The 137,713-nt window shown below is 38.0% G+C and overlaps 22 protein-coding genes, 1 long non-coding RNA gene and 2 other non-coding genes across 33 annotated transcripts; 12 read left to right on the top strand and 13 right to left on the bottom strand.

The window, feature by feature from the left end:
• The first annotated feature begins 4,038 nt into the window (after nt 1–4,038).
• Nucleotides 4,039–5,818, top strand: LOC121746221. The gene is made up of 3 exons (XR_006038939.1): nt 4,039–4,565; nt 5,017–5,045; nt 5,372–5,818. It is a non-coding gene; the product is annotated as an uncharacterized LOC121746221 (long non-coding RNA).
• Nucleotides 5,819–5,940: 122 nt separating this feature from the next.
• On the bottom strand, nt 5,941–8,631 carry LOC121746220 (AP-3 complex subunit sigma-like). 2 transcript variants are annotated; one of them, XM_042140155.1, is made up of 7 exons: nt 8,449–8,631; nt 8,292–8,334; nt 8,143–8,204; nt 7,945–8,041; nt 6,728–6,798; nt 6,479–6,570; nt 5,941–6,240 (listed from the first exon to the last, which is right to left on the bottom strand). In XM_042140155.1, the coding sequence occupies exons 1-7, from the start codon at nt 8,515–8,517 to the stop codon at nt 6,186–6,188; spliced, it is 489 nt and encodes a 162-aa protein (XP_041996089.1). In that variant the 5' UTR covers nt 8,518–8,631; the 3' UTR covers nt 5,941–6,185. The 2 variants fall into 2 exon arrangements, with proteins under 2 accessions (XP_041996089.1, XP_041996090.1); XM_042140156.1 differs by having other exon boundaries at nt 6,764–6,798.
• Nucleotides 8,605–10,635, top strand: LOC121746219 (peptidyl-prolyl cis-trans isomerase FKBP16-4, chloroplastic-like). Of its 2 annotated transcripts, none has more exons than XR_006038937.1 (9): nt 8,605–8,946; nt 9,261–9,316; nt 9,393–9,448; nt 9,662–9,719; nt 9,853–9,927; nt 9,997–10,086; nt 10,169–10,251; nt 10,325–10,365; nt 10,443–10,635. XR_006038937.1 is itself a non-coding variant. In XM_042140154.1 (9 exons), the coding sequence occupies exons 1-9, from the start codon at nt 8,748–8,750 to the stop codon at nt 10,468–10,470; spliced, it is 705 nt and encodes a 234-aa protein (XP_041996088.1). In that variant the 3' UTR covers nt 10,471–10,635. The 2 variants fall into 2 exon arrangements, 1 of the variants encoding a protein (XP_041996088.1); XM_042140154.1 differs by having other exon boundaries at nt 8,748–8,946; nt 10,150–10,251.
• A 61-nt stretch (nt 10,636–10,696) lies between these two features.
• On the bottom strand, nt 10,697–14,743 carry LOC121745379 (BTB/POZ domain-containing protein At3g05675-like). Of its 3 annotated transcripts, none has more exons than XM_042139254.1 (3): nt 14,654–14,743; nt 11,429–14,415; nt 10,697–11,193 (listed from the first exon to the last, which is right to left on the bottom strand). In XM_042139254.1, the coding sequence occupies exons 2-3, from the start codon at nt 12,776–12,778 to the stop codon at nt 10,915–10,917; spliced, it is 1,629 nt and encodes a 542-aa protein (XP_041995188.1). In that variant the 5' UTR covers nt 12,779–14,415; nt 14,654–14,743; the 3' UTR covers nt 10,697–10,914. The 3 variants fall into 3 exon arrangements, with proteins under 3 accessions (XP_041995188.1, XP_041995187.1, XP_041995186.1); XM_042139253.1 differs by lacking the exon at nt 14,654–14,743 and adding an exon at nt 14,539–14,588; XM_042139252.1 differs by lacking the exon at nt 14,654–14,743 and having other exon boundaries at nt 11,429–14,605.
• A 10,425-nt stretch (nt 14,744–25,168) lies between these two features.
• On the top strand, nt 25,169–28,729 carry LOC121745380 (probable receptor-like serine/threonine-protein kinase At4g34500). The gene is made up of 7 exons (XM_042139255.1): nt 25,169–25,913; nt 26,947–27,051; nt 27,141–27,263; nt 27,551–27,721; nt 27,803–27,932; nt 28,010–28,219; nt 28,430–28,729. The coding sequence occupies exons 1-7, from the start codon at nt 25,378–25,380 to the stop codon at nt 28,505–28,507; spliced, it is 1,353 nt and encodes a 450-aa protein (XP_041995189.1). The 5' UTR covers nt 25,169–25,377; the 3' UTR covers nt 28,508–28,729.
• Nucleotides 28,730–29,138: 409 nt separating this feature from the next.
• On the top strand, nt 29,139–32,439 carry LOC121743642 (cyclase-associated protein 1-like). Its single transcript, XM_042136971.1, has 9 exons — nt 29,139–29,518; nt 30,136–30,304; nt 30,398–30,462; nt 30,703–30,973; nt 31,123–31,270; nt 31,356–31,465; nt 31,566–31,621; nt 31,699–31,896; nt 32,199–32,439. Exons 1-9 carry the CDS (start codon nt 29,246–29,248, stop codon nt 32,283–32,285), a joined length of 1,377 nt encoding a protein of 458 aa, XP_041992905.1. The 5' UTR covers nt 29,139–29,245; the 3' UTR covers nt 32,286–32,439.
• Nucleotides 32,440–32,949: 510 nt separating this feature from the next.
• Nucleotides 32,950–39,947, bottom strand: LOC121745048 (coatomer subunit gamma-like). Of its 2 annotated transcripts, XM_042138807.1 has the most exons (19): nt 39,795–39,947; nt 39,648–39,718; nt 38,568–38,665; nt 38,424–38,474; nt 38,066–38,179; nt 37,754–37,954; nt 37,577–37,678; nt 37,122–37,229; nt 36,794–37,027; nt 36,055–36,305; nt 35,790–35,961; nt 35,508–35,663; nt 35,375–35,425; nt 34,711–34,848; nt 34,408–34,611; nt 34,185–34,316; nt 33,930–34,103; nt 33,535–33,774; nt 32,950–33,428 (listed from the first exon to the last, which is right to left on the bottom strand). In XM_042138807.1, the coding sequence occupies exons 2-19, from the start codon at nt 39,691–39,693 to the stop codon at nt 33,234–33,236; spliced, it is 2,667 nt and encodes an 888-aa protein (XP_041994741.1). In that variant the 5' UTR covers nt 39,694–39,718; nt 39,795–39,947; the 3' UTR covers nt 32,950–33,233. The 2 variants fall into 2 exon arrangements, with proteins under 2 accessions (XP_041994741.1, XP_041994740.1); XM_042138806.1 differs by having other exon boundaries at nt 39,648–39,866.
• Nucleotides 39,948–40,808: 861 nt separating this feature from the next.
• LOC121744674 (protein ANTAGONIST OF LIKE HETEROCHROMATIN PROTEIN 1-like) lies at nt 40,809–42,276 on the top strand. Its single transcript, XM_042138260.1, has 3 exons — nt 40,809–41,408; nt 41,488–41,713; nt 41,825–42,276. Exons 1-3 carry the CDS (start codon nt 40,875–40,877, stop codon nt 42,274–42,276), a joined length of 1,212 nt encoding a protein of 403 aa, XP_041994194.1. The 5' UTR covers nt 40,809–40,874.
• Nucleotides 42,277–55,115: 12,839 nt separating this feature from the next.
• On the bottom strand, nt 55,116–61,648 carry LOC121742975 (putative proline-rich receptor-like protein kinase PERK6). Its single transcript, XM_042136136.1, has 9 exons — nt 61,557–61,648; nt 60,329–60,775; nt 57,796–57,873; nt 57,652–57,738; nt 57,509–57,579; nt 56,478–56,554; nt 56,237–56,384; nt 55,886–56,050; nt 55,116–55,357 (listed from the first exon to the last, which is right to left on the bottom strand). The coding sequence occupies exons 2-9, from the start codon at nt 60,600–60,602 to the stop codon at nt 55,133–55,135; spliced, it is 1,125 nt and encodes a 374-aa protein (XP_041992070.1). The 5' UTR covers nt 60,603–60,775; nt 61,557–61,648; the 3' UTR covers nt 55,116–55,132.
• A 2,589-nt stretch (nt 61,649–64,237) lies between these two features.
• LOC121743718 (ras-related protein Rab7-like) lies at nt 64,238–67,838 on the top strand. Its single transcript, XM_042137064.1, has 7 exons — nt 64,238–64,472; nt 64,870–64,896; nt 65,018–65,117; nt 65,600–65,746; nt 66,191–66,271; nt 67,136–67,281; nt 67,544–67,838. The coding sequence occupies exons 1-7, from the start codon at nt 64,420–64,422 to the stop codon at nt 67,608–67,610; spliced, it is 621 nt and encodes a 206-aa protein (XP_041992998.1). The 5' UTR covers nt 64,238–64,419; the 3' UTR covers nt 67,611–67,838.
• A 452-nt stretch (nt 67,839–68,290) lies between these two features.
• On the bottom strand, nt 68,291–69,847 carry LOC121744236 (organ-specific protein S2-like). Its single transcript, XM_042137718.1, has 2 exons — nt 69,789–69,847; nt 68,291–69,421 (listed from the first exon to the last, which is right to left on the bottom strand). The coding sequence occupies exon 2, from the start codon at nt 69,403–69,405 to the stop codon at nt 68,611–68,613; it is 795 nt and encodes a 264-aa protein (XP_041993652.1). The 5' UTR covers nt 69,406–69,421; nt 69,789–69,847; the 3' UTR covers nt 68,291–68,610.
• A 3,627-nt stretch (nt 69,848–73,474) lies between these two features.
• On the bottom strand, nt 73,475–75,949 carry LOC121743690. Its single transcript, XM_042137019.1, has 2 exons — nt 75,885–75,949; nt 73,475–75,501 (listed from the first exon to the last, which is right to left on the bottom strand). The coding sequence occupies exons 1-2, from the start codon at nt 75,921–75,923 to the stop codon at nt 74,383–74,385; spliced, it is 1,158 nt and encodes a 385-aa protein (XP_041992953.1). The 5' UTR covers nt 75,924–75,949; the 3' UTR covers nt 73,475–74,382.
• Nucleotides 73,602–74,365, bottom strand: LOC121744673. Its single transcript, XM_042138259.1, has 2 exons — nt 74,360–74,365; nt 73,602–74,273 (listed from the first exon to the last, which is right to left on the bottom strand). The coding sequence occupies exons 1-2, from the start codon at nt 74,363–74,365 to the stop codon at nt 73,602–73,604; spliced, it is 678 nt and encodes a 225-aa protein (XP_041994193.1).
• A 16,011-nt stretch (nt 75,950–91,960) lies between the features above and the next one.
• LOC121744267 (acetylserotonin O-methyltransferase-like) lies at nt 91,961–93,917 on the top strand. The gene is made up of 2 exons (XM_042137747.1): nt 91,961–92,814; nt 93,447–93,917. The coding sequence occupies exons 1-2, from the start codon at nt 91,966–91,968 to the stop codon at nt 93,738–93,740; spliced, it is 1,143 nt and encodes a 380-aa protein (XP_041993681.1). The 5' UTR covers nt 91,961–91,965; the 3' UTR covers nt 93,741–93,917.
• Nucleotides 93,918–97,784: 3,867 nt separating this feature from the next.
• On the top strand, nt 97,785–98,732 carry LOC121744268. The gene has a single exon (XM_042137748.1). The coding sequence runs from the start codon at nt 97,802–97,804 to the stop codon at nt 98,525–98,527; it is 726 nt and encodes a 241-aa protein (XP_041993682.1). The 5' UTR covers nt 97,785–97,801; the 3' UTR covers nt 98,528–98,732.
• Nucleotides 98,733–102,707: 3,975 nt separating this feature from the next.
• Nucleotides 102,708–105,924, top strand: LOC121745434 (pseudouridine kinase-like). 3 transcript variants are annotated; one of them, XM_042139340.1, is made up of 9 exons: nt 102,708–102,868; nt 103,055–103,176; nt 103,620–103,722; nt 104,087–104,134; nt 104,452–104,549; nt 104,631–104,745; nt 104,932–105,014; nt 105,082–105,643; nt 105,737–105,924. In XM_042139340.1, exons 2-9 carry the CDS (start codon nt 103,063–103,065, stop codon nt 105,793–105,795), a joined length of 1,182 nt encoding a protein of 393 aa, XP_041995274.1. In that variant the 5' UTR covers nt 102,708–102,868; nt 103,055–103,062; the 3' UTR covers nt 105,796–105,924. The 3 variants fall into 3 exon arrangements, with proteins under 3 accessions (XP_041995274.1, XP_041995275.1, XP_041995276.1); XM_042139342.1 differs by lacking the exon at nt 102,708–102,868 and having other exon boundaries at nt 103,161–103,176; nt 104,057–104,134; XM_042139341.1 differs by lacking the exons at nt 104,452–104,549; nt 104,631–104,745.
• Nucleotides 105,925–106,199: 275 nt separating this feature from the next.
• LOC121743846 (putative lipid-transfer protein DIR1) lies at nt 106,200–106,789 on the bottom strand. Its single transcript, XM_042137224.1, has one exon. It carries the CDS (start codon nt 106,787–106,789, stop codon nt 106,403–106,405), a length of 387 nt encoding a protein of 128 aa, XP_041993158.1. The 3' UTR covers nt 106,200–106,402.
• Nucleotides 106,790–112,879: 6,090 nt separating this feature from the next.
• Nucleotides 112,880–114,718, top strand: LOC121743977 (UPF0496 protein At4g34320-like). Its single transcript, XM_042137398.1, has 3 exons — nt 112,880–112,925; nt 113,056–113,305; nt 113,577–114,718. Exons 2-3 carry the CDS (start codon nt 113,078–113,080, stop codon nt 114,510–114,512), a joined length of 1,164 nt encoding a protein of 387 aa, XP_041993332.1. The 5' UTR covers nt 112,880–112,925; nt 113,056–113,077; the 3' UTR covers nt 114,513–114,718.
• A 2,251-nt stretch (nt 114,719–116,969) lies between these two features.
• Nucleotides 116,970–117,043, bottom strand: TRNAN-GUU. The gene has a single exon. It is a non-coding gene; the product is annotated as a tRNA-Asn (tRNA).
• A 2,390-nt stretch (nt 117,044–119,433) lies between these two features.
• Nucleotides 119,434–123,868, top strand: LOC121745322 (probable E3 ubiquitin-protein ligase ARI2). Of its 2 annotated transcripts, XM_042139180.1 has the most exons (8): nt 119,434–119,782; nt 120,192–120,224; nt 120,720–120,999; nt 121,263–121,743; nt 121,857–122,405; nt 122,476–122,642; nt 123,142–123,192; nt 123,397–123,537. In XM_042139180.1, exons 1-7 carry the CDS (start codon nt 119,636–119,638, stop codon nt 123,165–123,167), a joined length of 1,683 nt encoding a protein of 560 aa, XP_041995114.1. In that variant the 5' UTR covers nt 119,434–119,635; the 3' UTR covers nt 123,168–123,192; nt 123,397–123,537. The 2 variants fall into 2 exon arrangements, with proteins under 2 accessions (XP_041995114.1, XP_041995113.1); XM_042139179.1 differs by lacking the exon at nt 123,142–123,192 and having other exon boundaries at nt 123,397–123,868.
• A 206-nt stretch (nt 123,869–124,074) lies between these two features.
• Nucleotides 124,075–125,465, bottom strand: LOC121743901 (fasciclin-like arabinogalactan protein 21). The gene has a single exon (XM_042137287.1). It carries the CDS (start codon nt 125,439–125,441, stop codon nt 124,233–124,235), a length of 1,209 nt encoding a protein of 402 aa, XP_041993221.1. The 5' UTR covers nt 125,442–125,465; the 3' UTR covers nt 124,075–124,232.
• A 3,858-nt stretch (nt 125,466–129,323) lies between these two features.
• On the bottom strand, nt 129,324–129,395 carry TRNAG-UCC. The gene has a single exon. It is a non-coding gene; the product is annotated as a tRNA-Gly (tRNA).
• Nucleotides 129,396–129,463: 68 nt separating this feature from the next.
• Nucleotides 129,464–133,453, top strand: LOC121744243 (pentatricopeptide repeat-containing protein At2g15980). The gene is made up of 5 exons (XM_042137721.1): nt 129,464–131,085; nt 131,154–131,286; nt 132,075–132,265; nt 132,981–133,147; nt 133,238–133,453. Exon 1 carries the CDS (start codon nt 129,554–129,556, stop codon nt 131,006–131,008), a length of 1,455 nt encoding a protein of 484 aa, XP_041993655.1. The 5' UTR covers nt 129,464–129,553; the 3' UTR covers nt 131,009–131,085; nt 131,154–131,286; nt 132,075–132,265; nt 132,981–133,147; nt 133,238–133,453.
• LOC121744245 (CASP-like protein 5C1) lies at nt 131,534–133,244 on the bottom strand. The gene is made up of 3 exons (XM_042137723.1): nt 133,030–133,244; nt 132,353–132,485; nt 131,534–132,282 (listed from the first exon to the last, which is right to left on the bottom strand). The coding sequence occupies exons 1-3, from the start codon at nt 133,158–133,160 to the stop codon at nt 132,079–132,081; spliced, it is 468 nt and encodes a 155-aa protein (XP_041993657.1). The 5' UTR covers nt 133,161–133,244; the 3' UTR covers nt 131,534–132,078.
• Nucleotides 133,454–134,408: 955 nt separating the features above from the next.
• LOC121744244 (proteasome assembly chaperone 2-like) lies at nt 134,409–136,948 on the bottom strand. The gene is made up of 7 exons (XM_042137722.1): nt 136,807–136,948; nt 136,527–136,692; nt 136,350–136,408; nt 136,061–136,179; nt 135,434–135,668; nt 134,954–135,071; nt 134,409–134,614 (listed from the first exon to the last, which is right to left on the bottom strand). The coding sequence occupies exons 1-7, from the start codon at nt 136,864–136,866 to the stop codon at nt 134,529–134,531; spliced, it is 843 nt and encodes a 280-aa protein (XP_041993656.1). The 5' UTR covers nt 136,867–136,948; the 3' UTR covers nt 134,409–134,528.
• Between the last annotated feature and the right edge of the window lie 765 nt (nt 136,949–137,713).

Below are 137,713 nucleotides of genomic sequence, written 5' to 3'. Positions count from 1 at the left end.
CCGTAGCTTCACGTAGCTACGCTCGAACGTTTCTCTTGGTCGACCAACGTTGTATTTCTGGGCAATTTGCTCCCAGAACCCTTTGCCGCTCTGCTGGTTGCCGATGACAAGATCCTCGGAGACGTCGACGAAGTTCCTCGCCAGCCACAATGTTTCATTCATGCTATACTTCTTCGGCCCCTCATCATCAGCTGCCGCAGCCTTGCCCCTCCCTACCGCTCCATATCACTAATTTCGAACTCATCAGTGATAACAGACGATGACAAGTCCATGGGGCCCGTGGTGGACGCCACCCCCGGACTAGGTGCAACATTTTCGTGCGGCGATGCCGATATGTACCAGTTGTTGGCGTTGACGAACTCGTTCAACTCGCGTTTGTCGCTGTTAAACCAATCCATACGAACAACAAATATTGAAATAATTTAGAGGATAGAAATGAGAAAGTAGTGGAAGAATGTTGAAGATATAGTTAAACCAATCCTATATTTGTGGGATGGTTATATTTGATCTTAGTCTTATATACAAAACAATCCTATAGTGTATAACCTAGAACTATATTTCATCCATTGGATGAGAAAAAATGGACGGCCAAGATCAAATATAACCATCCCACAAATATAGGACATGATCAAAACTACCGAATTATAAACTACCAAGTTTACCATATATTTAATTAATATTAATGGCAAATCAACACCACTGGATTAAAAGATCCAACGGCCTCCATTTGACCTTGATTCTACATTTAAGAATGGTTCTATCTTGATCAAAACCCTATATATATATATATATATGGTCATGATCTATGGCAAACACCTCTTAACCATATAACTAGAGAACAAATAATAGCCACAAGATCAAAAAAATCAAGGGCTAGTATTAATTTTTGAATTTAATGAGATATTAGTTCCCTCAATCACAAATTTACTCCACAATAATAAGGCGGGGGTATAATGGTCATTGCACATCCAAAATTAGATTACATCATTGGCATTTGAAAAAGAAACCGCTTTCTTCTCTTCTCCTCCTCTTCCTTCTTCTGCAAAATAGTTCTCAGTTCTCCTACCGTCGATTCGTCCGATTGAAGAGGAATTCGATTGGAAATTATCAATATTTTCGCGATTCAAGTGACTCTCTTTCCCCGACGAAGGAATCTGCATCGGTGTCTCCAATCATCACTCTTCCAGCGGCCAACAACACCGCCACCGTCAACAAGGTGGCGTCGGCGCTCCGGAAGGAGCTCATCGCGGTGATCAAGGAGAAGAAGGAGGCGATGGCCAAGGGCGGGCCGCTCTACGACATCTTGTCGCACATGATCGTGGCATCTGACCCCGAGCGGGAACACACAGATCTATGATATGATTTAGCCTGCATTTCCCAATTTATCTTCTGTTTTTCTTAGTTTTGATTTCCTTTAATTAGGGAATTAACATTAGGTGATAAGCTATCGTTGCAATTTTTATGATGGGATGTAGTGTAGTATTTGAATTTTGTGAGATTTTAGCTATGCATTTCAGATGTAGCCCCTTTCTGTTTCGTCTTGCTCTGATATAATTATAATATCAATGTTGAATTGTCCCAAAAATAATCATGCTAAGAGTGAAGAGTGAAGTAAAATCATGCTAAGAGTGATGTGTTTTGTAAACAAGAGTGAAGTAAAATCATGCTAAGAGTGATGTGTTTTGTAAACAAGAGTGAAGTAAAATCTGAGTAAGAGTGATGTGTTTTGTGAACAAGAGTGAAGTAAAATCTGAGTAAGAGTGATGTGTTTTTGTGAACAAGAGTGAAGTAAAATCTGAGTAAGAGTGATGTGTTTTGTGAACAAGAGTGAAGTAAAACCTGAGTAAGAGTGATGTGTTTTGTGAACAATAGTGAAGTAAAATCTGAGTAAGAGTGATGTGTTTTGTGAACAAGAGTGAAGTAAAACCTGAGTAAAAGTGATGTGTTTTGTGAACAAGAGTGAAGTAAAATCAGAATAAGAGTGATGTGTTTTGTGAACAAGAGTGAAGTAAAATCAGAATAAGAGTGATGTGTTTTTGTGAACAAGAGTGAAGTAAAATCTGAGTAAGAGTGATGTGTTTTGTGAACAAGAGTGAAGTAAAACCTGAGTAAGAGTGATGTGTTTTGTGAACAAGAGTGAAGTAAAATCTGAGTAAGAGTGATGTGTTTTGTGAACAAGAGTGAAGTAAAACCTGAGTAAAAGTGATGTGTTTTGTGAACAAGAGTGAAGTAAAATCAGAATAAGAGTGATGTGTTTTGTGAACAAGAGTGAAGTAAAATCAGAATAAGAGTGATGTGTTTTGTGAACAAGAGTGAAGTGTTTTCTGAACAAGAGTGAAGTGTTTTGTGAACAAGAGTGAAGTAAAATCAGAATAAGAGTGATGTGTTTTGTGAACAAGAGTGAAGTGTTTTCTGAACAAGAGTGAAGTAAAATCAGAATAAGAGTGATGTGTTTTGTACACAAGAGTGAAGTAAAATCATGTTTTCACAGAAGCATGATCTTTACCCAAACATATAAACGAAAGTTGGTACTGTACTACTTATATAATTAAATTTTTTTTTTGGTTGCTTGATTAAATTATAAATTGGCAGAAAAGTCACAGTCAATTTCTCATCATTCTAACCTTTTACAAAAATAGCTAATTATTTTATAATTTTAATATTTTTTTAATTATCTCATAATATTAAATTTGAAAAAAGTTAAATTTCTATGGAGACAAAATGTTCAACTACCGTGCTTAATATTAATTTTTACACGATAAAAAATTCAAACACAAGCCAAAATAATGTTAAAGTTGTGGGATTAATCTAAGTTTACAATTTTATCAACATCAATTATAATCCGTATATATAAAAGAATTGTAAAGAGAGAGGAGCAGTTGAAAGTAGTTGATAGTAGTCTTGACGACGAAATCCTCAATTGCGAAGCGAGCTCTATTGTAATTGTGAATGTAGACTGATCATTCGATCCACCTCCTTTTACACTTGTATCGAGCTGAAGGCAGAGCAAGTGGGTTTTGGCGTTACGTTGGGTGATTTCAATTCGCGCTGGAACAACAATTTTCACAGAAGCATGTTCATGATCCTATTTTATATTTTCATATTGTAATTTCCAAAAATACCCTTAGCCTATTTTGTATTATTAAAATAAATAATATTTATTCCATTAAGATGTGTGACTGAGATTTGTTCTCTAGTTATACACTTAAGATTAGTTATACCTTGATCACTACCCTATATATATATATATATATATATAGGGGTGTAATTCTCCTATTCATCCCTTAGAACCTTTATTCTTCTTAATATGGGCCGTTAGATCTCATTCATCAACGGTCCAGATGATCTGCATTATTACACTATAATGGTGCATTATTAGTCGGTGTGCATTATTCAACTGAAAATCTGCATTATTACACAATAATGATGCATTATTAGTCGGTGTGCATTATTCAACTGAAAATCTGCATTATTAAATGACACGTGACACCAATCTAACCGTCGGATGACAAAATCGTGGGGCTGAGATTAAAAAGAACAAAGAACAAAAGATACAAAAAGGAAATGAATACATCCCTATATATATATATATAAGCCAAAAATTTGAAAAAAAAATGTAGGGGGTTCGAGTCCGGCTCGAAGGCCCTCCAATGCCGGGCCGGGACGCAACGGGTCACGGACCCAGAGGCTCCAACGCCAAGCCGGTCCGGAACTGGGCGTGGTCTAGGGACGCCACTGCATCACCAGGCGCCACCCAGGCCGCATATCTCGTCCCTCCAACGCGCTGGGCTGCGGGCCGAGACCCCGGTGCAATCCGGCCTGCAGTGTTAACAATGCTACGATGTGTAACTCAATGTTGTTCAAGTATACAAAATAGATTTTTATTATTTTACAGTTACTGTAGTTCATTATTCCAAGAATGTGTTAAATAGAGTACTTCAAATTTTAATTTCTAGAATGTTTTTTATATTTTAAAATTTAAAAAGTGAATTGGGCGGGAATTTCGGCGATCAAACCCTTACGGATCACAGTAAATCCCATCCAGATCAGACCCGACCCGGATCTACTGCCGCCGGCCCGCCGGTAAACCGTGAACTTTCTACTTCCCATAATTTGGAGAGGGATAAAAAGCAGCGCAGAGCTAAAGTTAGAGTGAGAGGAATGGTGGGAACCTTGCTCTCTCTCTACACCTATACTGTTATCCATCATCATCAGCATTCATTATTTGTATCGAAGCAATTCTTTGCCTCTCCACCTAAATTTCATAAATTTTGCTTTTTTTTCTGTTCGGAATTCTTCCCTTTTTTGATCTCATCTGTCAATATATGCAACCGAGAAGAGAATGAGCGGAGACGGAGTTTGGAGATTGAATCACTGCATTTGATTCGGTTCTGGTGAAGGTGAGCTTCAGCTTCGTAACAAATTTTGTTTGCTGCTTTCTCTGCCATTTTACGTACTCACTTCAAAGCCACGTAAAATTGGACGCAAACACTGAAGTATGGTTGGGAAGCCCAAGAAGGAAATTTTCATCAACATATGATCATGAGATTACTACGGTTCCCACAGTGAGTATTTCCTATTTGCATCCCATCCCGATTGCTGATTTATTTATTATTATGAAGTTTTCAATTTTCAAATGAACTTCAAGACAACAAATACTGAATCTTCATCAGCACTGAGGTTTTGTTTGTTGAATATGAAAGCTTGGAGATCTTATCTTTCATTCACAATATCCCTGAACATATTCATTTTGGGATGTTGAATCTGTTTGGTTCACACTTCAACAGAATGTTTTTATTGTTGGGAATCTGTTTTATGCACTCTTTGTATTTAATATTGGTATATAGTAGTATATAATTCTCTGATGCTGTAACAATTATACTGCCAATATTTTCAGCTGAACATGAACATTATAACTTTGCATACAGCTTGTTCTGTAGATTATAACCTACTTATTTTTTTTCTGTATCTTGCAATTTTTTGTCGAGATAATGACTGTTCCCCCCTTGTATGCAGGTCTTCGGACCAAGCTGCTTCAGGTTCAGGTATAGTTACGTCCTTTATTTTGAGTTTGTGCCTCATTAATGCTACGAACACCAGGAACTACGCACATGCCTAATTTGTTAAACATGAAATAGTTTGTGCTTATTATCTTTATTTGTCTGATTCAAGTATGCTGCCAAGGGTAGAATATGGAACTGAGTGCATTCATGACCTCTATAAGTATAGATGAAAGCTGTAAAATCCTTCATAACATTGTTAGTTCAATCCAGTTTTTTTTAGTCTCCACATTGCAATTATGATCACGTGTTGATGTTATTATATCTAGTGATACAAAATTCCAAACATTCTCTTCTATCCCAATGATCAGGTACGCCTAATGGAAAGTGTGCCTGCGACGTATACTGCTTCGGGAAGGTATGGCTCGAGCTTGTGACTGGTAAGCTGGGCTTGAGTTCATCCACCAACACCACCACGAAGGAGTGATTAGAAGCAACGCAACCGTACATTAGTATGTACGACAAGGAGCTAGTCACAAACATCGTGGACCCTTCAATCCCAAGAAGAAGTACGAGCGATGGCAATAATCGCGAGGTCTTGCCTCAATCCCAAGCCGACAAGGCGATGCACAACATCCTCAAAGCTTTGGAAAATCCTCTGAAGGTGGTAAGAACCGCAACATCCTCTAGAGGGTCATGGAGTGCTGCTCTATTTGGGAGCTGGCGGCAGGGTTCTTCAGCGGCCATGTCCCATAAAGCTGAAGGCAGCAACGGTTTCAAGCAGTCGGGAATGACGGGGTCTATAGGGAGCGGGCGGATTGGTTCATCGTCAAACAGAAGACATTCGAAGGAGATCTTCCCTGAGCCTTTGGATATGGGGAGAGGGAAGGGTTTGTTTCTTCTGTTTTATTTTATTTATTTGGGGATGAGTAAAATAAAATAAAAAAATATTCTTTTTCATCTAGAAAGAAAAAGGACATAGTTCACATCAATGAACTATACAAAGGCATGAATTAATGCAATTCAAGAATTCCGTTGAAGGTATCATGTCAAATGTTCATTTCTAAGAAAAAGAGGATTTTATCAATCAGCATCAACACCGGTTGATTTCCAACAAAGGGTGTGGTCTTGGGGATAATATCTTTAGTCTTCAAACTCGAAGAAACTACGAAATATCAGTTGCTATCATCTCTGCCAACCAGGAATAGATGGAATCATCGAATTGACATTCTTTTCCAACCTGCATAAAATGATCTGGTTATGCCTTCATCCATACACACAGACACACACATCGTTATTTAAGTATTAGTAATAATAGTCTCAAAGAAATTTAAAGATGAAAGGGATATAAATAGGTGAAAAAGAAGCATCGCAGACTGTTAAGCCACAGACGCTTCCAAGTTGGGCGCGATGAATTAAGACCCTACGGCACAGCAGGGATTCCTATTGCAATACTACGCGCGCGCACACACACACACCTTGAGATTGCATCAACTGCATTGACCACCTCTTCAGAACTTGTTTCAAGCACTTGTCCACCTAATATGATTTCATCTAAAATCATATGGATCTGAAGAACAAATCGCGCTGGAAATGAGCAAATTTGCTATAACAGCATGAATTTAAGTAACTGAACAATCGTAAAGCCTGTTACATCAGATGTAATAAGCAACGAGCCAAAGTGACATGTTTGAAAACACTTTGGTATTGCTAGGAAACAAATCTACCTTGTAAAAATTGAACACTATGTGAAGCTCGCATACCTCTCTGAAACAATTGTTCAATGTCTCCACAAATACTGTATTAGTTCAAAGATGTTAAAAATATTAGACATAACCAAGAAACAGCACAATAGACGAGTTTCCACATGCAAAAAATTACAGGTATATTTCTTTTCTATCAAATTCATGAGAATCTAGTGATTCGGACATGGAACATATAACTAAATGGAAGTGCAATAACTATAAACATAACATGATTAAAGGCAAAAGAATGTACTCCAAGAAAAGCCCACATTCCCTCTCAAAGTATAGACATATTTAGGCGATGCTGATCTGCCAGTCAAACTAAGAAACTACCCCAAGAATAGTAGTGCTCCTCCGTCCGTGATTAGGAGTCCTATTTTTCCATTTCAGTCCATCCGCGAATAGGAGTCCCAATTCATTTTTACTATAAATGGTAAATAGGCACCGCATTTCACTAACTCATTCCACTCACATTTTATTTAAAACTATATATCACTAACTTTTTTCCACCCACTTTTATTAACACTTCTTAAAACCCGTACTTGAAAGAAATGAGACTGTTATTCACGGACGGAGGGAGTATATGTTAAGACAAGGCAAATACAACTATTCATCAATTTCTGTTGGTGGTGAATGCTTAGAATACATGAGATGAGAATACATGAGATGATGAATAAGACTGACAGTCTGACTGACCTCACCATAGCGAAGAGATGATTTCATATCGTCTCAGTTACAGAACAAGTCTGATATTGCTGTGCTACACTAGTACTCACTTTACCAAAGAATTCATGCGCTATTCAGAACACTTACCACCTAAAGACTCCATTCCTCAAAGCTCGAACCTTATTATAAGTATCTACCGGTAAGGCAGCTACTCTCTACCATAAGGATGTTTAGTTTATGTCATTGTCGTGCTTTGTCATCTTCAACATACAATAAACACACGAGTAGCATAATCTTGAACTATGTATCGAAAACCTCATTTCCATGCCGTGTTCGTGTGCTTTACAAGTCATGCATTGCTTGGTCTAACACGTCTTTATCTCTAAAATTCATGCTAAATGCGGTCTCGTGCCAAGGATTACCACAGTAACAGAGTCCTAATTATGCAGAAGTTCTGTAAAAATGGAAGCTAGTCTCGAGAATCAAAGATAAAAAAAACCAGGTCCAACCATAAATTCAAATTGAAAGAATACCTTGCATCAGATCCATCATCGCTAGCTCATTTTCAGATTTGTCGAATATGAACACAAAGTAGAGTGTTGCAAAAGTTTTATAAACAAGCCACACATTCTGCAAATTGATCAAACACGCCTTTTCAAAAATCAAACCACACACATAATCTCATAAATTTCAAAAAAAAGCAATTCAAAATCCCCAATCCTAAAACTCACCGGCCCGAAAAGAGAATCCGCATTAACGAAATTACTCACGTTCTCTGCTCTACTGCATAAAACTGCACGCATTGATCAATGATTTCACTCCTCTTACCGAAAATTGAAAATCAGAAATTAATTTTTGATTGAAAAGAAACACGACTGACTTCTGTAAATGCTCCGAACCAGCTCCTGCTGCTTCTCCGGCGGCTAATTAAGCATATAAAATTTAAAAATTTCAGCTGGCAATTACAATTAACAGATCTAATGGTTCAAAAATGGAACCATAATTATAGGTTAATTGGGAGGATTAATGAGGCAAACCTGAAATTCATAGAATTTGATGAGGCGAGGCTTGCCTTGATCGTTCATTACGATCACTCCTCGTATCATTTTCGTCACCGATTATGTGCGACTTCACTGCTGTTTTTGTGTATGAGTCAGATCAAGAGAAGGCCGCGCGCGTTTAAATCTAGAGTCGTGGTTTGTAATAACGATATAGGCAGATTAATTATGACTGCGCATTTTATGTCGAATGTGAAATTGTGGCTAAAAATGGTTACGATATAATCCCTTCACTCGCCAAATCATAACGGCTTTTGCTTAACTGACAACAAAGGGAAATGGAGCTCTCTCTCCTTCACCATCCACTCAAGCCCATCTTCTCCCACCACCCTCTCTCATCTTCTTCAACAAAGAGACTCTCTTACACGAATACGACGTCGTCTTGTTGCCTCTGTTCATCGCCATCTTCGGAGACCTCTGTCCAGAAATTGCATATGGAGGGGCGGAAGGCGCTGCTGAGCTCTCTTCTTGCTGCAAGTTAGTAACATTTTTTATAACCCCTTTGGCTTAATATTTCTTGGTTTCACTATTTGATCGAGGGAATTGTGATTTAATGTATTCGTGATCGAATCGAATTAAGTATCGGGCATTTGAATGATAGAAATCTTCCCCATTCAAAATGCGGTTGGTTTTGACAGAGGAGTTTTTAGTTAATTGATTTCATCTATCGGTAAATGGTTTCATGTGATGTAGTGAATCTTTCTATTACTACTATGTACAGTAGGATTCTTTCTCCTAGAAATTTTCTGATTCTAAATTAACAAGTTATTTCATTTTTAATGATTTATCAGCTGCTGGGATTTCGTTATGTGAAGCAGCTGGTGCAGTGAGCACAAGTAGAAGAGCTGTGAGCCATTTTCATATTTTTACCCCAAAAAATGGTATTCTGAGTTTGGTGACAGTAATTTTTTTATATGCTGCAGCTGAGAGGAGCAAAAGTTCCTGAAAGTGAATTCAAAACCCTCCCAAATGGTCTGAAGTTAGTACTATATGATCACATCTCTCAGATTCTTCCTTTACTTATATTGATTTTAACTATTGCTTATACAGTTCAGACAATGCGGGTTTATATCAATGTTAATCTGAATTTGGGCACTTGATCACAGCTTAAACTTGTCTGTTTTTATAGCATTATCAATCTATTATAGCAAGGCATCAGTTTGTGTATTTGATGATAGGCTTGAAGTTGTAGGTACTATGATTTGAAGGTGGGAGACGGACTCGAAGCTGTCAAGGGATCTCGGGTTGCAGTATGACTGTGGCACAGTAAATTTTAATATCCAAATACATGGATTTGCAAATGTTGGATTCTGTATGTTCGATTTAAATCTGTTGTTGTAATGAAAGAAACTCGTGTTGTGGTAAATGCATTGCGTTTGTTAGGTGCATTACGTAGCCAAGTGGAAAGGCATCACGTTTATGACGAGCAGACAAGGCATGGGAGTTGGGGGTGGAACGGTAAGTAAGAATGTTTGAGTTGGTGTGTGTGACTGAGGATGGAGTATTACGATTAATGTTTTGTTGTAGCCGTATGGATTTGATGTTGGTCAATCCGAGAGAGGAGCGGTTCTTAAAGGATTGGACTTGGGAGTTGAAGGCATGCGTGTCGGTGGCCAGGTGAGTGAGTGAAACTCGGATCAATCTCCCACACATGCTTCAAATTTGACTACTCAAAGCTAGCTTGTGTTGCATAATGCAGAGACTACTGATTGTATTGTACCTCCTGAGCTAGCATACGGAAGAAAGGGTGTGCAAGAAATTCCTCCCAATGCAACCATTGAGGTACTTGTATTTCATATCTTTATTACTACACTTCTTTGAGCCAAATATAGAAGTACTTATGAATTTTATGCAGCTCGACGTTGAGTTGCTGGCAATCAAACAGAACCCTTTCGGGTATGCAGTTCCTCCAAATGTGTTTTTATTCTCATTTGATGCAACAGTGTTTCATGTTGTGATTTTATGTGGTGCAGGTCGGCCGTTAAGATTGTTGAAGGATGATTTCACTATCAATGGATGCTCGGATTTTAATCTTCATTTTCATGTCTATTTATCTACTCTTGATTCTTGCAGAGTATACATGAGAATGTAATAGATATCCGTATCTGAAAAGCATGGATGAAATTCGATCGTATAAATATCACTCACAATCGATTCGTTGCTCAACTGATATTATCAAGTTTAAACAAAACCCAAACAAACCATGACAAAACAAGTACTCCGCATATTAACTGCAACTTCATCTTTTATTTCTTCTAAGTTATAGCAACATCCATTCTCAAACATATACATGGGCAGCAAAATGCACATTAGTTCGTCACAGACATTAAAATGAAGACGACTCCTGCCTTACTGCAACTTTCAAAGGGAAAAAAGATGGCAATAGTCTATTTACAAAGCTCACGTGGTAAGCGATGGATCTCCTCCTACCAAGACCCACAAGCATCACTCGGAAAGATCTGCCTGTGCGGGTCGGTTGGCACGACGAAACCAAGTAGTAAACGCATCGACCAAGTGAGGGCAGTCATCAATGTTCCGAGTTGAGAAGCTAAGACACTGCTGCAACAATTCCTGTGAATCTGATATAGGGAGAGTCGATATGATCCTCAAAAATATGTCTTCCAGCTCCACATACAGCGACATACTGTTCGACCCCATGATCGGTACCCTCTCTTTGCAGATAATCAACACCGGCAGCCAATCCCTCACTAGCTTCATCCTCACCTGCATAACCCCACTTTTACTTTTTATACATGAACACTCAAATTCTACCCTTCAAACTTAAACAATGAAATTCCATTTCTTAGCCATTTAAGATCACAGTTCTGTCTCAAATTCTCAATGAAATACCATCAAAATAAAATACCAGCTAAGGAATCACACATTGATATATATACACCGATAGATATGGATTGAATATTCACACCAAACATGAATATAAAAGCATCAAAATGGTAACCTGTCTTGCAGCCAAGATATTCCCCGTGACGACTGCACTAGCAAGCCGGCAAGTGCAGCGAAGCACTACAGAGGGTAGTCCCGGAAAGAAAGCACGCCATAGATCATCGAGAAACGCCCTCCTCAAATCCGCCGTGAGTGATGCCTGCTCGCTCCACGCCTTCACGGCTGTATCCGCCACTCTCAGCTCAATCATCCTCTCCACCAGCCACAGAACGTGCTTCAAATTAGTCATCGCCGTGTGCAAATTCAGCCTCTGGATAACCTCCGTCTCGTCGTGGCTGCCTCTGAAGTCCGGACTCGAGTACTCCTCCAACGACTGCTTCACGACTCTCAAACTCTTGTCGAACGCCGCATCGAGAACTTTCCTCGCCGTCTCCCTCGACGAGAAGTCCCTCAGCAGCTTTGCGACGAACGCCTTCGCGAAGGCCATGTTCGAATTGCTGTGGATTGCGGAGAGGATCAATCCGTGAAGCATTTCCTCGGATGAATCATTTTTCAGGGGAGAAACTCTGGCGAGGAGCTCTTTTGATTCTTCCTCACTCAGTAGAGGAATCAAACTTAAGATCCTCTTTTCATCATCTTCCGACCACGGCACTGCCTCGATGAATCTCACACAAGCCTTAACGCAATCTTCAAACAACAATTCAAGCGCGATCGGGAGCAAATCAAGCGCGGTCGACAGGTTATCAATCGCAAACAACAAATCATCAGAGTAGAGGAGTTTGAGCACTGTCACGTAGTCATCCATAGAATCATAAACAGCCGGAATACGATGAGTAATACGATGGATTTTGAAGCAATTCTCTTCATCCATCGACGAAGCCGCGTCGCTCTTCTGCTGCCAGCGGTCGGAGAGAAGCGCGGCGAAGTATTTCGATCGGCGAAGAACTCGTGAGTGCAAATAGATCTGAGTCTCGGGGGAAGCAATCGAGCTCGATTCGGAGAAAGCATCGTCGCAATCGAATGAAGAAGACGGCTGATGGTCGAGGCGGAGAGCGAGGACGACGTCTGCGGTGCACTGATCGTTGAAATCAGCGGCGGAGGAGGACGGGGAGAAGTGGAATAGAGAATGGGAGGCGGTGCGGCGGAGGAGAGGCGGTTTGCGAGGCCTTTCGGTTAGGGATTCGTCGGATAAATCGATGACAGCGAGAGTGGATGGGAGGCAGGTGCTGCTGCTGCTTACACGCTGCTTCTTCTTCGGCGCATTGACGGCCGCGCCGGCGTCATCGGCCGTCGACATTGAGCGGGAGAGAGAAAACGGTTTAGCGATTGTGGTGAGGCGAAATAGATAATTCGAGAGGAATTGAGAAATGAGAATATTGATGCAGGTGGGGCCCTGGCCGTTCATTTGCGTGATTGTGTTGCCCGTGCCCAGGGGTGATTTTGGTATTTCATGTGTTTATTGCTTATGAAGTACTGTTGCTGTGGATAAGGATCACCACATATACAAGTATAGTACTACAACACAAATTAGGTAATTGAGACAGATTTTGAAAATTTTTGTTCTAGGTATTAAGTGAAGAAAGTATATTTATATTAATTTAAGAGATAATTTTTTTATAAGAAATATAATTCTTTTAGAACAAGTGATAGGTTTATCAAAACAAAATAATTTTGCACTCTAGTTCAATTAATTAACCCAAGTATTATCACTTCATTGCAAGATTACAGCTTCGTGTGTAGTAATTTAAGGTGTCTTTGTTTAACTTCACCTAAAATAATAAACATTAAAGATGTCGGTTTTTTATTAGAGAAAGATTTTTAATACAAAAGAAACAAAGTTTAAATTTCTAATTAACACAAGAGAGACGAAAGTTACTCCAAACAATTGTAGACAACAAGAGGATTTATCTTATATATTCGATTCTATCTCATAACGTTCGGGACAATTAAAAGTAAACTAAGGTGTAGGCCCTAAACATGCTAAACACAAATGGTCAAAGAATAGCTAAACACATATTCTTAAAACCAAGTTTCACAATTCTAAAAATCCTACGGAAGCGCGAGATTCAAATAACGGTTTCAATTATGCTCAACATCCAATATCAATTTGTCATCTAAACGAATTCAATTGATAATCCAACACTACCTTGATCCATCTTAATTCAAGCTAAAGAGACATTAAATTAAGATTAAGGAATTATCACCGAAGATGCACCTTAAGTAATAACTTCATTTAACGAACAAGTAGCAAAGACGAGCATGAGATAGAAACGAATATAAGATAAATCATGAAATTAATTTGTCTAACAACATGTTTGGAGCAACGCAATATTCTTAGTCTAACATAATTAAACTAAGAACAAAGATAATGGAGATGAACCTTGAATCATAAACCTTGAAGATGATGATTTGACTTTGGAGAATTCTTCTTTTCCAACTAAACACGTAGCACTTCCACTCCAAATTCTCACCAATTTGTTTTCTCCCAAAATCGTACCCCACGAATCACTCCAAACTTAATCTCAATTTGATGAATGGAATTCCTCTCCAAAAATCGTTCCTGCCGTCCTCTCCCTCTTCTCTGCCCAATTCGTTCCCTTTTTCTTCCAAGCAAAACCGCCCAACTGTCAGGAATGAAACTGCCCAATAAACTGCCAGTTAGAATTGCTCTACCCGGCCGGGTGGATTTTGAAATTGAAACATCACCCGGTCGGGTAATAGAAATTCTACCCATTCTGGACTCATTACGCCTTTCGAATCTTAGCCGACCGGTTGTATTTGTTGGTGCAAAACTCACCCGGGCGGGTGGTAAGCACTGGAGTCTCCACGCCTTCGAGAATTGGCCCGGACGGGCGTTGCGATGTAGGCCCGGGCGGGTAAGTAGCTTTGCTGCGTGAAATGGCAGATAATGGTTCTGTTCGGAGCATTGAGCGTCCATTTCCGGCGGGTCTCCGGCGAAATTCTATCCTCCACGTTTTGTATCTAACTTTTGCAGCTGGGCAGATATTTCAGCTTCTCAAACTCACCCACGTACTTTTCTCCCTACATGAATGTTTAACAAATTGAGAAACTTGATCAAAATATCAGTACATGAAATAAGGTGAAGCTTTGAAAAGCATAAACATTGAAAGAAAACTTTTGTCCACAAAGTGTTTGATAAAATACTTCAGAGTTTTCTTGATGATGAACTAAGTAAAACCACGCAAAGTTTGAGGATATAAAGATTGAATATTTGATTTGCATCAACAAGCTAAAAAAAGTGTGATAATATTGGACTTACATACTCTGAGTCCCATATTAAGTGCGTAGATACCCATAGATTGAGAAATAGGAGTAATACACAGAGGATTAAAAAATAAATAATGAGAAAATAAAATAGCTAGATGAAAATAAAGAAAATTGGAGTGATGGTAAAATAAATAATTTGAGAGAAAGAAGTAAAGTATTTCTTAAAAGTACCCATATATAAATAAAACAAAAAAGAAAGAGAAAAGTGTAAATGTCCAAAATTATCAGCTCAGCCACTAGCAGAAAGCCCATGATTTTAGAAGCATTTGGGCTATGCGAATCTCGACAAAGTTGGGCCATGTGAATAATTTGGATTAGTCTCAAAATGGCCTTACATATAAGAAATGATGTTAGAGCATCCACGGTGGTGCGGATGTCCCGGCGGACATCTCGGCGGACTTCTCAAAAACACCTCTTGTCTCGTCATAAGGACCTCTCACTGCACTGCTACGTCATAAGGACACACCCACTGCACAATGAGGGACATCCCCAAGGTCATTCACAATAATAAAAATTCACAAATTCACAAATATGTAATTTATGGAATTAAAATTTTAACACGAATACAGTAAAAATGCAACGATTTTATTTTAAAAAATAGCATATACATATTTATATTAAAAAAAGTACATAGTTCACAAAAAAAACCATCCCAAACAAAAAAACGATTCAAACAAAGTACATGTTATGCCTTTTTTTTAATCAATCACCTAAATTGGGGGATTGTGAAAATATTCTGTAATGAATTCTTTGTTTGCCATGATAGAAACATTCCATGTACATGATTTACTCTCCCTATTTAAATGGCACCATATAAGCAATAATATTATCGAGCCATACACAAACATTCTAATCTATGCCATTTAACATGGTATCAGAGACAATGAGTCATCATCGCTCAGAAACCGAGTCATCATCGCTCATAAGCCCTTTCCCGAACCCAGCCAAAACCTGTAAAGAATAAACCATGTCAGATCTGGAAAAAGAAATCACCGGCGGCCATAACACATAACACATCCAAAGCGGATGAGTTTTGCACGCCTATTTTCCAACTTTATGCGCAGTAGCATTGCAAACAATCAACCCCAACCGAACCAACTGATTGTAGCCAACAAACCAAAAAAACCCATACCATGCAGAATTGACTCTCATCCCTTGATGGTAGGGATGAAACTCAACGGAGAAAATTATGCGGTATGGTCCGTCCTTATGAAAACGTCCATCAGTGGACGTGGGATGATATCTCACATCACCGGAGTTCCATCCCCGCCGGCGAGGACAGATCCGATGTTCGCACAATGGCAGCAAGCCGACCACTGTGTGTGATCACTTGGTTAGTCCAAAACCTCGAAACGAAGCTGGTCAGCCGAGTCACGCAACAGCCGACGACAAAGCACATATGGTAATGGGATAGCTTAGCCGTGAATTACGCGAGTGGCGGGGATGCCATCCAGATCTACGATTTGTATCGTAGGGCAAGCACCAAAGACTTGAATCTCTATAGTTTGCCGCTAGCCGAACGAGGTATGATATGTTTTTATTTTAGGCCCTCATTTCGGACGATTATACATGCGTTAGAGTTTTTTAAAAAATCATATATATAGAGTTTTTTTAAAAAATTTAAAATTTAAAAATCGGGACGTCCGTCGTGGCACCGCAATGGCGAACGTCACGACGGACGTCGTCGGAAAGCCGCGGATCTGCGGTGTCCGCAGCCGACGTCCGCATCCACCCCTCGCATGCCTAATGGCAGACGTCCGGCACGCCGGTCCGACGTCCGCCGGGACGTCCTCCGTTGCGGATGCTCTTAACCTTAAATCAACCCTTTAGTTGTCCTAATTTAACCCTACACTTATTAGGAACTCTGTTTAGTGTCAACATGCCATTTTTTCTAAGAATGATCAATAATGATTTTCCATCTATTCCATGATTACTCGATCCTGATTTATTGGTTGGAGGAGAAACGTTTTACCAACTAAGTTGCGTTTCACTGTTAACAGACCAAATTGGGTGTGAACGTTTGACCTAAATTAAAATTTGAGACCCTTGATTGCAAGAATAACCCATTTAGACAGAGGACATTAATCTCTATATTTTAGAGAACAAATTTAACCCTATACTTGCTTAAAGTATAAGAGTTCAATTAAGTAAAACTTAGGGTGGTTGAATTATTGGTGTTGTTAAGTGAAGATTAATCAAAGTTGGTAGTATATATGTGTCATTACATTGTTTTTTTCGCTCCTTTTGCCCAACTTATATCAATTTGGATATTTGTAAATTCAAGAGTAGCCTTATATATTTGGTTTTATTAATGGAAACAAAAACAATGTTACATTTTGTCATGGTTTCGACTCCTTGTGAATTATTATCCTGCCTATTATTTAAATATTGATTGATGAAAGTGGAGGAAGCAAATTATTTTTAAAAAACACTATATTTATATGTGGTATGTCACGACTTTGGGGAATTGATATGATTGCTACCTGAATATATGTTACTACGTACGTGCTAGAGAAATGGCTCATTAAATTTTAAACTTATTTATCATTACCGAACATTCTTATCAACTACTAATATAAATAAAATTATTAGCCGACGGTACGAGTTTTAATGTAAAATTAATAAAATAAGAGAAAAATTAAATATAGAGACAATATAAAGTATTATTAGTGGAATAGTTTTAATGGGAGCATCCTCAGTGGTGCGGATGTCCCCGCGGACATCCCAAAAACACCTCATGCCACGTCATAAGGACTTCCCATTGCACTGCACAGTGGCGGACATCCCATTACACAGTGGCAGACATCCCCAAGGACATCCTGACGGACTTCCCACAATTATAAAAATTCACAAATTCACCAAATTAAACAATTTACGAAATTAAAATTTCGACACAAATACGGAGAAATTGCAACCACTTTATTTTAAAAAAAACATACATAGTACAAAAAAACATACATAATTATTAAAAAAAATTACATAGTTAAAAAAACCGCCGGCTCACTCCTAAGATTCCCCGCCGCCAGTACCCTCGTCGTCCCCGCCGGTAGTCCCCTCGTCGCCACTCTCCGCCATGTCTCCCAACCCCAAATCGCGTCGCATACTATTGATGATATCCTTCAGCGACGACCTGTAATGGCGATCGGTCGATGTTCGCCATTCAACCATTGCACGTAACATGGTTTCATGTTGCGCGACGCGGGCGAGTGAGGGGAGCTCGGGATCGTTTTGGGTAGGAGCTGCCGATTGGGCCTCGGCGGACCCGCTGGCGCTTCCACTCGCCATCCGCGCCGAGGACTTTTGCCCCACCGGGCGACGGCGGCGGGCCGACAATGAAGGTGTCGGGAACTCTGCCTCGGCCGGGGGGAGTTCGTGGGAACCAGCACTGCTACTGACTCCCCAGAGGCGCTGATCTTCGTCCACTTCGACCACCCAGATTCAACACCCGCAGTAAACTTAGCCGAAGACTGCACCACAAGATACACCTCCCAATATTTGAATTCCCCAAAGCCCGCCGCAGCGTCTATGAACTGATGGTGAGACAAAAGCTTCTCATCCTCGGCAGACATACCGCTGGTTGCCGAGCGGAGGTTGTTTGTGTAAATGCCGGCGAATCGGCTGAGCTGCCTCTTCAGCCGCTCCCACTGTTTCCGGCATTGCTCTCCGTTGTGAGGCTTCCCCCCTAGCGGTTTGAATTGGAAGTAGCTTTGGCTAATGCGCCACCACATCCTGTCGATATGCTGGTTAGCCCCGATATATGGATCCTCCACTATACTGATCCACGTCTTCGCAAGCGCGATGCACTCCTCTGTGCTCTAGACGGTCCTCTTTTTCCCGCTGGATCCCTCCCCCACCTCAGCGGCCACCGCCTCACCATCGTACCTCGCCGCAGGCGAGATAGTGTCTCGTCCCCTGCCCCTCCCTCTCTCTGTCATTCCCCTCCTCCCTGTCGCCGTTGGTGCGTCTGTGGGAGAATCCCGGATCGGAGATAGCCCCAGCTCCTCCATTGAGAACGTCTCGATGCCAGTGAACTAAGTCTCGAGGGGAGTACTCGGGGGGTTTTCCGTCGACAGTAAATCCATATAGGGGCGATAGACATTGTCCACCGGTGATTGGAGGACCCCCTGCATACTCCCCCCGCAGCGACAGGCAAGCCTTGCATCATCCCCGGCATCATCATCCCAGGCATCTGGGGCGGCATCATCCCCGGCATTGGGGTCATTCCGGCACTCACCCCAGGCATTTGGGGCATCATCCCATACCAAGGCGGGTACATGTTGTAGTAACCGGGCATCATCCCCGCCGTCATTTGGAGTTGGGGCATCATCCCCGCTATTCCGGACATCGTGGCGGACATTGGGGTACTTCCGCCAACGGGAAAGATCGGTCCCTGTGACTCGCTCGTGGCGGGGGAATCACTATCGTAGTGCTTCATTTATCTTCAAAAGAAAAGTATTTAGACAGAGAGACATACTCGCTAATACAAGTGGGGCGAATGAAATGAAATTCAACGAGCCGTATTTATAGAATTTTTTTAAAAAAATAATAAAATAACTGGGACATTTGCGCGGACGTCCGTGGAGTCAACGCAATGGCGGACGTCCCGGGAACGTCGCGGAACTCCGGTGTCCGCAGCGGACGTCCGTATCCGCGTCACCTTTGCACAATGGCGGACGTCCGCCGGTACGAGCGCCTTTGCGGATGCTAACAAAAATGAATAAAAGGGATATGTTATTTACAAAAAATCTGAATTATACACACGTAACTTATTTTAGTATTGTTGGTTGTTGGTAGATTGTGATAGCTTCGGTTTTGAGCTCGGCTGTTGAGTTCGGTTTTTGAGCTCGGTGATGGTGTTCGGTGTCAGAGCTCGGTGTTACGAGCTTAATCGAGTTCGGTGTTAGAGTTCGGTAGTTCGGCACCAAGTTCGGTAGCTCGGCAGCTCCGTGGTCTGGAGAGAACGATCAAAACATGAAGAAGAGTTCGGCTGTTATAACAACTCGTTTCAACAGCCGTTGGATGTACTTAGTTAGTCATGTTTAATCCTGACCGTTAGTTAGTTTTGAGCTTTTAATAGTTTGTTATTCTGCTTTATTCAGTAATTTTTCATCTTCCGTTTCTGGTGAATAAAATTCTCTTTCGATTTCCAAGTCTTGATTTTTTCCTCTCCCAACATTCGATAATCTGTAGCTAGGATTAACAATTGGCGCCGTCTGTGGGAAAGAGGTGAAAGGAGGTTGGTTTGCGGACGATTCAAACGATCTCGATGGCGACAAGGCTTGAGGCTGAGAAATTCACAGGCAAGAATGATTACGGTCTGTGGAAGATGAAAATGAAAGCGATTCTGATCGATCGTGGTTTGGCGGCGGTTTTGGCTCCGGTAGATAAGGAGAATGCGCCAGTTCTTGATGAGAAAGCACAGGCGAAGTTCGATGAAATGATACAGCGAGCTCACAGTGCGGTTATTCTTTGTCTCAGTGATAAAGTTCTGAGGGAGGTTCAAGAAGCGACCACGGCGGTTGAGGTGCTAGCGAAGTTAGATGAGGTCTATTTGGCAAAATCCCTGGCCAATAGGCTCTATATGAAGAAGAGACTGTATTCGTACAATTTTGTAGCCGAAAAATCGATCGTCGAACAATTGGAAGATTTTAATAAGATCATTGATGATCTTGGGTCCGTGGATGTGAAGATCACGGATGAAGACAAGGCTATACTGGTCTTGAATGCGTTGCCAAGTTCGTATGATCAGCTAAGCGATGCAATAATCTACGGCAGAGATAAGCCAATCACATATGCCGAGGTTCATGCTGCGTTGATGGCGAAAGAGATGCTGCGATTGACAGGTGGGAAGGCATTGGAGACACAGGCTGAGAGTCTCAATGTCAAGAAATTCAAGAATAAGAGTTTCAAGAAAAACCAATATAATGAGTTTAAGCCTTCAAGCTCGGAGGGGAGAGAAACTCGGTCCTGCCACTGGTGCAAGAAACCAGGGCACCTCAAAAAGGACTGCTTCGTGTGGAAGAAAAAGCAAGCGGCTGAGGGAGGAAAAGCTGTCAACACAGCAGAATATTGCGAAGAGGATGAAGTTTCTGTTGCTTTGAATGTGATGGAGGAAAAGGGAAAGGAATCTTGGATAATGGATTCAGGGTGTAGCTTCCACATGAGCCCGAATCTGGACTGGTTCGAAGACATTAAAGAGTCAACAGGAACTGTCATTCTAGGCAACAACCAAGTGTGCTTGATAAAAGGCATAGGTACCATCAAGTTGAAGATGGAGAATGGGTGTATGGTGACTCTGAGTGATGTTAGGTATATTCCTGATGTTAAAAGGAATCTAATATCCTTAGGCTCTCTTGAAAGAAAGGGATGCAGATTTGTCTCTGAAGGTGGGCAGATGGTTGTTAGTAAGGCAGGAAGATCTATCTTGAAGGCAACTAGAAAAGGCAGTCTATATTACATGATGGCTGCTGTTCAGAGAAGAGACTCAGGGCATGCACACAATGTGGTTGGTGATTCTTTGAGTCTGTGGCATACCAGATTGGGGCACCCAGCAATTGGTAGTATAAAGGAACTGGTCAAGAAGGGTGTATTGCAATGCTCAGATCAGACTGATACAACTCAATGTGAGGAGTGTGTGTTAGGGAAAGCCAAGAAGTTGCCATATCCCAACAGCACACATTCTTCAACAATGCCTCTAGATTATGCCCATAGTGATCTTTGGGGGCCTGCACAGGAGAATTCAATTGGAGGTGGCAGATACTACATGAGCATCATAGATGATTTCAGTAGAAAGGTCTGGATTTACATATTGAAGCAGAAGTCAGAGGCTTTCAGCTGTTTCAAAACATGGTGCAGTGAGGTTGAGGCAGAGAAAAGGCTGAGTTTGAAATGCTTGAGGACAGATAACGGGTTGGAGTTTCTGTCCAAAGAGTTTGATGAGTTTTGCAAATCAAAAGGCATCAAAAGACACAAAACAGTTCCATTAAATCCGCAACAAAATGGAGTGGCCGAGAGGGTAAACCGCACTATCCTTGAGAGAGTTAGATGCATGATCTTGGCTGCTGGGATGAAGAAGCGGTTCTGGGCAGAGGCTGCATCCACAGCTGTTAAACTGATCAATAAATGTCCTTCTTCCAGCATTGGAGGGGACACACCAGATTTCAGATGGTATGGGAAGCATAGTGGCTATGATGGCTTGAGGACTTTCGGTTGTAAAGCTTTTGCTCATGTGAAGCAAGGTAAATTGGAAGCAAGGGCCCTAAAATGTGTTATGATTGGATACCAATCGGGTGTGAAGGGCTATCGGTTGTGGTGTGTGGAGCCAGGAAATGAAAGAGTTGTGATAAGTAGGGATGTAACTTTCTGGGAAGGTGAGCTGCCTTTTAAGAAAAATTCAGAGACTGCAGTAGATAGTTCTGGATTTGAGGTGGAGATTGGGGGAGTTCAACAGGAGCAGCAGGATGAAGATGAAAGAGAATCTGAGTTTCCTGATGCCTCTGATCTTGGACAACCAACTCAGACGGCAGCAACACCAAATGAGCCAGGAAGCTATAAGCTGGTTAGAGACCGAGGTAAAAGGATCAGAAAGCCACCAGAGAGATACTCTGATGCTGAGTTCCTGTTTTATGCATTACTAGTAGCTGAGGAAATAGAGTTCTCAGAGCCAAGCACTTATGAAGAGGCTATGGACAGTAAAGATGCAGAAAAATGGATGCAAGCCATGATTGAGGAGATTGATTCACTGCTTAGAAATGGGACTTGGGTGCTGGTGGAAAGGCCCAATGGTAGAAGGGTAGTGAGTTGCAAATGGATTTTCAAACAGAAGCTGGAAGGAGCTGATGGTAAAAGTGTCAGATTTAAAGCAAGGTTGGTTGCTAGGGGTTTCACACAAGAACATGGTATTGACTATGATGAAGTGTTTTCACCTGTTGTGAAACACACTAGTATCAGAATCTTGTTGGCTATTGTTGCAAGAAGAGATTGGGAGCTTGAACAACTTGATGTCAAGACAGCCTTCTTGCATGGAGACTTGAAAGAAACCATCTATATGGCACAACCAAAAGGCTTTGAGAGGCCAGGTGATGAGGGAAAGGTGTGCTTGTTGAAAAGGAGCATATATGGTCTGAAACAAGCAAGTAGGCAGTGGCATAAGAAGTTTGATGATCACATGGTTAAGAGTGGTTTTCTGAAATCAAGCTATGATGAGTGTGTCTACATTAAGAGTGTAGGTGGAGCTGCTGTGGCATACTTACTCTTATATGTGGATGATATGCTCTTGGCTGGAGCAAGTTTGAAAGAAATTCAGAAAGTTAAGGCTGATCTCAGTAATGCTTTTGAGATGAAGGATTTAGGCTCTGCAAAACGAATTCTGGGTATGTCTATTTTCAGAGATAGAAAGAAGAGAGAGATTGTGTTGTCTCAAACTGATTATGTGCAGAGAATACTCAAGAGGTTCCAGATGAGTAACATCAAGGAAGTCTCAGTTCCTATGAGCCAACAATATAAATTGTCTGCAGACCAGAAGCCAAAATGTAAGGCTGAGGAAGATGAGATGAGACAGATCCCTTATGCTAGCATCATTGGTAGCATCATGTATGCTATGATTAGCACAAGGCCGGATGTGGCACAAGCTATTTCAGTAACAAGTAGATATATGTCCAACCATGGTAAGGAGCATTGGGCTGCACTGAAGTGGTTGATGAGATACTTGAAAGGAGCATCGGATGTTGGTATTCTGTTCAAGGGAGGAGAAGACCATGAAGGGGATGCTTTGGTTGGCTGGTGTGACTCTGATTTTGCTGGTAACTTAGACACCAGGAGATCTCAGTCTGGGTTCCTATTTACTTTGTATGGATCCGTCGTCAGCTGGAAAAGCAGCTTGCAGGGAGTGGTTGCATTATCAACCACAGAGGCTGAGTTCATGGCTATGACATCTGCTGTGAAAGAAAGCAAGTGGTTAAAGGGGATTTTGGAGGATTTTGGTGTAAAGCAATGTAGTGTGAGCATTGGTTGTGACAACAACAGTGCATTGAGCTTGGCTAAGCATCAAGTATATCACGAGAGGAGTAAGCACATAGACGTGAGGTTGCACTTCATTAGGGAGGAGATTGAAAGAGGCAATGTGAAAGTCTTCAAAGTTCACACTTCAGAAAACCCGGCAGATATGTTGACTAAGCCATTACCTAAGGAAAAGTTTCTGCTATGTTTGAAACTGGTGGGACTGGAGAGGAGGAGTTCTGGTTGGTGACTCCGCTATCACAGGTGGAGTTTGTTGGTAGATTGTGATAGCTTCGGTTTTGAGCTCGGCTGTTGAGTTCGGTTTTTGAGCTCGGTGATGGTGTTCGGTGTCAGAGCTCGGTGTTACGAGCTTAATCGAGTTCGGTGTTAGAGTTCGGTAGTTCGGCACCAAGTTCGGTAGCTCGGCAGCTCCGTGGTCTGGAGAGAACGATCAAAACATGAAGAAGAGTTCGGCTGTTATAACAACTCGTTTCAACAGCCGTTGGATGTACTTAGTTAGTCATGTTTAATCCTGACCGTTAGTTAGTTTTGAGCTTTTAATAGTTTGTTATTCTGCTTTATTCAGTAATTTTTCATCTTCCGTTTCTGGTGAATAAAATTCTCTTTCGATTTCCAAGTCTTGATTTTTTCCTCTCCCAACATTCGATAATCTGTAGCTAGGATTAACATTGGTGATACATACTAATGGGGTCATGAAATGGACGTGTGCATGGATGCAACTAGCTAGCCATAAGTTGAAAAAAGAGAGCGCTCAATACTTCATTTTTCATATTTTTTGTAATTTTTAGACATTGTTTTACGTGTGCGTTACTTCGCCTCCAATAATTTTCTCCCTTTCTTTTGTTTGTTTCGATATGATATTACTATATTAAGATTTTTATGGCTCTTTCTTTAAATTGTGGATCATTAAAGGAGGCCAAGTTACAATTAAAATAATCCTTTCTTGATTATGATGATGCGGTACGTGACAAGATGACAAAAAATCAAATTATTCATTAATGATTTTGTTTTATATTTCAAATATTATGTTGCAACTAATGAAAATATCTTCCATTTTTCTCTCACCGAAATTATAGTTTGAGGGTTTTATTAGATTCCAATAAAAACCAAACTAATCAATGAACTAGGAAAATATCCTTCATTTCTCCTCTCTCACCGAAATTATAGATTTGAGAGTTTTATTAGATCCCAATAAAAAACAACATATTCATCTTTTAAACATAATTTTTTTAAAAATAATATAAGTTTTAATATTACATCATCGGTAAATTAAGTGAAAGATAGAAAGAAAAACGTGATTGAAATATTGTTAAAATAGAAAACTAATTTTTTTCCCCTAAAATACAAATTTTAATAACCGATTTGAAACGTTGCAATAGAGAATTGCAGGGGTAGAATGGTCAAACTGGTCACCATCTTAACGGTCGGCGACGATCCGTTTCGAAGTATATCCCCCAAAATACCCCTTTCTTTGTCTTCAATTCTCGTAACTCACAATTTTAGTTGGTATCCGTTGTATGGCATTGTTGCCCACTCCATCAGCTTAGCTAACCTCAACAATGGCTGCCACTTTTTCCATTTCCCACTCAAGTTCTCCAACCACATTTTCGCAGTTTTCATATTAAATTCTACTCCAATCATCATTCACTAACACATGCCTCTCACCCCACCCCTCGCACGCCAATCTCTCCGCAGAAAATGGATGATTCCGGTAGCCCTACCGGCCGCGGATTTTTCACTCAGAAAACACCAATTCTCGGTCAGAAGCTCTTCATCGTCATAATCGCCACAATCGTTCTCGTGCTCGCTGCTATCTGCCTAATTCTCCTGTTCCTCCGCAATCGGAGCTCGAATCGGCTCGACATTGGAGCGAACAAGACCTCCGGACTTCCGCCGCCGGTTTCTAGTAAGACCGGCGACGAGAGGGAGGCGGATCGGAGGCAGGTGAAGAGTGAGACGGATAAGGTGTTTGTGATCGGCGGCGTTTCGCAGGGTTTGGATGCGGAGTCGGAGAGCAAGGAGTCGAGCACGACGCGGAGCGAGTCCTCGTCGGCGTCGACTGACGGTTTGGGGAGCTCCGGGTGGGGGCGGTGGTACAGCATGAGAGAGCTGCAGATTGCGACGAATCAGTTCTCGAGTCAAAATGTGATTGGGGAAGGTGGTTATGGAATTGTTTATCGTGGGGTTGTGCAGGATGGTTCCGTGATTGCGGTGAAAAAACTTCTGAACAACAAGTAAGTCTTCTTCTATACCTCATTTCGAGCTCGAAATAGGGGTGGGGTTTACAGTTGTGATATGAAAATTATGATTTATATTTATGGATCAACGTGCATGATTGCTATGTTTATGCATTTCATTTCAGTAACTAAGATTAATTAGGGATGTTCTCTTGGAAATTATGTGTTCCAATGGGGAATTCGTTGATGGAATCAGAGGGTTCGATGTTGATTGCTCTGTGGATGAATATTAATTTTGTCATTTCGGACTAGGGATTAAAAGAAAAAAAAACAAAGTCATCGGTATCCTTTATTTCTTTACCTCTTCTTTTTCTTGGATCTATTCTATAGGGTAAGCTTTAGAGTTTAGAGTAATTAGACTAATCTTTCTTTTTCCTTTAATTATTCTCATTCAGCTCTTTAATATCGTTATGCTACTTTATCTTATCTAGATTAACTTTTTCTTTTTATGCTTTCTCAGTTTAGATACCGTTGATTGTATCTCAGTTTTTTTGGGATATTTTCTTTGCTAATCGAACTAGTGCTGTTTATTGGGCATAGTGAAATTAGGTAGATTATGTCTGAGAGTTTGGATGTTTTTTATCATCTTTAATCAGTTTTAGCCACATGGTCGAATTTCGCCTGGGAATGTCTGATGTTTTAAGACTCATGACACCAATATCGAACGAAATTGAAAGATAAATACCATAACTGTGGAGTCGCCATCATGTCGACGTCAAAAATATAGTACTTCGTTATCAGTTGTCAAGGTCTAATGTACCCTCCTGACACCATGAATATGAGCATTGCATCCAGCCACACGCCCATGACTCAAATATGTTGCATTATTACAATGAGGATCCCCATAATTTCTTTAATTGATGATTGATCTTAACAAGGAATGCATAATATGATATTGGCCCCAAGGGTAGTACTGCCACCTTAATCTTCAGTTTTAATCTTTAGTTAATGCTACACATGTTCTTTCATCAGCCTTCTTGAAGCATGCCACTGTATACAACTTTAACACTTTCTGGTCATTTCTCAACAGGGGTCAGGCAGAGAAAGAGTTTACAGTGGAGGTTGAAGCTATTGGGAAAGTAAAACACAAGAACCTCGTGAGTCTCTTAGGTTATTGTGCTGAAGGAGCTCAGAGGTATATGCCTCAATTTCATTTGATTTTTTTCTGTTAACATAGAATTAGTTTTTCTTTCACTTGTTGCTGATCATATTTGGTGCAATCAGGTTGCTGGTCTATGAGTACATTGACAATGGCAACTTGGAGCAGTGGTTACATGGCAGTGTGGGGCCAGTTAGTCCGTTGACTTGGGAGATCCGCATGAAAATTGCCATTGGGACAGCTAGAGGGTGAGGCGTTATCCCAATTTCATACGAAAATATTGATATGCTTCACCTAAGTTTTTGATTAGTGTAAATTTTCTCATTGTTATGCACCACCCTCCCTACTGTATTTCTTTTGGGGTATGCTGCTTTTTGATTCTCTTATCCACATCTACGCTCTACTGTTGTGTTTGTTTTGACAAGAAAATGATTATCTACGCTCCGACAGTTCTTTTGAGCATCTCATGAGATGCAGATGCTCAGTTACTTCTTTATGTACTTACTATTGAATTTCTGAATGTTGGTTGTTGCAGGCTAGCATACTTACATGAAGGATTAGAGCCCAAAGTTGTCCATCGGGATGTAAAATCCAGCAACATTCTACTAGACAGGAAATGGAACCCAAAAGTGTCAGACTTTGGACTCGCCAAGTTATTGGGACCTGAGAAAAGCTACGTGACTACACGAGTGATGGGAACATTCGGGTTTGTTCTGTTTCTCTTCATTCTCCTCAAAGCAGAGGATTGGAAAGAGGAAGGCATGTAACTTTTATTTACATATTGCAGATATGTTTCCCCTGACTATGCAAGCACTGGTATGCTCAATGAGGGGAGCGACGTATACAGCTTTGGAATTCTACTCATGGAAATAATAACTGGAAGGAGCCCAGTAGACTATTCAAGACCGCCAGGAGAGGTGAAGAAAATCCATCTTTGAACTCGCTTTACTTGCAGAAAAAGTAGTACTAACAAGTTCCAACTCTCAACGTTCAGATGAACTTGGTAGATTGGTTCAAAGGGATGGTATCAAGTCGGCGTAGTGAAGAGATTACTGACCCACTGATGGCTGTTCCTCCTCCCCCAAGAGCACTCAAGAGAATACTACTGCTTTGCCTCCGATGTATAGACTTGGATGCCATCAAACGTCCTAAGATGGGTCAGATTGTACACATGCTTGAGGCTGATGAATTTCCTTTCCGCGTGGTAAGTAAACATTTTGCAATATCTCAGTACAAATCTATCCCTTGTTAGCGAAGTAATTTACAAGACTTGAAACAACAATTCAAGAAAGGTGAACATAAGGAAATACAGACACCGAAGTTGCTGATTCTGTGTTTAGAATCTTGATGCTAAACTTTTGTTTGAGTTGTGTTTCTCTGCGGTATGAGCCTAGCTAACTTTGTTTTCATGCAGGAACCTCGTCCGCTTCATGATACATCATCTCTTCAGGCTCAAGTATCAAGCAACAATAGAGCTCAATTAGCAAACTAGGAAGAAGTGATTTATGATGAGAAGGAAGACTAAGGGAAGATGATTAGTTTTGTTCATGTATTATTGTCTTAATGTGTGTATACATATTGGAGTGCAGAGGATGACTGGGCATCTGTGTAGAACAACCGTTTATTCTTTCTTCTCCAGGCACATACCATTTAAATGGGGTTGTAAATATATATATATATATATATAGGCTTCATGTATTTTAGCTTCACAATATTTCTGCTGAATATGTTCCTTTTCCTATACCTGTGTATATGCTATTAAAGCAACATGTAAAGATTAGAATAAAACACTATCATCAAAAGCCAGTTACTAATTACATTAACCCTTTTGCAAAATAAAGGTCTGTTACATAAGAAAAGTATTTCTTCAAGAATGTATGCAAATAATACTCAAAGTTGGTGTACTTACAAATTACTACTACTAATATTCAAAATATTTTTTTCTATATAAATTTCAAAAATAATGAAACAGAACGAAATTCCACTTCCACTAGGTTTGATTTACCAATGAATTCTGGCCAACGGTAAAAATGCAATCCATCTTACAAGTGTATCATAATTTAAAGGGCAAAAATAATAAACAAAACAGAAAAAGGGAAATTCAATATTGTAAAAAACATAACTGTATTTACCATATTATGGAAAGAGCATAACTAATTTTGCATTCTATCTGAATATTTTTATCGTTTTTCAGAGAGAAGTTTTTTGAGGGAGAGAAAAAGCGCATGAAATGGAAGACAAACTGATAAGCAGGCTAGAATCGGCGGTGACGCGGCTGGAGTCTCTTTCGGCCGGAGGTTTCAGCCGAGGCGGAGATCTCTGCAGAGACGCCAGTGCGGCGGGTCCTTCAATTGCGGCGTTTGACGATCTCATTTCGCAGTATGTTAACAACGTTATTAGAGTCGCGGAGAATATTGGAGGACAGGTTTTGGATATCTTGAAGATTATTGAGGAGGCGTTTAACGTCCAGAAGGAACTTCTCGTTGAAATCTCACAAACTCAGGTTAATTTGTTTGATTCTCACAAATTGCATGCTACATTGCTGCGATGCAGTAACAACACTGCAAATCGACGTTTATGAATTGATTTTCGCTAGTTCTGTGTCTGCGATGTAACTTTTGAATCGTGCGCAAAATTTTAAATCAGCTAGGGGAATGAGATCTTTCTCATTGAGTGAAATGTGTAATGTGATTATAATTGCGAATCGATTTTAAGATCATCAATTGGTAGCGATGATCCGGAAATGGTGCTAACCGCTAGCTGATTTCAACAGCCAAACCGTTGAATTGATTTGTGATTTTATATAAATTGGTATATCAATCGATTGCTAATATGCCTTTTCAATTTTCGTTATGATGAAGCATGTAATACAATTAATGAGTCCTGAAGCCAATAGAGATCATCTGACTTTAGTTTTGCAGAAATTGTTTGATCGTGGAAGGTTAGAGTGAGGATATGTCATTGAGAAATAGTATTTCTAATCACGATTATGCTGTAAGATAATCATGATTCTAACCATGGCATGTTTGGCATCACAATGTTTTAGTTGTTTAGTTTCAAGTTCTGTTTTTCCTTTTCCTGTCGTTTGAATTCCAACGATCACTTACGCTACATGCACAGAAGCCTGACACGGCGGGGTTGGTTGCATTTCTGAAACCATTGAATGATGTGGTTGAAAAAATGTGTGCATTAACAGAGGGAAGACAATCTGAGTTCTTCAATCACCAGAAGACGGGTGCTGATAGCATTGCAGCTCTCATGTGGATTGCATATACAGGAAAGAATTGTGGTAAGGAAAACCTTAGACATGTATGATTTGTTCAGCTTTCAATTGCTTCTTATCTTCTTTCTCATTTGTGGATATCATTATCTGTAATTGAAGGTATGAGCATGCCTACCGCACATGTTGAAGAAAGTTGGCATATGGCTGAGTTCTACAGTAATAAGGTATACAATATGATTCTTTATACATCCCTTCAAATAGTTCTCTTCAAGCAGTCAAAGAAAGGGAACGATCGTGTGAGAATGATGGGGGTGCTTTGTGGTTCTCCATTCAGAATGATGGGGATATTTTCTTTTGATGTGCTCATATAATTTTCTGGTTGCGTACCATGCATGGAAATTTAACATGTCTCTGAATGATGAATCAACTCCGGAGCTCTGACATTTTTGTTGTTGATTGGCTAGATTCTCGTAGAGTACAAGAACAAAGATCCGAATCATGTTGAGTGGGTAAAGGTTTTGAAGGAGCTCTTTGTACCTGGCTTGAGAGATTATGTGAAGGCTCACTACCCACTGGGACCTGTTTGGAACGCCTCAGGGAAGACTATAGCAACTAATCGAGGTGGCCCTCCTCCTCCACAAGCTCCAGCTGTGGCACAGTCTTCATCTTCACGCCCTAAACAAGGGATGTCTGCTGTTTTTGATGAAATTAATTCTGGACAGTCAGTTACTTCTGGTAATCATCAATTTTCCTTCCATTTCTTATGTCAAACTCAAGTTGTTGAGCTCTTTGTCTTACCTACAAGGTCTCAGAACTCTGGAAATTATCATTTCTTATGTTTAATGGACTTGTTGAGTCTTTATTGTCTTTGTCTTCCCTACAAGGTCTAAGAAAGGTCACTGCTGATATGAAAAGCAAGAACCGTACAGACAGAAGTGGTGTTGTTTGTGTTGCTGAGAAAGAAAGTCATGCTAAAAAACCTTCTGTGACCAAGACAGGACCCCCTAAATTTGAGCTTCAGCTTGGTCGGAAGTAAGTGCAGACAATAGTTCTTCAAAGACATGATGTTAGTTAGTCTTGTTTTCCCTTGTAAAAGATTGAATTTCCATGTTTTCAGATGGGTGGTGGAGAATCAGATTGGGCAAAAGGAACTAGTAATCGATGATTGTGATGCAAAGCAGACGATATACGTATATGGGTGCCAGAATTCTGTTCTTCAAGTCAATGGTATATAGGAGTAGTAGTTACTAAACTATGTTTTTCCCAAAGTTGGACTATCTCACTGCAAGGCATGAGAAATCTGAAGTGTTTAAAACCCAATATGCAGGGAAAGTGAACAACATTACATTGGACAAGTGTAGCAAGATGGGGCTAGTCTTCCAGGTAATTTAAGGAACATGGAACTTGTGATCAGAACTCCGAAAGCCATGCATAATTAACTAGTTTTATTTTGAAACTAGGATGTTGTGGCAGCTTGTGAGCTTGTCAACTGCAACTCCACGGAAGTGCAATGTCAGGGTGTGGCACCTACAATTTCGATTGACAACACTGAAGGATGCCAACTGTACTTGAGCAAAGACTCTTTAGAGACTTCCATAACTACGGCCAAGTCTGAAGTCAATGTATTAGTACCCGCGTCTGAAGCAGATGGCGACTGGGTACGTCTCATTTTCTCTATTTTCACTTTAACAACGTTATACCTTGGCTCATGCCTTTATATAACTGTCTCACTTTTCTCTAAACTGAGTTATACAATGCCCCATACATCCGAGCTTCAATGTTCAAGTATGCAGTTGCAGATTCCTATGCCAATTTATAGCATCGGACTTCTGATTACAGTGTTCTTGTAACATGGAGTATATAACTAGGCGAAATCATCGATGAAAACCAATTTTACATACTTTTGATGTGGCATAATATGGTTGAAGGTATTGAATATTTAGTTAAATTGTTGGTGCAGACAGAGCATCCTTTGCCAGTGCAATACATTCATGCATACAAGGATGGCCAAATTGTTACAACTCCAATGGACCACTCTGGAGGCTAAATCCCAATATCATCACATCTTGGTGCTAATGTTATAGAATTTTTAGTTTATTTTAATGTTAGGCTCATCATATTTTGAATTGTTGTTGGTTAATTATGCCCTGCTGGCAGTTTGTTTTAGGATTCAATTGTTATATTTATTACACATGTTAGTATAAATCACAGACATAAAGCTACATTCACTTCAAGCTATCAGACTTGATCGATGTTTAGTTTCATTTTGGGTAGTGCCTCGTTACAGACATATATTACTCTCGGACAATGTGATGCGAGTTTGATTAATAGACAATGGTGAATACGTGATTTTACTTTCCAAAAACTCACAACCTATAAACTCTTTAACACATTACATCTTATAAACTCCAAGTATTTATAAAGTCTCAAAAATAAGCTTAGCCAAACACCCTTCAGAAATTAGTCTCTTCTTTCGTTAATTTCATTTTTGGCTAATGTTGTTTGGTGATAAACTGCTAATTCATGTGGCTTCGACATGTCTCATTGTTATTTTTTAAACATGTGCAAAAGTGAAGCTTAATAAAACTCGTTCAAAGTAATTTACCAACGTACGTGACACCAAGTACAAAAGAATGGAAGTAAACATTAAACAAAGTCGCATTTAATTGACAAAACTAATGCAAATAAGAAGCGTCAAACAATTTAGAAAATAAAAGTAGAAAATGCATTTTTTTCATTTCGAAGAAGTTGCCAATAATTTGGCGTCAAAATGCTGCCTTGCTCAAATGAAGGAAACAAGAAAAGGTTCCCAGAAATAAGAGTATCTTATATTGACATGTGCCACCAATTGCAATTTGATAGCAGTAGTAAGCGTAGAGCACAATTTGCCTCCCTCTTTTAAACTATAATCGCACTCACCACAACAAAATCTCTATAAAGAATATCGTATTCTTGACCAAGAAATACAAAATAAAAGGATGACACAGGTCTATGACTATCCACTAGCAACTATTTCATGAATGGCTTCACTCACATTCACATCGTCGGATCTCACAGCTAATTTCATCGCCACCTCTTTAGACGAGTCCATTCCAAATGACAAACGGACAAGCACCTTCACGTTGCCTATGTACACACCAGATAATAAACATGTATGCGATCTTGAGTTGTTTGGAACCGTCTCTGTGCCCTGCAAAAAAACAAAATAAATAGCAATATTGTCAGCTACAAGGCTGGGGCTGAAAACGTCTCAATTTGTTCATCCGAAGGAAATATAGGGTTTGTAAGGGACGTACCTCACAAGGCTGCAAGCCAAGAAGACTGATGACTGCATTAACAGCCTCGACAAGGCTTTCCCTGGGGCCAAGGCCATATTCATCTACGCGCTCTGTATCAGGGCCCATGCTTTCCCATGCATTCCTAAAGTTAGAGACGCCCACTTTTAGAAGGTAATCAGCAGCAACAACCTCGAAATCTTCGAGCTGGTATTCATCTTCCACACCATCATCTTCAGCCTCTCCAGTAGAGGTATCAACCTAAACAAGTTTATGAAGGCAATTATTACATAAACAAGAAGACTACAACGGTTTATGGATCCAAGTAAAGATATTTATATAAATAACAGAAAATGGATTTTGCAGGCAATCATGCATGTTGCAAATTTAAAGACAACCAAACAAGGAGAATATACCTCTTTAACAGTGAACCTCAACGTGTTAGAGAATTTCCCAACTGAAGGGACACCTTCAGGTCTCTCAAATGCCACGAATGTTTGGGCTGGTGTATCATAAGGAAGTGATTTTAAAGGTTTGACCCCTACTTCAGAGAATTCCTCAGCTTCAGAAGCATCGACAATAACAGTCACCTAGCCAGAGGAACAGAACCACTAAGTAATTGAAACACAATAACCACAATGGGGGAAAACTAGCAACAACATGGTCCGTACATTTTCAAGCAGCTGCTCTGGTATTGTATTTGTACAATTGTACTGAAACACCACATGGTGATCAAATATGTGTTTGACGACATTAACTGCATACTCAGTTTCTGCTTCTGTAAGCTCCACTGGCACTGACGACTGATCACAAACATTGAACATGAAAACTCATTGGATAATAAATGCAATAAAAGATATTAGAATGAATCAAGTCCAATAGTTATCCACAAACCTTGAAAAGCTTTCCAAAATTTGCAAATTCAGGAATAGAGGAAAGAAGCCTTTCATAAGCATCGGATGCAGAAGTTGGTGCAGGAGGTGGTGGACCCAAAGGAGTTGGTTTCTTTCCTGGGGCTTTCTTCTCAACAAGGGGCAGCGACTTTACCTCTCTTGGTACAGAATCGATATCAAAAGGCTCTTCAGTAGGATTTTGTTCCTGTTCCAAAATTTAAAAAAAATGAGATAATGAACTCTTTAAGAAAAAGAGACAAATATAACACAACATAATCCTCATGTATAACAGATTAATACTTACATAGTTTCTCAAAGTAGTCTCCATATTTGTTAGTGGAATATCAAGTGATCCAAACAAAAATTCCTTGACATCTTTGTCAGTTTCAGCAACTGAACCATCACCGAGACTGTTCAAATAAAGAGTAGCTCTATCACGGACCTGCAAACAGAATGGCATATATTATTCACAAAGAGAAACCATAGCATACTCAAATATATACCCCAGTATCTGAGTATGACATGGAAGGATATTACGAAGTTAGGATTTCAATTACAAGTTTCAATGATTTTCCAGCAGACTTGAAAAAAGATTAAATCTTACTTTCTTCAATATCAAGAAAGAGGTAGTCATTCCAATTTCCAAGCAACCACAAGAAGTATTATTTATAACACCCATTTAAAAGAATTTCCAACTTTACATTTGAAAACAGGAATACTGGAACAAGTAATTGGGAGACACATCTCATCTCTACTTGATGGTTTTAATAAAATTACTATTCTGCGAGGTGCCTTGTCCATGGGAAGGGCTTTAAACATTACAAGACCAGACAATCCTCAATCACATCAGTTCTGTAGGTATTTAAACTTTCATTTTCCCCATGTGATAACTGATAATGAGAAAACTAATTGAATATTTAATTAAAGGCAATAACAGAGTACATATTTCACTAGCGCATAACACTGACCTCATCATCATTGTCGAATAGGCAACGCCTCAATAGGATAAATATGCGAGGCTGAAGCAAACATCATAAAGATTTTTATTTAGTAAATGGCCATTGTTAAACATAGTTTCTGCAGACACAGGTAGAATATTACCTTCAGGGAATCAACCAGGGCACCAAATTTTGCCAGTGTGCTGACAGCGCTGGCTCGGACAGTAGCATTCTCAAGTATTACTCGATTGTATATATAGCGGATATATTTGCTAGGATCTGATGTCTTGGGTCCCTCATTTCCAAGAAAGTGAAGTATCTGGGAAAAACAACACAGCAACAAAACCAAGACAAATTAAAAAAAAAGTAAAAAAATCTGCTAGCAACAATTAAAAATGCTGTAGAACGAACTAGGAAGGTATTCTAGATAGATAGGAAAAGCAACCTGGGTAGAAAGATATGTAAATTCACAGTCCTCGATGAATTCACATAAGTGCAGAAGCCCACTTTCTTTCGCATCTGGAATGTCTCTAATTAAGATCACAATTGAATCAACAATTGCCTTCTTGTACTCGAACCCGCCCTCTTCTCTTAGTATATTGCTTAAGAAATTCATCCTACAAGGAGCAACATTATTAGAAATTCATATTTAGATATAAATAATGAAGCACAGTCAAATTAATGTTTGATTTTAGGTAAACTCCACTTACAGAGATCTGTACTTGAGCGGGAACTTCAGACACAGTGATCTAATAGCTTCTACCACAACAATCTTGAATTCATCGGCAATATCAGACATGAAATTTGTGATTTGTTTCATCAAGCGATCAACACTAGATTCATTGCCAGTTTTCAGCAGTGTGGTAATGGCAAGAGTAGCTATGCTTCTATTCTGGTCGGAAATCAAACTTTCCATGTCTATATTACAGTTTGTGACAGCCATTGGATGTGTCATAGCTACCTGCATGCAATTTAATTTTGGAATTTATTAGACAGGAGTAAGTGCTAGATTCATAGATACAACACGAACACACAGGAATTTCCAAGCTAGGACTATTATTTAAGTCTTCAACACATTTTTATAAGAATTTTTTTTAACCCAAAACCACTCTCAGCTTGAGCAAGTTCCATAAATATCCTTCCATTTGAAATTAAGATATCACCATGCTAAATTTGTAAGCGTGCTAATACATAAAATAAGAGAAAAAAAGAAAAAAGTAAACGCAAACCAGATGAATCTCTCCTACTATAGATTATAGAATCAGCACAACTTGATTCCTCGGCATGGTACATCAGGATATCAATGCTAAATGAAATTAATGAAGTGACGCCAGCAAAATATCTTTGCTTATATGAGACCAATCGAGAGAGTGACACCTCAATCACATAAATGGTGTTGCTAATGCGGTCGATGGTTTAGTTGCCCATATAACATTAGAAAGCACCCACCTTGTTTAGTGTTCGAACAGCAGCAAACCTTAGCACAGGCTTCGAAGAACTTAACAAAAGTTGTAAAACAGTTATTGCAGGAGTCAACTCCCTGGTTGTGACATTGCTCAGCTCAGTGATTGCTTTGGCTGCTTCAAAGATAACCATTTCAGCTTTATGACGAAGGCAGCTCTCGAGATAGTCATAAAATGGGCGGTCTCCAGTCTGAGAATTAACGCCAGTCTCTCGGATAACCTATGTAGCACAATGAAAATATGCACAATCAATACTTTGAACAAAGCCAAAATAGAAGTGTTGTTTTGCAAATCTACATCGAAAAGAATAAGACCTGACTAGTGTAACGGATCAAGAGACACTGAGCCAAAGAAGAACGAACAGTTCCCTTGGTCAAGCTTGTAACTAACTTGCTAACAGCCAACCGATCATTTTGTCGTATCTGCAAGTTCAAAAACATACTGTGTTGATCAAATCAAAGAAGCCAAGTCCCTTTTAGGAGAAGAAATGCACACAAAAGTAAGCCAAGTTGTACTTGTACACAGTCAATAAAATTTCAAACTCCATAGTTTGCAAACCGGAGAATGAGCAGAAACACTAAGCAAGTCAATTGCCATTTATTAAAAGTAGACAACTTTAAGAGGCTTATTATGAATAGAAATAATAATCATAGCTGACACAGAGCAAGAAGTACATGAGATTAATAAATAATAAGTTAATAACACAACCAAGAGGAGTAAAGTTCATTCTATTTTATCATGTACTACTAATGAACATTAAACTTCTTACCTGGTGCAGCAGAGCAAGGGCATGGAATTGTACAAGTGCAGCTCGTGATTGAACAGCTTCTTGTACTTCATTACTCCATCTTTTGACAATCTCTGGGGTAGTCTGTGACTATATTCATAAGTACACTAACAATGGAAGGTAACTATCTGATGCAATTATCACAGATCTGAGTAATACCTGCAGCAGGTGAATGCCACTCACAAGGGCAGCACTTGCAACAACTGGATTTTTATCCACAATAGCCTGCTTTAAGTATCTCTCAATTTGCGTCAAAAGTGTTCCATCAGTGATTCGACAAAGGACGCGGATCGCATTTGCTCGGTACATATCAGTGCGACTATTCATGTCTTTCATTAAAGAGCTTGTGACAATAATAACCTTTGATGCCGAAAAATAAAATTTGTTTAGTCTGACAACTTCAATAGTCAATGCGTATAACTATTTGTGGAAGAGAATGTAAGATCAAAATCAAACATATCCTCAAGGTACCTCATCAGCAGAGGGAGAAAGATCCTTTATGATTAGATATACCATCCTTCTCAGACCATTGTCTTTAGACTGAAACAGTTTTGTGACAGCAAAAAATACTTCTGTGGCCTCCACCTAGAAATTATATAGAAGAAGATGAATAACAGATTAATATAAGAAAAAAAATCACTTCAAAATAAATGTTACTGAAGTGCCAAACTACTTGAAATCCTACATTATGAATCCATAATCATCCTTTAATATGATCTGATCACTATGTATAGTTATGTTTAATGTATGTCAGGAGGACAGTGGCATATGTATGTGCAGTGTGTGTGTGCATGAAAAAGAGAGAGTCTGTAACAGCTGCAGTCTCGACCTTGGTGAATGAGTCGCCCTGATTAAGAAGGTACAAAAGCTTCGTGATGACCTACCAAGGAGAAAATCAAACTTCCAGATTATAAAAATAGAATACAAAAGAAGAAGAAAATTTTAATCAATAAAAATAGCTAGAAATGATTACCTGTGAGCATCGCCTAGCATCTAACTGAGGATCATTAAAAACCCTAGCTTCCTGTAATACCGCACCCTTCTCAATCCCCAAAAATGGTGAGTAATCAGCTGCAATAAACACTAATGTATTAGTTCCTTCAGATCCAAGAGAATGATATACCTATCTTATGAGTGCACTACAAGAATCACACACGGACTACCCTTGCAGATGCTGATGAATGACTCAGGGGGTGCTCAGTATGTGAGCTTTGGAATGGAACCCAAGGTGGTTGCTTCATGTAGGGGATCCACTCCCCTTAAGGGCTACACCCACTTCCGTTTCCAAAAGGTAAGGAAAGAGATTCATTCACTACAACTATCAAACCCATAGTCGTACTTATTCCCATTCTGTTTAAACCACCATGCACCCACTCAGTATACTTGAACGTTGAATGGATCATACTCATGAGACAAGGACATCCCAAACTAACACGGAAGCCTATCAATCACTATCCAGTACACTAAGATGTTGCAAAACATGTATCCTTTCACACCGACAGTAGTAGAAGATTTTAATGATAATTTAAAATTGGGGCTACCGAGCCTCCTAATAGAAGCAGGTCACATGAAGCATAAGAAACAAAATGGAATCCCCCAACCTCTATCTGATCTACATCATCAAACATCCTAGAACGCTTGCCTAATTTTTATACTACTATTATTATATATGATTCAGAATATCCAGATCAAAGCTGCAATAATACACTATTAGATTTAACGCCAAAAAAATACAAAATTCAAGCATATTCGTACAGTTCTAACAGTCGCGAATCAAATAAACTACATCATTTGCAGATTCGAAGAAAGAATGAGGCATCATTGTGTGATAGATCAAGTGTATAACAATCTCCAGAATTCAAATTCACACACTATTGTAATCCAGAATTCGATCAGATTTCAGATCTGCATCGAATTAAACTAGGTGACGAAGAATTGTAAAATTGCCCTAAGAGAAAACCGAAATGTGAATAGGAAGTAAGAGGATACAAATTAATTGAAGTCGAATCAGAACGAAAGCAAGTAATCAAATAATAGAGTTCCAGGAATGCACCTTCTTCATCACGATCATCGTCTTTTTTGACAAGCGGTTGAGCCATTGTACAGAGATCTGCGCGGATCAAACTGGAAAGAAACTAATAAGGTTAATCGTTGCCTGTGGCTGAATACAACTGTGGAAAGAGATGAATTAGCGAATCACCCAACGCAGTTGCTATTTATTTGTGTGTAATGTGCTGCAGATCTCTCTCCTCTCTCTCTCTCTCTCTGCGTTCCTAGATGCAGCTCCACGAACAACCAAAGATGTACTCGAGTGATGTTACCTTACTAGGATAGAGAGGGGTCAATCGTGCCGCGGGGTAAATTCGGTATTCTGATTTTCAGTGCACAAGCAAAACCATTTTTTTCTTGCTTTAGAGCATTAGGGCCTGTTCAGTGTTTCAGATATAGTGAGAAATGGGCTATTTTCCATACAAATATGGCCGTTCAGTGTTTAAGTAATATATATAGACAGCCCGATCCGAAATGGAAGGCCCGCACTATTCTTGTAGTTTTTTAGAGAAATCAATTCTGTCGAGTGAGACAAGAATTGATACATCCCACCCAGAAATGAGAGAACTTTTTCTTATTTGCCCCTCACATTTTCATTTCCCTCCTTCTCTCTCCTCATTTCTCCCCTTCTCTCTCTTGGGTGGTCTCTTCAATTTTCACAGCTTCCTCCTCTTGCATCGGAAGCACAAGGCCATCTACTTCAACACAATTTACCGCAGAGAACCGCTTCACCACCTCCATCAACGTTTAATAAACGGTAATAATTTGCTCCCTCCAAGGTAATGGTGTACATAAGGTGTTGGGTAAAAAATGGGTTCTGAGATCCACGATCTCGGTTCGTTTTTGCAGGGAAGACCCAATTGCGGAAAGGGAGGCCGATCTTCACGTCTGCAGGGTTTGGTGCAAAAGGGAGGCCGATAAGTTTGAAATTAATCAGGTAAATTATGTAATTGACGACCTCAATTGATATATGTTTTGGTCAAATCTGCAAATCTGAGTTTTATGAATATACATGGCTAGTCTGTGTTATGAAGTTTTCCCGTATTTAATTTGTTTGTTTTACCCACCACGATCGGGATAGAGCAATGTACTATTGTGTCTCACTGGCTTCTAGATAACATATGAATTATTGTATTTATTGGGTATCATTTAGCACAACTGGAGGCTTGGGATTTGTTTTCCTATACATGGTTGTAATTTAATCGATCGTATATAGATATAATTACAAACAATGCCGACGTCCAGTGCTGCTAAGTATGCATTCTTGATGATGATGATGGAAGACATTATGGTCGTTTACCGAGCAGAGACCACTCTACTTATACATAGGTATACGACCGCGCGCAGCGGATCGACCAAAAGGAGAATTTTAGACCACGCCAGACGTTTCAGTTTGCTAAAAAAAATTCCAGATCAGATGAAACACCTAGATCGTCTAGTTAAACTTTCCAATGTAGATTGTATTGCTAATCTTCGTATGGACGTGAATACCTTCGGTAGACTTTGTCAAATTCTGTCACAAAGGGGTGGGCTGATAACTGGGAAGTCCCTACCCGTTGAGGAACAAGTAGCAATATTCCTCGAGGTTCTGGCACACCACAACAAAAATCGGGTAGTCAAATTCAGGTTTAGGCGATCAGGTGCAACTGTGTCATATTACATGCAAAAGGTACTTTGTGCCATTTTGAGCTTACATGATGAGCTGCTAAAGAAACCCACACCAGTAACAGCCGACTGCACAGATAACAGATGGAGGTGGTTCGAGGTAATGGAAATTATTAGTGTATTAATCTTCTCTATTTTGAAATCTAAGTCTTTGTTTTAATCAACTACTTGTGTCTCAGGGTTGCCTTGGTGCATTGGACGGGACACATATCGATGTGTTGGTCAGTAATGAGGACAAACCAAGATATCGGACGCGAAAAGGGCATATTGCTACAAATACCCTAGCTGTTTGTGACCGCCAAATGCAATTCGTGTATTTGTTACCTGGATGGGAAGGTTCAGCAGGCGACTCACGTGTTCTCAAAGACGCTGTTTCAGCAGAGAAAGGCTTCAAGGTCCCTCAAGGTCATGATTATATTCTTTTATTGAGCCATTCTCCACAAACATTTGCTCTACACTCACGTTTATTATTTTTAGGAGGTATTTAACAAACATTGTTGGTTTGGATGTTGGCAGGTTGTTATTACTTGTGTGATAATGGGTATGCTAATAGCAATGGTTTTCTGACGCCGTATAGGGGTGTCCGGTATCATCTCAAGGAATGGGGACCGGGCACAGATACTCCTCAAAACCCCAAGGAATTATTTAACATGCGACACACTAAGGCTCGTAACATAATTGAGCGTGCTTTTGCTGTCTTGAAAATGCGGTGGGGTATTCTTCGAAGTGCATCATACTACCCGATCCGCACTCAAATTCGGCTGATAATGGCATGCTTTTTACTGCACAACTTCATTCGTGGGGAAATGAGAACTGACCCAATTGAGGTCGAACTAGACGGTCAGCCCACGACGCCAACCACTGAAGAAGAACATGTTGCACGGGAATATATTGACTATGTTGAGCCATCGCCGGAATGGACTCAGATGCGGGATGCCATAGCAATGAATATGTGGAATAACCGATAGAGAGTGTTGTTTGTTTTTGAATGTATTCTGCATGTTTGTGATCCACTATGTTAAACGTACCGAATTTGAAATTCTGACTGACTCTGTATTTTCTGATATGTATTGTGATTGAACTTGTGACACTACTCTGTGTTTGTTTATGCATTATTATTACTTATTAGTCAACCCATCTTGCAGCATCATGTATCATGCCGGTGAAACCCCTAAATGCTGCTGCGGGGGGGGGGGGGGTAAGATGGAGCTACTGAAAGAGGGGAAGAACGCAATACATGCTGGGAGGTGGTACTTAAACTATCATTTTATCATCCAAAAAATCTAACAGTATCGTTTTAAAACAAAAATATCATTTTATCATCCAAAAACTATCATTTTATCCCCTCAAACTATCATTTTATGATGCAAAAGTATCATTTTATCATCTAAAAAATCTAAAACTATCATTTAAAACAAAAGTATCATTTTATCATTTGAAACTATCATTTTATCCCCTCAAACTATCATTTTATGATGCAAAAGTATCATTTTATCATCCAAAAAATCTAAAAGTATCATTTTAAAACAAAAGTATCATTTTATCATCCAAAAACTATCATTTTATCCCCACAAACTATCATTTTATGATGCAAAAGTATCATTTTATCATCCAAAAAATCTAAAACTATCATTTTAAAACAAAAGTATCATTTTATCATTTGAAACTATCATTTTATCCCCTCAAACTATCATTTTATGATGCAAAAGTATCATTTTATCATCCAAAAAATCTAAAACTATCATTTTAAAACAAAAGTATCATTTTATCATTTGAAACTATCATTTTATCCCCTCAAACTATCATTTTATGATGCAAAAGTATCATTTTATCATCCAAAAAATCTAAAAGTATCATTTTAAAACAAAAGTATCATTTTATCATCCAAAAACTATCATTTTATCACCTCAAACTATCATTTTATGATGTAAATGTATCATTTTATCATCCAAAAAATCTAAAACTATCATTTTAAAACAAAAAGTATCATTTTATCATCCAAAAACTATCATTTTATCCCCTCAAACTATCATTTTATGATGCAAAAGTATCATTTTATCATCCAAAAAATCTAAAACAATCATTTTAAAACAAAAGTATCATTTTATCATTTGAAACTATCATTTTATCCCCTCAAACTATCATTTTATGATGCAAAAGTATCATTTTATCATCCAAAAAATCTAAAACTATTATTTTAAAACAAAAGTATCATTTTATCATTTGAAACTATCATTTTATCCCCTCAAACTATCATTTTATGATGCAAAAGTATCATTTTATCATCCAAAAAATCTAAAACTATCATTTTAAAACAAAAGTATCATTTTATCATCCAAAAACTATCATTTTATCCCCTCAAACTATCATTTTATGATGCAAAAGTATCATTTTATCATCCAAAAAATCTAAAACTATCATTTTAAAACAAAAGTATCATTTTATCATTTGAAACTATCATTTTATCCCCTCAAACTATCATTTTATGATGCAAAAGTATCATTTTGGAGTCATTTGCACCTCACTGCGCGACTTTCGTATAATGGCCATAACTCTCTCATCCGGCCTCCGATTGGGGCGTTTAAGATACTCACTCGAAGCCCTTTCGAAGACGAAGAACTTGCATCTGGAGTTTTCCAGAAAAAACGCCCGACCGGGCGATTCGCAAGGGGAAAACGCCCGACCGGGTGTTCCGACAGTTTTTGGTCGCGAATTCCAGAAAGTTTGCCCGACCGGGCGTTTTGCATGAGGAAAAACGTCCGACCGGGCGTTTTGCTTCGCGTTATTATCTTCACAAGAGCTTCGCGTTAGTATCTTGCATGCCTCAATCGGAGCCCGGATAAGAAAGTTATGATAATTTTCTAATGCCATTGAATTGGATGCCAACGACGAAGAGGTGAACTCTCCAGCCGTGTTCCGAAGGCCAAATGTGAAGCGCAAACTCTTCGATGAAGAGGAGATGCCTACCAATATGGAGTCTTCAACGGATTCTGCGGCATACTTCATTGATCTTGTGAATGCAGGCCAGTTGCCGACTCGTGTTGGAATGAGTCAAGCCACCCCCAAACTGACCACGTTTGGGGATCCCGACGTTGGTCCGTCAACCAAGTCCCCGCATACTAGTTCTTGCGCCTCCAACTCCCCTATTGGTTGGTGGCCCCAGAATCGCATTTGAAGACGCTGTAGTGTGTTGAAGGACATGCAATTCCAGCAATACTGATATCCATAGTAAGTTAGGGTCATATTTTGAAGTTCCATGTTGTTGACTCAAGTAATTGCTGTTTTTGAGTGTTGCTTCCTTCAGCTAGTTAAGATTGTAGGTGTGTGATCTAATGGCAATAGCTATGGAAGTATGCCAAACTTATTTCTCAAAGGTGTTGTACAAAACTTTGAAAGCACATTTGAGATTGATGTAAATTACTGCCACATGAACTCAACTAATCATCATGAATTGTGGCTGATGAAGCCACTTTGTTAATCATTTTGAACTACATCAACAACTACTAGTCCTACATATTGAACTATATGAAAAAGACATATACGCTATACTTAAAATGCTTCATATTAATAGTACACACGACATTCTCATCAACAAAAAGATCACAATACCATGGACATGCAACCAATGGAACTAAGTACAAAACATAGAGGCTATTTATATGCAGCCCATTTCGTCCAATTGATGCAACAAATCTAATGAAGTACTTTAGCATCCACATATGGAAATGTTTACAATTCATTGCACCCTACAAACCTATTTAGATAATCTAATTACCATAAGTAACATCCATTGTAGGAGTAGGAGGGAAATGGGAGACTAATTCTCCTCGATCAGCATGAGCAGATACCCAAGTCGCGCCGACTGGGGCATACCGTTGAACACCTCAAGACGTTGTGGCTTGTCTCCTAAGATGTTGCAAAGCACGTACCTCTGAGCCAGGTTGAGACCTTTGACAGTGCACAATTTGTCAAACACGTCCTCTCTTGCTTTCATGCAGTCAAACTCATAACCGATCCTTTTCGAAATCATCTCCAATCTTGCATTAGTTTCCGCATGTAGGTGGCCGAGGTACTCCATCAAAGGGGCATCGCCCATATCTCGTTTGCGCTTCACGCTAGTGGTTTTGACAGAGGACATCTCCTTATCACTTTGCCTAGAAGCGGTGTCATTAACATCGGGTGTCTGCTCAAGCGGTGGAGATGTGTCAAACTCTATATCATCAAGTGAGGGGTGGTAGTCGTTATCGTACACCTGGCTCCCACCGGCCATTTGGGCGCGCACACGCTTGGCTGCCTTATCAAGTGTTTCAGCTCCCAGCCCGGATGCTCTATCCTTGCCGAAGATACACTTCCATGTCTCCCAATAGGGCCAAGACTTGGTTCGCATAAATTTTGCGTCTTTGTCAGCCTACAAGGATTAGGCAAAAACTTGTATAGAATGATTAATAACTAAATAAATCAATTTTAACCCAATGAAGACGACAAGAGTAATATCCGGATATTTACCGCAACGATCTGCTCCCGCTGTTCGTCGGTGCAATGAATCTTATAATCACCATCTGCATTGAACCCAATTCCAGTGCGCCCTAGGATCGCTCTTAGGATTCCGTAGCTTTTTTTCCATGCCGAAATCTTAGATGTTATATGAGGGGTTCCCTTCAAGTCAGTGTTGGGGAACTCAGCACGAAGGCTGTCCTCGATTTTGGTTAGATACCCTGATCGAAATCCGTTATCGGATTTCCATCCATCAGCAACCAAACCCAGCAATGTTGTTGCCAAAATCTCTTCCTCTCTTGCAACCCACATTCTCCGAGTGCGCTCACCCTTGCGGAACTTCCGACGAGGTGTCTGTCCTACACCTGAATGAATAAAAAACAATCAAACCATAAATTTTTAATGTACGACCATTCATAACTCAACACCACAGTGGAGGAATAACAAATACCTTCGCTTGCAGTTGCCCTAGCTTGCATATTAGAAGGACGATTCGACTCAGATATCCCACCCTACAACCGAACAATATACGGAGAATTGAGTCCTGAGTTATCTAAGCAAAAAAGGGGACTAAAGCTTCGGCCACATCTTGCATTTCGCACATAACAAACTCAAATTAGGTAAACAGAATAAATGCATTACATCAAACACATCATATACATTACATCATAAACAACAAATTAGATGGGTTTAGTCCCTTGAATTAGCTACCACTGATATTATTCCAGTCTCAACGACAGACATTCACTTGAACGAAACAATGCCAAATAATCTGAAAATACACAAATTGATAGTGCGGAGACGCGTAAATTGCATACCTGCATGTCGATTGAACCTTAGATTGGGTGCTGTGAGTGTGGACGAAATGGAAGACTCCTGCTTCAGTTTATGTAGGCTCCAAAAAAATTAAAACCATCCAATTTGCCGCCCTCTTTTCTTCACGCCGCGAACCCAGCAAAAAAATGGTTTGAGGGGCATTTCTGTCTTTCAGCATATTACGCTAAATTAATGCACACCCATTTCTAAAACATTGAACGGTGGGAGGGGTGTGTCATTTAGTGGCTGCAAATGGGCCCAACCATCTCAATTCTAATTCATACCCATATCTTGAGAACCCACATCTACAGCACTGAACAGGCCCTTAGAGCACCCACAATCGTGCTCTTGCCAACGAGCATGGTTGTGAGCTTGGCCCCACTTTTTCTGTCTGTTCTTAGGCAAGAGCACAACACCCCAAGTACGAGCACAAGGGTCCCACCATTCTATTTTTCAATTTAAATAAAAATATTTCTATAATATTAAAATTCATTAAAAAGCTGAAATAAAATTACAAATTACATAAAAAAGACATAATTAAAATCCTAAAAAATAAAAATTATATAATTAAAATCTTAAAAATTAAAAATTACATAATTAAAATACTAAAAATTAAATACATAATTAAAGCTAAAAATATCCTCGTGGAAGATTATTCATCCGGCGGCACTACCCCCAATTGTTTTTGGAGGCCCAGTATCATGGCCTCGTGAGATCGAAGTTGCGCGGGGGTCATAGTTGACCTATCGACCATATTGAGTTGGGCCAAAATCCCCCATAACGAGTCGGTGGGGGGTGGAGGTGGCGCATAGGGCACGGGAACGGGAGCGGGTTCGGGAGCATCACCGGATGGAGTCGCGGCACGACGGCGGTTAGCCGCCGCATTCTTCCTTCCTTGCGGTCGGCGTTGGGAACCGCTCGGGCCAGCGTCGGGGCTACCCAAGTTAGCTCCGGCGAGTTGGCTAACCACGTCTTCGGAGCCGGCGTCGGATAAGGATACCGACCTTGACCGTTTGGAGAAGCCGCTAGAGGAAGATGTTACGTCTCCCCTATACTTAGGATGCGACCGCGTCTCCTGTCAAATGTTGAGGTACTTGAACGACTTGTAGTTCATGGATTGGTAAGTGTTCATCGCGGCAGTGATGACGTCGACCTCGCTCCGGCCGCTCCCCGCCGACCGCTCTTCCTGGAGGTAATACCCCTGGAACTTTTGGATTTCTTCGTTGGCTCGGTAGATGGCGTTGAGTTCGATTGTTCCCGCCGGCCGGTTTTCATTGTACCGGCTACAAATGCGCCACCAATAGTGATCGCCAGATTGGTTCGTGCCAACCTCCGGATCTTCGGTGTAATGGTCCATCGCCACCGGAGTGTGCGGACACCGCTAGTAGGAGGAGTCGGAGTTTGGGAGGGTGCAGTCGACCTCGCTCTAGGCTCGGGTGTCCACCTGTATAGCCCTTCGGGGGCATCTTGGTCGTCGATCGGGTAAGGCCGGTAGCCACCCGGAACTCCCGAACTTTGGGTTTGAGGAAGGGCAAAAAATTCCATTTCCGGACTAGGAAACGGTTGTGAACCGAACCAATCGGGGTTCCAACCGTGGGAGCCCGGGGGGTGATCGCCGCCGCCGGACATTGTTATGTTGTAGCAGTGGAAGAAAGATTGAGAATGTAGACGAGAATGGAAATGAGAGAATTTAGATGAGAATTGTGAAGTGTGGTGTGAATTTTTTGGTGTGAAAGTGGGGGTATTTATTGATGAAAATGTGTTTTTTGGGGGAAATATGAAAAAAAATGAAAGTGGGTAGAAAACGGATATAATTTTTTTGGGAAGTAGGAAAATATTTTTTTTATTTTTAATCAGTTTTTTTAATTAAAAACCGATTTTTTTTAAATAATATTCAAATGCAACGGCTATGCCGTTGCCCAATCAGCGTCGGCCACGTCACCTGCTCGCTGGCACGGACGTACTCGATGCATCGAGTAGCGCCGTGCCAGCGGCGGACAGCGTTTCCGTACCGCTGGCACGGACGGACGGACGCCGTCCTACTCACCGTTGCAGATGCTCTTAAAGCATCCACATCGGTGCTCTTGCCAAGGAGCACGGATGTGGGCCCGGACCCACTTTTACTCCCTGCTCTTAGGCAAGAGCACAACACCCACATCCGTACTCTTCCGCAATGACATGCTCAAGGGTCCCACCATTCTATTATTCAATTTAAATAAAAACATTTTCACAATATTAAAATGCATTAAAAATAACCGGAATAATATTACAAATTCCTAAAAATTAAAATTTTCTTCATTAGAGTCTTAAAAATTAAAAATTACATAATTTAAATCCTAAAAATTAAAAATTATATAATTAAATTCATAAAATAAAAAAAAAACCACTACTCGTGGCCGAATTTCGCCCAAATGGATGATGAATGTGTGTATTTATAGATAATTTTGAGATTAATTTTTTTAAAAAAAAAATTCAAAAAAAAATTCAAAAAAATGGTAATAAAATCTGTATATTTTTGGAAATCCAATTTTTATTTTTTTTATTTTTGGTATTATTTTCGATTTTTTGAAAAAAAAAGAAAAAAAAAAAGAAAATTCCAACGACCAATAGAAATGCGCCACGTCGCCCTGCTCGCTGGCACGGACGTGCTCTTAGCTAAGAGCAGCGTTGTGCCAGCGGCAAGAGCGCAGCGGCGGACAGCGGTGTCGTGCCACTGGCACGGACGGACGGACAGCGGTGTGCTCTCCGTTGTGGATGCTTTTAGCAGTGGGGCGCCCTAAAGCCCGCCCTATGCACCACCACGTCAGCATTTTATCCTCCTACCCTTCCACCTGCAGTGGGGAGCCCTATAAGCAGCAATAAAGGCCGCCCTATAGGTTTCACTATTGTTTTGTTAATTAATTTAAATGTTTTCAATATGTCAATGCAAAATAATTTAAAAATACCACGATTAATTAAAAATGGAAAATCCTACATTGATTAAAAAAAAAGGTTTACACGAGTTAGAAATAGAAAAAAAAAAGTTGACTACTCTACAAAAGTCCCAACTTGCGGCGCAGCTCATCGATCATCCCCTGGAGGTATTCGGCTTTGGCCGGGTCCTGACATTGCATGAGGGCGTTGTGCATGTCCAACAACGTCCTCCGGTTGGCGGCCGCTGCCAACTCCGCATAGGCAAGTGCTGCCGGGGTCGGGGTCGGGATCGGTGATGGGGGGCGGCCGCGGCTTGCGAGGAGGATGTCGCCTTCGCCTTCCCCTTGTTCTTCGCAGCCTTGACGCCAATGGGATGTCGGGATGACACCGGTGTGCCGGAACTCTCCTCCTCCCCGTACATCGTCCTATTGAGGTCCACCGGATATGCGCCGCTTTCGCTGCTTGTGTAAGCACCGGCTTCGGTGGTCCTCGTCCTCTTTGGCGCAGCCGATGGCAGAATCCTGCCCTGAAACTTCTGCTTGTCCTTCAAGAGCGCCCAGATGTTGAAATGCTTGAAGTCACCGTACATTGACTGGTACGACAACAGCGCTCTATCGCGCACATCGCTCAAGCTCTCGCCGCTTCCCTGCTCCCTCGAGCACTTCTTGTACTCCGCCGAGAACATGTTGACTTGCTTCTTCACCTGATCCCAGTGGTGCTTGCAGACCTGCTCCCTATGGCGCTTGTACGCGCTCGGCGGCTTCGCCTCATTGTAGCGCTAGGCGATGCGCTCCCAGTATGCAACCTGCTTTTGGTTGTTCACGAATACCGGGTCCTCCGAAATATCCACCCAACACCTCGCCAAGACGAGGGTTTCATCCGGTTGGTAGTTAGTCCTCCCGGGGGCGTACTCTTCATTCGTTTCCGGAGGTGGCACCTTGTACGCCCGGTGCCGGTTCTGCTTCTTTCTGGCAGGTGCGGCGGCGGCGGAGGGCGCGGCGGCGGCGGCGAGAAGGGGCGGCGGGGCGAGTTGGAGACGGCTCCATGTCAAACAGACCGTACGAATCCGTACTGAATTAGGGATCGTACTGCATGTTGGAGTCGAACGACTGATATTCGTCAGGGTCTGTACCCGGCCAACGTGCATCACCCCCAAACATCGGACTATTCGGACTTCGGTATTCACCGGAATCCATTTTATAGTGTAATTTGAGTGTGGAAAAGTGAATGGAAAGGTTACAAATGAAGGTGGGGTAGGAGATATTTATATAAATAAATTTTTCGGAATTAAAAAAAAAACAAAAATGCGTTGCATCGTCCGCGTCGCCCACAGTGGGCGGACGATGCCCTATCGTCCGCGTATCGTCCGCGGACTATGCATCGGGCATCGTCCGCGCACCCACAGTAGGCGGACGATGGCACGCCAGAGGCATCGGGCGGCTGATATCGTCCGCCCCATTGCGGATGCTCTTTTTCCGATTTATATAATACTAGTACTACATAAATAATCAAATCGACTCTATTGGATTTAATTGATATTGTAATAATGAAAATTATAAAAATGATAATCAGTGAAGCCATTTTCCATATATATTTGACGTTGGGCTTCACATTCTACTAATTTATTTCACTGTAAAACTATAAGAGTATTCATTCACCTTTCACTTAGGCCATATTTGGTTGTTAGGATTTTGTCTGAAAAAATAATCTGATTCCTTAAGTTTTAAATTTCATGTGTTTGTTTCGGTTTTTAATCAAACTGAGAAAGTAATCAGAATCCTGAGAACAAGGAAAGTTAGTACAACTTTCCATGGTTATGAATCCTAACTTTTCTTATGTATTTTTTCCCAGTTTTAGGATTCTTACATATTTAATGCAATATAAGTATAGTTTTATTATTACTATTATTATTATTATTTACAATATATTAAAAAAGATATAAAATTATAAATCATACTTAAATTTGGTATAATAAATTACTATAATTAAAATTATCATAATTATAACTATATTTTAATAATATATAAATATATTTTAAAAAATAAATATAATTAAAAAATATAAATTATATAATAATAAATAATAATATTATTTTATAAATTACTACTTAATCAATAAAGTCATAGTGAATTCAAATAATAAAATTTATTCAATTATAATATCCATAAATATTATAACTATAATTATAATAATCATATTTATTATTATAATTATTTATGATTATAATACTCCATGTAACTATAATTACAATTATATTATTATATATTATGATAGATAATCCATATTTAACTAATAATAAAAATAATAATATAATTATTGTCATTTTTAATAAATAATTTATTAAAAATTTTAACTTATTATTCTTTTTTATAAAATAAAAATAATAATAAGTAGGAGTATATTTTTAGTTTGGTGTTTAAATCAAATATAAAATATAAAATCTTGATATTTTCAAAACACACGAAAGTAAAGTTATTAGGAATCATAATTTTGGGATTCATTTTCCCATAAATTTTTTCCTTGCCAACTTTACTTTCCCGTCAACCAAATATGGCATTAATCTTTTCCACTCACTTTCTACTACATTTCTTAAAATTCGTGTCCGATTGACCTTGTATTGGTGGATGGAGGAAGTAAATATCCAAGACTACATATAGAGTAACTCGATATATCAATATTTTGGGAAAAAGAGTTTCCATAAGAAAAAAAATTGGAGATCTTTTTAAAAAAAAATCACTTTATAATTATAATTATAAAACATATACTACATCTATCCACAATAAATAGACCAGTTTACCATTTTAGATCATTCACCAAAATTAGACCAATTTCTAAATATGGAAAGTTTGAAACATTTAAATAGTATTTCCCTCGTCCCCGAAGAGTATGAACATTTGGTTCGGCACTTATTTTAATGCATAATTAGAAAAGTAATAGAGAGATAGAAAGAAACAGTTTTAAAAGGATTGTTAGTGGGGAACGAGTCTCAGTCATTAGAGAGAATGAAGTTTTCAAAATTAGAAAATTCTTACTTTTCAGGGACGGATGAAGTATTAATAATGTGGACCCCATAATTCACTAACAATATTTCTCTCTTACTCTTTGATGTGATACATATATTTGGGAAGGAAGATAATTATAATATGGTGGACGTGAACTCGACGTGAAATATAAAGGGGAATATGGAATGAATGATAGCATGATTGAGGATGGGAATATGGAATGAATGATAGCATGATTGAGGATGGAGACTCAATCGATAAATCGATAAACAATTTCAAGAACGAACATGTTGCTACAAGTAAACAAAATAGCTATATATATGTCCTAGGATTTATGTTTGGTATATAAGGAGATTTATTAATATTTTATTCCTTTATTTTTGTTAAGATAGGTTAGGATGTTTTATTTTATTATTTAGGTTGGTATCATATGGGTGTCATCAAATACTAACTTTAAACAAGGGTTAGGATGTTTTATTTTATTATTTAGGTCGGTATCATATTAGAGTATGATCAAATACTAACTTTTTTATAGTAATAACTAATAACTAAATATCAATTTTGTAAGTTAAAAATATCAATACAAAAACACAAATTTATCAATCTTCTTGTGTTGATAAACTTATGTCTTTGTGTTGATATTTAAATTTGCATGTTGTATTGATATAATTATGTCTTAGGTTGATAATTTTAATACACATAATTGAAAGTTATTAATTATTACTGTAAATTAGTTAGCACACTAACAACTCAACCCGGTATCATATAGATTAGTATTTACGTGTAGTTAGTATTTGCTAGGATTTATTTGAGTTGTGTCTATGTAGTATATAAAAGTTTTGCCTATAAATTGGGTGATGTAAATCGATGAAGAGGCAGAAGATTTTGGTTGAATAAAATTGTGAGTTTTTTCTAGTCAAGCTTATTCTTACTCTTGGTAGTAATAAAATGCAAACTCTAAAGATTGTACAAATTCCAAATTATGATATGGACCGTCAGAAAATGTTAACAAATGATAAAATAATAGCAATAGAAAATGTCAACACAATGTCAACACAACATCTTCCAACGGTCAAAATCATAGTTTGAAGTTTGTACAATATTTAGAGTTTGCATTTGATTATATCCCTACTTCGACTAACATAACCTATAATTTCGTTCCTTATTAGTATAATATATCATGGGAAATTATGTTAATATTTCGTAACCAAGAATCCAAGATGTCAAAGTTAATCATGGCTAAGTATTTGTTTGGTAACCAAGTTAATACAAAAATACCCTCACAAAAAAATTATTACCATTAATTTTGTCTATCGCCAATTTACCCATTTTTACCTGTACAACAAAATCTTACTAGTACTACTATTTATTTAAATATATTTTGCATCTTAGTTATAATATTTTGATTTCTCCTATTTCACAAATAAACAATCTTACAATCAAACCGCAAAGCTAAATAATCAAATCTTACTCTCTATCTTATCAAAACTACCTACCTCAATTATCAAACCAATAGATACTAAAATACTGAGAGCCCATATAAGTTTAATCACACTACTTGATGCATCATTAAGAAAAGTTAATAGTAGATCCTACCAACCTAACTAGGAAAATCAATAACACTAAAAAAGCCTAAGCATTAGAAACCACAAAACTAGCATTTGCAGTTTCCGACTACTTTTTGGCCATGTTTGGTTGGCGGGAAAGTAAAGTTGGCAAGGAAAATGATTCCTGGGAAAATGAATCCCGGGAATATGATTTCTAATAACTTTATTTTCCCGTGTTTGGAAAATATCAAGATTTGAAAGTATATATTTGATTTAAACACTAAACTAAAAATATACTTATCATTTTTTATTTATAAAAAATAATAATACATATTATTTAATAAATTATTAATTACAAATGATAATAATTATATTATTTTATTTATTATTACGATGGATAGTTTAAATATGGATTATACATCATAATATATAATAATATAATAATAAATAAGATTATTATTATTATTATTATTATTATTATTATCATTATATTTACTTAATTTTTAATTGAATAAATTTTATAATTTAACATTTCACTACAATTTTATTGTTAATTACTAATTCATAAATTAATAATTATATTTAATTATTATTATTATGATAATAAAAATAAAAATAAATATTAATAATATAGTTATAATTATGATAATTTGAATTATAGTTATTTATTATCCTGAAATTAAGTATAGTATGGTTTATACTTTTAAATTATTTTTAAAACATTGTAATAAATAATAACGATGATGATGATGATGATGATGATGATGATAAACTGTACTATATTGCATTAAATATGTAAGAATCCTAAAAAACTGGGAAAAAGAATACCTAAGAAAATTTAAGATTCAGAATCCTGGAAAGTTGTACTAACTTTCCTTGTTTCAGGATTTTGATTACTTTCCCAGTTTGATTAAAAACGGAAACAAACACAGGAATTTAAAATTTAAGAAATCAGATTACTTTCCCAGACAGAATCCTGGCAACCAAACATGGCCTTTATTCGCATGGAAAATGAATCGCAAGAATTGACGGTATTTGAGTTTACAAAAAAGTCACGAGCCGTAGCGGAACATCGGGCCGGGCCGTCTCTGTTCGTGGGAACTAGATTGGGGTTGGTCACTTACGTCGCTACTAGTGAAGCTTTGATTAGAAACCCCGGGCCCGGGCCTTAGATGTCTTTGCAAGTCGAAGTCGGAGCTGCTCGCTGACAACGAACCCTTCAATATCACTTCATGCAAATCGTCCAACGAAACGTCGCCTTCCAGAGCCCGAACAACCTGTATACAGGCCGGAGCCATGAATTGATGTGAGGAGGAGCAACAATATAGTATCATAAACAAATCTTTGAAGTATTGAGAATGGACATGTATAGGAGATTTTAAAATAAATTTGTAAATTCGAAAACATTAATATAAATTTTTGAAGAGGGGCTTTTGACGCCCCCACACCATGTAGATCAGCCCATGCCGGTATAAATAAATAAATAAATAAACTAATTTTGAATCTTTTATTTTTTCTTCAACACCAAAAGGTAAGGTGAAATTCGATTCATCAGATAAGATATTATGAGATACATATATGATATAAGTCAAAATAGGTCATCTAGGATTAAATTAGTCATAGGGAGTGGAGGTTAGATGATTAATCATGAGATACAATGCATGTCTTGACCTATGAGTCAAGACACATTGTCCCGAGGGCTTTTGAGATAAAAGACAATCGTACAAAAGATAAAATTAGACATGACTTTTAATCACAAGTAAATATGATAATCGAATGAAGTACAACTCATGAATGAGCCGAACCTGGCTCATTTTAGGACGTTTTCTTGCGGATTGTCTTACGCAGGCAGCAGCGGCGGTAACCATACGAAGCATTGCACCATGCTCATATCCGTTTTCTAGCTTTGGATCCACCAGCTCTTCGTAGCTTGCTCCTTCTCCCACCACATTCATCAAAATTGGCCTAGCCTGCATCAATATATATTCAATTGTTTAATCAAATAATACTATTCAAGCTATCAAGTATTATTCCCTCCGTCCCACAATAAGAGTCACATTTTTCTATTTTAATCCGTCCCATAATAAGAGTCACAGAGTCATTTTACATCTTCAATTTCTAGACAACTAAATTAAATATTATACAGAAAAAATTACCCAATCAACTATATTATCATCTTCTTCATCCCCTGTGTCGTCGATTGGGAGACGGCCAGTTATGAGTTCTAGAAGCACGATCCCGAATGAGTACACGTCGGATTTCTCAGTTAGCTTCCCGCTTGAAGCATACTCAGGAGCCAAGTATCTGCATTTAACATCAATTCAAAAGGTAATCATATAATTACCTAGCTACATATATTGCCACTTTAAATTTTTTTTGGAGAATATCACTTCATACCCACAAGTTCCCATTATGCGAGTTGAAACATGAGTATTGTTGTCGGACGAAAGCTTGGCTAATCCAAAATCAGCCACCTACACAACAAATGTGTATATAAAATCAATTGATGACAAATAGAGTAGCATATAAGTTTATATAGCGAATTCAAGTTCTCTATCTATATCGATTTATGACATTTGCTTTATTTTTGCCAACAACACCCTTCCCAAATCATTCAAAGTGTACTTCGGAAGGGTTGAATTTTTTATTTCTCATTGGGCTGGATCAACCTTTTACATCAAACCGGACCAAATTTAAAGCTTAAATATATTATTGAGTCAGTCATTTTTTTTATTTACTATTGAGTCAATTGAAGTTTCAGCATGCAATCGAAGACCTGATCTAATACCAGTTCATGGAGAGGTTCCATCTTAAAACTAACTAGTGATAAGTTGAATAATTCATGAAATTTATATAGTTGTTTCGGTTCTCTTTTCACATTGACGTGTGACATTTATTTTATCTTGCTACACAACTCTATTATATATATATAGACAAATAATCCTTCCGTCCGTGAAATGTTGTCCAGTTTTGTCATTTTGGTCCGTCCATGAAAAGTTGTCCACTTTGTTTTTTTTCTTTCTATTTTTGGTAAATGAACCTCTATTTCCACTAACTTTTTACACTAACATTTTATTATAAAACTAATCTATAAATGTGGGACCCTCATTCCACTAACATTTTGAACTCATTTTTCTTCACATTTCTTAAAACCCGCACCGAGTCAAACTTGGACAATATTTTATGGACGGAGGGAGTATTTCTTTTTGTGTTATTTCATGCTACTTGCTATATTTCCTCTATGGTAAAACCTTTATAATTTCTCTTCCTTTTACTCTCTTTTTTCTTTTCTTTTTCTTTTTATACTTTATTCTCTTTTCACTTAATTTTTAAATATTAACTTTTTAAACTTTGGGCTAAAAATAAATAGTACATCAACTAGCTTGGAAGTTGAAACAAAAGGAGTATATAGGCCGGCAATGGCATACCTTGGCTTCAAAATTGTCATCAAGCAAAATATTTGCAGCTTTAATATCTCTATGGATAATACGAGGATGACCTGTTGATACATTAGCAATAGTAATGCCCACTTATGATATTATAATAAATTATGAGGAAAATTAGAACATACAATCTTCGTGAAGATAAGAAAAGCCTTTGGCAGCGCCCAAAGCAATTTTGAGCCTAGTTGAGAATTCCATAGTCGGTCGGTCAGGCCCTGCACGAGACCGTCATTAAATTTATATTCATTTACCCATTAAAAAAAAGTAGGTACCATGAAGGTGATCCTCGAGAGTGGAGTTAGCAACGAACTCATAAACCAACAGCCGCTGCGATCCGGAGATGCAGTAGCTGTTGGAAAGATAACTTGAAGTGTCCCAAGTATGTTGGGAAAAGAATGTGTGGAGTCCCAAGTATGTTGAGAAGAGAATAATATTTATAATGAGGAGTTCCAATAAGTATAGTTCCTAGGTATATTAATGTGGAGAGTCCTATAAATACCTATGTACTATGTATCAACAACAATAATTCAAAATCAATCAAAATGTAGGCTTCAAGAGTTCTTGAGTTTTATTTTCCAGATTTTACTTTTCAACATGGTATCAAAGCAGGTTCGATCCTCGTATGGATCAATCTGTCTCTATAGAAAAAAAAAACAAAAAAAAACAAAACCCTCCCAAATATACAACCAAGAATCTGCCCAAATAACCAAACAGCCGTGAAAAAATGATCTCACACTACTGGGATTTTTACTGGTTCAAACCAAACATACGTCTGCACCATGAGGCCGTTAAGGGAGCAAGAGCATGCCCCGCAGAAATTAAAGGTCGTGGTCATTGTGAACGGAGAAGAGCCAGAGACGCGGGCGCGCAATGGTCGGGAAGGTGCCGACTGATGATTAAGCAAATGCATGAAACATGAGCGACAGCAACGCCACAATAGGAACAGAAAAGGCGAGAGGGCGTCACAGCGGCGCTGGTGGCGAGGAGGCTGGGCGAAGGCAGTAAGACGCCAACTCTCAACGGCAGCGGAACCCAACAGTGCCGACGAGGTTGCTGCTCTACGAACGACCGACCACGGTGGAGGTGGTAGAGGCGAGAAGTTCGCCGAGAAGCAAGGTCGGCGGTTGAACAGCGCTGGCAGCGGCGATGTTGTGTCACCACGAAACCGAGGAGAGAAAGGCGACGGGAAATTCACGAGGATGCTATTCTGGCGAATTGAGAAAAAAAAGACGAGTAAGAAGAGATGGCCCCAGAGGAACTTGTTGAGACCAGCGGCAATGCATTTTGGAAAGGATGTTAAACAATCGAAGAAACCAGAGGAGTCCTCGGTTTGTCCGTCCGAGGGGGAGAAGAAAAGTATCCGACCGAACAATCCCTCTCCAAATATATGTTGGCTGAGAAGTAAAGGATGCCCGCCGGCTGAGGAGGCGAGAAGACCTAAACCCTCAAGAGAAAAAAACGGAGTAGTCCTTGGTTTGTCCGGCCGAGGGGGAGAGGACTACCACAGCCGAAGAAACCAGAAGGAGGCAGCCTCGTCGGAAGTAGGAAAGAGAGCTGGTGGTGGAACCGGCATGTCTGGAGAAGATTGAGCGACCGAGAAGGGCTGCTGACGGTAAAGGCAGCAGAAAGACCGCAACGGCTGCTGGAGAAGAGTTGTTCGGCACAAGAAGCCGACATCGGAGGAATGAGAAGAAAAAACGTCGAGAGGGCGAGAGCAAAAGCTCGTTGAGATGTCTCTCCGTGCAAAGGGTGGATCCAACCAGAAGTGTACGGCGATTACTCGTCGGAGTTTGGCGCCGCTGAACAGGTTGTCGGCGAGAAGAGAAAAGAGGCACTGTTTGATTGTTTTCTCAATATGGGGTTATCACGTAAAGAAGAAACATGGGCAATTTTGGGATAGTGTTATTGGGCTCAAGAAAAAAAAATAGAAATGAAAAATGGGCTCATAGTTTGAGCTGGAATGGGCCGAGAACAGTCTGAAAGAAAGCTCCTCGACACGAGTCGAAACTGTCCGAATGAGCTCCTCGACAAGAGTAAAAACTGTCAGTCAGAAAAAAAAGCTCCTCGACACGAGTAAAAACTGTCAGTCAGAAAAAAAGCTCCTCGACACGAGTAAAAAAACTGTCAGTCAGAAAGAGAGCTCCTCGACACGAGTGAAAACTGTCGGTCAGAAAAAAAAATGATTTGGCTCCTAGATAAGAGCAAAAACTATCTAAGATAGCTCCTTGACACGAGTTAAAAATGTCAATCAAAAATTGAAGAGCTCTATGACACGAGTTAAAACTGTCAACAGAAAATTGAAGAAACTCCTTGAAATGAGTCTAAACTTTCAATGATGAAGAGCTCCTTGATAAGAGCCTAAACTTTCAATGAAAAAAACGAAGAAACTCCGTGAAACGAGTCTAAACTTTCAATGAAAAGAAGCTCTATGATACGAGCATAAACTATCAATGATGAATTGAAGAAACTCCTGAATACGAATATAAACTATTTATCAAAGTGAAGATCGTGCAAGTTAAGTGTCGAAAAAACTCGATACTTAACTTGAGGGGGAGTGTTGGAAAGATAACTTGAAGTGTCCCAAGTATGTTGGGAAAAGAATGTGTGGAGTCCCAAGTATGTTGAGAAGAGAATAATATTTATAATGAGGAGTTCCAATAAGTATAGTTCCTAGGTATATTAATGTGGAGAGTCCTATAAATACCTATGTACTATGTATCAACAACAATAATTCAAAATCAATCAAAATGTAGTCTTCAAGAGTTCTTCAATTTTATTTTCCGCATTTTACTTTTCAACAGTAGCCAACCAAGGAGACGAGATGGCGGTGATGGACGCGGCTGATGATCTCGACCTCCGCTTGGAACTCGCGCTCCCCCTGCCCGCTGTTCGACTTCAGGCTCTTCACCGCCACTTCCTTCCCGTTGGGGAGAACCCCCTTGTGCACGTACCCGAACCCCCCCTGCCCGAGGAGGTTTGCCTGCGCGAACCCGTCCGTTGCGGCGGCCAGGTCGTTGATTGAGAACGTGCTCTTGTTGTTCCCGCCGCTCCACACCATTGGTGGGTGCGGAGGGGGCATCGTCGCCCCCCCTGAGAATATGCGCGAGCTCAGATTGGGTGGAGGCGGGGGCGGAGTTGGGACCCACTGCTCTGAGCTGTGCGGCTGTGGGTATTTCTTGCTGCTGTCCTTGGGGTTGTAGCTGCCGTTGTTCTGCCAGTTTCTGTTCCCATGTGTGCTTTTGTAGTAGTGTCCTTTATGTGGTACACAATTTAATTGTTTCAAAAGGATAAATTGTGGGAAAAAAAAATAAAAAAATAGGTCAAATTCTGATTCATTTTGTAATTTATAGTATGCAGTTTGAATTGTCCCCACGAACAATTTTGTTGAAATTAATACCGACGCCACGAAATTATACATGGATATCACCCACACCTTCATGAAAAAACTTCATAGTTTGGTTGAAATAAATATTTCATCAGATAATTGAGAATTTGATCAAATTTGTGGTTTTCTAACAATTTGAGCTAATAAAAATTGGTTTATCTAGATTTTTTTTTGAAGGTACGATAAATAATTGCAACAAATTAAAAACACTAACTCTAAACCGATTATTTTAACTCTATGCATTTTCGACATTTAAAGGAGAGAAAAGGAAAGAACAATTTCTTGAACAAAATCATTTTGTTTGCTATTATAGTCTCGGTTCAATTCCACGACAAATGATAAGTATGCCCAAATTTCCGTTAACTCTTTACATTCACATTTTATTGTAAAACGAATATAGTGTACAAAAGTATGACTCACATTTTTCTATCTTTTTCACTCATTTTCCTTTTATATCTTAAGGTCGGTGTCAAATTAACCACGACACCATGATCGCGGGCAGAGGAGTGTTGTGTTTGAATATGATCGTCCTAGAGTATTAAGCTTTTATCTTTTTGGTATAGATGGTTTGTTAGTGCATGATGTGCATCCTCCCCTAATTATGATTAGGAGTAAAATTAGAAGTGATAATGTGAGAAAGATACGTACCTGAATCGCGACGAGGCTTTTCTCGATCATAATAACTCTCATGATCATCGTAATCCTTGCGTTTCTTCTTTCGACAGCAACATAAGCAGAAGATCAAGAGAAGGAGGATTGCCAATCCTACCCCTACCGTCGACCCTATAATGGCGTCCTCTCGATGTTTTTTACTCGGCGGCGGCCACGTAAACGCATCCGCGAGCGCCCCGCTCCACCCCTCGTCTAACTCGCCACGCGTCAGCATCTGCGGCGGCGGCGGTGCTCGAGCCTTAGGCGGGGGGCTTTTTCTCAACGGCGGAGGCGGAGGAGGTGATGACGCCTCCTCGGTCGCCGTGTCTTGCAGTATACGCATCAGATTATATTTCCCGATCCAATGTAATAACCTAACCAAGATCAAGAGATATATATCTGTCTTATGTCAAACGTGGTATTAATTGAATTATATTTTTTGAATTTTCAGTTAATGTCATTATTAATTCATGAGTAAAACAGACAACATTTGAACAAAGGGAAACAAGTGAGATTTGAAGTGGAGAGAGAGAAAGGAAGGGAAGAAAATGAGTAGTATTGTTAGAGAAGAAGCTGATTTCAACAAGTAAAGTAGTAGTAAACTATGACCCTCTTCCATCAGTCTCCTACAACAAGGGAAATCAACTGTCGTTGTTTTCTTTTTTTAGGTCTTTTTGTTACATGATCCGAATATTTTGTCGTCTAAAGTATTTTAATTTTTGAGGAATACTATTCGCAAAATATAATATAAAATTTAAATATAGTACTGTATTAAATTGACGATCTCGTGCTATTTGTAAACCTATTGCTATCATTTGCCATGAAGCTATCCGGAAATAATGATGAGTAGTAGAAATTTTAATCGATCTCTCTCTTTTCAATTCCAATTTAATACCATCAAACAGCAATTGACGATATTAATATAGTCTAAAAATTTGAGATAAAACTAATAACTTGAAAAAGTATGATAAAATTGATATTATTCCTGGATACTATTGATAAATTTAACATTATAATTGATGAGAAATGATTTGCTACATGAGAAAAAAAATTCATGTACTAGGTATACCAAAGTGTCAATCTTAGTTGGTATGTCCATTCAATTATTTTTGACATGTGGAATTGTATATAATCACCTTGATGGCCAAGCAAAGTATGGTAAATATGGTAAATGCACTAATATCACCTTCCAATTGTATATAATCACCTTCCAATTATTTTTCTAGATTACCTAACTATGATATCACCTTCCAATTGTATATAATCAATCCAGCTAGATGGACACACATAATGTGATATTTATGGAAATGTTCTTGCATCCTATAATTCCTATTTATAATAATTTTCGACCATATATACACAATACATGTATATATTTGCAATGAGAAGCTCCATCTATTATGTACGTAAAATTCATTGAGTACTTTTTTTAATAAGATTAAACTTTTTGATTGGTGATCTCTTTGATTACAGTAGTTTTATGTTTTTTAATTTAATTGTCATTTTCTAATTTTATCTACCGTATTTTGTTTCAAGAGAATTTTAGGTTTTATAAAAAAAATTTATCATTTACTGTATTTTGCTTTCAAATAATTTCCATTTTCAGTAGTTTTATTTTTATTAAATTTAATTGTCATTTTCTATTCTTCAAACCATCTTGTTAGTACTAACTAGTACCTTTGTATTTTAACATAATTAATAATTTTAATATAATTGATGTGTATAGTAAAATAAAACAAGAATTATATTATATATGTAGTAATTATTTATTTATGTGCAATATAGCTATCAATACAAAGGGAAAGCAGTCTCAATCATATAAATTGAAAATGTAATATGATAGTAATTTTTGTTAGTATCAACGTGAAGAGCTCATATTTTTAGGTAATATGTGCTAGTGTATATTATGCCCAAATTTGTTTATAATATAATTACCTAGAAGTATGAGATTCTTTCCAAATAACTCGTGATATTATTGCATTTACCATATTTTGCATGGCCATCTAGTTGGAAGGTGATTATATACAATTCCACATGTAAAAAAAATAATTGAATGGACATACCAACTAAGATTGACACTTTGGCATACCTAGTCCATGGTATACCTTATGTGGGCTCCTTATGTGAACATCACTCTCGTTTAACACACGTTTAACGTTGTTCTTTTCGATTTATATATTTAGTTTGATTCTAACACATTAAAAAATGTTATTGCAATTTTTAATTTCACAAAATTCAAAAAAATTAAAGCTCAATTTATTTTTTTAGTAATTTATTTAAAATTACAGAGAAAACGAGCACCTCAAGTTTTTTTAAATGAATTTTGTGAAATTAAAAATTGCAATAACATTTTTTAATGTATTAGAATTAAACTAAATATATAAATTGAAACAAACAATGCTAAACGTGCGTTCAATGAGAATAGTGGTCATATAAGAAGCCCACATAATATATATAGCATATCATTTCTTCATAATTGATTTAATAGTGTGATGTTATTCCTGGATACGATTGATATATTTAACAATATACGAGCACTTGATTTAACAAAATCAATACTCCTAGATCAAAATAAATAGGAATCCAATAAAAAGTAAAGTAATTATCCAAGTAGAAATTGTGTATATGGGAACCGAATATTCCGTAGAACGCCAGCTGGCGACATCCATGCCAACTGTTTTGTTGTGTAGTGAGAGAAAAAATTGAACTCAAGAGAGAGAAAGTGCAGTCATTGTTGAATCGAATCGAAACCCGGATTCAATTTGGATCGCCTGTCTGGCAACACGCCCGAAGAGAGAGAGAGACCTTTTCTCGAAGAAACTTTTAACGGGTCAAATTCCCAGCCAGAATTCCCGAAACCATGCCGTCTCGCAGAAGAGCTCTCCTCAAGGTCATCATCCTCGGCGATAGCGGGTGTGTTTTTCACTAAACTCGGTTGTTTATGTGTGAATTGGTGTGTGTATGGGAATTATCGCTGTTTCGGATTTGGTTTGTTTAATTTATACTTCTGCAGATGAAATTAATAAAATTAGGATGTTTGATTGATTCAATTCGGACTGATCTGGATTCAGGCGCATGAGTTTGGATCTCAAGCTCCGTGTAGATAAAACGGAGTGAAATTCGGATTTATGGCATGCCTCCTCTTTTAAAATAATACAAAGTCTGGCCCTTTGCTTCAGATGCAAAGCTAGATAATAATTTGCAAATCAGCAAAAGGAGGAGTGAAATTTGCTAATAATGACATGCCTATTTATGTGTGTTGTTATTTGATGGATAATTTGTTAATGTGTTTTGTCTATGTATTTTTCAGGGTCGGCAAGACCTCATTGATGAACCAGTATCCTCAACCCTACTCATTTATTTTAATAATTGCTGATGCAAAATGTAATCTACTGCTTCTGTTATGGAAACATGGTTCATGCTATTTGGCTTTTGTGTTCTTAACCTGTTGATTAAAGATATGTGAACAAGAAGTTTAGCAACCAGTACAAAGCTACAATTGGGGCAGATTTCTTGACAAAGGAAGTGCAGTTTGAGGATCGGCTTTTCACTTTGCAGGTATGTATGCAAGCTGCTAGTTTCATTATCTAACAATTATGGCACGTGACACCAGAACATGGAAACATAAATCTCAAGTTTCTTATCCATGTCCATAACATAGAAATAGTCTTGCTCCTCTGTAATATAGTTGGTTCTGACTTAGTTTCAGTCTCAGTCTCATTCTGATAAAGACTTGTTCTGAATGGGATGAGCAGTTAGATGCTAGAGCAGTTCTGTTTGATTTACACATCAGATTATGATAATAATAAACAAGGAGAGTATATTCTCCTTAATTTAAAGGTTTTAGCTTTAAATTTGGATTGTGAAAAATCAAACATACCTTGATAGAGTCATTAAGGGATCGCATCATACAGGTCACTTTAGACATTGGATATGTTATCAAAGTACTGATATTTGTAAATTGTTTGTCTTCATACTATGTGTAATGTGTCTCGTTATAATGCCTCTTATGCCCTATGCTTGTGTCTGTGTATAATTAGATATGGGATACAGCTGGCCAAGAAAGATTTCAAAGTCTTGGAGTTGCTTTTTATCGTGGTGCTGATTGCTGTGTGCTTGTCTATGACGTCAATGTCATGAAATCATTTGATAATCTTAATAACTGGAGGGAAGAGTTTTTGATTCAGGTATTTGCACTTTTTTTCTTCTGAGAATGCTCTCCTTCAAATAACTGCCCTTTCAAATCAATTCTAACCGAGGCCACTGATAACTAAAAAAACTAATTATATCTGTGCATCTTATCCTGCATCAACCCTCATTTCCTTAAGCATATTCCCTTATGATGGTTTAAATTAACAAAGACATCCTTTTTCTGCATTAAGAAAATAGACGGCTTATGTTAGCAGAGAAAGGGTAAGGATGTGAAGGCAGTCTAAGTTACTGCAACTTGAAATTCTTCATGACATTGCCAAATGTTACTCAAACATTGTTTAGCTCAGTTGTGTTGAAAGCCCTGAGTTTTTTTATGTTTCTGAAGAAAGGACTTTTCATCCTAATGCAATTGCAGAGTATCTCTATCCCATTAATGAAAAAAATGGAAACATACTAATGAAACATAATAATTTTTGCAGGCTAGCCCTTCTGATCCTGAAAATTTCCCATTTGTGGTGATCGGGAACAAGACTGACGTGGATGGTGGAAATAGTAGAGTGGTAAACTCCTCCTCCCCCCTTTTTTCTATATATATTGAGGTTCAGAGATGATCCCAGTGAAGCTACATGCACGTGGAATCCGAACTATATTAGACATTTTTGTGACATTTGAATATAATGTCCGAGTCACTAAAGTAATAGGGAAATGCATCACTGTGCTAAAGGCATTAGGACATCTTATCTGTGGTGGAATGGTTTGGACCTATAAATCTACATTTACATCTATTCATTTCTCTTACTTTCTGTGTTCCTTCCCTCGACCACGGAAAATCTTCAATAGATTCTTACCCACAAGTATGTTTATAAGTTACGTTCCCACTATGGCAAGGCAAAAATCGAAAGTCATTGTGGATAGTAAACAAAATTCTTTCACCGTCTCAATTAAAACACAAGGGAGGGAAGCTCATCCGCCCCAATCTCCTTGTTGATGTCTACTGCTGCCATTCATCCCCCTCACCACCTTTCCCTCTGTCAGCACCACCCCCTCCCCTAGGCCCTAACCCTGCCCTGTCCCAGTCAGTGCCTCCCCTTCCTTCCCCAGACCGGTGGTCCTTTCAGCTGCTGCTGCCTGTTTTTAAAAAGTAGACAGTGAAGTTTTAGAAGTAGGAGTATTTGCACCAAAATAGCCTTTTATAAATAGCTCATTAGTGATATTCATCAAAGTGAGATAAACTCAAGCACAGCTGATCTGGTATCCATTTGCATTCGATTTCGTATTTACTCAGTGCTTGTTGTACCATGATAAATACTGTTCAACCTATCTGTTTGGCAGACTGAGGTGGTGTGCTGTACCGTTTCCAATGCATAAACTGCGAATTTCTTTTAGATTGACGTTGTTTTACCTGCTTTAATTCCTTTACATAGGTATCTGAGAAAAAGGCCCGGGCTTGGTGTGCCTCAAAAGGGAATATTCCTTACTTTGAGACTTCTGCCAAGGAAGGCACCAATGTTGAAGAAGCCTTTCAGGTTATTGCAAAGAATGCCTTGAAGACTGGAGAAGAGGAAGAAGTGTGAGTACAAAATCCCATATCATCTCATCAAGTTGCATTTATATTTTAGCACCAACTCTATTAGACTTGTTCTGTTTCTCATAATGCTGTCAGAATGTTTCATTTAGTCGTGCGTGTGTTTTACTCTAAAAAAGTAAACTTCTCTGAAGTAATGACAGTTGTGTTAAAATTTGAAGCTTCACATGATCTCATGCATTTTACTGATCTCATAATTCTTGCACGACATATATCCTTCTTGCTAATATTCTTGATGATGATGAAGATACCTGCCGGACACAATTGATGTTGGTAACAGCGCCCAACAAAGGTCAACTGGATGCGAATGTTAATTGAGTACTACTATAATTTAGAAGTTCCCGGGATGCACCAGAACTCATCATTCTTATGTTTTTTGTGTTGCACTAAGTTCATGCGTGTATACTAGTGTTTGTATTGCAATTTCATTTTGTTATTTCCTGAGCTTGGACTTGGCTTGCTTTCCATGTGTACTGCTCTGATTTGGCAGAGCTGGATAGAACTTTTCAGTGAATTGAATTGATTGCAGTTTCTGTGTAAAACTCTTTCATCTTTAACATTTCTTTGTTAAGTTCTAGCCTCTGCTCTCCATGTTGAATACTTGGAACTTTAGTTCAGGAAAAGATAAGGGTGTTGATGATGACGGTTTGAACTAGAATATTTCTTTGTTAAGTTCTAGCCTCTGCTCTCCATGTCGAATACTTGAAACTTTAGTACAGGAAAAGATAATGGTGTTGATGATGACGGTTTGAACCAGAAAATCGAACCGATCTGATGATGAATACAAACATACCCGAGAGCTTTTAACTAAAATACACATTCCATGACAAACATGACTAAACTTAATTCGAAAATCATAGTCTTTATGCACCATTATACATTATTGCAGCAAGATCTGCCCTTCCGTAGCCAACTGCGCTGCCCATGCGGGCACCATTATACATTATAACTACCATTATACATTATAACTACATGGATAGGTGACATAAGAGCACACAATACAACTAAACTTCATACTGAAGATTCACTATCACTCATCACTGTATGCTGAAATATTAGGTCTTGGTTCAAACTTCAAAGTCTCCACTATTGGATTTCTCCTTAGAACTCACATCATATACTTTAGGCTTGATGAGATGTGGGTGTATGATGTTTGTAGATTTTTTCTCCTAATTATCTATCGTTATAACTTTGTCAAAATGACTGTATTAAATGTATATATTTATATTTCTGTGACATTAGGCCAACGTGTTTATGATTTAGGTTTACATAGCATCCCTATCCCCAGTTGAGATACTCTAGTAGGTAGCAATCTCATACTTTTGCATCATTAATAAAGAAGAAAATACTTACGTAAACAAGGTGAATTGTTTTAAAGCTAGATTGGTCTCCCCCGTATGATTTCTCTTTCTTTGAACTAACATCATCAGTATATGCTGAAACATTAGGTCTTGGTTCAAAGTCTTCTTCCCCATAAGATTTCTCCTTCTTTGAACTAACATCATCGGTATATGCTGAAACATTAGGCCTTGGCTCAAAGTCTTCCCCATAAGATTTCTCCTTCTTTGAACTAACATCATCAGTATATGCTGAAACGTTAGGTCTTGGCTCAAAGTCATTAGCATTTGATTTCTCCTTCTTGGAGCTAACGTCATCAGTGTATGCTGAAACATTAGGTCTTGGCTCAAAATTGTTAGCATTTGATTTCTCATCTCTAAGCTTTACATTGCCAACATAAGATGTAGCGGTAGGCTTAGGCTCAAAATCTCTCACAAACGATTTCTCATTTTTTGGCTTGAGATTACCAACATAAGACGTAGCACTAGGCCTAGGTTCAAAATCTCTCACAAAAGATTTATCATCATGAGGCTTGAGACGATCAACATAAGATGTAGCACTAGGTCTAGGCTCAAACTCTCTCACAAAAGCTAAATGGCTGACATGAGTACTAGTATGAACCCTTCTCTTAAAGTCATTTGCAAAAGATTCCTCATACTTAGGTTTGACATGGAAGATTGATGTCTCACCCACTGTGTGGCAGCCATTTCCTTCCGCTTTCTGATCCTTCGCAACGCCTTGCCAGTATTCCCCCTCCATCTTTTCTTGCATTGACACTGCAAGCTATCTGCATTTTTCGGACAACCCCATTGAGAAAATAAGCCGAGTAAGGTCAAAAACTACAACAAACTCATCATATAAACCCAAAAATTGGAAAATGGCCAATATTTAAGGGACAAATTTGTCATCTACATCTTAATCTTATGCTTCTATAATACTCTTCCATTCGCGTCTCTTGGCTTTAATTGAGACACTAAAAATGAGGACTCATTTGATGTATTTAAAAACACAAATAAACATTCTTGGTTGAATGAAAATGTCAACTAGTCAGTTCTACTTTTAGTGGAGCTCGAAACATATTGTTAAAAGTATAACGCATTAATAAAAAGCAAATGAGATCAATGTATTACAAGGCTTGATAGGAGTGGACATACCAGTGAAAGAAGGAGGAAGCTAGCTATAGTGTATCTCATTGCTATAATTTTAATCGGAATCTCTATTGGTGAGTTGGAATAGGGAAATCCTGTTTGCTATTTATAGGAAGAAAATAGGAAGACACAATCATAGATATATATTTTTAAAAAATGGTAGATGGAACCAAGGACACTCGATTATTGTGTATGATCAACATTGACAGAGACCAACAATAAGATATAAGCATATATGTATTTAAATATTTGGTAGCAGGATATCCATCTCTGTCGTCTAAATAATTGTCCAAGCAAATTGATATGGGTATGTGGTATCATTTGTGATATGGCTGTATCTACTTGATCAAAAGATAACCCTTTCTTATTGCAAGGGCCAATCAAGAGGTATTTGACTAAGAAAACTGAATTGTTTTTTGTTAAAGTTGTTTGTTTGCGCACGATATTGTTTGTCCATAAATGTCTATTGTATCACATGATAAAAAATTGTGTATGTAACGCGCTAATGAAATGAAAATAATATGGACACATACATGAAATTTTGATTTATTGCTTCAAATGAGTTAAAAAGTGTTAAAATCTCTCTATTGTCTCGTGTTGATTTGATAAATATCCCTTTTCATTTTTATAAAATTTGGACTATTTTTTTCCTAAAGAATTGATGGAATCACTAGTACATATGTCACAAGAGATATGTGAGATTTACACATATGAATAGAAATGTCAATCGAGACAAGCAAAGTCAGGGTAGCCATACTCGAGCTAATTGGATTTGAAATTGTCCGGCGAATTAATTGGGCTAAAAATTATGATGTAAAATAACAAATTTTTTTGGCAATTAGCAAGGGTAACTGGGCTGATTTGTAGGCACCTCAAAGGGTGGGACAACTGACCCAAGGATTTAAAGTTGCTCCAAGTTGCATAATTTTTTTTTGGCAATTACCAAGGGTGCACAATTTTTTTTTGGCAATTACCAAGGGTATCTGGGCCGATTTGTAGGCACCTAAAAGGGTGGAACAACTGACCCAAGGATTTAAAGTTGCTCCAAGTTGCTCCATACCCAGGGATCGATCCTCTGACCCCAACTGGCCGAAGGATTTAAAGTTGCTCTAAGTTGCTCCATACCCAAAGGCAGAGATCGATCCCCTGACCCTTAACCACAAAGGCAAGGATCGATCCCCTGACCATTTGGTTAAGGATGGACGAGTCCCATGCCACTCGACCACACTCCTTGGGTTAAAATAACAATTTTTTTATTGTTAAGGATCCCTATGTTTATAATTTACAAATAGATACAAATATTAAATCAGGAGAATTCATCAGTAGTCTTCTCTACATATTATCTCTCTTATTTTATATTTTTTCCACTTTAATTATTTATTAATATTATTTTTCCAAACGAGTACATAAAATAAAACGCATCTATTATAAGGTGGAACATATGGAGTATTTCTTAGAATGAACTTGAACTTTCCAATTTGTTTATACTCATATTACTGCTATCTACATTAAAAATAAACCGAAGTGCTAATTTTACTATTTTTGTTTAAATTTTCATTTTATTAAAGTTGTTATTAAAATGTTGAACAAGTAGTCACGTTGAAGAACAAACAATATATAGTTACAGTTAAGATCAACCCATCAGATTTCAGGTTAATTAGAGCTATTTGGATTGAGCATGCACTCTTGGTTTGAGCATGGATTTTAATTAACAAAATAATTAAAATATTGTTAGCGGAGAAGAAGTCTCACACCTCTTTACGAAAAAATGACTTTTAAAATTAGAAAGTGCATACTATTGTGAGTATGAACTAAGAAATAAAGAATATATATTTTTATGGGACGGAAGAAGTATAAATTTGTCGGTCTAAAAAAATTTGAACTCCAACTCTCTATATATTTTTATGGGACGAGAAATCAATTTGTCACGTTTGTTGTTTTCATTGTGACTGTGTTTCTTCTGCTTATTTTATTTTAATGCAAAGGTTGTTTGGAATTTGGAAATATCTATTTATTCTCGTACGCCATGAAATGCATAATTTTCGTCGCAAATCATGTGAATTCTCCTCATCAATGGCATTGTAAATATAATAATTTTCTTGAAGATAAATATCGCTATTTTATTACATATATTTTCAAATTATGTTATTCGTCTACAGAAAAAACGACACAAGCATCCGATCAATTTAAAATAAAATAACAACACATGGATTCCATATTAACTAGTAATAAAAATATTGCTACTATTGTTAGTCTACAATTAATCTATATTAAAGAATTTTTTACCCTAATTTATCGTGGTCTATATAATATTTCATTTTACATTATATAAATAGTTCAACCAATAACGTGTGTTTATATCCATAACTGAAATTATGTCAAAAATCAAAGCAAATCACAGTCATTGAATCTTGTGATGTAACCGTTAGATTAATGTCACGTGTCATCTAATAATGTAGATTGTGTAGTGTAATAATGTAGCTCGGCTAATAATGTAACACGTTTTAGTCTAATAATGTAGATTGTATAGTCTAATAATGTAGCTCAACCAATAATGTAACGCTTTTAGTGTAATAATGTAGCTCGGATATTATTATCACAGTCATTCAATCTAATGATCCAATGGCTAAGATTTGCTTTGATTTTTGACAAGATTTCACTTATAGACCATGGTGCACCCCTACCAAACAATACACTAGAAATCAACAAGTGTCAGGCTTAGCCTGATTTCATTACCTCAAAAAATGAAATCAACAAGTGAATGTAATGTATATCACGCGATTTATGAAGATTGACAGTATAAATAGGCAAAACTTATTGTATTAATATAATTTATTTTACTAGGTTATTTAAATTTTTTTTATCAAATGTATTTTATTTTATTAGGTCCTTATACAATTTTTTTTATTTCATTAGATTTTTATACTAATGCATTTTGAAGAGGCTAAAATAATTTCATTTTCACTAATTAATATTTATCATTTTTACTGGATCTTAACGTATATATAAATAAAATTTTAATAAACATATGATCTTAGTATAGAATAAACATATAACCACAAACGTAGTTCAGAAAATAAGAAGTTTTTTTATTTGCCATTTGAGTATACTTTAGGCTTAATGAGAGGTGGGTGTATGATGTTTTGTAGATTTTTTTATTAAATGTATATATTTATATTTCGGTACATTAGGCCAACGTGTTTACGATTTAGGTTTAGATAGCATCCCTATCCCCGATACTCAACTAGCTAGCAATCTCATACTTTATGGCGTGTTCAACTTACGTTATTTGAAATGTTCTGATTTAATTCCTGCAAGAATTGTGGCAGGATGGCCCACGAGCATGATTTTAATTCTTTGCGTTCGGTGAATATGGCCCACCATCATGGCTTTAAATTAGTTATTTTTGTTCAATTCTTGGCTCATCAGATTTGAATACTACGTTGTTTCACAGATTTAATTCTTGGCTAATACTGATGAACAGTGCGGGCTTTAGCCATAACTTGGGCTTGGCAGAAATAATTCACATAAACTAAACAAATGTTTTTGCACAGAATTGACCCCAAATCATGGCATAACTGGGAAGGTGAACACATAAATACCAAAATAGTTACGTAAACAAGGTGAGTTGTTTTAAAGCAAGATTGCAACTATAAAAACGAACATACCCAAGACTCAGAGCCAATACACACTTTTCATGCCATACATGACTAAACTTTATTCGAAAACCACACTCTTATACACCATCATACATTATAATTAAAAGCATAAATAAAAGCACACATAACAACATATAAACTTCCCACTCATGATTCATTTTCACTCGTCACTATATGCTGAAAGATTGGGTCGTGGCTCAAAGTCTCCACCATAAGATTTCTCCTTCTTTGAGCTAACATCACCAGTGTATACTGAAACATTAGGTCTTGACTCAAATTCTTCCCCATAAGATTTCTCCTTCTTTGAGCTAATATCATCAGTATATGCTGAAACATTAGGTTTTGGCTCAAAGTCATTAGCATTTGATTTCTCCTTCTTGGAGCTAACGTCATCAGTGTATGCTGAAACATTAGGTCTTTGCTCAAAATCGTAAGCATTTGATTTCCCACCTATAGGCTTACCATTACCAACATAAGATGCAGCGCTAGGCCTAGACTCAAAATCCTTCACAAAAGATTTCTCATCTTCAGGCTTGAGGTTACCAACATAAGATGTGATACTGGGTCTAGGCTCAAAATCCCTCACAAAAGATTTCTCATCTTCAGGCTTGAGGTTACCAACATAAGATGTGACACTGGGCCTAGGTTCAAAATCCCTCACAAAAGATTTCTCATCTTGAGGCTTGAGGTTACCAACATAAGATGTAGCACTAGGCCTAGACTCAAAATCTCTTACAAAAGATTTCTCATCTTCAGGCTTGAGGTTACCAACATAGGTTGTGATACTGGGCCTAGGCTCAAAATCCCTCACAAAAGATTTATCATCTTCAGGCTTGAGGTTACCAACATAAGATGTGACACTAGGCCTAGGTTCAAAATCACTCACAAAAGATTTCTCATTTTGAGGCTTGAGGTTACCAACATAAGATGTAGCACTAGGCCTAGACTCGATCTCTTACAAAAGATTTCTCATCTTCAGGCTTGAGGTTACCAACATAAGATGTGATACTGGGCCTAGGCTCAAAATCCCTCACAAAAGATTTATCATCTTCAGGCTTGAGGTTACCAACATAAGATGTAGCACTAGGGCTAGACTCAAAATCTCTTACAAAAGATTTCTCATCTTCAGGCTTGAGGTTACCAACATAAGATGTGATACTGGGCCTAGGCTCAAAATCCCTCACAAAAGATTTATCATCTTCAGGCTTGAGGTTACCAACATAAGATGTGACACTGGGCCTAGGTTCAAAATCACTCACAAAAGATTTCTCATTTTGAGGCTTGAGGTTACCAACATAAGATGTAGCACTAGGCCTAGACTCAAAATCTCTTACAAAAGATTTCTCATCTTCAGGCTTGAGGTTACCAACATAAGATGTGATACTGGGCCTAGGCTCAAAATCCCTCACAAAAGATTTATCATCTTCAGGCTTGAGGTTACCAACATAAGATGTGATACTGGGCCTAGGCTCAAAATCCCTCACAAAAGATTTCTCATCTCCAGGCTTGAGGTTACCAACATAAGATGTGACACTGGGCCTAGGTTCAAAATCCCTCACAAAAGATTTCTCATCTTGAGGCTTGAGGTTACCAACATAAGATGTAGCACTAGGCCTAGACTCAAAATCTCTTACAAAAGATTTCTCATCTTCAGGCTTGAGGTTACCAACATAAGATGTGATACTGGGCCTAGGCTCAAAATCCCTCACAAAAGATTTCTCATCTTCAGGTTTGAGGTTATCAACATAAGATGTGATACTAGGCCTAGGTTCAAAATCTCTCACAATAGATTTCTCATCTTGAGGCTTGAGGTTACTAACATAAGACGTGGCACTAGGCCTAGGCTCAAACTCTCTCACAAGACCTAAATGGTTGACATGAGTATTAGTATGAGCCCTTCTCTCAAAGCCATTTGCAAAAGATTCCTCGTACTTAGGTTTGACATCGAATATTGTTGACTCCCCCACCGTGTGGCAGCCATTTCCTTCCACTTTTTGATCCTTCACAACACCTTGCCAATATTCCCCTCCATCTTTTCTTGCATTGACACTGCAAGCTATCTGCATTTTTTCGGAGACGCAAAATTAGCCGAGTATAGCCATACACAACAACAAAAATAAATTGGTGACGCAAACAATTGGATAATTATGAAATATTACAAAATTTTAGGATGCTTTCTTTTGGACAAATTTGTCAACTACTCCACATCTTAATCTTTTAATATTATAGGACATTTTCATTTATGTTTCATAAATTTAATAGAGAGCATATGAGATGTATTTATAAATACAAACTAACTGCCTTAATAGTTTTTATAGTGGAACTCGATATGACTTGCTAAAATAAACATTAATAAAAAAGGAACATGCGATCAGTTTACAACACATTAATAAAAAGGACCGTATTAACAATTTATAAGGGGACTAGAGAGGAATGGGAATACCAGTGAAAGAAAGAGGATACTAGCTATAGTATATCTCATTGCTATAATTTGAATCTGTATCTGAATCTCCCTTGGTGAGTTGAGAATACACAAAAGATGTTTGCTATTTATAGGAAGAAATTAAGAAGACACTACTATGGATATATATTAAAATATTGGGTAGATAAAAGCAAAGATACTCAATTACTGTGTAACGATAGAGCAACAATTAGATAAAACATTTATGTATTAAATATTTGGGAGCCTGATATCCATCTTTGTCGTCTAATTAAATAATTATACAGGCAAACTAGTATGGGAGTTTCATATATTCATATGTGAGATGGCTGTATCTACTTGATCAAAAGATGCCCCTACCTTATTGGCCAATCAACTAATCAAGAGGTATTTGATGAATAAAAATTGCATCGATTTTTCGTTGAAATTGTGGCATCTTTTGTGGGACATACTAAAAAGAAAAGTGCGACATCTACTATGGGATGTAAGAGTAACAATTTAGGATGAAAAAAAAATCATTCATAAATTAAAGACAAAGTTAATTTAATCTTTTGTTTTTAGAGGACGCTTCCATTTGGATCCTCTAATTTTTGTTGAGATACCAACAATAAAGATGTTTTTTAAAGTGTTAGGAGTATATTTAGAAACACAAATTAGCGTCCTTAATTATATTAAAAATGTTCTTAATGAATTTTTTTATTATAATGATTTATAATATATAGATACAAATAATAAATCTTGATAAGAATAATTTGATCTGATTAATATTCTCAATTCCAAATCTCTAAATATAGCTTATTATTTAGGTCGATTTACAAATTTCGAGCGACATCTGTAATGGTAATAGTAGCTAGTCGAGAAAATCTACGTGTCACATTTAATTTGTTGTTTCGTGTAGCTTTTACCTAAGAATTTATACGACATATTTCGCTTTCTATGAAATTAGCAACTGTGTTTCTTCTGCAATTCTGCTTATTATGATTTCAATGCAAATCAAGGTTGTTTGGAAATATCTACTTATTCTCGTACACCTTGAAACGCATATTTTTTGTCGCAAATCACGTGAAAAAAAGACGTCTACTAATATTTTCAATTTCTTGAAAATAAATATCCTTTACTTTATAAATTGCGTCCATGTATTTACATATATTTTCAAAATTCAAATTATGTTATTAGGCTACAGCAAAACATACGAGTTCCATATTTTACTAGCAATAAAACTAATTATACTAGTCTATAATTTAAAAGTTAACCCCAATATATTTTGGTCTGTGTCATGTTTCATTTTATATGACATAGACAGTTTAATCAATGTCGTACTATATTATTATTACAATCAACCTGAGAATATAACGTATATCACACAATTCACGAAGTTGTTGACCATATCAAAATATAATAGCAAATCACATCAATAACCACATGTTCTTAAAATATCTTTGTATCAAATGTATTGTATTATAGTATTAGGTTATTTTTACAATTTTTTTTTTCATTAGATCTTTTATATTAATGCATTTCAATTTAAAAAATTTACACATTTTTATTTTCAATTTGCTCGGATCTCTACTTCAAAATTTAATTAACTTTTCTCCTTTTTTTCTTATTTATTTTGAAATTAATTCAGTTGCAATATCGATTCAAGAATTATTAAAAAATATTTTTTTTGATATTATCCATTATTAATTTATAAATTTATGATATTATAGTATCTTCCTTAGAAGGGCCGGAGCCAAGAATTCAACTTAATAGGGGCAAAAACTTATGTGAGGGAAGTTTGAGGAACTGAGAGATACTAGCATTTATAAGGAAATTTGAATAAATTTGTAATTTTTTTCAACAAAATACTATACTCTATGTAGAAGTTTGAGAGGGGGGCCCACATGTAAAGACCTTGCGGCTTTACCACTAATTCTAGAATATTTACAATGCAAAGCCTCTATCCCTATTATGAGACACCTAAGAGATGTGTTGTGAATGAACTTACAGTTAGACATGCCCACAGTTCGGAACCGTGGGTTCCGGTTTCGAGAAATGTGGAACCGGAATCGAACCGTGAGGCTATTTCAGGGTTCCGGTTTCGGTTCGAAAACCAGCTGTTCCGGTTCCGAACTACCGGTTTTCCGGCCGTTTTTTACGGTTTTTCACGGTTTCGAACTGCCGGTTTCCGCCGGTTTTCACGGTTCCGGCTAGATTTCACGGTTTTCCGACGGTTTTTCACTGTTCTGGCTTGGAACCGTCCAGAATCGGCGGTTCCGGCACGGTTTCGGTTCGTAAAATTTGGAACCGGAACCGGCCCGCGGTTCAAAATATGGTTGGTTCTGGTTTGCAACCGGAACCGGCGGTTACGGTTCTGCGATTAACCGCCGGAATCGAAAACCTTGGGCATCTCTACTTACCGTTAAACGAAGAGGGGTGGACTATTGTGCCACGCACATCTCTTGGCCCAAATTAAACCGAATTTTGCAAAATGTGTAAAAAAAATAATTATTTAATTATTATTTGGGCACATTTTGTTATGCTGTAAATTAAAGTGGCAAATGACTAATGTTTTTTTTATTGATGGAAGCTTCCCACTGAAACCTTAAACAATCAGTCACATTTTCTCACCAATGATCAGTTTGATACCAAATTGGTCAGCCTTTAACCATCTTTTAGTAATCCATGACAAAGCATGTTTTATCCAAATTCATAAAATACATGCCACACATTGCATAAACATATGAGAAAAAGAACAGGTTAATTCACTAGAAAACAACAAGGTGATAGAATCATCGGTTATCACATGTTTCATGTAATTGATGATTCTATCTTATATACTAGTAATTTAAATAATATATAAGTCAATGTTTGCATCCGGCAATGATATATTAATGCAACACATAATGATGCCCAAATTCATTTATATAAGAGCATTATGTGTCAAGTTGTGATAGTAACTGCCATAGCGTGATGATTTGACTATATACCATAAACAATATTAATATTAGTAGTAATATTTTGTACACTCTTTAAGTCCAATCATCCTCGTCATGAATCATAGTATAACAATTCACACAATATATATGTGATGATAATGATATGATTCTCACTCACCTCACTATTGTAATAATACATGATATATGGCCCAGCGACAGCAACATTTCACAAGTGATAATACATGATATATTGTCCTCATATACTTATTCAATTCATAATATCTTTTTTGAAAGTCCCAAATATCTTTTTAAATATATACCACCTGAAGAAATGACCAACTGGTTGTAGATATCATCTTAGCCTGTCTATATAAAACCTAACTTACATACACTAAACAATTTAAATAATTAATTAATATAAAGAGTGAACTATATTTCTGATACCTAAGCTTTGGATTGGTATTAAACGAGATACTTAAACTTAAAAAATATCACCACACATCTATACACTTTGATTTAATATTGTTGCAGGGACTTTTGCACTTTTTTTTTTGGTCAAAAATATTCTCTAGCACTTAAGGTCATTTTAGTCTATTTGTGATGAGAGATATTTCCACCATTTCCTTTTCTGAATTTGCATAAAAATTTGAATAAAATTTGTGTAAAACAAATCAATCCTATATTAGGATAATATAATTTATTGAATTTTATATAAAAATTCAAAATATGTTCAATTTTAACAAATTTATGTGAATTTCTCTTTCGTCAATGGATGAAAATGCCCCTTAAGGGCCGGAAGCATGGGGGGAGCCACGTGGAGGAATGGTGGGGCAAATGCCCCTCCTCAAAAAATTTTATCCATGTTATTTTTCTTGTAATTTATAAATTTATTTGAAATTCTTCTCTAAATGCCCTTCTCAATGCCTTAAAATTTTATTTATAATATATTCTTACCCTTCCTCATATCAATTTCTACATCTGCCCCTAGCTGGAAGGTATTCTGTACCAAAAAAAATCTAAAAAGTACAAAAATTCTTCCAACGATATTAAATCAAAGTCTACGAATGTGGTGATATTTTTAAATTTGAGTACCGCGTTTGATATTAGTACAAAATTTAGGTACTGAAAATATAGTTCACTATTAATATAAATATAAATAATAATAGTGTACAAAATAGGTTACCGGCTTGTTTACATATTGTGTCCAAAATTATAAATCCTAATTGCTTACATGTCTATCAAGAGGAGTAGAGGTCTAGAGGACAATTCAAATGAAAACCCTTCAAACAAGAAACCTATATTTCAAATGAACTTGTAATTTCCAAAACAACATTCCCAACCAAAGAAAAGAACAGAGTCGATCACACCATGGCCATGTAACTTGCTCTCAGCACTCTGCTGCTTCATCTCGTAATTCTACTCAGTGGCGGAGCCACATGGGAACAAGGGGTACCACTGTACCCCCAAAACTTGTCTTCATAATGTAATTAGATGTAGGTAGCAATAACTTGGTGACTTGGTCCACTAGTATTTTCCACTTCTAACACAGTACGAGACTGAGTTTGAATCCCTTCAACGCATCTCCTAGTTTCGTTTTTTCTTTGTTTATTCCATTTGCTTCAATTCCCATCATACTCGCTCGCCATTTGCTCTTTTTCTTTTGTTTATTCAATTATCATCTTTAATATTCTAATATGGATTCCAAAATAGAAACCCATCCTTGCAGATATCTTTATTTTTCTGTTTTATTAAATCTTATGCATTTCTTTTGTTTTTTATAATATTTTAATGCATTTGGAAGTTGAAACCTACACAATTCACATATGTATTTACTTTTTCTGTTTTTTCAAATCTTTTAAAGCATTTTTTTATAACTTCATCATTTTAGATTTTTAAAAATGTGTTATTACATTTGAAACCTACACAATTAGCACATATATTTATTCTTTCAGTTTTCAAACCAATAAAAGAATTTTTTTCATATGTTCATCATTTTAGGTTTATTAAAATATTTTAATGTATTTTAATTTCATATATATCCTTTGGTCATAATAAATATCTTTCCAATTCTCTTGTGCACATTGTTTTAATAACAAAAATAAAATCATAAATTTTGATTGAGAAACAAATTAAAGAAAATAAAAAGAGTTGGTTAGTTTTGAAGCTTCGAAGACCTATAATAATCATCAGCAAGTTTTTCAAAATTGACTTGATTTAGGAATTGGAACGTTTGGGTGGTGTTGACTTTACAAGAAGGTTCTAGCAGAAAGAATAGTACTAATAGCAACTATATATGTTGAAAAATATAAATATCTTGTAGCTTCGTACCTATAAACATTACTAGTAAATCTATTACTATGTTAATTTTAATACTAATGTTGTATAATTTTGATCAATATTGGAAAATTTTATTATTATTCGTAATTAACCTTTAGAACAGATACAATCGAATCCCTCCTTAAAAAGAAGACTTAAACATAATCAAATCGTTTAGATATTTTTCCTTCATACAAAATCGGAGTTGAATTACATTAGTGAAAAAAAGACTGAAGCATAATTTAATTGATAAGACGTTTTTTCTACATACAAAGTCGGATTTGAGTTATATTAGTGAAATGAACCTTAATTATAACTTATGTTATTGTTCATTATAATTATAGTGAGGTGTGACAATCCAGCAATAAGCTGCGGTCACATATATTTGTGTTGGAAAGTGGAAACAGTAAAATGATATCCCAACAATTTCTATGATTGGAAAAAAAAAGTCCAGCTTTATTTTACTTAGATCTTATCTTATGACTGTGTTATGTGACTTGGCCCTGCACATTTGCAGCTTAAATTTTTTTTATTACTTCAGATCTTATCTTCTGATATATACAGAAAGAATCGTAAGATCCATTATAATTAAAAACATTATTTCTATTTACATACTAATATTATATTTATATAGAGTGAATTATCGTTGAATAATTGAATTTTAACATTCACAATCACTGTACTCAAAAATTAACATGGAGTCTCTAAATTCTGAAATATAGTAGTACTTTAAGTCTTTGTGCATTGTTTTGGACGAAAATACAATTTTTTTCCTTTTGTTTTGTTTCCTCTTTAATAGCAACTAGCTGTCTCTCTTATCAATCCACTTATAACATTGACATATTATTATGGCCCATGTGTATGACCCACTAACTCGAGCCCACTATTATTACCCATTAGACGAATTAATTATGGTGATTTTGATCTGTGATGCTGGTGATTATAATTATAGGATTCTGTATTCTTGACTTCTTGTGACTTGTGAGTGATGGGCCAAATTTTAGACAATGAAGACAGCTTTCACGTGATCAATATTACACTTTCCAACATGGTCGAAGGCGGAGAATATGGCCCATTAACAACCCGAACAACTTCTGCATTTTTATGCCTTTCGAGCCCGGGATCGAGGAGACTTCATCTCTTGATGAGCAATTCATTCAATCCTTTTACACTTCTCTTATCTCTTTCGGCTTTTTTTTCTCATTTTCTCCCTCTCTTGGTGAGTTAATCTAGGTACGATCTTCGGCTTCTAGATTTTTTTTCTCATTGATACTATGTGATTTGTGAATGTTAAGTTCTTGTGGTGATAATCTTCTATTAGTATCTTGTATGAATTTCACTTTTCTATGTTCCAGTTTCCAGATGACATCTTCTCTGATTTCTGCCGCTCTCCTTTTAAACTTGATATAGAAAATTTTAATTCAAGATTTCTGAAAAATGTATTACACAAATGGATTAATAAACAAAGTGAAATGCAACGCATAACAACATATGTACTCTGATACATGAAAGAAATAATTTTTAAATCAATTAATGATTTAGCTATTTATATTCAAATAATTTTGGATCAGTGTATTATTCTAGGGAGATTTTTTTATATATAGAATGCATTCTCAATTAAATAATTGGGGTTACAAAATAATAATGTTATCTGAACGGTAATACAATATTGTTAGTTAATTGCATATCTTATTTGCATATTTGTGCGATTGGAATAATGTGATTAAGATAATTTATCGTCAATTTGTGTGATATATTATTTAATGCATGGATGAGACATGTCACATGTGGTCGGTGATGGGGTACGTACTAAACAAGCCCAATAGCAGTGACGGCCCATCAGCCCAAAGCCCAAGGAAGAGTATCAGTTCGGCATTACCAAAGAGTTCGGCCCCAGCCTACAGCTCGGTAAAAGCCAACCAATCAGTTCGGCATTACCAAAGAGTTCGGCCCCAGCCTACAGCTCGGTAAAAGCCGACCAATCAAGCTCTACTCTCAGATCGGCAAAAGCTGCTCGGCAATAGTTTAGAAGTTCGGTCTCAGTATTCGACCGAACTGGGAGATAGTAGACTCATGCAGAACCTCCACGACCTCCACTACACGATCTATTTAGTGGTGTCAACTCATGCAGGATCTCATGCAGGATAGCGGACCAAACAAAGAGATAGTGGACCCATGCAGGATCTCATGACCTCCACGACATCCACTACCTAGTTAGTGGTGATGCAAGCCACGATCTTAGTTCAATGTATAAATAGAACTTAGATCAGATAGAGGAAAGGGCTAGACATCAAATAACATATAGCAAGTCTGTATTTGTAAGCTGTAAACCAGATCAAGCAATACAATCTTGCCCTCCTTTCTTCCCGTGGACGTAGATTTACTTCAGTAAATCGAACCACGTAATTCCTTGTGTCGTGATCTATATTCATTACCTGCATTTACTACCATCAAAAATTCGCCCAACCATCACTGGCGCCGTCTGTGGGAAACAGAGAACCAAATTTGTGATAAAGCGAGTTTTTGATCCTCTTCCACCAAAAAAAAAAATGCATACCAGATCACGTAACACCCATAATACCGTTCGTGGTAACCATGAGGAAGCTAGTCCAGCCCGCAGGTCTGGAAAACGGCCTCGGGAGAAATCTACTTCCAGTTCTCACGGAGAAGGAACAAACCGCTCAAAGACTCATCGCACCAAGTCTTCCCAGCAGTCCGATTTGAACGAGGCTGTCAAGTTGTTTTTGGCCGAGAAGCAGGAAGAGTTCTTAATTTTCCTGCAAAAGGGCCAAAAGCCGGAGACGAAAACGGTGGATTCTCCCTCCTCATCCAGACATGAAAGTCACTACCGCAGTAGTGCCGTGTCTTCCAGGAAGAAGAATCCTCAACCCCGACATGTTCCTGTTCCTCCTCGGTACCGGAATCACAGGAGAACTCCATCTCCTCCATACCGAAGAGATGTCGGGTTCGCCATGTACGGAGCATTGAAGACTCCGTTCTCGGACGATATCACCCGAACTCCCTTACCACAGAACTACCGAACTCCGTCAATGACTTATGACGGTTAGTGAATCCTCATGACTTCCTGGGACGCTATCAGTATAACATGGTGAACCAGGGTCTCAATGAGGTCCATATGTGCAAGCTGTTTCCCGAGCTGCTTATCGGGAACGCAAGAAGGTGGTTCGATAGCCTCCCCCAAGGCAGCATTAGATCTTACCGAGATCTAATGGATGCTTTCCACAGGAGGTTCTTTCAGAAAGCGGAAGCCCGAATCACTTCGGCTCAGCTGCTTTCTACACGTCAAGGTCGCGACGAAAAGATCAGCGACTTTATGACGAGGTTCCACAAGGAATGCCTACAAGTAGATGATCTCAATGATCTACTTGTCATTTCGGCATTCCAAAATGGAATCCTGCCCGGAGCTCTCTACAGAAAGCTCGTGGAATGCAGTCCGCAAACAGCTCAAGAGATGTGGGACATTGCGGACCAGTTCTCCCGTGCCGATGAGGCAGACCGTCGCAAACGGTCTTTAGACAGCTCATCCCGAGGAGACGGGAGGAAGCCCGATCATAGCGATCAGGGACATCCTCGCCGAACTCCTTTTGGCGATCAGGGACATCCTCGCCGAACTCCTTTTGAAAGGATTCAAAGGACTCCGGTGCAAGACCGATTGGGGCCACGTCTCAATCCTGAGAAGCCGCCCGCCCGCCGTGATTCCGGTTGAGATCGGCGTACCCAGTCCCCGAACTCTAAATTTCTCCTCAGAAATGAATGATGACGGACTGAGAGCCGAACTAGATCTGGCCGAAGAAAGAAGAGAATTGGCCTGCATAAAAGCAGCCAAGTACAAGGAGCAAGTAGCCCGGTATTATAACCAAAGGGTGAAAAAGCTGCAATTTCAAGTGGGAGATCTCGTCTTGAGAAACAATGAAGTAAGCCGAGCAGAAAAGCTGGGCAAACTCGAACCCACATGGGAAGGTCCATATCGGGTGTCAGAAGTCCTCGGCAAAGGGTCTTACAAATTGACTCACATGTCAGGAGAACAAGTACCCCGAACATGGTACATTTCCAACCTCAAGAAGTTCCATTTGTAAGAGACAGTCCGGTCAGTCAGTCTTGTGTCTAGTTCGGTCCTAGGGGTATGTGCTTTCTTTGTTTTTTACTTGTTTTTCATGTTTGTCTATGTGCGTTTTGTTCGTCTATGTGCGTTTTGTCTGTCTATATGCGTGTCGTCTCTTACAAATGTTACTGAGGTATCTTGTTCTTCGAAGGCTGATCCCCTTTTTAGAACATATATGAGCCAACGATTGTGAGTCCAAGCTTCTAAGGAGGATACAAGACCACAATTTAGCTTAAGAAACAAGCAGTTCGTCTGAAACGAACTGCAACAAAGGGAAAGTCCGATCCACGCGATAAAACTCGCCGAATTAGGACAAGGGAAAGTCCGATCCACGCGATAAAACTCGCCGAATTAGGACAAGGGAAAGTCCGATCCACGCGATAAAACTCACCAAATTAGGACACAAACTTAGTCCGGTCAAAGAAATTTACTTCATAAGACCAAAGACGAGTCCGGTCAAAGAAGTTTACTTCATAAGACCAAAGACGAGTCCGGTCAAAGAAGTTTATTTCATAAGACCGAGGACCAAGTCCGGTCAAAGAAATTTACTTCATAAGACCAAAGACGAGTACGGTTAAAGAAGTTTACTTCATAAGACCAAAGACGAGTCCGGTCAAAGAAGTTTATTTCATAAGACCGAGGACCAAGTCCGGTCAAAGAAGTTTACTTCATAAGACCGGGGACGAGCACGATGAAATTTTTTCGCTGAGCTGTAAATACGCAGTGATAGAAGCGAAATGAAGATTTCATTTATTAAAACTTGTTCGGCATACAACTCCGCTGCCCTACGAGAAGGCGTTACGCTATTACAAAGGACTATTCTACTGTCCCTGGTTGCTAAAGTTGAGCCATCTATTCACAAAATCCTCATGAAGCCGAGTTCGGGCGTTCCGGGCAGCTGAAGAATAAGCAGGTCGACGAGATGCTCTGATCGACCTACCGCCTCTTCCTTGAGTCCGGGAAGTACTGGCACCTCGGCGGCGAAGAGTCTCTTCACGAAGCATTTGTTGATCTTGCTCACTCATAATCACAGCTCCTCTACGAACTTCAGTCCGTCCTTGTCTTGACGTTTCTGGTTGCTCCTGAGTCCGTTCTCGTCTTGACGTTTCCGGTTGCTCCTGAGTTCGTTGCTGATTTGGAGTAGGATTTTGAGCAAGTGGATCAGAGGTTTGAGCTGGAGTATGAGCATCTGTTGGCGGGAAATGCCTAAGGAATCTCTCGATTGAAGGACGCCGGGAAAGAACGATGTCGTACCGAGAAGCCCAGCGCCGCAATGATTTCACAACTTGTTGGCAAGCCGAGCTCTCCAGCGCATTGTTCCTCCGGAGTACGTGATACTCCTCCCACAGTTCGTCAACTCGTTCCTGAACTTCAGAGATGGTCATTCCCCCGCGCCTGCTGATGAAATCCTCATACGCAGTCCTCTCAGCGACGGCAGTATTCAGTTCGGCCTCCAGATCTTTCTTTTCGGACTCTAAGTCCTTATTGTCGGCCTCCAGCTTCACTAAACAAGCCAAGAGTTCGTCATTCTTCATCTGGTCAGCTATGGCTTTTTTCTCAGCTTCGTCTAAAGCGGAAGAGTACAGCCGCTTCCAGTGAAGTACCTCCAGCTCCTTAAGAGTTAAGAATACAAAGCAGCCTATGTCAGTTCGGCATTTCAGTTTACTGAGCAGGTAGTAAACCACAACAGGAGTAAAAGAGAGTACGAAAAGCTATACGAAGACACAAGTGCAGAAAGAAGAATTTTTTCATTCATAAGAAAAAAAAAAATTTTTACACGAGGGCTTCAAGGCCATTTTACAAGAAGGAAGAAACTAAACTAAGAGAAGGGAGACGAAATCATACTCCGCCAGCTTCGTCTCCGGCTCCTCGGTGAGGTTCAGCTTCCTTCTCCTTGTCTGCCTCAGCTTCAGCCTCGGCCTCCCTGCTCCCCCCAGCCTGCTCGGTGCCCCCATCACCGATCAGCAGCACCTCTTGCTCGGCCTGCCTGTCTCCGGTCTGCTGATCAAGCTGCTCGGTCTCACCCTCTCCGTGGAAAATTGGAGCGGGTGAAACTGGCCCTAAGGAGGCAAAGATAGCCTCCATATTCTCGTCCCGGTCAGCTCGGCAACTACGAACTCGGTCAGCAGAAAGCAGGACCGAGGACGAAGCAAGCTCCTCAAGGAGCGGCAGACTCTGGAGACGAGCTGCTATCTCTCGGCCGTACAGCGGCAGAACGACTTCGGGCCCCTGCTCGGCATTATCGGTCATCAGTTTCAGCAGATCACCGACAAAGGCCGAAAATTGATTGCTCAGAAAGAGTTTCTCCGCGAAAGCACGGAGAACCTCCCCTTGGGCAACCACGGCGGCAGCATCCCTCCGTTTCGTCTGCTCTCGCTGGATGACGAGCTGGTTTTTGGCAAACTGGGCTTCATCCTGGGCCGAGATCCTAGCAGCTCTGGCCTTCTCAAAGTCTGCCTTAGCCTGTTCGGCCTGGTGACGAGCAGCCGCCAACTTCCTCTGCATCTCAGCATAATCGTTGGACGCTTTGGAGAGTTCAACGGCGACGAGCTTGGAGAGCATATCGTTCCTCTGAAAATGGAAAAAGGAAAAAGTCAACCGAGGGGCCACAAAAAATACAGGAAAATAGCAAGGCCAGAAAATCAAGAAGAGAATTCACCTCGGCGAAGTCCGTGGGCCATAAAAATGGCTCACAGATATGTTCCGAAGGAGGCGCCAAGACCACGTCTTTCTCTGGCGCTCTTGGGGGCTTCTGGGTCTTCCCCTTCCCCTTTGCCGAAGTGGACTCCGGCTTTTTTGGATCCGAAGAAGAGGTCTTTTGCCTCTTCGGATTCTTCTCGGCATCAGACGCCGAGCTGGTGGTTTTCGGCCTCTCCGGTTCCTTAGATTCGGAGGATTTGCGACTAATCTTGTTCAGCAAGTTCACTGCCAAAAAGCAAGAAAACAAGGTTAGTTTTCGTCGTCAAGGCAGTAATGCATAAAAAAGAATTCCTCACCCTCAGTCTCTTCGTCCGAAGACGAGGAGTCGAACACGAAGTCGCCCTTGACGAGCTCAGACTCCAGGTACTGCTTCCTAATCATAGGAATCTTATTGAGCTCGCCCTCGAGCTCGTCCAACGGTTCTAACCGAGGATGAGGAATCACGGACTTCGGCCCTCTCCAGGGAAAGCCCGGAGCCGCTGTCCTATTATAAAAAAAGAAGCGATGTTGCCACTTTGGCCACTTGGTTTTGCAGAAGGCCCTAAAGGGCTGTAAAGGGATCAAGTAAAACCAAGATCCCTTCCTCTTAAACTGGAAGAAATTAAGGATTGCCCTCAGAGACAGATCCTTATCTAGCCTACGCAGTTCGGCAGCAAAGGCCGATAAGTGCCTCCAAGAGTTCGGAGTCACCTGACCTAAAGGGAGTTGAAAAAAATCTAGCAGCTCTACAAAGGCAGGGGGAAGAGGGAAACGAAGCCCGCATTCCAAGCCGGCTTCATAAACGGTGGCGTAACCCTCCGGCGGCGAGTCAGCCCTATGAAGGTCGTCGGGAATCGCAACCTTCCCCCCAGGAAAAAAATATTTTTCGTGTAAGGATATCACAGTATCCTTACTCAAGATGCTGTGAAAATACTCTACGGTCTTCTCCCCGGATTCTTTCCGGCTAGAAGACCCCTTACCCCCTTTCCTACCGCTACCTGACTCAGAAGAAGAAGAAGAAGACATGGTTCTTACTCTTTGAAAGTCTGAAGAAATTCTGAAGAAATTCTTGAAAGTGGAAGGAAATTTTTACGCAAAAGAGAGAGAATGCAGAAGAAGCAATAGCAAAAGTGTTCAAATGATGAAGAAAGGACGTATTTATCAGATTCGGAGAAGATTTCAAAATCATCGCACCGTTTCGAATCCCACCTTTTCAGGATTCAACGGCCGGATTTTACTGTCGCATTTAATGCAGTCACGCGCAAGGCACGTCCCCTGACGTCAGCCTCCCCCGTACCTTTATCCAGAATGCCGAAGTGACTCGCTTCGCCGAAGTGATTCACTTCGCTTTTCGGGGGGGGTAGTGATGGGGTACGTACTAAACAAGCCCAATAGCAGTGACGGCCCATCAGCCCAAAGCCCAAGGAAGAGTATCAGTTCGGCATTACCAAAGAGTTCGGCCCCAGCCTACAGCTCGGTAAAAGCCAACCAATCAGTTCGGCATTACCAAAGAGTTCGGCCCCAGCCTACAGCTCGGTAAAAGCCGACCAATCAAGCTCTACTCTCAGATCGGCAAAAGCTGCTCGGCAATAGTTCAGAAGTTCGGTCTCAGTATTCGACCGAACTGGGAGATAGTGGACTCATGCAGAACCTCCACGACCTCCACTACACGATCTATTTAGTGGTGTCAACTCATGCAGGATCTCATGCAGGATAGCGGACCAAACAAAGAGATAGTGGACCCATGCAGGATCTCATGACCTCCACGACATCCACTACCTAGTTAGTGGTGATGCAAGCCACGATCTTAGTTCAATGTATAAATAGAACTTAGATCAGATAGAGGAAAGGGCTAGACATCAAATAACATATAGCAAGTCTGTATTTGTAAGCTGTAAACCAGATCAAGCAATACAATCTTGCCCTCCTTTCTTCCCGTGGACGTAGATTTACTTCAGTAAATCGAACCACGTAATTCCTTGTGTCGTGATCTATATTCATTACCTGCATTTACTACCATCAAAAATTCGCCCAACCATCAGTCGGATATCTAGATTCTAAAATATTAAAATTATTCTATACTCAATTATTCACAAATTTGACATAAGATATCGTATTAAAATGCAATAGAAAATTTGAATGAAGCGAAATGGAGTATAGTGACTAGTTAACTCTCTCTATATATCTAATATTGTGAGTTTAGTGGGGGTTGTTAAATCTTGTGTTACAATCTTCTTTTGTCCTTTCTTGCAAATCGTCAATTACTCAATTACGTACGTATTCAAACAACAAAAGGAAAATTCCAATTTCTTGGATCTCATATCTAGATCTTAGTCGTGATTATTACAGTTGTTCTAATACACACTGATAATTACACTCTTAACTCATGATTCACGAAGTTGAAGTGCATTCATGTTTGGCACACCAGTAATCAACAACTAAAAAATATATTCTTAATCACCGATATAAATTATGATAAATTATAAAGTGATTTCCTTAGTTAGCTATTAAAATACATACCACATGCAATATTATTAGGTATCCCACTTGCACAATAAACACGTCCCACTAGTCAATCACAAGCATCATCACTCATAATCATGACTATGACTGGCCATAAATAACCTTAAATTCGTCCATTCCTCATACTTTATCTCGACATTGATTTTAAGTAATTAAAAAAATTAGAAAAATACTTTCCACCAATACAAGAATTTTTGATCTGAATTTTAAGAAATGTTATAGAAGGTAGTTGAAAAATTAGTGGAAGATAGGTTCTATCGTATATTAATTAATTTTATATAAAATATGAGTGAATTAAAATTAGTGCAATGTGAGGTTCATTACCAAAAATAATAAAAAGGAATACCAAAAATAATAGTAAAAAGGAAATAAGACGTTTATGGGGTGGACGGACAAAAAAGACAAAATGAGAAGTTTATTAGTGGACGGAGGAAGTACTATTTTACGTAACAAAATTATGGAGTACTGTATGAATGATAAGATATCATCTGAATTAGTACTATCTAATAACTTATGTGACCATACCAAATACTACTTCCGTTGATGTTTAAAAACACGTTTTAATGTGTCTTAAAAATTATTTAACTTTATAAATTAAATGGGTGAAAAGAATTAGTGACTATGGATTCCTACTTTGATATTTAGTTTAACAACAAAATAAGTAAAAAATAATATAATGGATTGTGCAGTCTATTTACTACTCCGTATAAAAAAAGAATAAATATTTTTTTAAATGACAGATGTTAAAAATGTCAAAACGGGTTAAGTTTCATGATTTACATATGAAAAATAATGAAATAAAATTAAATATTAAAATACTATGTAAATATATACACTTATTTTATCTATAAAAATAATATTGTTGATGGATGAGTACGTATTTTAATATAAAATTAATAAAATTCGAAGAAAGATTAAAAAGTGCAACAAATTAAAGAATCTTTCAATTTTTAATACTATATGAGACTAGTTTTAATAAAACTAAACAAATTGAAATGAAAATACTTCATCCATCTATTATTTGTTATTAGTTTTTTTTGGTATTAGACCCTATATTTTACTCACATTTAATAAAATTAATACTTTGTATATATATTCCATTAACTTTTTTTTAACTCACTCTTTACTACCCCTCTGTCCTCCAAATTTTGTTACAGTTTGACCGGGCACAGGTTTTAAGATGTATAATGGAAAGTGGGGTTGAAAAAATTGATAGAATGTGGGTTTTACTTTTAAAGTATTAGTTTTATAATAAAATGTGAGTGGGAATAAGTTAGTGGAATGTAGGGTCTACTATCAAAAATGATAAAAAGTAAAATGTGATAAATTTTATGGGATGGACGGAAATGAAAAAATGTGACAAAATTTCAGGGACGGATGGAGTAATTTTTTAAAAACTTGTGCAGGGTGAAAATGTGATGATTAATGGGCGACAGAGGCCAAGAGGGAGTATAAAAGACTATTTTTTATATAGATGGAGTATGAGTATTGTTTAAACTTTATATTTTGAAATCATATTTTAAAAATGTTGGGGCCATTAGCCATCGACTCCACGTCTAGGCCTCCGTCACTGGTGATGGAGTCCTTATATACATCCCTTTTCCCTTCATCTTCCTCAACAAAACTACTCCAAAGCCCAAAAATGGCAGAACTAAAAGCCTCAATCACCGCCGACGCCAAATTAGAGATGTGGAGCTACGCCTTGGGCTTCACTCCCATGGCCATAGTCAAATGCGCCATCGATCTCCAAATCGCCGACGTCATCGACTCCCACGGCGGCTCCATGACTCTCCCCTCCCTCTCCGCCGCCCTCGGCTGCTCCCAGCCGGTCCTCCGCCGCATCATGCGCTACCTCGTCCACCGCCGCATCTTCACCCACACTGCCTCCTCGTACTCGCAGACGCCCCTCTCGCGTCTGCTCATAAGAGGCGCTGCCGACAGCATGGCGGCGCTAGTCCTCCTGGAGAGCACGCCGACGATGCTGGCGCCGTGGCAGCGCCTCAGTCTGCGTGCTCGCCAAGCGGACGGATCGCCGTTCGAGGACGAGCACGGCCGCGACCTCTGGGGCCACTGCGATGCCAATCCGGAGCACAGCAAGCTGTTGGATGACGGAATGAGCTGCATCGCAGCCGCGTCCTCGGCTGCGGTGGTGGAGCAGTGCCCGGAGGTGTTTGATGGGATTTCCTCGCTGGTGGATGTTGGCGGCGGCGATGGGACCGCCCTCCGGATTCTGGTGAAGGCCTTTCCTTGGATTCGTGGGATTAACTTTGATCTGCCTCATGTGGTTGGAGTGGCGCCGCCTTGCGACGGAGTTGAGCCCGTCGCCGGAGACATGTTTGTGGCTGTTCCCAAAGCTGATGCTGCTTTTCTCATGGTTTTTTTTTTACTCCGATCTTACTTTCTACATTGATTAAATCTTTTATTAGAGATTAATACACACTAACTCTAGGGGCGCAAGCAAGAATTAAATCAAGAGGGGTAAAATTATATATAAACAAATAATTAAATAATTGAGTAGGGGCATTTAAGAAGGAATTCAAACAAATATACAAATTTAAAGAAATAAGTATATAGTACAAATTTTTGAGGAGGGGCCCCTGACTAACTCAACGTATAATGTTTGATAAGTGAGTGAACTACTAGTATGGAGTATTTTTTTATTCCTAAATTTTATTGAATGTGGTACTCAATTTTTAAAAATATATCATACGTCCTCAAACTTTTGCACTTTATTGAAAAAATTTCTCCAAAATGCCAGCATTTTAGTCTATTTGTAATGAGAGAGACTGACACTATTTTCTTTACCGAATTTACAGAGAAGTCACCACTATCCACTACGTATAAAATTTGTGTACAATAATTATAAAACTATGAAAATAGAATAGGAAAATCTGCATGATTTTCATTTCTTTTTCATTACAAATAATGAAGCGAACTTTTATGGGATTTTCTTAGCTTTTTACTATGTACCAAAGACGTTGATATTTTTGTGTAAAATATATATAGTCGGTGCTACATGATTGGAACGACGAGGAATGTATAGCGATATTGAGGAAATGCAAGGAGGCGATTAAAGAGAAGGTGATGATCGTGGAGGCGGTGATCGGGGAAGAGGAGGAAGAGGACAGGGACAAGTATAGCGACGTGCGGTTAGCGTTGGACATGGTGATGTTGGCTCATACTTCAGGGAAAGAGAGGACTTTGAAGGAGTGGGAATATGTAGTGAAAGGGGCTGGTTTCAGTAGGTTTACAGTCAAACATATCAAGGCCATTCCAGCAGTTATTGAAGCCTATCCATGACCATCGATGCCTTTTAATTAATTTCATCTTTAGTTGTTTGGAAATTGGAATAAATGCAACATTGCATTTTTGTTTTTGTTCAACTTATAGTGTCCATATTTTTTATGGCCCATCGAAAAGCCCAAAGGCTAAAAGGCTATTTTTACAATTTTCATAAAACTTAGCCATTTTTTGTTATTATATTTTAAAAAATGAATGTCAATTTTACATATGACTTCAGAATTAGAACCAAATACTACAGCTAACCTTAAATTTTTAGTGAAGGATTTGACTTGTATTAGGAAAAAAAAGGGGTCATTAAAAAAGGAAACTTAAACGAATTGAAATATGTGCAGATGAATTATAGAAAAAACAGCAACTATATTATAATATGCCATGTACATGTGTCCTGAATTTGTTATTACAAAGACAATGGGTACCACTGTACAATGTGTCGAGTGCCAGACTGCAACGAGGCAGTTACGACCACTTTATTGTTTATAATTTTTTTTTTGCTTTTCCACTTTTATGTATGTAAATTTTACTACTACTACTACTACTAGTATTTACTAAATTCGTTTGATACTACAAATATGCTAATACAATGGATTTGATTATTAATTTGATACAGAAAACTGGAGGTTGAGTCATAGAATATTTTGGGTAATTAACCCAAAAGGCGCCATTAATCAAATCAAGAAATAATTGTAAATGTATAGAGACTTAATAACTGAAATGCGATCTCACAGAAATTTTATTACATGGAGTAGTATATATGAATTTCTAAAAACGAGTGGTGAGGTACCACTGCGGAATGTACAATCGATGTATGCAGCTGCAGAGTGGTAGTATTTATTTATATGCGATAATACGTACACGTACCACACTAATCACCACCTTTAAATTTGTTACTTCTTTAAAACAATACCCACTCACTGAATTTATTATTTAAGCATGGTTTGCATATTGAATGGAAATACAATGTATCTAAGAACTTGTTATTCCATAGTAAATAATAGGAGTCATTTATTTCTAATTTCATTTATTTTTATTAAGGGCAATCATCCCAATAATTTGATAGAGCTCGAGCTCGGCCTTTCAAATACTACTGCGTTTTGGCCCATGATCTAAATATTTTTAGCAATTTGAGGTTCGGTATGTTTTTGGCACATTAGTTACACTAATTAGCAATTAAGCATGGCACGACATATTTTAATCTAAATTTTTTCGCAATGAAGCAACTTTGGAATAACACCATGTTCTGAATGAGAGAATACATGCCTTGGTGGAGTTTGATGGAACACAATATATATCATATTTTCTGCCAGCATACTATACATGTTTAAACTTTATGCTTTGTTTACAATTTTTCAAAAAAATAATTGGTCCTTTTTTCTAAAAAATAGCCTATTTTTGTATTGCAAAGTTCCTATCATGTTTAGACATGTTTCGAATTTTTTTTTTTTTTTTTGTATTAATTCAAGTTCGAGCCATTTTCCTTCTTGAAGTTTGCCTATTTTTTGTATATTTTAAGTTAATATCATTTTTACAAAATAGTTTCAATGTTTGGGTTGGGGCCATAAGCTACATTAAACTCAATAATGTATTAAATTCATTAATCACCTTATGTGTATAAGAAACATTGTATGATGTCCATTACTTCTCATTTTATCTCTCAAAAATTTAATATTTTGGATTTCTGCATTTATTGTTGTTAGACTAATTACATAATTAATATTCAAGGTGTCACTGAATCACTAGTAGCAGTTCTATCAGTGTCATGGTGCTGTGTTGTACACTGTTGGATAAACTATCTGAACAACAATGTAAAAAGAAGCAAAATAAATAAATATTGTGCTACGTAGTGGAATTTTAACGAAAATTTAATTATTTCATTTTCTTAATACCAAAGATGCGTATATGTCTAATTTGGCCAAGTCTTAAAAGAAATACTAATTAGTTATATAAACCGTATTTCACTATAGCAGATAAAGCCATATCTTTATGCAGTTATACCATATCAACAAGTAAATCTAAATTTTTACATACCTTGTTATGCTTTGTGTATTTTTAGCGATGGTAATATATTATAAAAATGTCTTAATAAAATATTGTATGAATATAATACTATGAAAGAAAAAAATTACTCTAATACTCAACTAAGTATATATGTGCATAAATATTTTATCGAAATGAAGAAATATAACATTAATTAGTTGCAACTGTAGTGGGACTAGACTGCCGAAGAGGGAGAATTTTGGTTTTATTTGAAACCAGGGGTTGACTCCTACCATGTCGGTGTTCATTTGAAGGTTACTATTTGGTAGGCTGCCGGTGGATGAGAAGTTGCAGAAGTGGGGGATTGAGTTAGCGTCTAGGTGTCAGTGTTGTAGGTCTCATTCGGTCGAGTCTCTCAGCCATGTCTTTTTTTCGAGTCAGTCGGCGGTTTCTGCATGGGAGTATTTCGATGCCTGGTTTCCTTCCTCGCACACACCGATTCACACGAGCACTGATATTGCACTTAGACTAGGTCACTGACGGAGGTCTTCTTTCCAGAGGACTCCTGCCATGCATATTAGTTTTCTTGTTCCTTGTTTGATTGCTTGGTTTCTTTGGACGGAGAGGAACGGCTGCAAGCATGGCGGTCGTCCTTTTCATCATTCACATGTTATTTGGCAGGTCACTCATCATCTGCTAGTTCTGGCCGGTAGGATCACCTCGACTCATTGGAGGGAATGCTCGTCGTCGGTTGATTTCATGTCTTTCTCCCCAGACAGCGTGTTCTGCGGTCGCTCATGATCCTATGGCATCCCCCTGATGCACCTTGGGTGAAGCTGAACACAAACGGTGTCTTCTCTACATCGACACTGGCGGCGAGGGAGGGAGGATTGGTTCGTGACTCTGATGGAGGCCTTCTGCGGGCTTTTTGTGCTCCGATAGCTGCATCATCGAGCTTTGAAGCGGAGTTTTTGGCTCTGATTCGGGGTTTGGAGATGACTATGGAGCTTTCTACTCACATTTGGATAGAGCTGGACTCAGCATCTCTGGTTAGTTTATTGTCATCTAGACACTTTGGCTCTGCAGATTTTAGACATCATATGGCTTTGATCTGGAGCATGACAGTTCAGCGGCATGTTCGATTCTCACACATCTACAGAGAAGGAAACCGGGCTGCTGATTTTCTGGCAGGTAGGGGGTCCAGACCCCTGCCCTTACATATTTTGATCCAATCTCTGCGCCTCGGTACGTGAAGGCGCTAGTTAGGATGGACCAGCTGGGATATCCTAACTTCCGTTTCCGGCGTAGAGATGTGGGTTGATCTAACTCTTCTGGTGGTTGGTTTTGATCTTTTTTCGTTTCTCCCTTAGTGTATTTAGTCATCTTTTTTCCACTTGATAGAATGGATAATCCCGACTTGTGGGACCTTTACTTTGCATCTTCATGTTCTAGTTTAGATCTTGGTTACTTTTGGGCTAAGATCATGTTTTTAGAACATTACATTTTGATCTTATTTACGGGTTGGGGGTCTGCCTAAACCCATCCACAGAGGACGCTTTTGGTTTTTAAAAAAATAGTTGCAACTGTAGTGTTATAGGGGTATTTTTTTTCTTCTCAACGAACAGTCACATTTCCATGATTATACGTTGAATTATGAACTTATGCATGCACGGCTTATAATTAAAATATATGACCGAGTGTTAATTAATTAATCAGAACATTACTGAATATTGACTCGAATTCAAATCTCCACTATTTTACAGCTTTTAAGATAATAACCTCATGATTTGTATCTGAAATAAATTAATCAACAAAATTAGCTGGAAAGACAAAATGTACATATTTTGCAGTACGGAAATGGATGCAATGTAATTACTAATACAAAGAAAAAGTATTTTTTTTTACATTTATGAAATAGTAGTAAAAATCACCAAAAACCCTAGCCCCATTTTTAGGGGGAAATATCAACAATTTCCACTAAAAATATCTATTTTATTTCTCTAACAAACTTTCGTCTCCTTTCAAATACCCCTTCTCTCTCACTGTCCCTCTCTCTCAGAACTCTCACTCAAAATACTGCAAAAATGGAGTGTAACAGCAACAGAAAGCGAAAGCAATCCGACATCGAAAATGGCGAATTCCTAGCCCTCAGCCTCTCTGTCGCCTCTGCCAAGGCCATGGCCTTTTCCGGCGCCAACTTACCACCTCCTCCTCCTCCGCCTTCCTTCGTCATGCCGGCAGCGGATCCGCCGGCAACCACGCACCACCGCCGCCAATTGATAAGAAATCCGGCTAGGGCGCCGCTGGAGGGGAAGAATCCGGTGATTCCGCCGCCGTATCCGTGGGCGGGGACCGGCCGCGCGACGGTGCGGAGCCTGAATTACCTCCGCGCGCAGGGAATCACGGCGATCTTCGGCGATGTTGAGTGCAGAAAATGCGAGGAGAAATTCGTGATGGAGTTCGATCTGGAGGAGAGATTCGCTGAGATCTCGACGTTCGTGGCGGAGAATCAGGCGCTGATGCGGCACCGCGCGCCGAATGAGTGGAAGAATCCGGAGCTTCCTCGGTGTGATTTCTGCAATCAGGAAGGGAGCGTGAAGCCGGTGATCTCGGCGAAGAAGAGGAGCATCAATTGGCTGTTTCTGCTGATGGGGAAGATGCTGGGGTGCTGTACGCTTGAGCAGCTCAAGTATTTCTGCAAGCACACGAAGAATCATCGCACCGGCGCAAAGGATCGGGTGCTGTTCCTCACGTATCTGAGCTTGTGCAAGCAGATGGATCCGAGCGGGCCATACGACGTCGTTGTGTGATGATTTAGTTCTGCAAAAGTAATCTCTGATTTAGGGTTCCTTTTTTTGCCCCCCTTTCCTATTGCATGGCTAAGGAGGGGATGGTTTTAGGGTTTTTTATTATGAGATTTAGTATTTCGTTCTAGCTATTTAATTCCTTAATCGGGTAGAATATTGGTGGATCTGTTGCTGAAATTGTTGGTTATTCTACCGTAGTTATTAATCATTTGCTTTTTATTGAGTTGAAGAAATGTGTGTTAATAAGTGGAGTAGTAAAGTTTGTCTTGATTCTTAGTTAATTAATGATACTTTTATGGTACTCTACTTTATATGAGAGTACGCACTACATCTGAAATGCAGAAATTTTGGTACATTCCTATACATATAAATATTGGAATGTATAACAATAATGTATGTTCAGATTGATATAGCAATTACATGAAAAGGCTTTTGATCAAGTTGAATAAATTCTAATTTCAGCTTATAAGAAAAGTAAGGGAATTCTTTGTATTTAGTAAATAAAGATGAAATCTACTTCTTTTATGTGTTAACTGTGGACTGTGGTTGGTTGAAACCCTGATTTAGGGAAGGGAGACAGGACTATTGAAAAGAAAGGGAAAAGAAAATGAAAAAAAATACTACTCCATGTTGTGTTTAAAGACAATCAAAATAGGTCAGCTTCATTTGTCGAAGAAAAAATTGGCCGATAAAATACTTCCTTTCCTTTCTCGTGGAATGATAAAATCGATACATAAAAAAGAGGATTCAAATGTTTTTAAGAGATTGAAATAACATACTTGCATATCATTAGCTAAATTATATATTTGCACAAAAATTGCATCTCTTATTATGGTCGCAAAAATTGATTACATCAAACAACTCCTTAAAGAATAAAGATCATCAAGATTCATAGCCCCGTTTATAGGTAAAAAATACTAAATTCTACATAACAAATATCCGTTGTATTTACTGTCTAACAAACTTTCAAACTCCTGCAAATAACCTCTCTCTCTCAAAAATCTTCAACAGCAGAAAGCGAAGCAAACGGACATCGAAAACGGCGAATACTTAGCCCTCAGCCTCTCCGACGCCTCGGCCTTGGCCAGCGCCAACTTATTACCTCCGCTCTCTCCTTCTCCTCCCCCGTCGCCGCCTGCCGTCCTTCCCGCAGCGGAGCCGCCTGCGGCCGAATCAGGCGAAATCCAGATAAGGCGCCGATGGAGGGGAAGGACCCCGTGATTCCGCCGCCGTACCCGTGGGCAGGGACCGCTCGCGCGACGGTGCGGAGCCTGAATTACCTCCTCGAGCGCGGCATCACGGCGATCCGCGGCGAAGTGGAGTGCAGGAAGTGCGGGGAGAAATTCGCGGTGGAATTCGATCTGGAGGAGAGATTCGCCGAGATCTCGGCGTTCGTGGCGGAGAATCAGGTGCAGTTGCTGCACCGGGCGCCGAGGGAGTGGATGAATCCGGAGCTGAATCGGTGTGATTTCTGCAATCGGGAAGGGTGCGTGAAGCCGGTGATCTCGGCGAAGAAGAGGAGCATGGGAAGATGCTGGGGTGCTGCTCGCTTGAGCAGCTCAAGTATTTCTGCAAACACACGGAGAATCATCGCACCGGCGCAAAGGATCGGGTGCTGTGTTCCTCACGTATCTGAGCTTGTGCAAGCAGATGGATCCGAGCGGGCCATACAACGTCGTCGTTTGATGATTTAGTTCTGCAAAATAATCTCTGATTTTGGGTTCCTTTTTTTGCCCTCCCCCCCTTCTTAGGAGGGGTGGTTTTAGGGTTTTTTTATTATGAGATTTTATTTCGTTCTACCTATTTAAATCCTTTATCAGAATCTGTTGCTGAAATCGTTGGTTTTTGTTGTTTATTCTACCGCAGTTATTATTGAATTGGTATCAACCATTTGATTATCATTGATCAGTTGATGAAATGAGTGGTAGAGTTTGTAATCATTCTTAGTTAATTAATGAATCTTTTATAGTGTACATTACTTTTTAATTGGAATGCAGCAAATTTGGTACACATAAATGTTGGAATGCAAAACAATAATGTATGTTCAGATTAACAGAAGTTATAAATTAAAGCTGTTAAAACATGAAAAAGGCTTTTGATCAAATTGAGATTCTTCGATTCTGTGTTATCTGTGGTTGTGGAAACTGGAAACCCTGATTTTGGTGTGGGGAAGGAAGGGAACATGTTTATTGATTAGAAAGGGAAAACAAAATGAAAATAAAAATTGGGCTATAAAATATTTTATTGCTATCTCGTGGAATGATAAAATTCGATATCAGAAATATGAATGTATTCAGATTCAAAATCAAAACACTTGTAGTTCATTAGATCTTGTGATCTAACGATTAGTTTAATGTCACATGTCATCTAATAATGTAGATTTTTAGTCTAATAATATAACTTAGCTAATAATGGAGTATTATCTTAGTAAAATAATATATAGCATTTTAGTTTAATAATGTACCTCGGCTAATAACGTAGCATCTTAGGTTAATACTGTATAGCTTATCACTACCATCAAATCTAGAGATCTAAGGGTTGAGATTTTCTTTAATTTTTTACATAATTTCATTTATTGACCATAGTGCGCCCCGTTTGTTATATTAGTGTTTAATTAGATACGAAAGAGATTGAAATACTATATATGCAAATAATTAGCTTATACTGTTATATTAGTGTTTAATTAGATACGAAATGATAATATGGGATTGCCTACAAGTTGATTGCATATCTTCTCGTCGCAATCTTTTTTTTATAGCACCTTCAGGTATAATTTTACATCATTAGTTTATCTTCGTACCATATATTACACATTTATTATAATCATTAATTAAATTACAATACAAATTATAATAATCATATGGAGTATTTCTTAATGTGTAATTCAAGGACTGGTGAAAGTGAAATTAACTTTGGACTTGTAGAAGAATCGGATTAACGTTTTTTTGTCTAAAAACGAAAATGCAACAAAAGAGAACCGTTGGATGATTAGTTTGTCAACGAAAAACATTCCTTGTTCGAATGAAAAAATTAATACTGTATAATTATATTTTGTGAGACTCAAATGAAAAAAAAGAACTTATGATCAAATAACTTCAGTCTTCAAGCCCAAAAGAAAAACATTCCTCGTTCGAATGAAAAAAATTAATACTGTATGGGATATTTGAAAATCCCAACTCCACTACTTTTGCCCAATTGCAGATAAAAGAGGGAAAATCATAATAGTGGCCTCTAATTATAAATATTTTTATTCAATTTTTTAAAATTGTATAAATTCAAGACATGGCAAGAAAATACACAAATTTATGATTTTTTAAAATTTAACACGAATTGAAATTATCAAATTATCAGATGGCGCGGAGGAGAAAATTGGCTATCAATTGTCATTAATTCATAAATTTTAATTAATCAATTTTTAGTCAATCATGCAAGTTTCGATAGTGACTGATTATATCAGAACTTGATATTTGATGATTTCTAATCACTCCCACAAATTTTTTAAAACAACTATCAATCTATCATATAACTTGATATTTGATGATTTCTAATCACTCCCACAACTTTTTTAAAACAACTGATCATATAATAATTTTGACATTTTTTGCAATTGTCTTATAACCTCTGAATCCAGAAGGAATTATATTCTACTATTGATGTTGCCGACAAAAAAATATTGCATGAACAAGACGTTCGACTCTATGAACGACATTCTTTATACACTTAGTTAGTCATGACTTTAATTTTTACACATGTACATGCCACATGAATAAATTTAGACAAGTTAGGAGATTGTGATACAATCAAGAAAATGACAAACTTAATTATGATAAAATTAGTCATTTTTATATATAGGTGCAAGAAATTGATCAAATTTGATTATTATTTCTGATAATTTATTCTTTAATTAATGTGAAATTTACATGCATTTTACTAGGGTTAAATTGTCATCAAACTATCAAATTTGATCTATTTTTAGTTAATTCCGTAATACTATTAAAAAATACTAACAAATACTGTATGATAATTTTGCTTTTTTAATTATTTCATAATTTCAAATTTGGAAAATTATGTAAATATCACAGACGAAAAATGTAGACAAAACGTCTAACTATGATGGCGTTTATAACTTTATCTATACAGTTAGGCTTTAGCATCAGTCATGTCTTTAATTTTACAATTTTAAATATTATGTCAATCAATAAAATAAAAATTGATGAAACCTCGCCAATATAGGGAGTAAAAAATTTAGCAAATTAAATTTCCGTTGCTACCCTCGCCGATCTAGGGAGTGAACTTTCCGGCGAAGAACAGACTCCACTCTCCGGATTAAACCTCGCCACCAAGGTTAGGATTCCCATATAATTGTTTTTAATTGATTGGGAAAATGAATATATCTTCAAATTTCTGCTCTTGATGATTGAGAATCTCTTTTATTTCCAGTAACGTTTTTCTTCATTTTAGGGGTTTATGTATAGTTGATATTGTGTATTGGTGTGTGATATTGCCATTTTCTGTCCGAATTTGGTGCAGTGAGTGAAATGGATCGAGGCTTAGATAACGGAGCAGAAGCAGTAGTGATTGGAGGGATGGTGCTTGACGTTAATGCTACCCCTGCCGCCGCTACTAATCGAGGAACCACTGCTCCTGGAAAGGTATAGAGTGTGCATTTAGTTGAGAAGTTATAAATTGTAATCTTTATGGCTTTTCGGATGTTGATTTTGTTTGGATAACTTGTGAATTTCTTATATTTTGTAGTCTGGTCACTCTTTAAGAATATGTTTGGATCATGTTGTTTTAATTTGAAAGAGAATACCAAGATAATACTAGTGATTGGTGAAGGAATTTTCATTAGTTTGTTGCACTGATTCAGTTATTTTTGTAGACTGGCAGTTTTTCTGTTTAAAATTAGCAAGGCGGAATTTAAGCGTCTCAAAGTCTGAACCTTTTGATAAGCATCCAAAAATTTGGCATCTAATCAGCTTTATGCTTGGATGTTTTGATATATGTGTTATCATGTTATGAGTAGTTAAGATGGCAAGAATGTACTGAGTTTGTCGATGTCTTATGCATAAGTACACTGGAATCATCTTTTCAGATTCGCTATGCATTAGGTGGTGTAGCAAGAAATATTGCGGAGTGCATGTCAAAGCTTGGAGCAAAGCCTTACATGATAAGTGCTGTGGGATTTGACTTGGCAGGTAATTTCTTAGTCTATCATGATTCATTATTGACAGCAGCTACTATCACTCCTGACTTCTACTGGTAGTGTAATTGTTTTTACTTTCGCTCCGGTTCCACGGAATTGGATTAGAAGTAAAATGATTATGTTTCAAAGCTAAAAACTCTATTTACGATTTGCAAGTGAAAGAAATTTGTGATGTTGAGGTTCCTAAGCTCTTCCAGTTCCTCATTTAAGAATATCTTGTGTGTAAACCATTTCACATATATCCTTCATGTCAAAGCAGTTTTCCTCAATCAAAACACTGACATTTGTGAGATGCTCATCATGTAAATTTTGTAATGTTACTGCAGTTCTGGAAAGTGATGTTTTTCTGTGACCAGGAAATATGCTCTTGGAACCTTGGAGAGCTGCTGGATTGTCTGTAGAAGGTAAATAACTGCTTTGTTCATTTTTCTTAATGATCATTACTATATCCGACATACTTGCATATCTTGTATGTGCTGCTATAGGTGTTTCATTGCTTCTATAGTTTATCTTAGTGGATAAGAATTGAAATTAAGGAAATATTCTCGTGAATTTTAGCTGTTCTGTAATTAATCCTAGAGGATAAGAAAATATATTGATATAAGGGAATTATTCTAAGTGAGGGAGGTCGCACCTTGAGAACAAGTCTATACTATAAAATTTATAATTCAGAACTTTTCTCAGTTTATAATGTTGTCATTTACAAGTCATCCCCGACTAGGCATCAAGAGAAGCAAGGATATTGAAACTGCTACAGTCTGCATCATATTTGATGGTAGAGGAGAACTGGCCGCTGCTGTCGCTAGCGTTGAATCAATTGTGAGTTTCTTCCTGGAGAATTGTATTTGTGTTGAGACAATCAGAATCTCATTGAATCCCCGATTGGCAACATGATCTCAGGAAAAGTTTGTTACTCCTGAGTGGATTTCAAATTTCAAGATCAACATATGTTCTGCCCCTGTAATGATGGTTGATGCAAATTTAAGTCGTCCTGCTCTTTTGGCATCTTGCCAAAGTAAGTTAGCTCCTGCTAGATGCTTTCCATACCATATAGGAGTATCACTTTTTATCTTCCAAGGCTTGAAGGCAAGCTAATTGAGATTTTTATCCGGGGACAAAACTGAACATGTTAATCAACTCGTTATCATTCAGTGACTGCCACTTTGTTCAACTACTTATTGTTTGAATAAATTTCCTTCAGTTGCAGCAGAATGTGTGACTCCTATATGGTTTGAGCCAGTTTCAGTAACGAAATCCAAAAGAATTGCTTCCATTGCCAAACTCGTGAGTGATAAAAATCTTCTGTTTATGACGCCCAACTAAATATCACTGATCCAACTTTCTTTAGCAGATCACATACACCTCACCCAATGAAGATGAGCTTATAGCTATGGCAAATGCTTTGTCTTCTAGTGATAGATTCTTACCGGTGCAAAAGGATGGCAAGAGTGACAGGACTTCCATTAAATCGTTGTTTGAAAGGCTAAAGCCTGCAATATGGGTTTTGCTGGAGGAAGGTATCAAAGTTGTATTGGTCACACTTGGACCACATGGGGTATTCTTATGCTTCAAAGCCGTAGATGGCATAAAGAAACACGACTCCTCTAAAAACAGCCCCTTTTCTTTCAGCAGAAAACTATATGAAGTTGTAAATGTAAGTTGCCCACCAGATAGAATCTTAGGTACTCCCACGTCGAAGGGAAACTATTACGTAACTGTACATTTTCCGGCACTCCCTGCTTCTGTAGTGACACTTGTTGGCGCTGGTGATTGCTTAGTCGGTGGTACGTTAGCTTCGGTTTGCGCTGGTTTAGATATAATGCAGAGCATAGCAGTTGGAATGGCAGCGGCAAAAGGGGCCGTTGAAACAGAGAGCACTGTCCCTGTGGAGTATCAATTGGCCAGAATTGCAGGTACCTCATTTTCATTTTGTGCAACGTTTATTCTGGGTTGAGTTCATAATCGATATTCATAGCTAGAAATGAGTTCATTTTACTTATTGGCAGATGATGCGGGTGCTATCTACTCTGAAGCAAAAGTTATCTACTGTGAGTCAAAGTTATGACATGTTGGATGGATAACTGTGGTCATGTTGTGTGTTTCTTGAATCATTGATATGTACATCTTCATTTGTGCTCTTGTAATGGAACTATACGTTTTTTCTTTAGTCAGATGTCTCAAAATTGTTGCAGTTTGACCCACTCTTCTTTTAACAAGTTTGCACAGTAACTGCATGAGACCATTGAGTTGGGCCCATTCAATCATAGGAAATTGGGCTATATATAGCATAGCCCAATACTTACTCTACGGCCTAATTTTTCTTTAATAAAATGTGTTTTATAATTACATAATTATAATTCAAAATGCATTGTGACGATTAGTACATATGTAATTCGTTTTAAGGCGTTAATAGTTTATTTTGATTCCGACTGTGGTTTTGAACTTTTGTATAATTCCAAACAAAGTTTGTGGCCAAAATCCACTAATATCATTCATGAAAGATGTTACTTAAGTTAAGTTACAAACAAGGCAGCCAACAACACTACATACCAAAAAGTAAAGGAATTAAAACACCATAAAAACCAAACACAACACAACACAAAACATAGATGAAACGAAGCAAAGGTAGTAGCAATGGGTGAAGAGTTAAAACACAGAGATAATCCGACAAATCAGTCGCACGAAGCAGTTTGCGTGGCATCGCACGTCGTAGGCAGCTGCATCGCTCTCGTCGCGTTGATTCCGAAAAGCGGCAGATACGCGTTGTTCTTGAAGCTGCAGAAGCACGTGAGGTTCGCGTGCTTCAGCGACCCGCAGCACGCGGCTGTCGGCTTCGGCGGCGTGGCCGTGCCCGTCGCCACCGCCGGCTTGCACTCCATCAGCTCGCTCTTGGTGACACCGCAGATGCTGCCGCCGTCGTCTGCCCTCGCCCTTGCCTCGGCTACGGCTGCTGCGCTTACCACGACTAGGGCTAGGATTAGGAGTGTTTTTGAGGCTTCCATTTCAACAAATTCGAATTGTTTTGGTTTTCTGTGGTGAGGGTTTATCCATTGTTTCATTAGTGTGGGGTTTAAATAGGAGGTTATTTGGTGCCACGTGGACTGTTGGGGCTGGTGGTTTTGCTAAAACAGTGCATGGGATTGGTGGTTTTATTTTGGAGATCAAAGTCACGAGATGGTTGGATCTTCATTTTATGTACTCATAATTTTGTTTTGGAATAAATATTAAACGCAACATGTCAATAATTTTTTAAGGATTAGATGATGATTAAATAAGTTATTAAAATTAATCCATCCAAACTCTTCATAATTAGTGATATTGACCGCTTTAGGGCAAGTTTGCATGAATTTGTTTTTGGTTTGCTGCCAAAATGCCTAAAACTAACGTGGAGTTGGGACATGCAGTTGGTGATTGTAGCAAGTGGTATCACCTCAGGTCGGCCCATGATGATCCGAGTTCAGGTCAAGCTCGGATAACCTAAAATCGACTCCATTGTATAAGAAGTTCTCGATGCACTAAATGAATAGTGGTGCAAATGTGTATTCATATGATTATGTTGACGACATTTATTATTTCAAAAGTTGTCCAACAACATAGGATCTTCATAACTACCGGGAATTAGGGTTATTTGAAACCAAGAATGGGATGCCTTGTGAACTTATAATGGTCTACAATAACAACATATACTATACTTCATGCGTCTCACAAAAATACTCCATGTGGTTTTGAAATGATACGAGAGTTAATGCACTATTGGTAAAGTAAGAAAGAGGAAGCCATAAGGGTAGTTAAAGTAGTGTTAGTGGATAATAGAACCTACATTAATAAATTGTAATGGTGGATTATAATGATATAAGTTGTAAATAAATTGAATGTGTAATGAGTTGTGGACAACTTTCCATAAATAGAAATGACCACATTTTTATGAAATAGATGAAAATGAAAAGTGTACATATTTTTATGGGACGGATGGAGTATATTTTTATTTATTTAAGTTGAAATTAATAGTTTCAATTATGATAAGGAATACAAGATGCCTTACGAAATTATAATGCTTTAGACCAACTAATAATTAACCTAAAGTCTTAACACACAAATTGTGAGAACATTTGAAACTTTTGCTTGAGTGATTCTCTTTGCTGATAAATAGAAATTAACTGGATACCTGTGATGGCCAGTCGATTATAATTATAGAAAGTTTGGGGAGTTGAGCTCGTGAATGATGTGACAAAAGAAGGGTTTGGCATTCTTGGCCTTATTCATCACGGGTGTGATTGGTTCCCACTCTTTTTAACTATTGTTACAAATGATAGTTATTTTGGACTATGTTTTGTGCATCATTCACATACATTACAAAGATTCTCTCTCATTACAAACAATCGTTTACATTAAGCTTATCTGAATTCCAAGTTTATTTGTTAGTTTGACTGTCCTAATCATTATACCACCGTCTTCAAAAAGAATGAACTATTTCTTTAATAGTTACCTTCATCTATGAGAGGTATGAACTTTCTAATTTTAAAATTATTAAACAACACATTACCCCTACACATTAATTTATTTGCAATTTATACAATTACTACACTAAAAATGATGGGGAGTTCACTCTCTATTAACACTACTTACACTACCCTTTATTTTTCTTTTTCTTATTTTATTAATTATACATTAAAATTCTTATTGAAATAAATGTTCATAGTTTTCAATGAAGAATGGAGTACATTGTTTTTAAAATAAAAAAATTAATTGACCAAGTATAAGTTAATTACTAATCTCAAGATATATCGTGTTTGTTCGAAACAATTTGTCTTACCGTTCTTTAGTTCGAGTCCTTATCGAGAAAAAAGAGAGAGTCATCACTCATGAGGCTCATGATCCTCTCGGGTTCCATGATTATGTATCAAAGTTAAAACTCTAGTATCAGTTTGCAAGTGAAAATATTTGAGAAGTGGAGAGCATCCTTAATGTAAAACCAATTCTTTTGAGGAAATAAGCTAATATTTCAAATTTTATATGTATAAGTTGGTTTTATTAAATGAATTTATGAGAGTAAACATTATTGCTACCGCGTACGTACGTTGTAATTAGTGTGCTCTTGGGAGCAACTATAATTAGCCTCTTTAGAAAATTAATTAATTGCGTTTGAATTTTTTTCCTCACTTTAATCATTTCCAACAATTTCAGACAAGTTCTTAAATATTTTCTGAATTTTATGAACGAAAAATTGCAGCAACTGAACAGCTTAATTCGTTATTATTAAGCCTTTTTCAATAGTTTTGCTGTGATTTTCTAAATTCTTAAAGTACACTTGTAGAAGTATTTATAAAAAATAATTTGAGAAATAATTGTCAGAATTGAATAAGCTCATAAGCTCTTTATGATAAGTTGGAAAACAAACTTCAATTCAATTCCATGTTTGGTTTATGACCACAACTATTAGATTACAAGATTAATGATACTACGATTCTCTATTTTTGTTTATATAAATAGTATTTTCTCACTAACTCACAATTCTCTATCTAAATTAAATTCAACTATCTAAATGTAGTATTTTATAAAACGTTAAATAAGCATTTCATATTTCATTACTGACTTATTTATATACTTCAGATATAATATGATATATAAAAATAACAATACACTACGGTGACGTTCGGTTGTCATGACTAATATCATGAGACTATCCATCTAGGATTAAGTTGTGAGATTATTTTAGTTGGAGGGGGAGACTATGACTAATTATCATGAGAATATCTATCTAGGATTAAGTTGAAGGGTTCAATCTTATAAACCAAACATGATACATATTTAATCATGATATTTAATCTTGTCAACCGAACACTCCCGTCTATTAAATTAGCACTGCCCGCGTATACAAAGTACGAACGAGCAATTTATAAACTACATTCACATATTTAGACTTGACGTAACGTGGAATCGTATTTTAGGCGGTAACCACTAATGAGGTGACACGTAATAAAACATATGACGTGTCAATAGAAGGCCGGTGAAGGAACAGCCTAAGTGGTGTGGGGGTGGTGCACGCTATCAATTCTAATTTTTGTTCCGCATTTAAGTTTTCACTTAAAATTATTTTTTCTTAACATATAAGTTTACATTTAAATTCCATTAATGAGTAACAAACAAGCAGAGGTGATATATAAATATAATTGGGAATGACAACAAAAATTAATTTTGTATGTGTGCATTGATTGTTTAGTGCTTATCATAATTGTTTTAATAGTATTAATTTGATATGTTAACAAATAATTATATTAGTTAATGGGACCAATTTACTTAAAGTTTTCATTTACGATTTTAAACTAAATCGATTATAAAGAAATATTTTTACATTATAAAGCAATATCTTTGTCATAGATGATCATATACGTACTAAATTAGAAGAGAGTCGGTCTTCCGTGCACGCACGTGCGCGGTGATCGAGTTCAAAGGTGTCGACGGGAGAGGAAGATACATGCATATAAGTGTTTGTCATTAAAAAGTGGACATTAACTCACGTATGTATTGCTTGTATTATGTACGCGAGCACAATACTAAGATTACATATTATCTCAATTCCAAATAATTTATTACTACATAAAGTTAACTTTTATATTTTCCTTGAATTTTTTTAATAAATTGAAATAAATTGCTCCGTGAAATACTCACATTTTAAAAAGAACAAGTAGTGACGAATTAGTCTACTTTACAGTTTATACATTGAACCGAGTATACTAATTAATACACACGTAATTATTGAAACATTTGATTGTGCTTAATCATTACATCTGATCATGATATAAAGCTGAAATCAATTACAAATCAATTATTCATGTAATATATGCATGTAGAATACAAATCAAAATTTACAGTATATATATAAGTTCGTTAATTGATGTTATATATCAATGTAATAAACTAGTAAATCGATATTAAGTCATATATCTTAAAATGTGAATCGATAAACAGGTAAAGGTAGATTAATTAAGATTGAACAATGAATTACTTTGACTTCATTGTCTACTTTAACATAGATAGATTTCCCCTTTTCGTGCTAATAACATCTTTTCTTATCATCTAATTAATATTGCATGCATTAAAGCGTTACGTGACTACCAAGTACTATATTTTTCGATGAGTCTATAAAAATCTGTCATTTGCACAAATATTGATCATATCAAACTGCAACAATTTTGCTACCTTGGCTGCATCAACTAACCTTTTACCGATTTCATATTGTAAGTTTCTTTTTACATTCATATACAATTATACGATGCAATTTAGATATATGCGCTAATCCATGATAGTATACATAGATTTAAACGAAAATAGTCATGAAGTTTGGTTATATTTAGGTTTGTCCCGCAACTTTCAAAATCAGTTGGAAAAATCATGACTTCTGGATTTGTTTGTTGTTATACCTTAACGATATGAGAGACAAAATCATATGCAGGTGAAATGTTTCATCTGATAAGTCGTATGGTGATTGCGAATAAATTCAAACTTTATTATTGTATTTCTAACTGATTTTTAAATTTGCATGATAGATTAGAACTTGATTAAACTTTATAACACTTTCCCTTGAAATAATGGACAATTTTTTTATAATATTATATTATGCTGACTGTTATATGGTGTATAAAATTGTTCACAGAACTTTATACTAATAAGATGACAGAACATTTGATTTATAGTTTATACTACTCATGTTTATGCTAAATCTAGCAGTACATATGGATCATAGGGAACTATATTAAATTCTAATTATGACTTTAAGCATAGATATTTATGGTTTACTGAACTTTATCTATTCATTTGAACTCTAATTAATAATTATCGGTGAACCAGTTATGAATTAAAAAATTCAATGCATATACGGTTTACTGATATGCAACTACGAATTACTCCATTTAACAATAATTATACATTACTAAACTCTAACTAAAATTATAATTTAAGTAGTTGAAAATTGATTATCAAATTAAACTCACACGGTGCAGAACTGCAGATGTCAGTACCCATATATATATAATCATGTACGTAGAAATTTATCAATAATACTTCTTTTATGTATGAAAGTACTACTACAATAATCTTTTTGTATCTGTCATCTGTAATAGATCATATCATGATTAATATTCCAAATTGAATTGTACAAGACTCTAGCTAATTAATCCTTCTTACATAAGAATAGTCATGAGGCATAGTACGACCCCTCTTAAAAAATAAAGCAAATTTAAATGCATAAATTATAGACATATATAGAACTGTTGGCATTTCAAATTTACTATAAACGGATCTACTTAGGAAATAAATTCCGTGATAAAGTAATTTATTTTTTAGAATCCACTAAAATTATTTTTGTTACCATTATTAAATTTATTTTTCTTTTGTTCCCAATATTTTCAGCTGGAATTAGTTTGGTTTTCTTGTACATATGCTATAATGTACACCTAACACATTATACCAAATACGTGATCACAAATGTCACATGTACACGTTGGTGTATGGAGCAATTAGTAGTATTATGTTATTAATAGCATGATTAATGTATTTAATTGATTGAATTATTAAATTTACAAATACACGTCTATTGTTTAAACAAATTAACATTACTACTTTAATTTATACCATTTGCTGTTTTTCGTTTTCTTTTCCAAATAATTTTATTCTCCACTCTTGTTCAAAATTTTATCTATTTGTTTCATTTTAGCAAAAATAAACAGTTGCTTCGATCCAAAGTTTCGACTCGGTAAAAGTTAAATCATTTCAGGTAACTATATTCCGGTTTTGCCTCCAAAAACAAACCACTTGTAATTCACCTTTTTGTTATAAATAAACATTTTATTATTTTTGGGGCAATCCGATTTATTTAATATAATGATTGTAGATAAAGATTTAATTTATAAATGCAATATGATACACTACATTGCTTCCCGCGTTTACTCTATAGCGATTTTTGTGAATGAATTAATGCGTGCAAGCTATTTCTTGATAATCTCATCCCACCTCTTCACCACCACTATTTCTTTTTTTTCCTCTTAACGCCTTTCATTCTCTTTAAGCTTCTTCTCATATATATATATATATATATATATACACCATCACTTTCCCCTAAATCTCTTGAAAACAACACTACATAATACATTCCCTTCTTATACTATTCGGCATAAATCTTGAACATTTCTATTTTTGGTGTGTTTCACAATTGCAAATCTATATGTATCTATAAATTTTTTCTGTAGCTTCGAAGCAACAATGGCTAGCCCAAAAAATTGAAATTTCCAAGGCCCTTTATTTAATTATTTATGTTTGATGATTGTAGTGTTCAAGATTGAAGAAATATCATGGGAAGCCATCTTAGCAAGAAGCATGATCAAGAAACTCATCCATCGTCGTCGTCATCATCATCGTCAATCTTTTCGAGGGAGCTGAACTCGTATTCGGCTTCCTGCAGAGTCGACGCGGACCTGCAAGCGTTCGACACGTCTCTGCAGGCTCGGACGAGCAACGTGATCAGCTCCCTCGCTGCGGGGATGGAAGTCCGAGCTCTCTCATTCGACTCGCTCCAACAGGTCAGACGTAGCTTTTGTTGATGGGTTGTCGAGTAGCTTTTTACTCCCTCTGGTTCCCATGACATGTCTCATATTTCCTTATTTGGACGGACCCTATATATTTCATATTTTCCTTCATAAAGTAAAACAATTTGTTAAAACTCACATCAGTTAAATAGGAGTACGAGACATTTAATGGAGACCAGTTTTTTGTTTGTTTGTGAGTTTTCGTTGAAACTGCTTGCTTGCCTTTTTTGGTTCGAACCTTTTTTAATATATTAAAAAAAAACAGGTCACGGAATGCCTCCTCGACATGAATCACGAGGTCGTGAAAGTCATCCTCGACTGCAAGAAGGACATCTGGAGGAACCAGGAGCTGTTCGACCTGGTCGAGGAGTTCTTCGACAACAGCCTCAGAACCCTCGACTTCTGCGCCGCGCTAGAGAAATGCCTCAAGCGCGCCCGCGACAGCCAGCTCCTGGTCCTCCTAGCCCTCAACCTGTTCGAGGAAGAAGACAAAAAAAGTAACAACGACAGAGTCGGTTCAGCATTTGGAAATAAATATTCGAAAACACTAGAGGAACTGAAAAGCTTCAAAGAAGCGGGAGATCCGTTTACCGACGAATTCTACAAAATGTTCCAATCCGTACAGCAGCAGCAAATGCAGATGCTTCGGAAGCTGCAGAAAAAGAAGCAGAAATTAGACAAGAAGCTCAATTGCATCAAGTCGTGGAGGAAAGTATCGAGTGTGATATTCGCGGCGACGTTCGCGGCGGTGCTGATATGCTCGGTGGTGGCGGCGGCGATAGCGGCGCCGCCGGTGGCTGCTGCGCTGGCGGCGGCGACGGCGTTGCCGGTGGGGTCGATGGGGAAGTGGATAGACTCGCTGATGAAGGGGTACGAGGCGGCGGTGAAGGGGGAGAAGGAGATGGTGAATTGTATGAATGTGGGGACGTTTGTGACGATCAAGGATTTGGAGAGCATTCGGGCGATGATCGAGCGGGTGGAGGTGGAGATGGAGGCGATGGTGGGGGCCGCTGAGATGGCCGAGGGGGACGAGGAGGCGGTGAGGGTCGCGATCGGGGAGATTAGGAAGAAGGCGGAGGTGTTTATGAGGAAGGTGGAGGAGTTGGGGGCGATGGCGGATGGCTGCAGCCGCGATATTAGGAAGGCGAGGACGGTTATTCTGCAGAGGATCATCAAACCGCCGCATTCTTCAGAATCATAATCTTTAAATTTATATTCGTTTGCCTACGTATAAAAAAAATTAATTGTAGTCAAAATTTAAATTCATTGTATATATATATATATATATATATTATACTTCATATAAGCAACTATATAGAAAGTTGGTGTTTGATTTAGGAGTTGAACTACAGGATTGAATTAATTTATCTGTGTTAATTAGTGTTAGTAGAATATTGTATTGTATTACATTTTGAATAAAATGGGATGTTGGTTTAGATATTATTTAGCCTAAGCATAGTTAAATTCAAATGCAATGCAAGCTTCTTTGTATAGTTGAGTTTGAGTTAGTAGTTAAATTCAAATGCTATTCTTTGTGGGTGTATCTAGCCTATAACAACAATCACCGTAACTCTACGGGTCCCTATGCCAATTGAAAATCTTGGAATTAAAATCGAAGTTAATTACCTATAAAATCATTAAGAATAGATTATTTATGATTTGTTTTATAACTTTTTAAATTTTAATGTCAAGTCATAATTAATGAATTCTTTCAATTTTATAAGATATTTTAAATTTTGGAAGTTGCGAGACAAATCAGAATTTGACAAAAAAAATAAATAAATATACAGTCAATAATCCTAACATCAATAATTGATTTATGTCGCTTTAGGTCATTAAAACCAAAATGTTATTTTCCATCTCCTACAAAATCAACAATTGATATTCTTCATTAAAATCAAAATGCTACTCCGTATAATTTTATTTTCTATCTCCTATCTATCTATCTATTAATATGTTCCTTCAAAATTATGTTCCTCTATGTCTTTTACCTCATCACTTTCGAATCAAGGCTTCACAAAGAAATCTATAGAAATAGTTATCTATAGTGTCTCATTATATGCATCTTTGGCTGTTACGTTGATTTGGCCATTAACTAGTTGGCTGGTCATATAAATTACTATATTTTATATTAAAAATGATATAATTTCGGTTATAGTATTACTTTTGCCTACAATTAAGTTTTTAAATAATGTGAGTTGGACGTTAAAATATTAAATATGATCATAAGTTTCATATATGATTTAATACTAACAAGTTAGCTCTACTTTTTCAAGATACAAGCCAGATGATGATCAAAAGTCCAGTTTTGATGTGGTCTTTTAAAGTCGTCTTATTTTAGATGACCCAAATAAAATGCTACTTAGAGTAGAAAATATAGTCTTAAGTTATTTCTTATTCATATTATCAAACGGTTGTACAAAATTAATAATAAAAAAATCTATACGCAATTAATAGCAAATGCAACACATCACCCGCCCTTAAAAAAAAATTTCTTTATAAAAAATATTTCATATAAAATGTCTTTTAGAGAATTCACATGTGCAAAACAAAATATAACGTATGCATCTATAAAAACATTGGAACAGAAAAGTGTACGGATGAATTTATCATACACTTTTGCGGTTGCAAGCATATTTTAAGAGGATATATTTCATTTATAATTGCCATGCTCATGAGTCATAACTCATAAGTATCATATTAAGGCTATCCAAATTCAAATTAAATACTCGGATGTCAATGTAGCCTGCAACCCGTGGGCTGGCCCGAATAGCCCGTCAAATTTATAGGGTTAGGGCTGGAAATTTCTAGCCCGATAAAATTAAAACCCGATTAGCCCGCACCCGATTAACCCTCGACCCGTTAGGGCTAGACCCGAAAACCCGATGGGCTGGCCCGAAAACCCGATAAAATTTCTATTATTCTATTTTTTACTCCTAATTCGACACTTCATTGATTAATTTTATAATATAGATAACTAAAAAAATAACTTTCAATTTTATATTAAATATACAAATTTTACATTAAATTTTTATTAATATAATAATTGATAAATAAATTAAAAACTTCAAATTCACTTAAAAATATTTAAATTTCTAAAACATGGATTATAATTTCGTGAAATATCTCAAATATCAGTATTTGATCATGTTTATGATTGAGTTTGACCATATATCTCAAATTTATCATAATTAAATATTTTACATTTTATGAATATAACTAATTTTCATCATTATTTATTGGATTGATCGCATGCTAATCTTATCGATAGCAACCCGATTAACCCGTTGGGCTAGCCCGAAACCCGAGCTTTAAGGGTTAGGGTTGAACTTTTACAACTCGAAAGAATTCACAACCCGATTAGTCCGCACCCGATTGACCCGCAATCCGAGTAGGGCTGGCCCGAAACCCGATGGGCCGGCCCGATTGACATCCCTAACTCTCTTGCTAGCTTGATTAGTGTTCTTTACATGAAATAATATAGTTAAATTTGATTAATTATATTATGACATGTACTAGCAGTAAATTCCATCAAATGTAATTCTCACATGTGATATTGGGCCATTTCACTGTTCATTATATGATGGGCTTTTATTGGGCCATTTTTAACATTTCAAAACAAAGGTGAATTTTTTTCAAAAAATGAAATACTACAATCCGCTAGAAGGAGGGGTTGAACCTCCGACCTTGTGGTTAACAGCCACACGCTCTAACCAACTGAGCTATTCCAGCTTTCACGTTCAATTAACCTATCAATTTTAATAATATAAAAACCATGCTTAGATTTTTTATTTTTATGTAATTCTGTCTCATTGAAAAATCATATGCGCAGATAATGTTGAATATTTCTTCAAAGAGGAAAATGAAGCATCAATATTTATGGAGGCAATTAAAGATCTGAATATATTCAGGCGAACGATAACAATGCAATAGGAGGTGAAGGCTCTGCATAAGAACAAGATATCATATCTACTTAACCTAGGAAAAAGTTATTGAAACATATGAATGTATAAGATAAAGCGTAATAAATTAATAATAATGAATTTGAAAGATATCATACTTGTGTGCAACGTTTTATTGACATTTGGTGATGCTAAAATTGCATTTCGAGAAAAATAATTATATTCCAACCAGAAGACTTTGTTAAAAAGGACAAAGAACTTGATTGCATATTGGAAAAATCTATATGTTGTAATATCAAACAAGTGTTGATTAGTTGGCACAATAAATTTGATTCGTGGCCTTTAAAATTGAATTATGATATCTTCAACTCATAGTTGAATGTATTAAGATTATAAATTTATTGTCAAAAATTCAGATAAAAGAGCTTTCAACTTTCATATTTTTACATGATTATTAAAGTTATTGAACATATGGATGTATAAGATCAAGCGTAATAATAATGAGGCGAGAAATATCATATTCGTGTACAACGTTTTATTGACATTTGGTGATATTAAAATTAGATTTAAAAAAAAGATAATTATACTCTAACTAGAAGACTTTGTTAAAAAGATAGAGAACTTGATTGCAGATTGGACAAATCTAAGTAAAGTGGAGTATCAAACAATGTTGATATGCTGGTACAATAAATTTGATTCTTTGACTTTAATATTGAATTATGATTTATTTAACTCGTACTATTGTAGATATTATAAATATAAATTTATTGTCAAAAATGCAGATAAAAGTGATTTTAACTTTCATGCTTTTACCTAATTGATATTTTGAGCCTATAATTTCTCCATGCGTATGTGATTTATCAATAATCTTAACACTTATTTTTAAAATTAGCTCTTATTCTGCCCCCAAATCGACATAGTTATTTTAAAGAGAATTGAAATAGGTCATCATTCATAGCCGCTTTTATATCTATATAATCCTAACATTTTACTCACATTTCTCTAACTAACTACTTATGACCCTTAAAAGCTTTTTTTTTTATGAAATCTTAATAAAAGTTCTTTTGACACTTTATATTTTGCATTTAAAAATAAGTGCAAAAAAAAGGACGATGCACTAAAAAAAGGGGATGAAAAAAATTGAATTATATGAAAACGATTTGCGATTTATATAGTAATAGGTTTCACCCATGCTAAACGAATGTAATCGCTATGTGTTTTCATCTAGGGGAATGGACCGCACCAACAATAAATGTGTGAGATTAGGTACTTTTGTTATCGTCTAATGCTATGGATCAGTTGTCCAAAGAAGAGCCAAAACAGTATGCCTGTAGAGACTGAATGTCTAGCGAGAGCACAAAATATACAAACACCTCATGGGAAACACATTTCATTGTCCACGGAAGAGCCAAAATAGTATGCCGGTAGAGACTTAATGCCTAGCGAGCGCCTTTACGAAACCCTAGGAGAGAAGAAGGTGGATTCACACCTGTACGAGGGCAAATTCGGAAGGAAATACTATTTTCTTTGAACAAAATTCGATGCAATTTTTTAGTCCAATTCAATTGGACGGAAAAGGTATCCTCCGAACGATAGAAACGTTTCTCGAGGTTGTCGTCTGACCTCCATGAAATGTTTGAGATTAGGTAATTCTGTCATGGCTAATGCTATGGATCAGTTATCTACAGAAGAGCTAAAATAGTATTCCGGAAGAGACTTAATGCCTACCGAACACATAAAATATAAAAACACCCCGTGAGAAACACATTCCATTGTCAACGGAAGAGCCAAAATAGTATGCCAGTAGAGACTTACCTAGCGAACGCCCAAAACCCTAGGATAGTAGAAGAGGGTTTCACACTCGTACGATGGCAAATTCAAAAGGAAATATTGTTTTCCTTGAACAAAATTTCATGCAAACTTTTAATCCAACTCAATTCGGCGGAAAAGGTATCCTCCAAACGATAGAAACGTTTATCGAGTTCGAGCAAACACTCGCGTCGGCCTCTATGAAAATGGCAGTACTATCAATCATGGCAATAACACACAGAAATTGGATTCAAACAAGCCCTAACTAAATCTCATATTTTTTTTTGTGCAGAGTAAAAGAAATCCGTTTGACATTATTGCAGGGGTCAACAACCACTCATTGGAACGACGCCGTTAGGCCAAAAGCCCAATTATGATTCACTCTACACACATAGTATTAGTAAAGGCGCAAGAAAAACCCTCTCTCTCCCCAAACTTGCAGCTTCCTCGCTCCTCTCACATTTTCAATCATCGGCAGAATTTCGCCGGAAAATTATCTCACCTCCCTCTCGTGATCCGATCTCACCATAATCGGAAGCATCCAGCGGCTATTTTTGACCATTTCTTTTATGAATATATACGTATTTTTTAGGGGATAACTGGTTTTAATTTAATGGAGGACGATTATTACCTGAGCGGCAACAGCGACGATGATGTTGGATCTTATCCATCCGATAAAGAGGAAGAGTCGCTCGACGGACTCGAGAACAACGATTTCGATGATGCTCAATGGATATCATCCAAAGCCCCTTCATGCAAGGTACTCGCATTCGAGTTTAGGTTTATGTGTGTATCGAATGGTTGTCGAACATTTTTACAAATAAAATCATTTGATTTCTTAATTAAGAATAGTTCTGATCGTATGATTTATCAGCTTTTGATCGATTGTTTGTTATTCCTGAAAATTTATAGTGCATTGATGCTGTTTCATTTGTTCGAAGGTTAAAACCGTTCGTGGATTCATTGCAGAAACCCGTTCTTGTTACTATTATTTAAAAAAGTGTTATTTTTTTTAATACAGCATTATATATGTTTCATACCATCAATAACTATTTTTTGATTTTTTTTCTTAAGAGATGTATGTATTTGATGTTATAGTGAAATTGTGAAAATGAGTGGTAGTTTATGGGTTTAATTTAGTGATATGGAATTTGTATTGTGATTTTCAGGTGATTACAAGAGAATCTCTTTTGGCTGCACAGGTATGTTGTTTTTCTTTTAATGTTTGATTTGCTTGATCATGTGTTCACTTTGATTTATTTACTTCATAAAAAATCTGATTATGAACAAAAGAATGGTAGAATTTCTAAAATTTGAATCAAGAATGTGTTATTTTAGCTACAGATATGGTGATATAAAAAAGTCCACTTTTTAGCTAGAGAAACAATAAAACCCTTACTAAAGGATTGCACTTCTTCCTTTTAATCACTGGTCTAGTGATTTCCCCACCAAATCTTTCGATCAACATCCTTACTCGACCACTAACCACCCCACCATTTCCCTCTTTTTATCGACCAGCTCTCCAAAGTTTTTTCTACCATCTTCTATGCAATAATGGTTAATGAAACAGATGGAAGTACAAATAATGATAATTAATCAATGATTATGGTGGTCTAAAATAACAGCCTGTCTCCCTTCAATCTTTCTTTTCTTGATTTTTGGCAAAACATGGACTGAGATTTTGAAATTTTGTGCAGAAAGAAGATTTGGGGAGAGTGATGGACTTGTTCTCAGTGAGAGAACACCATGCCAGGACCCTACTCATTCATTTCCGATGGGATGTTGAGAAAGTGATTGCAGTTTATGTTGAGAAGGGAAAATTTGGTATTTTTGCTGAAGCAGGGGTAACCTTGGCCGAATTTGTCGACCTAGACCCAGATGAGGATACATCTACAGTAAGGTGCCATATATGTATGGATGATGTGCCTGCAAAAGATGTTACCCTAATGGACTGTAGCCATTGCTTTTGCAACGATTGTAAGAGCCTTTACTTATATGTGTATTATGCTCTGGGCTTATATTGGGATATGCATAACTAACTATATCTAGTTCTATCCCTCTGTAGCATTATGAGGCTGTAGTAAGGCATTCCGTTGGTTCATTTAGCATCTTACACAGTCTCCATTAGCTACTTGTTCACACTCTGTCATACTAGATGTTTACACATATAGCTTATCTTGCTTTTCTTTGGAACAGTAAAAAGGATGTGCTGAATTGGGTACTTGGTATTTGTTTGCCAGGTTGGACAGGGCATTTCATTGTGAAAATTAATGAGGGTCAAAGCAAGCGGATGAGGTGCATGGCTCATAAGTGCAATGCTATTTGTGATGAAGCTATTGTTAGAAGGTTAGTTAGTGCACAGCATCCAGATCTTGCAGAGAAGTTTGACCGCTATCTTCTTGAGTCGTACATTGAAGACAACAGAATGGTCAAATGGTGTCCGAGTACACCCCATTGTGGGAACGCAATAAGAGTTGAAAATGATGAATTATGTGAAGTTGAGTGCTCTTGTGGTATGCAGTTTTGCTTCAGTTGTGTATCAGAGGCACATTCCCCGTGTTCATGCTTGATGTGGAAGCTCTGGAGTAAAAAATGCCGGGATGAATCCGAGACAGTGAACTGGATTACTGTACATACAAAGCCTTGTCCCAAGTGTCACAAACCTGTTGAGAAGAATGGTGGTTGCAATTTAGTTAGTTGTGTATGCGGGCAGGCATTTTGGTAAGTGTTCTTTGCCCTTCCACCTTTTCATTTCTGTAGACTCACCTTAATAAAGACTGCTGAAGATAAACCTGTTGCACCATCTGTCTTTCTGATTATATTTTCTTCTGTAGCTGGTTGTGTGGTGGTGCTACTGGACGAGACCATACCTGGTCCAGTATTGCTAATCATAGCTGTGGTCGATACAAAGAAGACGGCAAGAAGAAAGCTGAGCGTGCAAAGAGAGACCTATATAGATACATGCATTATCATAATCGGTACAAAGCTCATACTGATTCCTTTAAGCAGGAATCTCGGATGAGGGAGACTGTAAAGGAAAAGGTGTTGCATTTGGAAGTCCGAGATTTAAAGTTAAGGGAATTTAGTTGGGTAACTAATGGACTCTATAGGCTCTTCAGATCAAGACGAAGCCTTTCTTATTCATATCCATTTGCTTTCTACATGTTTGGAGATGACTTGTTTAAAGATGAGATGACAGAAAAGCAAAGGGAAATCAAACAGAATTTATTTGAGGACCAACAACAGCAACTGGAATCAAACGTTGAAAAACTATCCAAATTTCTTGAGGAGCCATTTGCTGAGTATCCTGAGGAGCAAGTCATGCAGATAAGGATGCATGTCATTAATCTCTGTGTTGTCATTGACAGCCTATGCAAAAAAATGTAAGCTGAATTGTCAACCAAGGGTTTATCTTTACAGTAATTTTAAAGCTTACTTATCCAATTTTTGCAGGTATGATTGCATCGAGAATGAGTTATTGGGTTCACTTGAATTTTCCATTCATAGTATAGCGCCTTATCATTCAAACGGCATTGAGAAGGCTGAAGAGCTGATTGTCGGATGGAATGCTCAAGCCAGCGGTAATAATAAATGTCAGAAAGAAGCTGACCGATCTAATGGTAAAGTGGTTTTATTTTCATTTTCTTGTGAAGAACTATGCTGGGTGGGGGTAATGCCTTTTTCACTTCTTGGGTACAACATTTGCGGGATAGGTTGTATGTTTCATCATTTGTATATTTGTCTGAAGAGGATAACAAGTTCAATTTACCTTGTATAAAGAGGATAACCACATGAAGTAAATATTGCTTTTGCTGGTGTCATACTCCTTTCTATACATCATTTTGTAATCTAGTTAATCCAATTTGTTAAAATGTGCAACACATAGATGACTTGTTTTATTAATGGCTAGTATGTTTGATTGCTCGCTTCTTTGATGCTAAAGTGCTATATCTGCTAGAACCGAGAGTGTAGGACACAATTATGTATGTGAAAAGGTCTCGTATGGTGTGCATATTCAGATGATAAATTTTCTAGTGCAATTCCTGCAAATGTAGTTTTCCCTTTGTTGTTTGATTTGTAGTGTTAGGAAGCTTTGTATTTAAAAACTTTTTCTTGCAGAGGGTTACATTCGATGTGCTTTCTGAAGCCTTCAAATCCTTATTCAACTGTGTAAGTTCCAACTGAATCTGGGTATTTATTCGTCAACTATCTAGTGACGACATGATAATCTTCCTCATACGGGTTGGTTATGGATGCATGGTAACTTAAATATAGCTGAGACATAACGATATAGTTTTACTGAGAACATGTTGGTGGTGAATGTTAGCCGAATTATTGGACCCTCTTGTGACACTTATGGTGCATATTTTGTAGGACGCCCAGCAGGAGTAGACCAGGCATCAACATCTGGGACTTCCGATGAGAGTCTAAAGTCCCGGAAGCGTCCCAGAAAAGAAAGTTCTGCAGACAAACTGTTTGATCTCAACCTACCCGCGGATGCTCATTAAGTGGATCCTCAGACTTATTTTTTGTCCTGGCCCTAGCGGAACAGCGTAGTATATGACATGGATTATCATTTCGTTACTTTATTGATCTCTGTAGATTATATTTATGATGGTAGGAGAAGATTATTTAAACTATGTATAGCTAGTGTGGTGTTGTGTGGGCTCTCGACATTGGTGAATAACTGTATATTGCTGATAGAGAGGAGTCCATATGCTGCAGCATGTACAATGTGGGTGGAGGCGGAGACTGAGATATTTAGCAGTAATATCTAAGCTGTAGATATTATCCAACAATCATTTCGGATTTAGCTTTTCTGGATATTGATGAATTATTCAATTCATGTTTCTCTGTTTCTATCTTGAAGAATATGTTTATCAAACTAATTAATCACTCACTGGTTTCTTCCTAGTTCTTAATCATTCGTCAAATTCTTATCAAATCACTGGATTCTTCCTAGTTACTTATTTAACAAATCAACAGTATTATCTTCAGGTTAAAATGATATCAATTGAAAACAAAACAGAGTTGATACAAAAGATCACGATCGAAAAGAAAGTAGAGCTCAATATTATTCCATAACCAGAGAAATTGATATTCAGAGAGAGTGCGTACAAAATTCTAGAGTAAAATGAGCAGATCAGATGAATCAATTGCAGTAGAACAGATGAATCACTTACAAAGTAAAATCAGTAAGATCTGATGAATCAGAGTCCACGGTTATCTTGAAGCTCCACCGCCGACTGCATTCCAGCTGGAACTTGAGCTTCAGCAGCACATATACCACGCTCCCAGTCAAAATGAGCACAAGCGGCGGATTGTTGGATCTCAGAAGAAGAACCGCCAGCTTCTACATTGAACGCCTGATGAGGCATCATGTGCGGAAACGGCGATGACAATCCATGGATCACAATTTTGGTGTTGTGCAGCAGATCTATGGTGGTAATCCTCACGTAATTGATCTTCATCGGTGCAGAAGGTCCGCCGCCTCCACCGGTTGTCACCACGAGGTTATTTGCCGCGTCCAGAGTAGGTAGCGACGTCGCCGTCGGTAAGGTCACCAGATCCGCCGCCGTCAACCGCCTGTTCGGAACCACGTGGAACCGGAAGTTCGACAAGTAGGCGTTACCTCCGCCGGAGAAGATCGCGGTATCATCGATCGCGAAAATCGTCATCGCCTTCAGCTCGGCGAGCTCGGCGTACTTGACGCGCATCGCGAGGGAGACGACGCTGTATCCGGTGGCGCGGAGGCGGATTATGGCGTCCTTGAGCATCAGGCGCATGATGAAGAGCGACGGCAGCGCGGCGGAGGTGAGCGACGGCGAGGGGAACGACAGCGTCGTCATCCGCTCGACGTTGCAGGAGAGCGGCGAGAGGTGCGAGACGAAGCCTTGGAGGCCGTGGATGACGACGAGGCCGTTGTTGAAGACGTCAGGGCCGGTGATCTCGACGCCGTTGACAAAGACCTTGTCCTTGCCATTGCTGGTGACGGTGAGGCACCGATTCGGAGCGATCGTCTCGATTTTGGTACCAAAAGTTAGGGTTAGGAGGAAGTGGAGGGGGTAGAGGCCGGGGATGGAGAGCTCCTGGAGGAGGAGAGAGAGGGAGCAGGAGGGGCAGGAGAGGAGAGAGGCGTCGGAGGGGGCGAAGATGGTGAGAGGCGTGGTGGCGGAGAGGTTGGCGGTGACGGCGGCGGAGGAGAGCTCCTGGAAGCCGAGTGTGGAGAGGATTGTGGCGAAGAGAGCGGGCGGATAGGTGTGAGTCGGAGTGTGGAATACGGCGGAGGAAGGGGAGAGGGAGGGGGAGATGGAGGGGGAGGGGCTGCCGTCGAAATCGGAGGCGGCGGAGATGAAGAGTGAGATTAGCAGGAGGAGGAGGAGGAGCGGTGGGAGCTGGAAGCGCAGAGAAACCGCCATGGAGAGAGGATTTTGGGGAGAGCTAATCTGACTGTGAAATTGGCGGTTACTGAGATGGGGAGGGTTTATATAGCTGAAGAACGGAGAGCAGTTTGTTAGAGGGAATAGCCTACGTGGAATGACGTGATTGGGTGAAGACTCCCCACCAGGATGGCGTCGTTGTTGTGTGTGTGTTTCTGTTACTGCTGATTTCGAGAGAGAGAGAGATGCAGAAAATGGAGGGAAACTTGAGTAGGGAAGAATCTCATTTGATTTGCAAAATTCCCGCTACGACGTCGTTGTGAGCATTTAGATTTTGCGATTTTATTTAGCATTGCTAATTTGGAGAGTCGCAGTGGAACCAAGTCCAGCCACAGTGGCTATTTTACAAATGTTTCATTCACTATTTAAGTTTGGTTGGTTTTTAGAGCATCTCCAGCGGCGGACGTCCGGCTCGGACGTCGGCGACGGGCGACCGGACGTCCGCCATTGTGGCAGAAGGGGTCGGATACGCCCATCAAGGTAGGACGTCGGACGTCCTTGGATATCCGAGGGACGTCCGAGTGGACGGGCGCCATTGTGGGGTGGGGGTAGGACGTCCGGTCGGTCGTCCGGTATTTTTGATTTTTGAATTTTGAATTTTTTTTAACTCTATATATACGGCTCGTTGAACTTCATTTCATTCGCACCACTTGTGTTAACAAGTTTCTCTCTCTACATCTCTATTTTCAAGTATATCTAGAATGGCTAGTGACAGTGATAGCGAGGATGAAATCGAGGTCGCTGTGGAAGGTGCGATAGATAGGCTGCTACAGCAGAGGGAGCAGCGGCGACAGCAGGCGGCGGTACCTCGTCCGATCTATCGTCGAACTACAGTACCCCGTGACCGCATTGCTGCACATATTCGGTTGTATCAGGACTACTTTGCCCCGCAGCCGCGTTTTGGGGATGCCTTATTCCGGCGGCGTTTTAGGATGCATCGTCCGCTGTTTATGCATATCGTGGGTGCTTTAGAGAGAAGATACATGTATTTTAGGATCAGGGAGGATGCAGCGGGCAAACCCGGACTCACGCCCTTACAGAAGTGCACTGTCGCAATCAGACAACTGGCGTACGGAGGTGCGGCCGACATGTTCGACGAGTACCTCCACATTGGCGAGTCGACAGCCATCGAGTGTCTGCATAATTTTTGCGCGGGCGTGAGAGCGGTATCTTCGTAGTCCGAGCCCCGAAGACTGCCAGAGCCTGATAGATATGCATGGGTCGGTGCACGGGTTCCCTGGGATGTTGGGCAGCATAGATTGTATGCATTGGGAGTGGAAGAACTGCCCCGCCGCCTGGAAGGGGATATACACTACCGGCTTCAAAGCCAAGCATCCCACGGTGATCCTTGAAGCTGTAGCTGACTACCGGTTGTGGATATGGCATGCTTATTTCGGAGTCGCCGGGTCGAACAACGACATCAACGTCCTCCAGTCGTCGCCCCTGTTCAACGATCAGTGCAATGGCGTTGGTCCCGCCATCAGTTTCGTCGCCAACGGCAACCAGCACAATATGGGATACTATTTGGCGGATGGGATATACCCAAACTGGCCAGTCTTTGTGAAGTCAATCAAGCATCCGCTCGGAGAAAAGAAGACATACTTTGCGAGCCGTCAGGAAGCAGCGCGCAAGGATGTGGAGCTGGCATTTGGTGTGCTCCAGAGTCGATGGGCGGTAGTGAAGGGTCCTGCACGACAGTGGTATATTCCCAATATCGGCGATGTCAAGTACGCATGTATCATAATGCACAACATGATTGTCGAAAACGAAGCTGAGGAACTGACTCAGTGGACCAATGAAGATAATACGGGTACAGGTCCAAGTCACGGCGTGGCCACCGCGAATGTGAATATGGGGGTACCTCATGGAGAGGTTCAGCGGTTGCGTGCATTTGCCGACATGCGGCAAACAGATGCCCATGTTCGACTTCAGATTATCGAAGAGGTTTGGGCGCGGAGGGGGTGACGTTGATGTATGTTTTCTTTAAAACATGTATGTTTTTTTAATGAAGTTGTTAAAGTGTTTTTTTTAATGAAGTTGTTAAATTTTCCCGTTCGTATTCGTGCTGAAATTTTTATTTCCGTAAACGTAAATTGCATAATAATTTGTGAATTTGTGATTTATTTTATTGCGGGAAGTCCTAGTAGGAAGGGCGATGGGAAGGGCGAATTGTGCAGGGGAAGTCCTACTGACGTGGCAGTGGGATGGGAAGTCCTAGTGACGTGGCAGGAGGTATTTTTGGGAAGTCCCAGTGGATGTCCGAGTGGGACGGGCAACCACTGGAGATGCTCTTAGGCAACGCTGGAGAGTGGAATAGTCCGGGGATAACATTATTTTGTTTGACGAATAAATAGAGTTTATAAGTTAATTAAATCGCTTTCATTCTGTATTATTCTTGATGCAACAAAAGCGAAAAGAAGATCAGAGCACCCACATCTCTATCTCGAGACAGCGATGCAGGCTCCCGCCTCGTCCCCAGCCCGTCCCTTGTCTCGCCGCGGAGAGGAATTTCGCGCCAGCTCGCGACACGCATTGGCCATGTGGTGAGCTCTGGTTCGTCCGTGACGCCCACTCGCTAGCCCGCGAGTGGGCATCGTTTATATCAGTTTTAAATGTTTTTTTTGTTTGTTTTTTTATATAAAATTCAGGAAAAATTAAAAAAATCCCAAAAAATATACTAGCTGTTTTTTTTCAAATTTTTATTTTTTTTGGTATTTTTTTAAGCCCCAATCACTTCTATAAATATCTAATGGAGCACATTTGGGCAACCGGTAGACGCACATGATCGTCATTAGACAACTCTTTCTTCTGCTTCTTTGAGTTTTGAGATTTTGAATTTATAGAGAGTGAACGGAATTTTTTTATTTTTTTTAGGATTTTAATTATGTGTTTTTTTATTTTTTTTGAATTTTAAGTTGTAATTTTATTTTATTTAATGAAGTGTGTTTTTATTAATTGAATTTGTTGGAAATAAAAATAAAAAAATGAAATTGAATGAATAGTTAAGGGATGAGATAGTTAAGAGATGGGGAGATGCATGTGCTGTCTCTTAATTAAGAGATGAGGTGAAAAGTACAGTTGAGTCTATGAATAGTGAAGAGATGAGACGGTTAAGAGATAGGGATGCGAGCGAAAAATACTTTATTGCGAATCAAGCAAAAATGTCAAAACATGTCTCCACCATGTGACGATCCATTTGAGCTTTAAATTATGTTTTTCTAGCTATTTTGAATCTCAAATTCTTTTTTTATGCTTGAAATATGTTTTTCTATAACGTATAAACAGTGGCGGAGCCAGAAATTTTGTGGTGGGGCCCAAGAAGAAGAAAATTTTTAGCTCTACCACTGTTAATAGTTGCGTGAATCTCTCGATGATTTTGTCATCAAAATTAGTCGTAGGAAGAGACTTTTATGTTTTGTTTTGAAGTTATTAAAAATAATGGATTATTTTTAGATATGTACTAGTACTCAAGAATTAAATGCATATCAAGTAAATTTAATCTAATTGAGAATAATTGATATAAACACTTTGTGATGACCTTAAAAAAGAACCTACTAATAACTTAAGTTTTTCATAAGTAAAGTAAAATTGTTTAAAATACAATATTATATATATTACAATATTTACAAGTCATTGAAAATAAGGAGTACTAACCTAGCAATGGGCAAATATTGAAAAAATAAAGGCATAGTTGAGAGTCAAACACAGCACCTCCACCTGAGTATGATTTAAAGCTGGGTAAAATGATTATCATAATTGACAAATTAATTAACTTCCCAATGCAAATAATTGTACATAAAGTTGGATGCATTCAAAGAGCAACCGCACAAATACAGCGTTGCTCAAATAAAAAACTGGATATGCGTTTGCCGGGAGTCGAACCCGGGTCTATTGCTTGGAAGGCAATTATCCTAACCGTTGGACTACAAACGCTGAATATTGAGACTGCTGTACCTATTAATCTTGGATCATGAATAATTTAAAGATTATGGGTATTCTATATTCGCCGAACTCATCATTACGCATGAGCCCTTCACTGTACTTAAAATTAAATCTTCATTCCTCAGCTGTCGTCGCATACAATCTGTTCGATGAAATTCTTTACAGAAATCCATTACGTCGTCCTCAATCAATTTCCAAAAATCCATTCCGTACTCACGCAAACCATCTCGTTTTCTTCATCACCGCATTCCGACATAGTCTCCGCCGCCGCCTCGATTTTAAAGCACCACCGCTCGAAGTCCCGGTGGTCCCACCTCCGCTCACTCCTCGCCACCACCAAAGACAACCGCCTCACCTCATCTCAATTCTCTCAAGTCTCCCTTCAATTGCGCAACAATCCGCACCTGGTCCTCCGCTTCTTCTACTTCACCGTCCACCACTCTCTCACCTCTCATTCCCCCTCCTCCTACGCCACCGCCATTCACATTCTCTCTCGATCTAGGCTCAAGCTCCACGCACTCAGGCTAATTAAGTCAGCCATGGTTGCGTTCTCCGATGCTCAGCCGGGAAGCGCTGTTGTGATTCTAGATGCACTGGTGAAAACTTACAGAGCTTGTGATTCTGCACCGTTTGTGTTTGATTTGTTAGTAAAAGCTTGTTTGGAGTCGAAAAAGATCGATTCCGCGCTTGAAATTTATTCAGTTTTGAAGTCTAAGAGAGTGCTGTTGAAAACTAGCACTTTGAATTGTTTAATTGAATTGGTGTCGAAGACCAGAAGTTGTTTTGCCGGATATGATTTGTATAAAGAAATCTTTCATCAAAATGTTGATAATGGCGATAAAATTAGGTCAAATCTTCCAAACCCGAACACATTGAATGTGGTTATAGTTGGTTTCTACAGGGAGGGGATGTTGGATAAGGTGGAGGAGGTGTGGGAAGAGTATGCGAGAGTTGGGTGTTTGCCAAATGTGTATAGCTTTAATGTGCTGATGGCTACATACTGTGATCACGAACGAATGGAGGATGCGATGAGAGTATGGGAGGAAATGGAGGATAAAGGTTTGACGCGCGACGCAGTAGCATATAACACCATTATTGGAGGGCTTTGCAGAGCTGGAGAGGTTGAGAAAGCAGAGGAGATATATAGAGAAATGGTGATGAAAGGTGTGGATAGTAGTTGTATTACTTTTGAGCATCTCATAAAAGGGTATTGTGAAATCGGGGATGTTGATTCCGCGATGATGTTGTATAAGGATATGTGTAGGAAAAAAATTAGCCCAAGTAGTTCTACTGTTAATACTATCATTAGGTTGCTCTGTGATAAGAATGAAATTTCTGCAGCATCTGGCTTTTGGTGGATGGCTTCAAAGAAGCACGATGCTGCTTTGGAAAGGGAGAATTATGAGAACTTGGTAAAAGGTTTGTGTGGGGAGGGAAAGATGGAAGAGGCTCTGAAGATTCAGGCAGAGATGGTCGTGAAGGGGTTTCAACCAAATGCAGATATGTATGGTGTATTTATTGATGGTTTTGATAAACTAGGAAATGAAGCCATGGTGAGTAAACTGAGGAAAGAAATGCTTGATAATGAAACATTGTCCGAGTAGAAGTTGGTCGTAATATCAAAGAATGGAGCACCTTGACCCCAGTGGTTCTCTGTGATGCGCTATTCTGTGTTTAAGCGGTGAGTTCTCACAGTTTGATCTTATTGGATTTATTCGAGTGACTTCTAACAACTTTCTGAATTTATAGGTATAAAGTTTCTTGAGACCTATCTGGATATTCTGGTAAGAAGTGAAGATATGAGGAGTCTTTTGATAAGACCATAAGATCAGGTCATAGAGATGCTTATTGCCTGTGCCTCCTATATATATGGAATTCAAAGGTAATGCTCAAACCTTGTTGCATAGCCTTTCTGTTAAAAGATATTTTAGAATTATAATGGAAGTTTACCGGATCACTGTATTAAATTGTTAGCTATGCTGTTCTGGTTGCATAATCTATTAGTGCACTTTGAGCCTAATATATTGAAGTGTTCATGAACGTACTGTGTGCTGTTTGAATTGAAGGGGCCTTGCATAGAGTATTGTTTATCTCGCATACTTGTTCCTGGTTTTGTAAATAAATTAATATAGACTGTCTCACACACATGCTATTATTCCACTTCATTTATCGAATAAGTAGTTTTATACAATTAAAGTAAGTGTAACCCTAAGTCTTCAGTACTACTACTTGATAACACATGCTCTCAGTTATACATAGAGGTGATAGTTACATGAACTCAAGTGTCATCATGTTGTTATTCATCATACACACGTGTACATGATAGAGTATTGAAATCAAATTTAGATGTGGAATTCTGGGGAGAGAACCTTTTCGTCACAGTGTATCTTGACATGCCTCATTCCAACAGGAAACCCTCTCAAAGTGCTGAGCCGTTAATCTCAAATTGGCTACAGTTTAGGCCTCCTGCTGATTTTCAATGAATTCTGTCTATGTTCACTGCCATGATGCTGCCTTCACATGCATCCGAAATTTTTCCTTATGACTTGTATTGACCTTTATCTTTGCTAGAAATCTAAGATGTTAGTCATAAGACTCATGCCCACAACCTTCTTATAGCATTTAATAACATTGCCTTCACTCGTGTTACACTATTTCTGTCTTTGGTAGATTCTCAATCAGCGTCCAACCATGGAAGTAGCCAAATATTGAAAAGAGATGATACCAGCAAAAGGAACCATGACAAGAAAGCCATAGCTGCCGATATCTGATATCTACTACAGAGTCTCGGGGGACAAAAGGACACATCAGCTTTTAGCAGAAGATCAACAAGACTTGCAGTCGAGCTCGCTGCTGCTAGTGTGAGAAAGGATAAGACCTATAAACATTAACTTTGTTATTCCAGGACTTATATTATCTTGACATATAGACCAAAGAGTAGAAATTACCAAGTCCCCTATTATGATAACCATGAAAATGCCGGATTGATGTACGGGGAACTTAGTCAGGATGGAATATCCATCAAGTATTGCCAAAGTGAAACTCCATGGAATAGCCAAGCCCATGATTGTTACTGAAAAGCTGCAAGGATAAACATGAAGTAGTCAATTGAATTAATATATTAGTCACTCTTAAAGCATTTAGTAAGCAGTAAGCACAAGTATATTCTTGTTGCCCTTTCTATATAAATATCTGAAAAGTTGAAAGCTCTTTTATCTGCATTCTTGAAAATAAACTAAGATATGTGATTACTTCATTCTCCCATTCATATTAGTTGGACTGCTACTAGTACTATCACACCTACCTACTTTCAAAAATGAGTGCCTGTATTAACATGTTTAAAGTTATCATTTATTCTTGTAATTGCGGTTTCTCCTTCTGGAGCTGGTTACTGTGAATTTTTTGTACACTTGTCTTTTCTGTTACAGCTTTTAACTTTACATTACTAGCTGACATATGCAAATACATGATGAAACTTTGGGCGTTATGCAGACGAACATACCATAAGAACATCCTATTGCACAATAGCCACAGCAATATGAAAGATGGCCTTATTGATCGTTTGTTATGATACAGGTATAGACATTACGGTGCAACCATTCGACAGTGTTGAGAAAGAAATTACCAAAAGGCCGTGTAGCTGTAGAATCCAACTCCTAAAGACATGAAGACTATAGACGATGAAGAGAATATGACCTGGCCAAATCTCAAAGCAATGCTAGCAGCTGTTCCTAAAGAACCCGGTACACTTTTCATTGCTTTATGCTGTGATCGCAGAGGATCTACACCGTTGGTGATTTTCTGTTTGATTATTGCCTTGTTCTATATATCAGCTCCTCATGGTTTCTCCACCAACAAATCTTCACCAAAACAATCATTGCAAGTGTTGAAGGTGAGATCAACTTGACTGGTGATTGCTAGAATTTTCAGGAATCAGCTTTTCAACATTTTTCGTGATTTCTTAGTAAGTTTCCAAGGAATTTGAGTGTTACTTGGACAATGAAAGTTGGTGGGAGAAAATAATGGAATAACCTTTTGTATTGCCTCTATTTCTTCTTAACAACATGGATTCGTATACATATGTTGTTGAATGGTTACAATTGTGTTTAGTAACTGATTGAAGAGTTTGCCAAATTGTGTGATTATACTGTTTGATGGATGAGGACTAGGGAACCATGCATTCTGTGTGAGCTCTGCCGACAGGCTACATTGCCTAGTACTCACATGGTGAATGAGTATAATTATATGTATTTGGATTTTAAGTGTGGAAATATTGAGATAATGGCATGTGATATCATAAATGTTAGTGGTGTTTGAACTTGAAAAATGTTGCTTTGATTTGACGACTTAAAGAGTGAAGAGTTGTGGTTGGGATGTGGCAAATTACCCCACATTGCTATTTGGTGGGAAATGGGACCAAATATGTTGGCCACTTTTCAATTTCTGGTTGGAGGGGGATATATTACCTCACAATCTATGTCTAAGTCTAACCGTTGTTTTTGTTTGGAGAGAGAGTGAGAGAGAGGTTCATTTATTGAACTCTTCTCGATCTGGAAATTCAGTTGTAACTTGTAAGTGAAGAATAGTAGTACTAGTATTTCCAAAGATGAAACATCATATTTACGAGGAAAATTTCCCTTCAAAATTCAGAATATAACAATTGTGAATAGTTGCCAAACAAATTAGCCTGAATATTTTAGCAAATTGCATAATGGAATGAAGTGTATTGAAATGTTCATATCCTTGCATTTCTACTTTCTATACTTTATTTACATGCTTCGTAACAGTTTACTATAGTCTATGTCCATCACCCCAATCTTGAACAGTAATAATAAACATTCAATCGGGACAGCCCCTCACAGAAATATGAAAACCAACTGTTCTAATTCAAATGCCACTGCCAAGATCAATTAAACTATGATGCCTTGTTGCGTGTCTAGTTCCGTTATATCAATAATTTTGAATTTAGATCTAATATCATCATAGGAGTTTGTTCAGATAAAATGTTCAAAATTGAAACAGAGGCTGTAATTTCATTCGTCAAGTAATGATATAAGTTGACACATCCATTGTCACTAAAAAAGACATAAGACATAGTAAAAGGTAAATACATTGAGACACTGCCTAGAACAGAGTCATATCTGCTGGAGGTCCGTATACGCTCTGCCATGAGAACGGTGTGATCCATTTACCAGCACCATTGTCCTTGCCTGAAAATTATTATTATTCGTAAGAAGTCAGATTGCAACCCATATCCGAGAAGGAAACTTGAACAAGAAGAGTTGAACATCTTGCTTTAAGTCTAAGTACTTGAACATCAAAGGTTGAAAAGTTACAAGGCAAATATAACTTCTGGATACTGATCTAGAATGCTCGAGATATTAATATAGTATAGTGCACTGTACGATGTATTTAGATGCATGTGTTTGGTTATAGGCTGACCTAAGTACTTGTGCTGATGGGAATAAACAGAAAAAGAACAATAAGGAAGAACATGTACAATATGTGAGCCTGATGAATGAGGTAAGCAGGAGAAGAGTATAGCTCACCCAGAAAGTCATTCAATCCAACAAGTTTGCCTGCTGCCTCAGCCATTGAGAAAGCTTCGGGTATATTGTCTCCCTCCGAGCAGTAACAGAACAAGCAAGTCACCTTCAACCCTTTAGCCTATCACAACACATGGAATTTCAAATAACAATGATTGTAATACGTAAATCATACTTGTCGATTATTTAAGTTACTAATGTTTATTCCTAAAATTTTCCAGGGTTTGTATTCTTATTGATTTTCACAAACAATGTGAAACATATAGTAAGTTCCACATGAATAAAATATGTGCTGCTACAGCATGTCGGCCATGTTCTACAAATGCCAAAAGGTTCATTTGAAAGAGAATGGAGAGGTTATTCATATAGTATTGCATAGCCTACCCATCCAAAATCCCAACTGCAGGTTCTGCAAGCTGGATCATGCAATAAATATAATATCATCCCATAACATCATATTGATTCAAAATTATAAACCATTACCTTAAAGCATGAAAACAGTGCAGCAAAAGGTAAACTTGGATAGTAATCTTCATCACCCAATTCCTCAAAAGGAGAATCTTCATCAGGTACAGACACTTCTTGAGCTAATGTGTCAAGATACTTCCACATTCTCAGGGCAGGATCATAATCTTGCAGTTTTTTCCACCCAAGGCTTTCACATTCAGCATCAGTTCCATCCAAATTGGAGCTAGATAAGTAATAGATCTGCAAACCACTGGTATATATCACCACTGAATTCGTTAAGTATACCAAACTTCATCAGTACAAAACAATTGGCCGCATAGCTGCGTAACTTTATACACATGCAACAAGAACTTACATGAAAAAGGCTGAGGAAATCATATAGATGTATGTGGTGCATGCATGCGAATATTGATTCAGAAATACTTAGACAAAAATAAACAAGTATTCGTTCTTGCTTGTTCCATAATTGCTTCGGTTTATCTAACTGCAGAGTTGAACTTTATTTCGTAGCAACAAATGCATGGACGGATACCAACTTCTCCCTATGATCAAAAGACAACAAATTGAAACTTGGGAATTTAAAAATTGCATGTGTCTTGCCTATTCCACTAGCAGTAAACAAACAGTTATCTAGAGTAATACCTTGACATATCAATATTTCTCCATCGCCCAAAATCTAAGCTGGAAAGCAAGACGATGTGCTTCTTTCCATTAGCAGCTGCAAAATCTGCTATGTTCTTAGCATATGCCATCATCATGCCCTGTTTCAAAAGCATTCTTAGATAGTTTACTACTTTACTGGAAGGAAGCTATAGATAATTGCCACTACACTGCAATCCAGTTTAAGTAAATGATCCAACTGCACTAACAATGCAATAGCAGTAACTAGATAAAAACTATCTCCGAAACTGAACTAACTAAAATATCGCACCTTAACAACTGGAGACCGCTGCTGCACAAGTGTCAATGCACTGGAAGATGCTTCATAAGCTGAGATATTTTACACCAAATTTCGCATACACAAAATTAACAACATGTACTGCCGAGAAAGAAACAAAGTGTTGAAATTTCCAAAATATTGAAATTAAAATAATACTAAGAAAATAACCTTCGAGAGAAACAGCTAGCTTTCCGAGAGGCGACGGCGAATAAGCATCATTGCCAACGCAAGGAAGCACATTTGGATCGTCTAAACAGGCGACCTTTTCCGCTTTTAGAGACGAAATTAGCAGATCCACTGCTAACTGTCCTACATTTCCGATCGACAGAGCCGGCTGAAACGAGAATCAGGAAACAACAAACATAATATTTTAAAAAATCACACGATAATGAATGAATTAGGGCAACAGAAGATATGAGTGATTTTTTTTAGTAAAACTAAAACAAACCAGAATTAGAGTGGACGAATTAGGGGATAATTGTTTTCCATCTTCGAGATATAACTCCATTACTGCAAATTCTCTGACGTTTTGGCGCTGCAATTTTCAGTTATTCAACAGGTTTACATGAAATTCTTGCCGAAGAATAAATGCGAGTCAATTTTTGCTGGTAGCATTTATTTGGGCCTGCCCATTTGCCTCCACGTATTGGGCTAGATTCAGAAATGGCCATTACATTTGTTTCTCAATTTAAAATTAATAATCCTATATAATTATATGAACAATTTTGTTATTCTGTACTTAGTTTCACCGCAAGTGATCAACTTTTTTATTTTGGATTGTTCCACCAAAAGTGATTGATTTCATATTTTGGCAAAAAAAACAATACATTTACTATCTCTTACTTCATTCTCTTTTTTATCTCTCATACTTTTTTTTTCTATTTAAAACTTTTTTTTCTCCATTTAACTCAATCAATATCATTTTTTAAAATCTCGTATAAAAAAAAGTTGATCACTTGCGACGGGATGGATGGAGTATGTAGTTAGGTTGTAAATGAACGGTGCTGATCGCTAGCTATTCGAAGCTTGATTCTAAAAAATCTCAAAAGCTCGAGCACTTTCACAAGCCGACCTCATGCCATATGGTGCTACAGTAGTAAGGCTCACGAGTCACGAACATGTTCGAATGCAAGCTTATTCGAGCTGACTCACGGTTCATGAGTCTTCCAGATTAAGCTAATCGAGTCAGATTCACTAGCAAAAGTAAAATTTTTTTTAAGGATCATCAAAATATGGGAAAATCAATGTACGGACCCTCATGGCCTCATGGATGACAAACCCAATCAGTTTACCGGGTAGGATAATTTATCCAAATATAAATATCACGATACCAATTTGTGCATGAGCCTAAAATA

This window comes from Salvia splendens, chromosome 8 (genome assembly GCF_004379255.2).
Source record: "Salvia splendens isolate huo1 chromosome 8, SspV2, whole genome shotgun sequence".
Taxonomy (NCBI): domain Eukaryota; kingdom Viridiplantae; phylum Streptophyta; class Magnoliopsida; order Lamiales; family Lamiaceae; genus Salvia; species Salvia splendens.
This window is presented reverse-complemented; position numbering and strand designations above follow the sequence as displayed.

Bases quoted from the DNA above. Each gene is read 5' to 3' on its own strand.
- LOC121746220 (XM_042140155.1), bottom strand. From the start codon at position 8,517: ATGATACGAGGAGTGATCGTAATGAACGATCAAGGCAAGCCTCGCCTC. The intron at 8,335-8,448 runs GTTTGCCTCATT...ATGCTTAATTAG, and splicing joins TCAAATTCTATGAATTTCAG to CCGCCGGAGAAGCAGCAGGA. The intron at 8,205-8,291 runs GTCAGTCGTGTT...CAATGCGTGCAG, and splicing joins GGTTCGGAGCATTTACAGAA to TTTTATGCAGTAGAGCAGAG.
- LOC121746219 (XM_042140154.1), top strand. From the start codon at position 8,748: ATGGAGCTCTCTCTCCTTCACCATCCACTCAAGCCCATCTTCTCCCAC. The intron at 9,720-9,852 runs GTATGACTGTGG...TGCGTTTGTTAG, and splicing joins TCAAGGGATCTCGGGTTGCA to GTGCATTACGTAGCCAAGTG. The intron at 9,928-9,996 runs GTAAGTAAGAAT...GTTTTGTTGTAG, and splicing joins TGGGAGTTGGGGGTGGAACG to CCGTATGGATTTGATGTTGG.
- LOC121745379 (XM_042139254.1), bottom strand. From the start codon at position 12,778: ATGAACGGCCAGGGCCCCACCTGCATCAATATTCTCATTTCTCAATTC. The intron at 11,194-11,428 runs GTTACCATTTTG...GGGGTTATGCAG, and splicing joins ATATCTTGGCTGCAAGACAG to GTGAGGATGAAGCTAGTGAG.
- LOC121745380 (XM_042139255.1), top strand. From the start codon at position 25,378: ATGGATGATTCCGGTAGCCCTACCGGCCGCGGATTTTTCACTCAGAAA. The intron at 25,914-26,946 runs GTAAGTCTTCTT...ATTTCTCAACAG, and splicing joins AAAAAACTTCTGAACAACAA to GGGTCAGGCAGAGAAAGAGT. The intron at 27,052-27,140 runs GTATATGCCTCA...TGGTGCAATCAG, and splicing joins TGTGCTGAAGGAGCTCAGAG to GTTGCTGGTCTATGAGTACA.
- LOC121743642 (XM_042136971.1), top strand. From the start codon at position 29,246: ATGGAAGACAAACTGATAAGCAGGCTAGAATCGGCGGTGACGCGGCTG. The intron at 29,519-30,135 runs GTTAATTTGTTT...CTACATGCACAG, and splicing joins TTGAAATCTCACAAACTCAG to AAGCCTGACACGGCGGGGTT. The intron at 31,466-31,565 runs GTATATAGGAGT...CCCAATATGCAG, and splicing joins TTCTGTTCTTCAAGTCAATG to GGAAAGTGAACAACATTACA.
- LOC121745048 (XM_042138807.1), bottom strand. From the start codon at position 39,693: ATGGCTCAACCGCTTGTCAAAAAAGACGATGATCGTGATGAAGAAG. The intron at 36,306-36,793 runs GTGGGTGCTTTC...AATTGCATGCAG, and splicing joins CTGTTCGAACACTAAACAAG to GTAGCTATGACACATCCAAT. The intron at 34,104-34,184 runs GTACGGACCATG...TCCTCTGGCTAG, and splicing joins CAGAGCAGCTGCTTGAAAAT to GTGACTGTTATTGTCGATGC.
- LOC121744674 (XM_042138260.1), top strand. From the start codon at position 40,875: ATGCCGACGTCCAGTGCTGCTAAGTATGCATTCTTGATGATGATGATG. The intron at 41,409-41,487 runs GTAATGGAAATT...CTTGTGTCTCAG, and splicing joins ACAGATGGAGGTGGTTCGAG to GGTTGCCTTGGTGCATTGGA. The intron at 41,714-41,824 runs GTCATGATTATA...GGATGTTGGCAG, and splicing joins AGGCTTCAAGGTCCCTCAAG to GTTGTTATTACTTGTGTGAT.
- LOC121742975 (XM_042136136.1), bottom strand. From the start codon at position 60,602: ATGCCCCCTCCGCACCCACCAATGGTGTGGAGCGGCGGGAACAACAAG. The intron at 57,874-60,328 runs GCTACTGTTGAA...ATCTTTCCAACA, and splicing joins CCATCTCGTCTCCTTGGTTG to GCTACTGCATCTCCGGATCG. The intron at 56,051-56,236 runs GTAATTTTTTCT...ATATTGATGCAG, and splicing joins ATGATAATATAGTTGATTGG to GCTAGGCCAATTTTGATGAA.
- LOC121743718 (XM_042137064.1), top strand. From the start codon at position 64,420: ATGCCGTCTCGCAGAAGAGCTCTCCTCAAGGTCATCATCCTCGGCGAT. The intron at 66,272-67,135 runs GTAAACTCCTCC...TCCTTTACATAG, and splicing joins ATGGTGGAAATAGTAGAGTG to GTATCTGAGAAAAAGGCCCG. The intron at 67,282-67,543 runs GTGAGTACAAAA...ATGATGATGAAG, and splicing joins ACTGGAGAAGAGGAAGAAGT to ATACCTGCCGGACACAATTG.
- LOC121744236 (XM_042137718.1), bottom strand. From the start codon at position 69,405: ATGCAAGAAAAGATGGAGGGGGAATACTGGCAAGGCGTTGCGAAGGAT.
- LOC121743690 (XM_042137019.1), bottom strand. From the start codon at position 75,923: ATGAGATATACTATAGCTAGTATCCTCTTTCTTTCACTG. The intron at 75,502-75,884 runs GTATTCCCATTC...GAAAAAATGCAG, and splicing joins GTATCCTCTTTCTTTCACTG to ATAGCTTGCAGTGTCAATGC.
- LOC121744267 (XM_042137747.1), top strand. From the start codon at position 91,966: ATGTTGGGGCCATTAGCCATCGACTCCACGTCTAGGCCTCCGTCACTG. The intron at 92,815-93,446 runs GTTTTTTTTTTA...AAATATATATAG, and splicing joins CTGATGCTGCTTTTCTCATG to TCGGTGCTACATGATTGGAA.
- LOC121744268 (XM_042137748.1), top strand. From the start codon at position 97,802: ATGGAGTGTAACAGCAACAGAAAGCGAAAGCAATCCGACATCGAAAAT.
- LOC121745434 (XM_042139340.1), top strand. From the start codon at position 103,063: ATGGATCGAGGCTTAGATAACGGAGCAGAAGCAGTAGTGATTGGAGGG. The intron at 103,723-104,086 runs GTAATTTCTTAG...TTCTGTGACCAG, and splicing joins TGTGGGATTTGACTTGGCAG to GAAATATGCTCTTGGAACCT. The intron at 105,644-105,736 runs GTACCTCATTTT...ACTTATTGGCAG, and splicing joins TCAATTGGCCAGAATTGCAG to ATGATGCGGGTGCTATCTAC.
- LOC121743846 (XM_042137224.1), bottom strand. From the start codon at position 106,789: ATGAAACAATGGATAAACCCTCACCACAGAAAACCAAAACAATTCGAA.
- LOC121743977 (XM_042137398.1), top strand. From the start codon at position 113,078: ATGGGAAGCCATCTTAGCAAGAAGCATGATCAAGAAACTCATCCATCG. The intron at 113,306-113,576 runs GTCAGACGTAGC...AAAAAAAAACAG, and splicing joins CATTCGACTCGCTCCAACAG to GTCACGGAATGCCTCCTCGA.
- LOC121745322 (XM_042139179.1), top strand. From the start codon at position 119,636: ATGGAGGACGATTATTACCTGAGCGGCAACAGCGACGATGATGTTGGA. The intron at 120,225-120,719 runs GTATGTTGTTTT...AATTTTGTGCAG, and splicing joins AATCTCTTTTGGCTGCACAG to AAAGAAGATTTGGGGAGAGT. The intron at 121,000-121,262 runs GTAAGAGCCTTT...TTTGTTTGCCAG, and splicing joins CCATTGCTTTTGCAACGATT to GTTGGACAGGGCATTTCATT.
- LOC121743901 (XM_042137287.1), bottom strand. From the start codon at position 125,441: ATGGCGGTTTCTCTGCGCTTCCAGCTCCCACCGCTCCTCCTCCTCCTC.
- LOC121744243 (XM_042137721.1), top strand. From the start codon at position 129,554: ATGAAATTCTTTACAGAAATCCATTACGTCGTCCTCAATCAATTTCCA.
- LOC121744245 (XM_042137723.1), bottom strand. From the start codon at position 133,160: ATGAAAAGTGTACCGGGTTCTTTAGGAACAGCTGCTAGCATTGCTTTG. The intron at 132,486-133,029 runs GTAATTTCTTTC...TTATCCTTGCAG, and splicing joins TACAGCTACACGGCCTTTTG to CTTTTCAGTAACAATCATGG. The intron at 132,283-132,352 runs GTAATTTCTACT...TAATGTTTATAG, and splicing joins TTATCATAATAGGGGACTTG to GTCTTATCCTTTCTCACACT.
- LOC121744244 (XM_042137722.1), bottom strand. From the start codon at position 136,866: ATGGAGTTATATCTCGAAGATGGAAAACAATTATCCCCTAATTCGTCC. The intron at 136,693-136,806 runs GTTTGTTTTAGT...TTCTCGTTTCAG, and splicing joins ATTCGTCCACTCTAATTCTG to CCGGCTCTGTCGATCGGAAA. The intron at 135,669-136,060 runs GTATTACTCTAG...GATATATACCAG, and splicing joins AGAAATATTGATATGTCAAG to TGGTTTGCAGATCTATTACT.